Source organism: Jaculus jaculus, chromosome 5 (genome assembly GCF_020740685.1).
Source record: "Jaculus jaculus isolate mJacJac1 chromosome 5, mJacJac1.mat.Y.cur, whole genome shotgun sequence".
Classification (NCBI taxonomy): Eukaryota; Metazoa; Chordata; class Mammalia; order Rodentia; family Dipodidae; genus Jaculus; species Jaculus jaculus.
The window spans coordinates 121811399-121955577 of record NC_059106.1 but is presented as its reverse complement, the minus strand read 5'-3'; positions in this window follow the sequence as shown (position 1 = coordinate 121955577).

Here is a 144179-nt window from a genome sequence, read left to right as displayed (position 1 = left end):
AGGTGTAGGCCCTCTTGTACCCCATGATTGATGGTAGCTTGATATTGTAGAGTGGGCTTGTGTTTGGGTATGGTTCTGACTTGTTTCCCAGCTCCAGCTATGGGTCTAGTACCACGAAGGGGATCAGTTAGCCAAATCAAGAGCAGTTGGTTCCTCACCATGGCTGTGTGCCACTATTACACTTGTGTGAGTATCACATCAGGTTATTTGTTGCTAATTAGGTTAGACAATGAGTTGCTTGGACAGATATTGGTCATTTCCCCCAGTCACCCATGTAGTACTTTCTAGCACTAGATACGTTGACTGTCTGGGGACTGACTCTCTCCTGGCTTCCAGCCATGTCATTCCATTTTATGTGTCAGCCGCGCATGGAGTCTTTAGCAATAGAGTCTTAACACTGGCCTTTGGTGGGTCATCAAGTACTCTGACAGAAATCTGTCATTGTTTTGGGAAACCTTGTAGGTTTCTCTGATCAAAAGCTCATTGTGGATGGGAGCCCAAGCTGGAAGTGGGGATTACAGGTCAGTGTCCACTAAGAAATTGAGGAAGAACCTAATTAATATAAAAGAGATAGAGAAGAGAGAGATAGAGGGGAGAGAGATAGAGGGGAGAGGGGGAGAGGGAGGGAGGGAAGGTGTAGAAGATTTAGGTTAGTCTTGATCCTACACTCTCCAGTGTCTTGTGGTTCAGGTGTTTCCTATAAGGGTCTAGTGAAGGTTCAGCCATTTGGTCTGTCTTTTAGGAAGTAGAATTTTATGGTACCATTGCCGTTTGGGTCCAGATTACTGTTTTCCACCCTTCGATGCCCTCCCTGCCCTCCCATCCATCCTATTGTCTAGTCCATGAGGTGGTTGCTGGGTATGTAAGGTATCTTGGGTAGATTCAGTTTAGGTGTTGTAGATGAGTGAGACTATGTGTCGAATTTTTTTCTGTGATTGGGTAAGTTCGCTGAGAATGATCTGTTCCAGGTTCAACCTTTTTTCCACAAATTCCTTTATGTCGTTTTTTTCCTACTGCTGTATAGAATTCCATTGTGTAGATATACCACATCTTTGTTATCCATTCTTCTAATGATTGACATCTGGTTTGATTCCAGCTTTTAGCTATTACAAATTGAGCTGCTACTAAGCAAATCCCTCTGGCCTTTGGTTTGAAGGTTTTAGGGTAGATGCCCAGTAAAGGTATAAGTGGGTCTGTTGGTATTTATATAGTCAGCTTTTTCAGGAGTCTCCATATTGCTTTCCAAAGTGGTTGTACCATCCTGCATCCCACCAACAGTGAATGAGTGTCCCTGCTTCTCCACATCCTCACCAGCATTTATTTTCGTTTGACCTTTTGATATTGGCTATCCTTATTGTGGTAAGGTGGAATCTCATAGTTGTTTTAATTTGCATTTCTCTGATGATTAGGGATGATGAACATTTTCTTTAGTGTGTGTTTGCCATTTGTATCTCTTCTTCTGTGAATTGCCTGTTCAACTCTGTGTCCCATTTTGTGAGTGGGGTATTTGTCTTCTTATTGTTTAGACTTTTGAGTTCTTTGTAAATTCTAGAGATAAGGCCTCTATCAGTTGGATAACCTGAAAATATTTTCTCCCATTCTGTGGGTATTCTATTGGCTTTGCTTATTATATGCTTGTCTGTAAAGAAACTCTTCAGCTTCATATGATCCCAATGGTTGAGTGACTGTTTAAGAACTTGAGCCACTGGGGTCTTGTTCAGGAAGTCTTTTTCCATTCCTATATCATGGAAAGTACTTCCTAAATTTTCTTCCAGTAGTATTCCAGTTTCTGGTCTTATGTTGAGGTCTTTGATCCATTTGGATTTGAGTGTAGTGCATTGTGAAATGTGTGGATCAAGTTTTAGTTTTCTGCATATGGTTATACAGTTTGTCCAGCACCATTTGTTGAAGATGCTATCTTTTTTCAAGTCTATATTGTTTGGGCCTTTGTCAAATATCAAGTAGCTATAGTTGCTTGACCCAAAATCCAGGTCCTCAAGTCTATTCCTTGGTCTATACTCCTGTTTTTTTTGCCAGTACCATGCTGTTTTTATTACTATGACTTTGTAATATAGCCTTAGATCAGGTATGGTGATGCCACCAGAGGTATTTCTTTTGCTGAGGATATGTTTGGATATGCAAGGCCTTCTGTCTTTCCATATGAAATTTTAGATCATTTTTTCTATCTCTATGAAGAACACTGTAGGGATTTTAATTGGAATTGCGTTAAATTTATATATTGCCTTTGGTAGGATTGTCATCTTCACAATGTTAATTCTGCCTATCCAGGAGCATGGGAGGTCTTTCCATCTTTTCAAGTCCTCCTCAATTTCTTTTTTGAGAGTTTTTATATTTTCGTTGTATAGATCTTTTACTTCCTTGGTTAACGTTGTTCCAAGGTATTTTTGTTGTTGTTGTTGTTGTTGCTATTGAAAATGGGACTATGTCCTTTATTTCTTTTTCTGTGTCTTTGTCATTTGCATACAGAAATGCTACCGATTCTTGATACTGCACTCTTTTTTTGACGGTCCATATGCTCTAATGATTCATCGACTAGCATGAAACATTTTGTATGGATCTTACAATTTTGACAATGTTCTTCTATGGTCTAGCTCATGAGTCCCCATCCAATAGTGAAGGATCAGAACCTTACTCATTTCCCTTACTTTAAAAATGCAATTGCTGGGCTGGAGAGATGTCTTAAGATGGCTTAGTGGTTAAAGCACTTGCCTGCAAAGCCTAAGGATCCATGTTCAGTATCTCTCTGGATCCCACGTAATCCAGACACACAAAAGGTGAGGCAAGCATAAGGTAGCACATTTCCACTAGGTGGCACAAGTGTCTGATGTTCGATTGCATTGCCTGAGGCCCCGGGATGCCAATTCTCTCTCTCTCTCTCTCTCTCTCTCTCTGTCTCTCTCTCACACTTTCTCTAAAATAAAAATATAATTCTTTTAAAATTCAATTGCTTACAAAATATTATTAAAAAGCACACTTCAGTTTATTCAATATTGGAATATTGGACTTATGTGAAACAACCCTATTCTTTTTCTACTGGAGAAAAGACATTCAATTCTCACTTGAAAAATAAAAGTAAGCAAAACAAAAATATCCCCATAAAATCAAGTCCATCTTCCATTCATAATTTGATCATGACTGCACTTAAACCTAACCTAAAATCACTTTTTCTGTTTCCTTTCAGCAACAAACACATGCCTGGTGCATGTCATAAACAGTAAAGAGATGGGGTTTACAGTGAACACACATACGTTAAGCATGAGTTCTTCTAATTCTTAAGTGTGTTATCTTAAATAATTTGTGTCTCTTTCCTCCTGAGGAACATATACCTCAAGAAAAGAAAGTATTCATATTTTGAAGAAATTTTATGATTCTTGCGAAGTACCTAGAAATCAGTCATACAATTCACATTTTTCTCAATCCCTTCATTTCTTTCTTTCCTTCACCTTCACTTTACATAGATAATAGATTTGTAATATTATGTTATATTTACTTATCATTTTATTTATTTGAGAGACAGAGAGAGGCAGTTATAGAGAGTGAATGGGAACACCAGGACCTTTTGCCATTGCAAACTCCAGGTGCATGTGCCACCTTGTGCATCTGGCTTAGGCGGAAACTGGGGAATCCCTGAGGAGAAAATCTGGCTATTCCTGAATAACATAGGCATCTATGATGGGATTCCATATGTAATCATTGAGGATGCCAGGAAGGCCCTCACCCAAGATCCAGTGCAGGAAAAGTAACTGGAGTACCGCCAGGTTGCTGATAGTAATCCTCCAATCTATGAATTCCTGTGGGGTCCCAAAGCTTAAACTGAAACCTGTATGGAGAATGTCCTGGACTTTCTGCACAAGTACAACGAATACGTCACCCGCAGTGTTACACCCCCTTATGAAGATGCCTGGTGGGATGAGGAAGAAAAAGGCAAAGGCGGTAGTGTGGCAGAGGGAGGCATGGGAAGCCCTGGGACATTCCAAAGTCAAGTTTCTCTTCCTTAAGAAGAATTGAAACCTGAGTTACTCATTTCCTTTGAGATTGGACCTGTTTTCTGGCTTGTTCTTCTCACTTACCAATATATTTTTAAGATAAATTTTCTGGTTTGTATAACAAAGTCTTGCTTATAGTTCAGAATATAAACAGTACATTGTTATTTGCCAACTTGAGTGATTTCAACTTTTCTCTTTGTGAAATGTACATTTCAGTTTTCCTTATGCTTTTATCTGTGGGAAAGTAACATTATTTGAAAGTTGTGTAGGTCTTAATCATGTAGTGTTTCTTAACTATTTTTTTTTAAAACATTTCCTCCTGTTATTAAAGAATAAACAGAAAATAAAAAATAAAACAAAGCACAGGCAAAGAACAGTAGTTGAATAAAACAAATGTCATAGTCATTATATCCCATTCATTAAGCATGGCCTTAGCATATTTTCTCTTATTAAGAAATGCATACACAAATTCATTAACAAATCAAGCAGCCCAGGGTTTAATGCAAGTTAAGTAAATTAATTTCAAGCCACAGAATTCCAATAAATTTAATATTTCTTGAGCTCTTATGAGCAAAACAATGTGATAATGCCAAAATAAATTCAACATGTTCCCTGCTTCATTTAAAGGTATTATATTTAGATGAAGAGAGTTTGGGAAACTACTCAAGCTTGGGAAAATAACTGTTACTGAGTTAGACAATGTCAGTAATCATCTTACTATGGGCCAAAGAATAAAGATATCTTGTTCCAATTACTCAAACAGCAACAATAACAGCAACAAAAACCCACATCATTCTGAATGACACCAATAGCATAAAATTAGAAATATACTAATGATAAGGGATTCATTTTGACCTTCTCTTTGAATATTTCAGAGCTGTCTGAAACAACTTGTCTGGCACACTTCAGCATCTGTGTAAGTAAGTACCTCCATTTTCAGCACTTCTCATCTAGTCCTCAGATGGGGGACAAGCATGATAGAGCATTAGGCAGCCTCCCAAAAGCCACTCCATATGAAGTCCCAGAGGTTAGCCTGCTGGAAGCACTCTGTAGAGTAAAGACCACTCTCAACCTTCAGGAAATACCAGTTACTTAGAGTGGGGTGATGAACAGTGTCTATTTTCCTCAGGGAGACTTGCGGGACTTTCATGTAAGTTTCGCATAGATCTATAAACTCCAATTATTTTATCAAAGTAAATTTTATTTAAAATAAAAGATTAATTGAGAAAATATTTTTTCTACCATATTTTCAAGTGATTCATTCCTATCTCTGAATCCTCTAATTCCAAATTAATTTGGCATAAATTTCATGGGTAGAAGCATTAATGTTTTTTCTTGTTAAAGGGACTATCAAAAATAAATGAAGCATGCAATCATGTTACAACATATCATAATTATATATTACAAAGAAATGACTGTATTAATATAAGTTCTATACACAGACAGACCAAAGTCCAAATTATTTTCTAATGAGTTGTAGTTGTGTGATCTGAGTAAAATTACTTAAACTTCATGAAACATTGTTGATTTTCATGTAAACTAGAAGGCATTATCAACTTTAAAAGTCTTTATAAAAACTGAGTTATATACTAATATTTTTAGCTGAAATATAATTCAGTATTTCATCTAGAACATACTTTTCTTCTTTAATATATAGCTACTATTGCTGTTATTTGCAATCCTTCTGAATATCTCTGTGGCAATTTTTTTTATGAGTGAGACAGTGTGATAGAGAGAGAGAAAGAAAAGAGAGAGAGAGAATTGGCATGCCAAGGCATCAGGCTACTGCAAGCCAACTCCAGACATGTGAGCCATCTTGTGTGGATGCCTCACCTTGTGCATCTGGCTTACATGGGTGCGGGAAGTTGAATGTAGGTCTTTAGGCTTTGAAGGCAGCTGCCTTAACTACTAAGCAATCTCATCAGCCTCTTATGCCAAATTTTTTAAATAATAATAAGGAGTTATATAATTTTGGTTAGCAAAAATTTATTTCTTGAGTTCTATTTACTCTAATGCATTAGCAAGTAGTTGTGCCAATACAAATGCAATCTTATACACAAATGGCCATAGCTTCTAGAAATGTATCTTTCAAATAAAATTGTACTTTGTTTACCTGTAAATATAAATAATATGTTACCTTATTATTAAGTCGTTACTTTTGCCTACATTGTACTATGTAATGGAATAGAAGGAAAAAAAGAGATGATTCACTGTTTTTAATTTATTTACAAGGAAAGAGAGAGAGAGAGAGAGAGAGGTGTATATAGGTGCACCAGGACCTCTGGCTACTGCAGATGAGCTCTAGATATATAAACCACCTTGGACATCTGGCATACCTGTGTTCTAAGTAATCTAATCTGGGCCCTTTAGCTTTGCAAATAAGCACCTTAAGTGCTAATCCATCTCTCCAGCCCACATTTTTTTAAATTTATCAAAATATTAATATAAATTTCTCAAAGAGGATTCTTGATAAAATAGTGTCTCATATTTTAGTAAAGATTCTAGGTACTGAAGTGTATATCAATCTTGCTTCTTCTTTCAGTATTCACCCATCCTAACATGGCATCAGAACACTGGGCATTTAGCCAGTTACTTGCACATTTCAGTCTTTTTTCAAGTCTAAATTATTACCATCTATGTTAAAATGAACAACATCAGCAAATATTAAATAGTAGAAAGTATAGAAACCCTTTAGGGTTGAGATTCTAAATTTTACTTTACTTATTGAGGTTCTCATTAATGAATAGTGAGACAAAATATGGAAATTGGGTATGAAATATTCTTATGCATATTTTAATCAAGAAATATATAAGGATCTTCTGGAAGGAGACAAGAAAGTCAATTTTGTTGATAAAGCAAGGGAGGAATTCACCAAGAATCTAAAACATCAATGAAGCGGAATCAGTATTTCAATAATGCTGATCTACTTTTTAAAAATACATATTAGCATTTCTAGGCATAAGCAATTTTTGTAAAGATAAGAATTGAAGTTAAAATAAAATATTCAATGAATATCAAACTTCGGAAAAATAACTAATGCTAATAGTCAATATATATAATTATAAATAGTGTTCTCTAAATAAACAAGTAGACAGAAAAATGTGTTTACAAACATAGGTCCATATCATATAATCTCACAACTCTTAATTACTTAACTCTTCACTACTATATTTTGAAATATTTATTTCCATATTTAACTCCTGACCAATTTTGCTTTAAAGCATGCTTATGTTTGACTTTAAATTATTACTTTCGGACTTCCGGTTAAGATGACGGCGTAGGTACCACGCCAAAGCAGCTTAGGGGCGAAAAAGACCAAAAAACCTCAGCAAAATACACACTTTTACTAAAAAGTGAGGTGTATAGGAAATTGAGGTGGCAGCGGAGAAGTAGAAGAGTTGTAGAGCATTCAGAGCCCGCACAGGCGGGAAAAGTGGCTCCGGCAGCTCGGCCAACCCCCGCAGCCGCGGCGCAGCAGAAAGCCGCCAGACTCTCGGCTCGAGCCACAGGAAAAGTCAGGTGCGGGATTTTCCCCTCACACCACGCTCTCCGCAACTCGGGAAATGTGAGGGGACAGCGGCAGCGAGCAGCGGAGGAGAAGACCGCGAGGTAGAAGAACACGTGGAGCAGCGAGACAACCAGAGCAGCCGTGGCTCCCTCCCCTCCCCCACTGCCTGAACCCAGCTCCAGCAAACACAGCAGCGGCCCGGGACCCGGCCACGCCTACTTGAGCTGACAGCGGGACCCAAGCAGGAGCAGAGTTCGGCAGCAACTTCAGCGGCTCCAGCAGCGGTACCAGCGGCCCTAGCAGCAGCGGACCCAGGAGGGGCAGCGGCGGCAGATCCCGCAGCAGCGGCTTCGGGGGGAGCAGCGGCGGTGGACACGGCAGCGGCAGCTTCAGCAGCGGAGGTGGCTCCGGTGGTGGCAGCTACGGCAGCAGCAGAGGCAGAAGCAGCGGCTCGGTTTGCCCTGTAGGAAAAGCAAGTGCCCAGCTCCAGAAATCAGAACAGCAGCCCGATGACCCAGGCAGAAACTTGACTGAGACCAAAATCACTCAAGGTAACTGGGATTGCACCAGGGAAGGGTCTCACTTGGTCACAAGCTGACTTGGATCCCTCAACAGACCAGAAATCTAAACCTCTTTGTTGATAGAGGATCTCGTCATTATAATAACTACTCTTGCATACATACTCGGGGCTGTTTCTGATTGAATGTGTACAGTGTTTAGTTAAATTTTAGAATCTACCTGTATTTTATTCCACTCAGCCTGCTTGAATACTCCTATAGCAGGGAAACTCAACCCCTAAGAACATCTTTGTAGATACTCTGAGAGTCTTAAGAGCCACACCTAATACCTTAAGGTCCTACCCTGAAAATATATTACATCAAATCAATTGATACAGCTAAGAATACACAGCTAGCTAGAAAATCCAAGCATTAACTTAATCCAAGATGCAAAAATATATACATTATAACACAAGAAACACTAAAAAGCAAGACGATATAAATCCACCTAAAAGTATTAATGCATCAGAAATGTCCTCCAGTGAGTAAGAGTTAGAGGAAATGCCTGAGAAAGAGTTCAAAAGAATAATTATAAATATGTTCAAAGAGGTCAAAGAACACATGAAAACAATCAAAGAAGAAATCAAAGAGGAAATCAAAGGAATCAAAGAAGAGGCAGGACACCAATTTAATGAAATAAAGAAGGCAATACAAGACATAAATAGGGAAATAGAAATAATTTAAAAAAAACCAGTCAGAATTACTAGCAATGAAGAACACAGTTAATGAAATAAAAAACTCTATAGAAAATCTCACCAGTAGGATGGATGAGGGAGAGGACAGAATATCTAAGCTAGAAGACCAGGTGGCAGACCTAATGCAGTCCAACAAAGAGAAAGACAAACTTATAGAAAAGTATGAGTGGGAATTTCAAGATATTCGGGACACTATGAAAAGATCCAAAATAAGAATTCAGGGCATAGTAGAAGGAGAAGAACTCCACTCCAGAGGCATAGTAGGCATCTTCAACAAAATCATAGAGGAAAATTTCCCCCAAATTGGGAAAGAGGTGCCAATACAGATACAGGAAGCCTTTAGAACCCCAGCCAGACAAAACCCAGAAAGAACCTCTCCTCGCCATATTATAATCAAACTTCCAAACACACAAACCAAAGAAAAAATATTGAAAGCAGTTAGAGAGAAAAATCAAGTTACCTACAAAAGCAAGCCCATCAGGATTACAGCAGATTATTCAACACAAACTTTTAAAGCCAGAAGGGCTTGGAGTGATATATTCCAAGTTCTGAAAGATAACAACTGTCAAACAAGGTTACTTTATCCTGCAAAGTTATCCATTCAAATAGATGGAGAAATAAAGACATTCCATGACAAAAGCAGGTTAAAGGAGTATTTGAAGACAAAACCAGCTCTACAGAAAATACTTGATAGAATCCTCCATGCTGAACAAAAGGAAAAGCACATATAAGGAACCTAGAAAACACAAGCTATACTCAAATACCAGTTAACAGAAGAGAGCACAGGTAGAACCAGTAACACACACACACACACACACAAATGGCAAACATAAATACACACCTTTCAATAATATCTCTTAATATCAATGGTCTCAATGCCCCAACGAAAAGACATAGATTTGCAGACTGGGTTAAAAAGCAGGATCCTACACTTTGTTGTCTCCAAGAAACTCACCTTTCTACAAAGGATAGACATTATCTTAGGGTAAAAGGTTGGAAGACGGTGTTTCAAGCAAATGAGCCTAGAAAACAAGCAGGGGTCGCTATCCTAATATCAGACAGGGTAGACTTTAGTCCGACGTTAGTCAAGAAAGATAAGGAAGGTCACTTTATATTGATTAAGGGCACACTCCAACAGGAGGACATTGCAATCCTAAACATATATGCACCTAACATGGGGGCTCCCAAATTCGTCAAACAAACACTATTAGAACTAAGGTCACAGATAACACCAAACACAGTGGTGGTGGGTGACTTTAACACCCCACTCTCATCAATTGACAGGTCATCCAGGGAAAAAATAAACAGAGAGGCATCTGGACTAAATGAGGTCATAGAAGGAATGGACCTAACAGATATATACAGGACATTTCATCCAAAGGCTGCAGAATATACATTCTTTGCAGCAGCACATGGAACATTCTCTAAAATAGACCATATATTAGGACACAAAGCAAATCTTAACAAATTCAGGAAAATTGAAATAATCCCTTGCATTCTATCTGACCACAATGGAATTAAACTACAAATCAGTAGCAAGAAAGGCTATAGAGCATACACAAAATCATGGAAACTAAACAATACACTACAAAATGATGAATATGTCAATGAAGAAATCAAAAAGGAAATCAAAAAATTTATAGAGTCAAATGATAATGAGAACACAACATACCAAAATCTCTGGGACACAATGAAGGCAGTTCTAAGAGGTAAATTTATAGCCTTGAGTGCCTATATTAAGAAATTAGAAAGGTCGCAAGTAAATGACCTAATGCTTCGCCTTAAAGCCTTGGAAAAAGAAGAACAAGGCAAACCAAAAATTAGTAGACGGGAAGAAATAATAAAGATTAGGGCAGAAATTAATGAAATAGAAACAAAAAGAACAATCCAAAGAATTAATGAAACAAAGAGTTGGTTCTTTTAAAGGATAAACAAGATTGATAAACCCTTAGCAAATCTGACCAAAAGAAAGAGAGAAGAGACACAAATTAATAAAATCAGAGATGAACAAGGTAACATCACAACAGATTCCAGAGAAATTCAAAAAATCATAGGGACATACTATAAAAGCATATACTCCACAAAGTATGAAAATCTGAAAGAAATGGATGATTTCCTTGATCTATATGACCTACCTAAATTAAATCAAAATGAGATTAATCACTTAAATAGACCTATAACAAACATGGAGATCCGAACAGTTATCAATAATCTCCCAACTAAAAAAAGCCCAGGCTCGGATGGATTCACTGTGGAATTTTACCAGACTTTTAAGGAAGAGCTAACACCATTGCTTCTTAAGCTTTTCCAGGAAATAGAAAAAGAAGGAATTCTACCAAACTCCTTCTATGAGTCCAGCATCACCCTGATACCAAAACCAGGCAAAGATAGAACAAAAAAAGAAAATTACAGACCAATCTCCCTCATGAACATAGATGCAAAAATTCTCAACAAAATATTGGCAAACAGAATACAAGAGTATATCAAAAAGATCATTCACCCTGACCAAGTAGGCTTCATCCCAGTGATGCAGGTATGGTTCAACATACGCAAATCTATAAATGTAATACATTACATAAACGGGTTGAAGGACAAAAATCACATGATCATCTCATTAGATGCAGAGAAAGCATTTGACAAAATCCAACGTCCCTTCATGATAAAAGTCCTACAGAGACTGGGAATAGAAGGAACATATCTCAATATAATAAAGGCTATTTATGACACGCCTACAGCCAACATATTACTAAATGGGGAAAAACTGGAAGCTTTTCCACTAAAATCAGGAACAAGACAAGGGTGTCCACTGTCCCCACTTCTATTTAATATAGTTTTGGAAGTCTTGGCCATAGCAATAAGGCAAGAGACACACATAAAAGGGATACAAATTGGAAAGGAAGAAATCAAGTTATCATTATTTGCAGATGACATGATTCTATACATAAAGGACCCTAAAGAGTCTACTAGCAAGCTGTTGGAGCTGATCAAAACCTACAGCAATGTAGCAAGATACAAAATAAATACACAGAAATCAGTAGCCTTCATATATGCTAACAATAAACACACAGAGGATGAACTCAGAGAATCACTCCCATTCACAATTGCATCAAAAAAAAATAAAATACCTTGGAATAAACCTAACCAAGGAAGTAAAGAATCTATACAATAAGAACTTTAAAACACTCAAGCGAGCAATTGCAGAAGACACTAGAAAGTGGAGAAACATCCCTTGTTCCTGGATTGGAAGAATCAATATCGTGAAAATGCCAATCTTACCTAAAGCAATCTACACATTTAATGCAATCCCTATCAAAATTCCAAAGGCTTTCTTCATGGAAATAGAAAAAACAATCCAAAAATTCATTTGGAATCACAAAAAACCTCGAATATCTAAAATAATACTGAGCAACAAAAAAGAGGCTGGTGGTATCACCATACCTGATTTTACCCTATACTACAGAGCCATAGTAACAAAAACAGCATGGTACTGGCACAAAAACACACATGTAGATCAGTGGAACAGAATAGAGGACCCAGATGTCACCCAAGTAGCTATAGCCACCTGATATTTGATAAAAATGCCAAAAATACTCATTGGAGAAGAGACAGCCTCTTCAGCAAATGGTGTTTTGAAAACTGGATAAATATCTGCAGAAGGATGAAAATAGATTCTTCTCTCTCGCCATGCACAAGAATTAAGTCCAAATGGATTAAAGACCTTAACATCAGACCGGAAACTTTGAAACTGCTAGAGGAAAAAGTAGGGGAAACCCTTCAACATATTGGTCTTGGCAAAGACTTTCTGAATACAACCCCAATTGCTCAGGCAGTAAAACCACAGATTAACCACTGGGACCTAATGAAATTACAAAGATTTTGCACCGCAAAGGACACAGTGAAAAAAGCAAAGAGGCAACCTACAGAATGGGAAAAAATCTTCGCCAGCTATATATCTGAAAGAGGATTAATATCTAGGATATACAAAGAACTCAAAAAGTTAAATAATAAGGAATCAAACAAGCCAATCAAAAAATGGGCTATGGAGCTAAATAGAGAGTTCTCAAAGGAAGAAATACGAATGGCATATAAGCATCTTAAAAAATGTTCTACGTCACTAGTCATCAGGGAAATGCAGATTAAAACTACATTGAGATTCCATCTCACTCCTGTCAGATTGGCCACCATCATGAAAACAAATGATCATAAATGTTGGCGGGGATGTGGAAAAAAAGGAACCCTTCTGCACTGCTGGTGGGAATGCAATCTGGTCCAGCCATGGTGGAAAACAGTGTGGAGGTTCCTAAAGCAGCTAGAGATTTATCTACCATATGACCCAGCTATAGCGCTCCTAGGCATATATCCAAAGGACTCATCTCATTTCCTTAGAAGTACATGCTCAACCATGTTTATTGCTGCTCAATTTATAATAGCTGGGAAATGGAACCAGCCTAGATGTCCCTCAACAGATGAGTGGATAATGAAGATGTGGTACATTTACACAATGGAGTTCTACTCAGCGGTAAAGAAAAATGAAATTTGCAGAAAAATGGATGGACCTGGAAAGTATTATACTAAGTCAGGTAACCCAGGCCCAGAAAGCCAAGCGCCACATGTTCTCTCTCATATGTGGATCCTAGCTACAGATGACTGGGCTTCTGCGTGAGAATGAAAATACTTAGTAGCAGAGGCCAGTAAGTTGAAAAGGAGACATAAAGGGTGGAGAAAGGAAGGGAGGAGGATACTTAATAGGTTGATATTGTGTATATGTAATTACAATGATTGTAATGGGGAGGTAATATGATGGAGAATGGAATTTCAAACGGGAAAGTGTGGGGGTGGGGAGGGAGGGAATTACCATGGGATATATTTTATAATCATGGAAAATGTTAATAAAAATTAAAAAGTAAAAAAAATAAAAATAAAAAAAGAAAGAAAAGGCAAAATTGCTATCAATGAAAAAAAATAAATTATTACTTTCAATTTTTCATATATTTTACATAATTAGTTTTCAATGATATCTTACTTAATAGAATTTTAAACATTTCTTACTGCATGAATATTTCAAAACGTTTCCCTAGTTCCAAGATATTCAGAATACATATTTTTCCAAACCTTGGTTTTTAAAGAAATGTCCTTTTTGTAACTATGAGATTCAGTGCACATCATATTCTTTGTGTCACATGAAACACTAACAGACAATCAAATTATGTTGTTTTATTTCCCCTGTATCAAGAACAACTGAGTTCCTTGGAGATCACTACAAACATCTTCATATAAAAACCAGAAGGCCATCCAATACTTAATCTTTCTTGCTTTGTTGTTCCCAGAATAAACAATCTAATCAAATTAATAGGCATAGCACAAAGAAACATTGGAAGTTCTAAGTCAGATATTTATTTTAACTATTGGCCTTGCTCCACTCTTGTATGTACATGAATGTTTAGCTATGCCTAGTAAACATCAGTAGTAAATAATATAGTGTGAAAGGTATATTGCAGTTGATATATATTCTAGTATTTCAAAAAATTCAAATGATGGAATGCTTAAACCTGACTTTTAAAAATAGTTGCACATGTAAGTTTTAGAATGGTAGTAACTATGTGAAAGATAGATTAGATATATAAATGTTAGATACTAAGGGATATATTCCTCTGGTATAATTTTTAACCAAAGCTAGGAATATAGCAATGCCAATGCACAAGAAGTAGGTATACTAGCCTAATTGATGTGGAGTGGTAATAAGATAAGCACATGTAAATTCTAATGTGACTATAATTGAAGCTTAGAAAAAAAATAAAGTTAGATACCGTAACTCCTCATGATGGTAGATATAAAGAACACCTGGTATAAATTTCATAAATATATTAAAACAATGTAAACTTTCAAATTAAGAGCAATCTTTTTTATAAACAGTAGATCAGCTCTACCAAAAGCAGATCTATATAAACTATAAATAGGCATAAACAGACATAGTGGCACATGCCTTTAATCCCAGTAGTCAGGAAACAAAGGTGGGAGAATCTCTGTGAATTTGAGCACAGTTTGGTGCTACAGAGAGAGTTTCAAGAGAAAGATCCTACCTCAAAAAATAAAACAAAACAAATAAGGATTTAGGATTAAGCTTCACCCACCCTCTCCAAGGCCCTTCTTTACAGATAATTCCCTCAGACCCATATTGATGTGAAGGTTATATCTTTTAATCTGCTCTACAGGAGGAAGGTTCCTACAGTACTAATTCATTTTGGCTTTAGTTTTGTGTATCTCTTCACATGCCCTACATTTTCCCTCTCCCCAAAACCTACCATCACAATTATATGTCCCTCAAGTTACCTGTCCGGTATGCCTGAAACTCAAGCTGTTTCAGGTTAGGAACCACATATGAGGAAGAAGATGCAGTATTTGTGCTTGTGTGAGTTCATTTTGTATGATTTGTTTCAAGTCTGTCTATTCCCTAAAAGTTTCACTATATCATTTTTCCTTATTGTTGAGTACTATTACACTGTCTTAATGTACCACATTTTCATTATCCATTCAACACACAATGAATATGTGGGTTGATCCCAAAATCTTAGCTATGGTGAATGGAGCAGCTATAAACATGGTTGAGCAAGTATCTCTGCAATGAAGAGTGGAGCCTTGAGGGTAGATGTGCAGTAGAAGAACAGCTGAGTCAGTTGCTGAACTCCATTTTCCTCTTCTTTAGGAATCTCCATATTGATTTCCATGGTGATTATATAAGTTTTCACAGCTGCCAGCAGTGAATGAGGGTTTGTCTTTCCCCATATCCTCTCTAACACTTATTGTCATTTAGTTTTTAACAATTTCCATCCAGACTGGAGGAGAATAGAATGACAGTTGTTTTAATTTGCAATTTCCTGATGGATAAATATGTTGAACATTTCTTTATGTGATTATTAACTGTATTTCTTCCTTTGTGAATATTCAGTTCTCTATGCCATTTTTTGAGTGGGTTTGAATGTTTTCATTGTTTAAATTTTTGAACCCTTTGTGAATTCTACATATTAGGCCCCTGTCAGTAGCATATCTGGCAAAATTTATCTCATTCTGTGGGTAGTCTATTAGCTCTGTTTATGGTATGTTTGTTTGTATAAAAGCTTTTTAGCTTCATAAGATACCATTGGTTGAGTTATTGTGTAATTTCATAGGCTACTGGGGTATTTTTCAGGAAGTCTTTTCCCACTCCCATATTATGGACAGTTGTCCCTGATTTTTCTTCCAGTTATTTTAAGAGTTTCAGGTCTTATACTGAGATCTTTATTTCACAGGAAATTGATTTTTGGGCATGATGAGACAAATGTATGCAGTTTCAAATTTTCCACATGTAGTTATCCAATTTCTCCAGTACTATTTGTTGAAAATGTTCTTTTCTCCATTGTACATCATTGGCTCTTTTGTCAAAGATCAAGTTGCTATAGTTAATTGACCTAAAGCCTGGGCCTTCTGTTTTTATGCTAGTACCAGGTTCTTTTTTGTTCCTATGGCTTTGTAGCATAGCTTTAAATTGGGTGTGGTGATACCTCCTAAGGTCTTTCTTTTGCTGAGGAGATTTTTGAATAGCTGGAGTTCCACATTAACTTTGAGATTTTTTCCTCATCTCTGTTAAGAATGATATTGGGATTTTCTTTCACTGGTAATGCATTGAATCTGCATATTGCTTTTGGTAAAATTGCCATTAGTTCTACCTACCCAAGAGCATGGAAGATCATCTTCTCATGTCCTCTTCAATTACTTTCTTGAGTGTTTTATGTTTTCATTATATAAGTTTTCCACTTCCTTGGTTAATGTTATTCCAAGATTATTTTTTTGTTGCTGTTGAAATGTCTTTGGCATATAGAAATGCTATTAAGCTTTTCTATGTTGATTTTGTATTCTGCCCCTTTGCTGAAATATTTTATCACTTTTAGAAATTATTTGTTATAGTCTTTCAGGTCACTTATGAATAGGATCATGTCATTTGCAAATAACACTAGTATTACTTTTTCTTTTCCAATTTGTATTCCTTTTATATCTTTCTCCTGTCTTATTGTCTGGGCTATGACTTCTTGGACTGAGTTGAAGAGCAGTGCTGAGAGTGGGCATCCCTGATTTCAATGGAAACTCCTTGAGTCTTTCCCTATTAAGTGATCTTACACTCCATTAAAAAATCAGTTTTTATTTAACAGAAGTCAGGGAAAACTGAGGACAACCAAAGTATATCATCAAGACAATAAAAGATAGTTGACTTTCTATCATAAATTGAGCCACTCCTTGTACATCAGCTAGGCTCCTGGTGAAACAGCAGAGGAATTGGTGAGATAAGAAAGAGTGCTGTTCCCACAGTAAGCCTGGCACCCTATGCCAGGTTGATGGCAATAGACACTGAGTGTGATAGTTAAGGTGTTGTCAACTTGATCTGTTTAGTAATCCATAGGCTGCTTCTAGGAAGGATCAACTAAAGGAGGAGGTCTTTCTCCCAGGGTGAGCCCTTTCCCCAGAGTGGGCGGTCTTGCTCAGAGAGGAACTTGATATAAGGAAGCTCTGAGAAGAAGAGTTCCTTTTTTCTCCTTCCTTCCTTCCACTTGGCTGCCGGAGCTGCTCGCCAGCTTCTAGCGTGGATTGAAGACCAGTGCGGACTAAAGACCAACATCAACCGAAGACCCGTGTGGATTGAAACCCAGCGGCTCCTCAGGAAGCCTCCAGGCTTTCCAGCACCATCTGCAGTGCCGAGTCAGGACTGCTGAGGCATCTGGCCACGTGGACTGAGCAGCTACCAGGTTCGGTGATTCTCAGGCCTGCAACTGCTATTGGACTAATGTAAGCTAATCCAATAAATTCCCTTTTTAAAATAGTTCATTCTAGTAATTCTGTTCCTCTAGAGAACCATGACTAATACACTGAGGAATATCAAAATGTACCAAAACAGAAATTCAGAAGTTGTTAAGAGCTCAACATTAATTATAATTAAAACATACCCACCAAAGCTCAGGGAATCTAATGAAAGAGGGGTTGGAAAGATTGTAGGATACACAGGACCGGAGGGCATATACAGAGGCATTCCACCCCTTCCCAACTCCACAGTGACTGACTGCTGCTCTAACAACTCATGGCCCATAGGAGGAGGGAACTCAGTGGAATGGGTGCAAGGAGGAGGGGAATGGTAACAACACATTATGTATCCATAAAATTTCTATAGTGATAATTTCAATAATTCAACATGTTTTTAACCTTTAAAAAGTAAACACAGTTGTCTACTTTTTGAAAAGCTAGTTAATGCATATTGTTATGTAATAACAGCAGCTGAGAATGTCATATGACCATCATAGACATGTAACATTTTTAAAATTCATTTTATCACCATTTGAAAATGGCCATTTATTTAAGAAACTTGTACTAATTTTATAGTGGTTGTAATAATTAGTTTGTATAAGAGATGGGCATGTGTCTGCCCATATTTTACATGAGTGCTGGGGATTTAAACATTTTTATAATAAAGCCTCAAGACTTTTTATTGATTCATTTTATTTATTTATTTATTTTTAGGTAGAGACTCACTCTAGCCAAGGCACATCTGAAATTCACTGTGTAGTCTCAGGCTGACCTCAAATACACTGCTATCCTCTGACCTCTACCTTCCATTTCTGGGATTAACAGCATGCACCACCACACCTGGCCAAATCTTAAGACAACTTTTTTTTTTATTAACAACTTCCATGATTATAAAAAATACCCCATGGTACTACCCTCCCTCCCCCAACTTACACCTTTCAAACTCCATTCTCCATCATACACCCTCCCCACCTCAATCGGTCTCTCTTTTACTTTTGATATCATGATCATTCCCTCCTCTTATGATGGTCTTATGCAAGTAATGTCAGGCACTGTGAGGCCATGGATATCCAGGCCAATTTCTGTTTGAAGGGAGCATGTTGAATGGAGTCTTGCCCTTCCTTTGGCTCTTTCATTCTTTCCTCCATCTCTTCTGCATTAGACCCTGAGCCTTGGAAGGTATGATAGATATATTGCAGTACTGAGCACTGAGGTCATTTCTTTCCATCACCATGATACCTTCTGAGTCATCCCAAGGTCACTGCCATCTGAAAAGAGAAGATTCTCTACCAAAAGTGAGAGTAACTTTAATATAAGGGTGTGAACATTAACAGAAGTGCTTCCTGGGCAATTTGATAAGCATAATATATTTATCCAGGCAACAGCAGATGTTACACACACAGGGCTCATGACTACCTCTGTTTTAAGTTTTTGGTATCAGAGATGTATTCCCTCCCATGGAGCGGGCCTCCAGTCCAGTTAGAGGCCAATTGGTTTCCCCTATAATAGATGTGCCACTATTGCACACGTTGGCTCATTTGGCCTGGCTGGCCAAGTATAAGGCTTGCAGTGTCCACTGTTGAGTATCTTCACTGGTGGTATCTCTCCCATTGAACTGCATGCACTGTGGCCTCTTCCAGCTTTCTGTCAGCTGGTCTACATGGAGGAGGTTATCAGCTCATATCCAGCAGGATTTGTCAGTGGCCTTGCAGCCCAGGTATATGGAGTCTTCAAAAATAGGACCTTACCATTTATTCCTGGTGGAAAACCAAGGGCCTCAGCAATGGCCTATTATGTTTTGGGGGCATCAGGGACCTCCCTGGCCAACAACTCACTGGAAGATATCCCATCCCTGGCACTGAAAATTTTCTAGCAACAATATATGGCTCCTGAGTGTTCCATGGTCCCAAAAAGTAGGAATACATTGATTTATTTATATCCTCTTAGATTTTGATTAGTTGACCCTCCACCTTGCCTTTACTCAGTCTCTTCCCCAGACCTCATTTTGGGCCTTTTCACCCCCATTAATCTATTCATCTACTTACATATATAAAATATAATCCTATTAAGTACCCCGTCCCTTCCTTTCTCTTCCCTTTATCTCTCTTTTCTAGTTTAATGACCTCTGCTACTGGCATTTTTCCTTCTCACACAGAAGCCCAGTCATCTGTAGCTAGGATCCACATATGAAAAAGAAAATGTTACAGTTGGCTTTCTGGGCCTGGGTTAACTCACTGAGTATAATCCTTTCCAGATGCATCCTTTTTCCTAAAAATTTTGTAACTTCATTTTTTTTTTTAACCACTGAGTAGAACTCCATTGTATAAATGTGCCATATCTTCATTATCCATTCATCAGTTGAGGGACTTCTAGGCTGGTTCCATTTCCCAGCTATTGTGAATTCAGCAACAATAAACATGGTAGAGCATGTACTTCAAAGAAAATGAGACGAGTCCTTAGGATATATGCCTAGGAGTGCTATAGCTGGACCATATGGTAAATCAAACTTCAGCTGTCTTAGGAACTGCTACACTGATTTCCACAATTGCTGGACCAGATTGCATTTCAACCAACAGTGTAGAAGGGTTCCTCTTTTTCCACATCCTTGCCAGCATTTATGGTCATTTATTTTCATGATGGTAGCAATCTTTCAGGAGTGAGATGGAATCTCAATGTAGTTTTAATCTGCATTTCCCTGATGACTAGGGATGTAGAATATTTTTAAAGATTCTTATATGCATTCTGTATTTCTTCTTTTGAGAAATCTCTATTTAATTTCATAGCCCATTTCTTAATTGGTTTGTTTGACTTCTTACTATTTAATTTGTTTGAGTTCTTTGTATATCCTAGATATTAATCCTCTATCAGATGTATAGCTGGCAAAGATTTTTTTTCCCATTCCGTAGGTTGCCCATTTGCTTTATTCACTGTGTTCTTTGCTGTACAAAATCTTTGTAATTTCATGAGGTCCCAGCAGTTAATTTGTAGCTTTATTGTCTGATCATTTCGGTAATGTTACATTCAGAAATTCTTTGCCAAGACCAATATGTTGGAGGGTTTCCCCTACTTTTTCCTCTAGCAGTATCAGAGTTTCAGGCCTGATGTTCAGGACTTTAATCCATTTGGACATAATTCTTCTGCATGGAGAGAGAGACGAATCTATTTTCATCCTTATAGAGATACATATCCAGTTTTCCCCACACCATTTGCTGAAGAGGCTGTCTTTTCTCCAATGAGTATTTTTGGCATTTTTATTGAATATCAGGTGGCTATAGCTATCTAGACTTGCATCTGGGTCCTCTATTTTGTTCCATTGGTCTACATGTCTGCTTTTGTGTCAGCACCATGCTGTCGTTGTTACTGTGGCTCTGTAGTATAGGTTAAAATTAGGTATGGTGATAAACAGCCTTATTTTTGTTGCAAACTATTATTTTAGATATTTGAGGTTTTTTTGTGATTCCAAAGGAATTTTTGGATTGTTTTCTCTATTTCTGTGAAGAATGCTATTGGAATTTTGATGGGGATTGCATTAAATGTGTAGATTACTTTTGGTAAGATTGCCATTTTCACAATATTGATTCTTCCGATCCGGGAACAAGGGATGTTTTTCCATTTCCTAGTGTCTTCTGCAATTTCTCACTTGAGTGTTTTAAACATTTCATTGTAGAGTTCCTTTACTTCCTTGGTTAGGTTTATTCCTAGGTACTTTATTTTCTTTGATGCAATTGTGAATGGGAGTGATTCTCTGATTTCATTCTCTGTGTGTTTGTTGTTAGCATATAGGAAGGCTACTGATTTCTTGGTATTTACTTTATAATCTGCTACATGGCTATAGGTGTTTATCAGCTCTAACAGCTATCTGGTAGAGTCTTTAGGGTCCTTTATATATAGAATTATGTCATCTGAAAACAATGATAACTTGATCTCTTCCTTTCCAATTTGTATCCCTTTTATATGTGTCTCTAGCCTTATTGATATGGCTAAGACTTCTAGTACTATATTAAATAAAAGTGGGGACAGTGGACACTCTTGTCTCATGCCTGACTCTAGTGGAAAAGCTTCCAGGTTTTCCCATTTAGTAATATGTTGGCTGTAGGCTTGTCATAAATAGCCTATATTATATTGAAATATGATTCTTCTATTCTGAGTCTCTGTAGGACTTTTATCATGAAGTGTTGTTGGACTTTGTCAAATGCTTTTTCTATGTATAATGAGATGATCATATGACTTTGTCCTTCAGTCCATTTATATATGTTACATTTATTGATTTGCATATGTTGAACCATCCCTGCATCTCTGGGATAAAGCCTACTTGGTCAGGGTGAATGATCTTTCTTATATATTCTTGTATTCTGTTTGCCAATATCTTGTTGAGAATTTTTGCATAGATGTTCAGGAGTCAGATTGGTCTGTAATTTTCTTTTTTTGTTCTATCTTTGCCTGTTTTTTGTATCACAGTGATGCTGGCTTCGTAGAAGGAGTTTGGTAGGAATCCTTCTTTTTCTATTTTATGGAAAAGCTTAAAAAGCAATGGTGTTAGTTCTTCCCTGAAGATCTGGCAAAATTGGGCAGTGAATCCATCTGAGCTTGGGCTTTTGTTAGTTGGGAGATTTTTGATAATTGCTTGGATCTCTATGGTTGTTATAGGTCTATTTAAGTGATTAATCTCATCTTGATTTAAGTAGGTCATATAAATCAAGGAAATCATCATTTCTTTCTGATTTTTATACTTAGTGTAGTATATACTTTTATAGTATGTCCCTATGATTTTTTGAATTTCTCTGATATCTGCCTTTTCATCTCTAATTTCATTAAATTGGTGTCCTGTGTCTTCTTTTATTCCTTCTATTTCCTCTATGATTCCTTTAATTTCCTCTTTCATCCCTTTGATTTCTTCATTGACTCCTTTGAACATATTTACAATCATTCTTTTGAATTCTTTCTCAGGCATTTCCTCTAACTCGTTCTCACTGGAGGTCATTTCTGATGCATTAATACCTTTTGGTGGATTTATATTGTCTTGATGTTTGGTGTTTCTTGTGTTGTAATGCATATATTTTTTCATCTTGGTTTAAGTTAATGCTTGGATTTTCTAGTTAGCTGGGAATTCTTAGCTGTATCAATCGATATGATGTTATATAACTTCAGGGTAGGAGTTTAAGGTGTTAGGTGTGGCTCTTAAGACTCTCAGAGTATCTACAAAAGTGTTCCCAGGGGTTGGGTTTGCCTGCTATTGGAGTATTCAAGTAGGCTAAGTGGAACAAAATACAGATAGATTCTATAATTTAACTAAACAATGTACATATTCAATGAAAAACAGCACAGAATATTTATGCAAGAGTAGGTATTATAACACCCAGATCCTTTATCAACAAAGAGGTAAAGATTTCTTGTCTGCTGACAGTTCCAAGTAACCTTTTGAGCAAGTGAAACCCTTCCCAGGTGCAATCCCAGTTACCTTTTTGGATGATTTTGGTATCAGTTATGCTGCTCTTTGCTTGCATCCCTCTTTGGTACTCTGTTTGTTCAAATAGGCTGGCTGAGTCACTGGACTGCTGTTCTGCTTTCTGAAGCTGGGCACTGGCTTTTCCTGTGGGGCAAGTACAGCCTGGCAGCTGTGGCTCTGCAGACCTGGCGCCATGGCTACTGTAGCCACCACTGCTGAAGCTGCCACTGCTGGATCCGCTGCTGTTGTAGCTGCCATTGCTGCTGCTATAACTGCTGCTGTTGATGCTTCCACTGCTGGATCTGCTGCTGCTGGAGCTGCTGCTGCAGCTATGGGAGCTGGCACTGTCACTGCAGGAACCAGAGCAGGAGCCCGAGATGCCCTTTCTGCCACAGCTTCAGCTGCCGCTGCCAGAGCCACCACTGCTGGAGCTGCTTTGGCCTGCCTGTGTGGGCTCTGGATGCTCTGGATCTCTCCTACTTCTCTGCTGCCATTTTAATTTGCTATACACCTCACTTTTTAGTAAAAGTGTGTATTTTGCTGGGTTTTCTTTGGCTTTTTCTCCCCTAGGCTGCTTTGGCGGGTTCCTATGCCACCACCGGAAGTCTCAAGACAATTTTGATTTTGGTGCAAACATCAAGGAATAGACCCTTGTGGGGAATGTGTCCTTAGTGGAATTTCCATGTATAGTTCTTATTTTATATTTGGAGCCACAGTAATTCAAATGTGTTGAAAATATCTCCTTTTAGTGAATGTGCTGGAACAAGTGGATCTATAGCATAAGTCATGGCATTTGGAACAATACATGATGACAAGCCATGCCAATGTTTCTTTTTCATGAGTTAGTGATGTTTATTCAGTATGAATTTTTCATTATGTGGGTGGAGCTGCGTAGTAACAGAACTCAAAAAAGAAAATGTTTAAGGACCAGAGGAATTACATTCACCTGCTCTACTTCCTATGACCAAGTTAGAGGTGACAGAGAAATCCAGTCATATCATAAGTACCAGATAGGATTATCAAGGTTAGCTGATGAAGTGGCTCTTCATGGTTAATGCCTCTGGAGTTTGTGATGGGAGATGTGAGGACACTTACTGGGAGATATCTGCATTCAGAATGAGAGCTGAGTGTGGAGCAAATTGAGCACACTTAACTCCTCTAACTCTCCTCATAACTATTTCTCCACCTAAAACAAGCAATACCCTGTGTCAGAGAGAGTCATGACTGATATTTCCATTGCCACCTCCAGAACTCAAAATCTTATTTTTTTAATTGTTTTTGTTTATTTTTATTTATTTATTTGACAGTGACAGACAGAGAGAAGAATGGAGAGAGACTGACAGAATGGGCGCAACTGCAAACGAACTCCAGACACTGCGCCCCCTTGTGCATCTTGCTAACGTGGGTCCTGGGGAGTCAAGCCTAGAACCGGGGTCCTTACGCTTCATAGACAAGCACTTAACCGCTAAGCCATCTCTCCAGCCCAGAATTCAAAATCTTTACCTCAAACACTTCATCTAGAAAAATATACCTGCATAGAGAGTGTGGGAAACACAGATTCAACTGAATTAGTTGATTTCCATCTAAGTTAAAATATGGTAATCTGAAATGTTTTGTGTGAATTAGTGCTCTCCAGGTAAGCAACAATTTCTTCAGTGGGATACAAAAATCAATCAATGAGAATACGTTAGAATTATCTTACTGAGGTGGTACATATCTCAGTTTCAGAAAATTGGGAGGCTGAGGCAAGAGAACCACTCGAGTACTAGTTCAAGATCACACTAGACAATGCAACTTAATTAGTTAAACATTCAAGACAGCTTAATTTGAAATAAGGAAACATGCATGTGAAAAGGATGTAGGATCCTAGAAACTATAATAGTGTATAGGTGTAAGAGGGCAAACTTAAACCACTTTGAAAGCTATTTGGCAAACACATCTGACTCCCCTAGTAATTCTCCTCTGAGAGATATGTTTCCTATATAACACACGCATGTGTATTGTGAAGTCATGTAAAAAACATTCATACCACTCTATGTAATAGTATTTCCAACCCAAACACCCATTAGTTTTAAGTGAGGTGAATAAATTGTGTAATATGTTTCTGTTGTATTAGAATATAGTATATAGCAAAAGTAATGCACAAACTACTAATATGTGATACAAATGTGGAATGAATTAATCCAAGTAGAAAGAAAAAAAACTACTATGTATTGAATCCACATATAAAATAAAAGTCATAGTTGCACTATGGTGTGAGAAATAAGAGTAAAAGCTATCTTTTGAGAGAAAGTAGTTTAGGTAGAGGGCTGAAGATAGTACTGGAATATTGGTAAAATACTAATTCCTTTGTGATGTTATATGGAGTTGTTGTCTTGGTATGAATTCATGGTTTATGTATATGACATTCCATTTGAAAAATAATGAAATATTATATATTAGTCCTTAGTAACCCTAAAACCCATCTATTATACATAATATTACTATCTATGTGACCTTAGGCAGTTTACCTAACTCTGACTCATTTTTCTTGTATGTAATGGATATGATGAAACCATAAATTTCACATTTATTGAATGAGTTACAGATTATGAAAACATATGAAACAGGTAAAATACTATTTGTAATCTAAAAGTTGCTTGGCAAATGAAACTGCTATTTTGCACTGTTTATATTATTATTATTTTCATGGTTTCTTTCTTAAAATAATATTGACCCTCACTCATTTCATTAGATCTCTCAGATTTTCATGAGCATATGGCTCTTCAAATTGTTAACACACTAATAATATTGTTCTAGTATTGACATTATTACTATTTTCCTCTAGCCTTGGGCAAATCATTTCCTTGTGTAATAATTAAATTTTACATATTTCCATATCATTGTGTTTGGATAACATAAAACTAATTGGGTTTTTTGCCCAAGTTTCTAGCATATTGTCAAAAATAATAGAACCATACTTAAATACTATCATAATCACATTTATATGCTATCATAATCATATTTATGTGGTATAGTTGCTATATACTTTTATCCAGATATTTCTACCACATTTACCTTTTCAAAAATAAAAGAACACATAGATATATAAGTAGATCCTCTATGTCTAATACCATTATTATAGAATTAAATATGTATTTTTTTCTTTTAAAATTGTGCATATACACAAAATTGAATGAGGCATATTCCAGATTTCCATCATATATTATAAAGATTTCTTCTTATTTCTTGAAAACATTATGTTTGTGAAGAGAGGTTTGTACTCTAGTGTAAAGAAAAATGTTCATATATCTTTAGAAAATCATTTGAATTTGTATTTTCATGATGATCAGGAAGGGATGTATTAAAATATTGAGGATGGGCTGGAGAGATGGCTTAGCAGTTAAGCGCTTGCCTGTGAGGCCTAAGGACCCCAGTTCAAGGCTTGATTCCCCAGGACCCATGTTAGCCAGATGCACAAGGGGGCGCATGCGTCTGGAGTTCGTTTGCAATGGCTGGAGGCACTGGCATGCCCTCTCTCTCTCTCTCTCTCTCTCTCTCTCTCTCTCTCTCTCTCTTGCTCTCAAATAAATCAATAAAAATAAACAAAAAAAATTGAAAAAAATAAAATGTTGAGGATATGGAAAACATTCTTGAGATTTACTCCTCCCACCTTCCACATAGCAGAGGTTCTCTGTACTTCCTTCATTTTCCTTTTCTTAATCTAATAAAGACTTTCTTAATCTTCAAAAATTAAATGTTCTTTTAAAAAATGTCTATATGCAGGTAGGTTGCATCACAAGGACCAGTTATCTAAGAGGAGACAAATGCTCAATAGCAATAATTTAAAACAGACTATGCAAAATATTAGCACAAAGACAAATGTTTTGTTGTCCATAAGGTTTACTGATGAGGCTCTAATAATTTAGGTATATAGTTAAATATTGGTGATGGTATAAATAAAATAATTAATGAAGAAGAAACAAAAACAGAGACATCATAATGCACAATTAACTAGGCAATACAGATTCTCTTCAGCTGACTTGGACTTAAGATCAGTGAAATCCAATATTCTCTCTCAATTCTGGTCCACTTATGTTTTTCTGCAATACCATAATTTCTTGCTTGTTAGAGCTTTATATGGTGGGAAAGATGAAATCTAAACATTACTGAATATGCAAACCTATAAGTATAAATAAAGCTTTGATTATTTGCCATCATTTTTTTCACAGAATCTATATATTATATTTCATTATTTGTGGTTTTAATGTGATTTTTATTTTTTTCTAATTCTATCTTTTCTTTTAAAAATTTTTTTGTCTTATTTTTAATTACTTATTTATTTGAAAGTGACAGAGAGAAAAAGAGGCAGATAGAGAGAGAAAGAGAGAGAATGGGCAAGCCAGGTTCTCCAGCCACTGCAAATGAACTCCAGATGCAAGTGCCCTCTTGTGCATCTGGCTAACGCGGGTCCTAGAGAATCGAGCCTTGAACCAGGGTCCTTAGGCTTCACAGGCAAATGCTTAACTGCTAAGCCATCTCTCCAGCCCGAATTCTATCTTTTCATTGACTTGTTCCTGATCTAAAATAAAAAGGCACTAGCAATCTGGAAAAATTACTAAATTACACATTTCTTTTTAATCATTCATACAAAGAGACCATCACCATAGCAAATACCTCACAGTATTTTCTGTTCAAGATCTCTTTATGTATAGTGGTTGATATGGAAAGTAAGGTCATGTTTTTTGTTTGTTTTATTTCTTACTGAATGTAGTAACATAGGTTTTTCACATATGTTTGTTGTGTGGGAACATGTATATATATGTGGTCATAGAATTGTGTGTGTGTGTGTGTGTGTGTGTGTGTGTGTGTGTGTGTGTGTGAGAGAGAGAGAGAGAGAGAGAGAGAGAGAGAGAGAGAGAGAGCGCACACATGTGGGAATATGCATGTGAAAGCCAGAAAGCAAGCTCACATGTCAATCCCTGGGATCACAGCCTATGTTTTCTTAGAAGAATCTCTTCATTGGGCTGGACATCACTCATCAGGATAGACTGGCTGGTTAACAAGCTCTAACAATCATGCTGTCACCACTGTCCCAGTACAAGCATTAGGCACCATTACCCTCATCATACTCTGTGGACACTTGGAATTGAACTTAGGTCACCAAGCTTGTGATAAGCACTTTCCCAACTGAGCTCTACAAAGAGTTTTGTAATAAGTCTTCTTTTTCTCAAAGATTATAATTACATTCATTTAGATGTGCATAAAAAATAAATTTCAACCAATTAGTAAATTATATTCAGAGGTATGCTTGGGTTATCTTCCTTTTTGCTTTTTTATGATTAATAAGCATTCTCTATTTACCAGCATTGTTATATAATAAAATTTAAAGTTACCATAAGCTTCTTTTGAACTAGAATTGAGGATTACATGATTAAAAGTTTTATGTCAAAATCCTGTGTAATTTGTCTCAATCGCTATAAATTTGTCTTTCACTTATGGACACTGATCAGCAAATAGTTAACATAGATAAGAGGAAATTTTGATATGGTAACAGCTCCAGCTACACTACTAAAGAATCTGTGCTAATATTTGTCAGATGCATTTGAAACTTTCTGGCACTGCTCAACTTAACCTCAATGAAGTGTATAGGATTTGGAGTTCAACATGAGGTAGAATTTTTGACAATTTTTTTTTATGTCTTAGAAGTACATGTATTTTATGCCATGAAATAACTTGTACATTAAGAAATCTATTAGAGTCTGAAGAGATTACTTAGCTGCTAAGGCACTTGCCTACAAAGTCTAACAACTTGGGTTTGATTTGCCAATGCCCATGTAAAGTTGGATGCACAAAGAGATACATGCATCTGGAGTTCATTTGCAGTGGCTAGAAGCTCTGGCCCACCAATTCTCTGTCTCTCTGTCTTTCTCTTCTTGGAGATAAATAAAAATATTCTTAAAAGAAATCTATTAGCTAATGTACTGAGTATTTGTAATGCAAATGTCAAGGAGAGCACATGCCGAATTTAGGTAGCACTACTGCCAATATCAGCTAAGCAGACTGCTTAGGATGAAGCATGTTTTCTCCACCTTATTAATGTTTGCAAACAGTACATTACTGTCAGGGAGACATTAAATACATACAGACAAACACATTCATACAGCCTTAAACTTCTAATTCTTGTCTTGTTGGTGTAAATATTCATAAGAATGTCAAGGTGTTTTCTCAAATTTATAAGATTTACCTTCACAAAACAATAGTCTTTCTATGCAAGATTCTATGCATTGTCACAAGTGTGAATAGTGAAAAAAAACCTTCAAAATGTGAAAGTACAGGATTTCCAGTAGCTTTCTTCATATTTCCGTACCTGAATTTATGAGAACCATGATCCATAACACCAAGGCATTTCAAAACTGTTTTTCCAATAATTGTATCATTTCCAAAATTTCCAACTCATTATAACCTATAGTCCATCCTTTCTAAATGTCAATGTAGCTTTTTTCACTTACTATATAGAATTTGAGAATCAATGTTAACATGTGTTAGTGTTTAGTGTTTTCTTTATTAAGTAAAAATGAAACAATACTCCGCTCAAACTGTGGAATATTAGGAGGATTTTTTTTTTTAAGATTTTGAGCTTTATTGTGTATTGCTTAAGTTTTAATATCTGCATATATTTGTGTGACTATGAATATAGATTCTGTCACTATTTAGGTTTGGACTTTAAATAAGACCTTTATCTTGGCTAAATATGTATGAGCGGGAATACTGTATTCTATAGTATACATCTAACTTTATAAGAAACTATCATAAAGCTTCCAAAATATGAAAGTGGTAAAGGCTCTGTAGCTTTGCCACCACATAGAATATCATGGTGTTCTAGACACTCTGTGCCTGTGATCTGACATGTCATCAGAGTTAATTTCTATTTCTTTAGTCAGTGACTTTGAGGCCATTTTCTGTAGCTATACAAAATCCTTATGAAGCTCCTTAAACTCTCCATTTATGTATTTTGCCTATTCTGAAGCTTGGAGGGTCATTTCTCATTTAACAGCATCATTCTTGAATTGTGAAAGTAAGAATGTTATTAATGAAATATTTTTAGATATTTGTCACAGCATATTGCTTTTCCTTACTTTAGCATTTTTAGGAAGAAAAGGTAGGGTGTAGCAATGTGGCCAAGTCCTTGCCTAGCAAAATCAAGACCAAGGATTTGATTCCAAACACCACAAAAAAAGTATTAAATATGTAGTAATTTTAGGGCTGGAGAGATGGCTTAAAAGTTAAGCACTTGCCTGTGAAGTCTAAGGAGCCCGAGTCAAGGCTTGATTCCCCAGGACCCATGTCAGCCAGATGCACAAGGTGGGGCATGCATCTGGAGTTCATTTGCAATGGCTGGAGGCCCTGGAGCGCCCATTCTCTATCTATCTGCCTCTTTCTCTCTCTTTCTGTCACTCTCAAAATGAAAAAATATAATAAAATAAAATAAACAACAACAAAATTTAGTAATTTTCTTATATTTATCAAATTATATGTGCTATATTGCTCCATATTTTCTTTCTTATGTCATTTTCCTGAAGCTTCCATAATAATAGCATACCAACTGTTGCAGTTTGGTTCACATTGCTGATAGAAATCACCCAAACAAGAGAAGCTTCTGGGAAAAATTAGGTTTATTTTGGCTTACAGGCTCGAGGGGGAAGCTCCATGATGGCAGGGAAAACAATGGCATGAGCAGAGGGTGGACATCACTCCCTGGCCAACATAAGGTGGCCCATAGAAACAGGAGAGTGTGCCAAACACTGGCATGGGGAAACTGGCTATAACACCCATAAGCCCGCCCCCAATGATATACTCCCTCCAGGAGGCATTAATTCCCAAATCTCCATCAGCTGGGAACCTGTCATTCAGATCACCTGAGTTTATGGGGGACACCTGAATCAAACCACCACATTCCAACCCAGACCCCATAAACTGATATTCATACATGATGTAAAATACAATGCATTCAGTCTGACTTTAAAAGTCCCCATAGTTTTTATCAATCCCAATGATGTTCAAACATCCCCATAATCCAAGGTCTTTTAACTGAGCCATAATACCAAAACATAACCTCAAAAAAACCCATAATGGCACAGAATAAATATTCACACTGCAAAAGATGGCATTTGGCATAGCAAAGAAACATTCAACCAATACAAGATTTAAAACAACTAGGGCAAACATTAAACTCAAATTCTAAGACTAACAACTCTAGTCAGTGACAAATCTCCAAGTCTCATAATTCTAACCAACAACAAGTCTCTGGTATTCCAATTCTACCCCTCCAGCCAGGCTACTTTTTGACCTGGAAAATTTCATCAGGACCAGCAGCTCTCTCAGAAGCCATTTCATGGTCCTGGCATCTCCACTGGGTCTCCATTGCAAGCCACGGATCATTCTCATGGCCCCATCGCTTCTCCATGCAGACAACCAGCAAACCTGCTTCACAGTGCCCATGGCCATTTCCAAAACACAAGACCGTGTTGCAAACTCAATGACCCTTTCTTTCCTGCATTTCTTATACTCCAAAATACCAGTCAGGGTGCCAATTTGTTAATCCAAGAGGGAAGAATGCAGACTTTGAAGAATAGGACACTCCTTAAACACTCAGGCCTCTTCAAATAAATCAATATTCTTCCTGTTGCCCCAGCACAGCTCAGCTAGCCCCAGTCTCAAAGGTTGTAATCTCTCAATTGTAGCTAAACGGGCAACAATTCAACCAAAGATTTTTCTTTCTGTGCCATATTCCTCTGCTCATACCAGCTCATTTCTACGCAAAGCAACCCTGCACAGCTTCTCAGGACATGGGCATAAGAGCAAGCTTCTCACACAAACTGCTAGCCCAGTCCAAGCAAAGTTCTTTCTCACCCTCATAAAGCCAAACCTCACAGTCCATATTTGTTACTGCATTCAGGTCTTGCAGCTCAGACCAGAATAGTCCATCAATCTGTACTTACAGCACTGCAAGGCATCTCTTAGGCCAAGTTTTCAAATCCTTCCACATTCCTCTTGAAAATCAGCTCTAAAAGGCCAAAGCCATACAGTCAGGTGTCTAGCAGCAATCCCACTCCTCCGTACCATTTTACTGTTGCAGTCAGGTTCACATTGCTATAGAAATCACCCAACCAAGAGAAGCTTCTGGGAAAAAGAGGTTTATTTTGCTTACAGGCTCCAGGGGAAGCTCCACAACGGCAGGGGAAACTGATGGCATGAGCAGAGGGTGGACTTAACTCCCTGGCCAACATAAGGTGGACCATAGCAACAGGAGAGTGTGCCAAACACTGGCATGGGGAAACTGGCTATAACACCCATATGCCTGCCCCCAACAATACACTCCCTCCAGGAGGCATTAATTCCCAAGTATCCATCAGCTGGGGACATATCATTCAGAACACCTAAGTTTATGGGAAACACCTGAATCAAACCACCACACCAACTTAGTGAAAGAAAACAACAAAAGCTTATTCTCTCACTGTTCTGGAGGCAAGCAAGTGAAATTAGAATCCTCAATCATTATCAAGGCAATGAAATGGTTATATTTCCTCAAAGTTGGGCATCATAGGAAAGTATTTTCATTTTTGCCCCTAGGTGTTGGTAGTAGTAGGTGTTCCTTTGCTTCTAGCTGCATCACTGTCATCCTGAAGGCTACACCAATCTTAAACTTCTTTGTTCTCTGTACATCTGTATCAAATACTTGCTTGTTCTTATTTGTGAATGCAACTGAAATTGTATTTCAGGCTCACTTTAATAGTGCAGGATATCTGAGTCCCTCATTGTATTCAAATCTATAAGATCACCTTACCTTTGCCCATAAAATATATGTCTAGCAGACTATTTTTCCACCTAATATACCTGTGCACATTAGAAACAGATTGTCATAGCTAAAGGAGTCCATAAATGTTTTATTTTTATCTATATATTTGTGGAGAGAGAGAGAGAGAATGTGCATGCCAGGGCCTCTAGTTGCTGCAAACAAACTCCAGTCATATGCACCACCTTGTACATCTGGCTTACATAATTACTAGGGGACTGAACCAGGATCCTTTGGCTTTGCAGGCAATCACCTTAACTGCTAAGACATCTCTCCAGACTTAAAGAGGTATCTTAATTAATTTGGATTATATATAATAAATCTATCTTGAAAATATTGTTATCTTTACAATGTTTAATTTTCCAATCCAATATATTATATCTCTTCATTAAGTTGTCTTTGATTTATCCTTCTGTCACAATTTTTGAATACAGTTACTTCTGCATGATTTCTATCATAAAACATCTTAAAGAAAATAATATATTCAACTTTTTTTAATTGAATCTAGTAAAAACAAAAACAGCATATTAGAATTGCAGTTTTGCGTATGTGAGTGGATTTAAAGGAAGAAAAACAAAAGGAGTTTGCAGCTCACAATGAGAGCCACCTTTAGTCTAATTATGAGACTACTATAACCTGTGCTATGCCTAATTTCAGAGTCTTACAACATGGGAAGGACTGGAACTTCAAATACATTAGATAATTAGTGGGATTACTAAATTTCTCAGTCATCAATAGACCAAGTTAGATTTCAACTGCGGCTGTAACATATTTCAATGAACAGAGTAATTCCACAGTAGCTTGCAATTTGTTACACAGATAACTGTAAAAGCTGGGTATGTTTGATGAAAAGAGGGGTAGGAAGGATTAACAGTAACCATTTTGGTTAGCGTCAGGTTTAGATGTCCTTCACAAAGTTTTAACTTCTCTTTCTTAAAAAAAAAATATATGTAAAGTGAAATGAACAATGAGACGTAAATGCTACAGCTGGCCTAGGGGCAGAGTAGCTTTACCAATCAAAGCCGCCCTCTATGTAAAGCAGGTATTTCACTGAAATCATAGACACATGTTTGCATTGGATAGCAACTAATTTAAATTCCTTTCAAATTATTGACTTCTTGTCTTCTTTAGACTTTCATAAACAAATACTTTAAAATATGTTCTATAATAGAGATTAAAACAATTTGTACTTACATAATACATCCAAAATTTATAGACAGTTCACATATTTTATAGTTATATTTTCTGTAAATAGCATATTCCCATTTTAAATCCTAGTATTATAGATGAAAAAATGAAAATGAAAGCATTAGATACTGAACTATGGGGACTTTAGTAACTGTACAAAATATTACTTTAAAAACTCCCATGCAACAATCAGTTGCCCCAGTGACTTGACTGTAGGCAGTCTAGTGGAACTATGCAACTACTAAATATTCATTATTACTACTGTAACAATTTCCACCCCATATAGAAACATGGGCTTATAGAAACATGCCAAGGGGTTTCAGAAGACATGAATGTACCATAATAACCATATTTCCAACCTCTATTAGAAAATGGTAATAATAATAAATGTTGGAAGTTCTTTTCATTCTGTCTTCTCTTTGTTTTTAAAACTTCCATTCACATATACAATGTGTTTTGGTCATATGCATTCCAATTAACTTCTCATGCTACCTTCCTACTCTTACTGAGAAAATTATATTTTCTTTTAAAACAAGGGATTAAGATTATATCAGGCTAGAGAGATAGTTTAGTAGTTAAAAGTGGTTACTTGCAAAGCCTAATGGATGGGGTTTGATTCTTCAGTATCCACATAAACTCAGATACTCAAAGTGTACCTTGCATGTGGAATTTGTTTGCAGTGGTATGATGCTTTGGTGTGCACATATCCACTCTACCATATATCTCTCACTCTCTTTCAATTTTTTTGTTTATCTTTATTTATTTATTTGAGAGCAACAGACAGAGAGAAAGAGGCAGACAGAGGAAGAGAGAGAGAGAAAGAGAGAGAATGGGAGAGCCAAGGCCTCCAGCACTGCAAATGAACTCCAGACATGTGTCCCCTTGTGCATCTGGCTAATGTGGGTCCTGGGAAATCAAACATCGAACTGGGGTCCTTAGGCTTCACAGGCAAGCGCTTAACTGCTAAGCCATCTCTCCAGTTCTCTTGCTCTCTTTCAAATAAAAAAAAAATATTTAAGAGTATATGCACATATGGCAATTTTATCATATTCCCACCCTTTTAATACTTTCCCCCTTTCCTTCACCACTTATCCTGTAAGAGCCCTCTTCTTTCAAAGTAGTCCTTCCTGTTTTTCTTTTTTTTTTTTTCATTACTTTTGTCCTCCTCTGTCCTCCATGTAAAAATTTGAAGAGCTCAGTATGTATTGGTCTTATGGGCATATTGGTAACCACTGTGGAGTCATGAAGGTATCATTCAGTTCATGTCAGGATAACACCTCATTGTATGCTTTCTTTGCCTACTGTGGCTCTTACATTCTTTATATCCACTCTTCTGCAGTCTTCTATAAGATTTAGAGGGTGTGGCAGATATCTCTGCAAGTCATATATGATTGTATGCTTTGATAGTCATAAAATATTTGGATCAATAGAATATCACATAAACCTATAAACCAACCTACATTGTATATTTATTTTCATAAGTGCACATTGAAGTAATATGTTTTATTTTCTATGACATTATATGTTAAAAACCCATAAATGTTTTCATTTATTTTATTGAGTTCCAGATATCTTTATGTGTGTTTCCTAGATTTTTTTCCCTTGCAGTCATGGGTTAATGCTCACAAAGTTATCTATTTCCATAGGAAAAGCCTGTGCTAAATTGATATAGCTAATAAATTTAAATATTAGCATACATTTTTCTCCTATCCCTTCTCAAGAAGTCTAGAAACTAGATAAAATGTTCATAGAAAAAGCCACTGACCTTTATAAAAATGAAAGTAATATTGAAATAAGAGATCCATTCTCCTATAATGACATTAAACTTAAAACTTCCACTTGAAATCCTCCTAGAGCAAAGGTTTTTGTAATGAACATTGTAAAGTTGTCTGGAAAAGTCAGCTGTCTTTTTGGGACACCCATTCTGGCACAGTGCTAACAGAGGAGAAGAAAATGAAATTAACATTTCATTTTCACTTACAGATTGAAATAATTCAAATGGTTTCTTCTGAATAAATACTTTTTTAAAAAGCATACCCATCCTTGGGAAGTTGGCATTGAGACTTATGGATGATTTACTAAGGTTTCAAACTTTAGATAGGAAGAAATTATTCAAAGACCAGGAATGTAAAACATAATGACCTTGGAGAAGTCATAGCTACAGCTTAGAGTTGCTTTAGATGTATTTTAACCCACATAATTGAGGCACATCTGGCAGGCTATTAGGTCTCCTCCAGGGTTATTACTCAGCAGGGAGAATAGGTGCAAAGGATTTGAAGAGTACATTATAGTTTATAGGTCAATGAGATCAAGATTCAAATAAAATTCTACCTTCAAGAGGACAGGTGCTAGGGTGAGGTATCTTGAGAAGTGAAAATAATATTGTAGAGAGACTGAGCAGATGGCACTCAATAATTTCTTCATTGAATAATATCTCTCTAGGTATTTTAGTTCATAGCCTAGTAAAACTTTTACTTTTCTGTTTGATAGTTTATATTGCATTCAAATTATTTACTTTAATAATAGAGAATCTATGCAGAGCCAATAAAGAAGGCCTATTTTATCTGAGAGTAACTATTCAATGAATAAAGGCAAAACAGTATATGAGGAAGGTGCAGAAATTAAGTAACCAATGAATGTGTCATGTATTTCAGGTGAAAAATGCAGAGAGAAGTCACATTATAGCAATTTGGTAGGCTTTTATTGTCAAAAAGATGTTAGAGATTGTTGGATAAAGCCATTGGTTTCAGTTGCAGAAGATAGTTCCATTTCTTACCCTAATTGGTTCATCTGTATATATGTTTTAATTTTTGTGATAAGGCCCACTGGGTTTGCATGAATGTAGTGAAAGAGTGAAAGATCATTAGAGCTCAAAACAGAAACTGAACGAAGGTTTCTGCAAGGATTATTATCACTGGCTGAATAGGTAGGAAAATTCATAATGTTCACAGAGAATTTTATAGCCTTGAGTACTTATATTACACAAATAAATAACTGATAACACACCTAGCAATATTTGACAAAGAAGAATGAAAAATACTAAAATTAGTAGAGATATATAATATAAAGGATCAGGGCAGCAGTTAATGAAATGAAGGCAAAATATCAAAAATAAAAACAAAAAAAGAGTTGATTATTTGCCAACATAGCATAATTGAATAATCCTTGTCCCAGTTATCCAAAATAAAGAGAACAGAGGACAATGAAGTGTAATTAATATCAAAAAGTATTATAGTGGATGCCAGAAATATAAACGATAGAAGATGAAATTAATTGAATACTTGAATAAATTGGAAGCCCTAGAAAATAACATGAGGTTTTAGACATATCCAACATATCACAGTTGAATCAGGAAGATATAAACAACCTAATCAGATGAATAATGTATAGTATCATTGAAATAGTGAAGAAAAGTACCCCAATAAAGTAAATTCCAAGATGGACTGATTTACTGCAACAATCTACCAGATCTTTAAAGAGGACCTAATATCAATATTTCTTTAAAAACGGCATTGCTCCTCAAACAAATCTATAAGGAAGAAATACAGATACATGTTCATAATCCTTCTACAAGGTCAGTAGTTTTCTGGTACCTAAGGCAGATAAGAATGCAACAATAACAAGATGAAAATAAAACAATATATTAATGTACTTGATGACAAGAGGGACAAAAATTCTCAATAAAATACTTACAAATCAAATTCAACAGCATGTGATAATACACTATGATCAAGCTTGTTTTTTTCTCTTTTTTTTCCCTCAGAGGATACAAGAATAGTTCACTATATATAAATCAATAAGTGCAATGTAGTGTATAAATAAAATTGAGGACAAAGTTCTCATGATCATCTCAATCTATGTAGTCAAACCTTTACCAAAAGTCAATGTCACTCCATGATAAAGTCCATAAAGAATCTAATAATAGAAGGGCTTTACCTGTGATTGGTTGTAATTGTTAACTTCACTGACTCAAAAATGCCCTAGGAAACAAACCTTTGAGTGTGTTTGCCAGAGAAGTTTTATTGAGGATGAAATATCCACAGTGATATGGCTGACACATCTCCATGTTGTGATCCCAGAGCATGAGAAGAGCATCAGAATTCACGTCTCTACTCCATGATGGTGAAAGCAATGGAACCCACCACCTACCTCATGCTCTTGCACCATGCCCCATGCCTTCACTATTATGAACCACAATAGGTCCTTCCTTTATAAAAGTGATCTCTGGTGTTATGTCAGAGAAATAAAAATAGGTACTAATAGAGGTAATTGGCTTTAAGGAGTAGACCAATGCTGTGATAAACTTATCCAGGCGAACTGTTTGCCTTTGAAATTTGTTTGTGGAAGGAGTATGATGCTATAGGCTCAAGAAGCCCTAGGATATTGTACGCTGAGTTTGATGGGCCTACAAAACCAATGTCATGTGGTTGACATTGCCAAGTTCTGCACTCTGTAAGAGATGTAAAGGTGACATCTTAGTTGAAGTAGAGATCTCAGGATGGTGAAAAGGTCAGGTGTAAGTCTTCAGTCCCAGTGGAGTTACCCCAAGAGGGAGGCTATATGTACTACAGATGGTAGAAATGGTGGATCAAAGTTACTTAAAGCCCAGAATATGCCATCAGGTAACCTTGATGCTAGGCATGTATCTATAGGTTTCAGTATTTTTTATGATAGGATTTAGTCCTACTTTGGCCCAAATTTTCCTTGCCATCCCCCACCTGAGCCATCAAACATTGGAACAATGTAACTAAATTGAGCGACTTACAAAGATTCCCAGGTAAGGGATTGCCTTGAGATTGTTAATGCTGGTGTAGTAGTTGCATTTCCCATTGATGTGGTAAAATACTTGACAAAAGCAACACGGAGAAAGAAGGGTTTATTTTGGCTCATACTTTGAGTGTGGGGCAGCTTGTCACATTCCATCTGCAATCTGGAAAGAGTGAGAAATGAATGCTTTGCTTAATCAGTTTCTGATTTTTATTTAGGTCAGGACCTGGTCTCATGTTTGGTATCATCTACAACTCTCTAGGAACACCCTCACAAACATATCTAGATGTATGTGTCCTGGTGATTCTAAATCCTTCCAAGTAAACAATAAAGATTAACCATCACCATTGGCTTTAATTTATAAGAAAACAAATAAATAAACACAATTTAAAAAGCTCAAAGTTGTGCTAGAAAGTGCTATATGAGCTTCTGGGGGAAATGGCCACTAATGTTGAGAGCAAGGTGGAGTTCCAGCTATACAAAATTAACCAACCAGCCAAAATGTACAGACTTGTGCAATAGTGGCACCCAGTCAAGGAGGGTAACCAGTGGTTCTCTGATTAGTAGAGCTACCTCTCAATGAAAAGGAACTCATAGCTGGTAATGGGAACCAAGTCAAAATCCTATGGAGACCAGGATAATGGATTCCAACAAGAAGCTCCCACTAGTCTTTGTCCAAAAGAGAGGCTACACCCATCAAAATTGCTCTCAATTGAGTATATTTATCCACTTTAACCTATGCTTCTTTCATTCTCCATTGGATAATCTGCTTTTCTTTTAAAGAAGGTAGTGAAAACTGAAGGCAATCAAAATTTATCAACATGACAGGAAGAGGTACCGGGCTCTCTATACTGGAGAAACACTTTCCCTGGGGAGACACAGACACACATCTTCACCCCAAATAGGGTTTGGATGACATGCCAAAGTAAGGTTACACCAATACCAGCTTAGTGAACCAATGAGTTTATTGGAGGATTAGTTATAGAGCATAAAGAGGTGTTACTATAGGAATTTGGAGTCTCTAAAGCAAATGCTTTGATGGAAATTCCTGTGTCAAAACTACTTCTTGGATGCTCCTTCCTCAGCCTTGGGATGAAAACTTAAGAACATTGGGACCCCAGAGCAACCTCAACATGAAGAAGTCTCAGCACACACTGAGTGACTACTCTGTAGTGACTTTAGAATCTTCTTGTCCCTTTCCAGGAGTATAGGTCTGCAGAGCAGCACTTCAGGGGGCTCAATATACCAGGATTACCCCCACAGGTTTTCCACCCTCAGTCTTGGGGTGAGGGATTGTTTACAGAGCATGGAGACTCCAGAAACACCAACTCAATGTAATTCATTGTTCTTTTACTCTCTATAAGCTCTACCCTCCTCACCTAGGTCATGATCTCTTGTGTATTATTGTATACACCTGGAGCAGGGGACACTTAAATCTTAAGTGGGGCATCTCATGACCCCCCATACTTTCTCTTGTGAGATGATTCAGCTGCTTTTGATAAAGCTGGCAATAGTTGTTTATACATTTCAATATAGAGGAAATTTGCCATATAATGCCCTATCATGAGATGGGCCACTTATTGCACTTCATCTAGAGCCCAGGTGAAACTACAGAGAAATTGGAGAGATGAGTAACAGTGCTGCTCATACTGTGAGACTGACAATCAATGCTAGAGTAATGGTGATCGACATGGAGAACACACAAAACATACCAAAGCAGAAGTAAGAAGTTGCTGATAGCTGAACTCCTAACGTAGACTAGAAACTCACCCACCAAGGCTCAGGGAAATTTTCAGAAGAGGGGATGGAAAGACTGTTAGAGCCACCGCATAAGAAGGAATATCCAGAGGCGTTGTGCCTCACTATACAATGACTGACTGATGCTTTCAAAACTCATAAACCCCATATTGCACACCAGTAACCCCACTAAGGAGGGCCCTCAGTGTAATGGGGGTGAGGAAGAGGGGAATGGTACCAACACATGATTTTTCCATACAAATTTGCTATTAATAAAAAAAGCTCAAAGTAAGTATAGCAAATAAAATACAGCAATTATTAAATAGCAATGTGGTTAATTTTATGATTAAATCTTATGATTACAATACTGCTGGTCCACAGTTTTCATACTAATGATGCCTTCTGAGTGGACATGCCAAACTTTTCTCTAAAGGAACAATGTGGCCAAGATTCTCTCCTCACTGTTGCACACATCAACACATGGGCCAGATTAACACAGACTGTCATTTGGACAGCTCACTTTCACAACTGCCATTGTCTTTGCAATATTAAATGTTAAAGATCATCAAATGGTTTTCCAGTGGAAGCATGTGTCAGTGAAAACCACACACACACACACACACACACACACACACACACACACACACACACACCTGAAAACTCCAAATGACTACTGGGAATGCTGCGTCTGTTTTATTGGAGATAAAATTTGAATTAGCACAAGATGTAATTAAGTCCTTCTGGAGAGTTTCAGAATTTTTTTTTTTTTTGTCTTCCCTAGTGACTATAAGTACAGGGGAATGAAAAGGCATGTTGCTTACTTACGCTCCCACATCATGTTGGCTCTAAACCCATCAACCAACTCCAGATGGCACATGAACAATGATGGTACAGTCCCTGTACCCCACAGGCTTCATGGCTATGGTCCTCCTTAGAGACCTTATAGCTCCTGTTGTGAGCCCGTAGATTAGCCCTTTAGAAAACTAGACTGACTGTTCTACAGAGAGCATCCTAAGACAAAGAGAGTTTGGCATTGAGCTAGTGGTACACTTAGGCTGATTTATGGCTGCAGGAGCTTTGATAGAGGGGTTTTGCAATTAATTTGGATGGATTCTGTGTGTGTCTTCCAAAGGCCTATGTGTTTAAAATGTGATCATCATCACTGAGATGCTGAAAGAAGGTTAGCCTACTACATGATTAGAGCACCGGGAGATTAATGAAATGCTCACATTAATTTCTTCTACATTAGTTTTGGAAAACAGTGAAGTATAAAGCAAACACCACTTCTTCATGTGGCCCTTTACCATTGTCTTCTACATCATGTTGGACCCTAGCGAGCTGCTACATGTTCACAACTGAACAGCTGTGGCTGCTAAATCTTAGACTTTGGATCTCCAAACATTATAAACTTCATTGCTTTGTAAATGCCTAGCTTCAGGTATTTTACGAGAGCAAAGGAAGTGGGCTAATTGAAAAAGTAATTTTTTTCAGATGAATTAAAATTTGTATTATGGAATAGAGAAATTTTATATTGTGAATTGTTTGGGAGATACATGTATACGTGTATGTGGTGTGTGTATGTACATATCTGTGTGGGTGCACATGTGAAGGATATGAATGTGTATACATGTGCATGTGGAGGGCAGAGACTAATGTCATGTGTCTTTGTCATTAACTGCATTGTTCTTTGAGACAGGGTCTCTTGCTAAAAATGGAACTCAATGATTTGGGTAGTGTAGCCAGTTACTGAGTTCTAGGAAATTCCTATCTCTGCCTCCCCGAACTGGGATACTTGTTTGTACCACCCCACAAACTGGCATTTTACATTTAGTTTGGAGACCCAAATTCAGGTCCTCATACTTGTGCAAAAAGCAGTTTGCCTAGGAATCCACTTCCCAAGACCTTAATTATAAAATAAAATATAAATGTTTAAATTCCCTTTATCACTGTCTCCTCTCTGCTTTCCTTTTTTATCTTTTCATGACAACTCTAAATAATAAGTTCAATTTTCACTCAGACACTTTTAAAATATTTTCTTTGCATTTCCAGCAAAGACTTTTAGGCCTTTTCTTTCACTGTTAGTATTATTATTTTTGTTCATAAATAATTTTATAATAAAAGGAAATATAATTATCTTCTTTTTTCAAGGTAGGATTTCACTCTAGCCCAGGCTGACCTGGAATTCACTATATAATCTCAGGGTGGCCTCAAACTCATGGCGATCCACCTACCTCTGCCTCCCAAGTGCTGGTATTGAAAGCATGCGCCACCATGCCCAGCAAGGTATGGTATAATTTTCTAAGAGATATACATTGACCTATGCATATGAACAGCACTTGCAAAGTAATCTATGTGGCAATTATTAAGAGAGACCATGAAGTTGGGTTCATGTTCTCTAGTATCAATCACCTTTGGGCTTCTGTACAAAAATTTCCAAAGATGAGGGCTAGATCTCATCTCTTTTCAGAATTTATCTGTTAAATTTTTCATCATCTTATTTTTCAAGCCCAATTTCTCTAAACTTTCACATTATTCTAGTGCCTAAAGTAAACAAAGCTAGGCTGGAGATATGGCTTAGTGGTTAAGCACTTGCCTGTGAAGACTAAGGACCCCGGTTCAAAGCTCAATTCCCCAGGACCCACGTTAGCCAGATGCACAAGAGGGCGTATGCATCTAGAGTTTGTTTGCAGTGGCTGGAAGCCCTGGTGCATCCATTCTCTCTTTCTTTCTGCCTGTTTCTCTCTCTGTCTGTCGCTCTCAAATAAATAAGAATAAACAACAAAATTTTAAAAAAATAAATAAAAAAAGCTATGTTCAACTGCATAGAAAACTTGATATATCAGGGCTACTTAGCTTCAAAGTCAAATAAAATACAGGGAAGAACCTCTAGTAAAGAAACCTTTATTTTAGAATAGGATTGCAATCAATTATGAACATGTCCAGTGGCCTCTAGTACATGTAGACAACAAAGGACATTTGGGGAGGTTAATAGGACAGAGAAACATATGCGAGGTGACAGCAGATATTATGGAGATCTAGTCCCAAGCTCGTACCTGCAGCTTCCCCAGTTTTAACAAGAATATAAGAAAAGAATGTAAGAATGTGTGTGTGTGTGTGTGTGTGTGTGTGTGTGTGTGTGTGTGTGTACAGGCTTTACAGGCTTGCATACTTGAGGGGAAGCTCCATGATGGCAGGGGAAAACAATGGCATGAGCAGAGGGTGAACATCACTCCCTGGCCAACATAGGATGGACAATAGCAAGAGGAGGATGTGCCAAACACTGGCAAGGGGAAACTGGCTATAATCACCATAATCCTACCCCACAACCACACACTTCTCCCAAGAGGCATTAATTACTAAATCTCTATCAGCTGGGACCTAGCATTCAGAGCACCTAAGTTTATGGGGGACACCTGAATCAAACCACCACATTCCACCCCTGTCCCCCATAAACTGAATTCCATCCATGATGTTAAATGCAATTCATTCAGTCTAACTTTAAACATCCCCATAGTTTTTATCAATCCCAGTGATGTTAAAAAATTTTTAGTCCAAGATCTTTTCACTGAGCTATAATACCAAAAAATCTCCCTAAAGCCCATAATGACAGAGTAAACATTCACACTGAAAGATGGCATTGGGCGTAGAAAAGAAATATTCAACCAATACAAGATTTAAAAACAACCAGGGCAAAAATCAAACTTTCTAGCTCTAAGTCCAACAACTCTAGCCAGTGACAAATCTCCAAGTCCAATAATTCTAACCAGCAACAAGTCTCTGGAATTCCAGTTATACCCCTACAACTAGGCTACTCATAGTCCCGGAAAACTTCATCCAGGGCCAGCAGCTTTACTTAGAAGCCATCTTTTTGTCCAGGCATCTTTACAGGGCCTCCACAGCAACCGGCAATTCACCCTCATGGTTCCATTGGATCTTTATGCAGGCATCCAGAAAACTTGCTTCATACTGCCCAAGGCTATTTCCAAAACACAAGACCACATTGTGAATTCATTGACACTCCCTTTCTTATACTCTAGGTAGAGTGCCAATTGGTTAATCCGGTGGGGGGGGTGGGGGAGCAGACTTTGAAGAACAGGACATTCTTTGAACACTCAGGCCCCTTCAAAAGAATCTATATTCCTCCTGTTGCACCAGTGCAGGTCACTGACATAATCTCAAAGGTTGTAATCTCTCATACAATTATAGCTGAATGGGCAGAAATTTCAGCACAAAGATTTGACTTCTGTGCCATATTCCTCTGCTAGCACCAGCCCATTTCTACACAGTGCAATGCTGTACAACTTCTCAGGACACGGGCATAACAGCAAGCTTCTCACACAAACTACTAGCCCACTCCAAGCAAAGCTCTTCCTTACCCTCATAAGCCAAACCTCACAGTCCATAGTTCTTACTGTATTAAGGCCTTTCAACTCTGACCAGAACAGTCCATCAAGCTGTACTTACAGCACTGCAAGTCATCTCTTAGGCCAAGGTTTCAAATCCTTCCACATTCTTTTTGAAAATCAGCTCCAAAAGCCCAAAAAAGCCACACAGTCAGGTGTCTAGCAGCAATGCCATTCCTCAGTACCACTTTACTGTTGCAGTCAGATTCACATTGCTGGCAGAAATCACCTGATCAAGAGGAGCTTTGGGGAGAAAAGGATTTATTTTGACTAACAAGCTTGAGACAAAGCTCCGTGATGGCCGGGGAAAATGATGGCATGAGCAGAAGGTGGACATAACCCCCTTGCCAACATGAATTGGACAATAGCAATAGGAGAATGTTGAAAACACTGGAAAGGGAAACTGGCTATAATACCCATAATCTGGCCTCGAATGATACACTGCCTCCAAGAAGTATTATTCCCAAAGTTCCATCAGCCAGGAATACCAGAACATTCAGTGCACCTACATGTATGGGTCAAATCACCACAATCTGTGATTGGTAATTGTAGTGGAAGGAGGGGGGAAGGAAATAAGAGAAGTAAGAACTTAGTGGAGTTGAGGATGTAGAGCCATGACAAAGCTTTTATCATTTTAAAGATTATTAGGCCAGCTGCATCTGCTAGCCTTCATTTATGGCAGTTACAATCATATCTTCACACAGAGATGGGAGGCTAGAAATCCAATCCTTGATTATTGTATATCAAAAGAATAATTTCATAGCTTAGAGGTCTTCTAATGAGTTGTAGGAAATAAAATACACATGCATTCATATATACATGTATACATACATACTACATACACTGTTGAAAAGTACAGAGAAAAAATTCATATTCTAATAAATGCTCTAACAAAGTATCCTGGAAGGCTTATGGACAAGTGTAGGTAGAGCAGACTTGGACTTTCCCAAGCCACCACTCTAAATGGAATAGGGATCATCTAAGGGATGTAACCTTCAGCTGTTAGAAATAATGCCCTAGCATGCCAGTTCTCTCTCTCTCTCTCTCTCTTTATCTCTTTCTCTCTCAAATAAAAAAAATGAAAGTGCATAAAAAGTTATTATGTATTTGCTTCAGAATCAATATGAAGAAGGATGCTGGATGCAGTCAATTATGCTGAGAGATTATATTTGTTGGTTTAAGGTTAAAGACAAATGAAGAACAAAGCTCTGTGGACCTTTGCTGGATTCCAGCCTTTGTTACCTGGCACATAGCAAGTATATAGCAAAACACCATCATTTTATCTAATTGTATTTCTCTAGCAATCCACAAGGGTACTTACAAATCTTTTGCCTAAGACCATTGAATTCTGAATGTGAGCAGACTTGAAGGTAACAAACCTAAACATCTTCCTATTGTTCCTTTTGCAGCTGTGTCTGAGCTCCTGACACATCAGCCTTCTAAGAGTATTCATGGGCTTAGAAAAAAATGTGAGATATAGTTATATGGTATCTGGACCATATTATTCTCACATATCACAAAGTTTTTAAAAATTATTTTCCAAAATGGCATTCTTGCCTATGATATTATAAGTTCACAGTTAGTCATCAAATAAATAGATATTGGCCTTTCTGAAAAAAATAGTTTGATTTGTACTTATCTATAGAAATCAATGATAAGCACACACATATGCACACATGCTTCACACACATCCACATACAAAACAAATATTTTTGCTTATAGTAGGTGGGTTTTTTTTGTTATTATTGGATGTCTACCTTTCTCCTCATCTTAATCTCATTCCTAGTTTCCCTTTTTATTAGTTTATCATGGCACTTTCATTGCCTTTTCCTGAAATATAATTCCTTCAACACCATGTCTCAAAGCCTCAATTACTCAAATCCCTTCAGTCTCCAAAAGTTTTTCTTTCCTTTAGGCCTTCTGTCTAAGAAGGACATTTTATGATATTGATTTGCCTTTTTCAAACATGATATGGGACTGGAGAGATGGTATAGTAGTTAAGCTGATTTTCTGTGAAGCCTAGGGACTCAGGTTCAATTCTCTAGTATGCACATAATCCAGATGCACAAGGTAGTGCATGTGTCTGGATATCATTAGTAGTGAGTGGCTGAAGGCCCAGTCATGCCCTTTCTCTCTCTTTCCCTCCCTCTTTATCTCTCTCATGAATAAATAAATAAATTTAAAAATATGATATCAAAATTTTAGTTGATATTGTTTGTCAAATTATTCTAGAATATGTCTTTGAGTATTTACATCCTAAATAATATCCAATCATGCCATTATTGCTGATTTTCTCAGATTTGTACACAATTTGACACTGAGTAAACTACACAAAAATCATTGATGGCTCCCTCAGTGTACAATTTGTGAGGTAGGCTTGCAGTTAAGATGGTGACATATGGTCTATTTTAGAGAATGTTCCATGGGCTGCTGAGAAGAATGTGTAGTCTGTGGATTTGGGATGGAAAGTTCTGTAGATGTCTGTTAGGTCTAAGTGCTCTATGGTTTTGTTGAGCTCTCTTACTTTCCTGTTGAGCTTCTGTTTGGATGATCTGTCTACTACTGATAATGGTGGGTTGAGGTCCCCAGCTATACTGGGTCACAAAGACTGCCTCCACATATTTAGGAAAATTGACATAATTTCCTGCATGATATCAGATCATAATGCTATTTTCCTAGAAATCAACAACAAAAAAACCAACAAGAACACCAACGACAACTGGAAACTGAATAGCACACTCTTAAACAATAAATGGATAGTGGATGAAATAAAAAATGAAAATGCAAAATTCCTGGAATTGAATGACAATGAGAACACATCATACCAAAACTTATGGGACACAATGAAGGCAGTCCTCAGGGGAAAATTCATAGCACTCAATGCCTTCATAAAAAAGACAGAAAGATCCCAAATCAATAGCCTAACCATCCACCTAAAGGCATTGGAAAAACAAGAAAAATCCAACCCAAAGAGCTCCAGAAGGAAAGAAATAATTAAAATCAGAGCAGAAGTTAATGAATTGGAAACCAAGGAAACCATTAAAGCATTTGACAAACAAAAAGCTGGTTCTTTGAAAAAATAAATAAGATTGACAAACCTCTGGCCAATTTGATCAAGCAAAAAAAGAGAGACTCCAAATTAACAAAATTCAAAATGAAAAAGGAGAGATCACAACAGACATGAGTGAAATAGGAAGAATCATCAGGGCTTATTTCAACAATCTCTACTCCACAAAACTGGAAAACATGGAGGAGATGGATAAATTCCTGGACGCATATCATCTACCAAAGCTAAACTCAAAGCAGATTAGTCACCTCAATGAACCCATCACACTCATGGAGATTGAAAAAGTAATAAAAAACCTCCCAAAAAAGAAGAGTCCAGGACCAGATGGATTGCCAGGTGAATTTTATCAAAACTTCATGGAAGAACTCAAACCAATCTTCCTAAAACTATGCCACACAATTGAAGAACAGGGAAAGCTACCCAATGCCTTCTATGAAGCTAGTATCACCCTAATCCCAAAAACAGGCAGAGATACCACAAGAAAAGAAAACTGCCGGCCTATTTCCCTAATAAATATAGATGCAAAGATACTGAACAAAATACTCACAAACCAAATGCAACAACACATCAAAAGCATTATCCACCTTGAACAAATGTGATTTATCCCAAGAACACAAGGGTGGTTCAACATACGAAAATCTGTCAATGTAATACACCACATAAACAAGCTTAAACATAAAAACCACATGATCATTTCGATAGATTCAGAAAAGGCCTTTGACAAGATACAACATCAATTCATTATCAAAACTTGGAGAAAATTGGCATGGCCAGTTCACATCTTAACATAATAAAGGCAGTATACAAAGCTCCAAAGGCCCAAATAATACTTAATGGAGAGAGAATGGAGGAATTCCCATTGAGATCAGGAACAAGACAGGGATGTCCTCTCTCACCTCTGCTTTTCAATATAGTTCTGGAAGTCCTAGCCCAAGCAATAAGGCAGGAGAAGGAAATGAAAGAGATACATTTGGAAAGGAAGAAGTTAAGTTAGCTCTATTCACTGATGACATGATTGTATATGTAAGAGACCCGAGAAACTCCATACCAAAACTCCTGAACGTGATCAACTCCTATAGCAAAGTAGCAGGATACAAAATCAATGCACACAAATTGGTAGCATTTCTGTATGCAAATGACAAAGACACATAAAAAGAAATAAAGGACATAGTCCCATTTTCAACAGCAACAACAACAACAAATATAATAAAATACCTTGGAATAATGTTAACCAAGAAAGTAAAAGATCTATACAATGAAAATATAGAAACACTCCAAAAGGAAATTGAGGAGGACTTGAGAAGATGGAAAGACTTCCCTTGCTCCTGGATAGGCAGAATTAACATTGTGAAGATGACAATCCTACCAAAGGCAATATAGATTTAACACAATTCCAATTAAAATCCCTACAGTGTTCTTCACAGAGATAGAAAAAATGTTCTAAAATTTCATATGGAATGGCAGAAGGCCTCACATATCCAAACACATCCTCAGCAAAAGAAATACCTCTGGTGGCATCACCATACCTGATGTAAAGCTATACTACAAAGCCATAGTAATAAAAACAGCATGGTACTTGCATAAAAACAAGGGTATAGACCAATGGAATAGACTTGAGGACCCGGATTTTGGGTCGAGCAACTATAGCTACTTGATATTCGACAAAGGCCCGAACAATATAGGCTGGAAAAAAGACAGCATCTTCAACAAATGGTGCTGGACAAACTGGATAACCACATGCAGGAAACTAAAACTTGATCCACACATTTCACCATGCACTACACTCAAATCCAAATGGATCAAATACCTCAACATAAGATCAGAAGCTGGAATACTACTAGAAGAAAATTTAGGAAGTACTTTCCATGATATAGGAATGGAAAAAGACTTCCTGAACAAAACCCCCATGGCTCAAGTTCTTAAACAGTCACTCAAGCAATAGGATCATATGAAGCTGAAGAGTTTCTTTACAGACAAGCATATAATAAGCAAAGCCAATAGAATACCCACAGAATGGGAGAAAATATTTGCAGGTTATCCAACTGATAGAGGCCTTATCTCTAGAATTTACAAAAATCTCAAAAGTCTAAACAATAGAAAAATAGAAAAAAAAAAAAGAAGACAAATACGTCACTCAAAAAATGGGGTGCAGAGTTGAACAGGCAATTCACAGAGGAAGAGATACAAATGGCAAACACACACATAAAAAAATGTTCATCATCCCTAATCATCAGAGAAATGCAAATTAAAACAACTGTAAGATTCCACCTTACCCCAATAAGGATAGCCAACATCAAAAAATCAAATGAAAATAAATGCTGGCGAGGATGTGGAGAAGCAGGGACATTCACTCACTGTTGGTGGGAATGCAGGATGGTACAACCACTTTGGAAAGCAATATGGAGACTCCTGAAAAAGCTGACTATAGAAATACCAACAGATCCAGTTATACTATTGCTGGGCATGTACCCTAAAACCTTCAAACCAAAAGCCAGAGAGATTTGCTCAACCATGTTTGTAGCAGCTCAATTTGTAATAGCTAAAAGCTGGAATCAACCCAGATGTCCATCATTAGAAGAATGGATAACAAAGATGTGCTATATCTACCCAATGGAATTCTATACAGCAGTAAGAAAAAATGACACAAAGAAATTTGAGGAAAAAATGGTTGAACCTGGAACAGATCATTCTCAGTGAACTTACCCAATCATAGAAAAAAAATCGACACATAGTCTCACTCATCAACAACACCTAACCTGAATCTACCCAAGATACCTTACATACCCAGCATGCACCTTATGGACTAGGCAATAGGATGGATGGGGAGGGCACGGGGGAGGGGGCATTGAAAGGTGGAAAATAGTAATCTGTTTTCCCAAATGGCAATGGTACCATAAAAATCTACTTCCTAAAAGACAGACCAAACGGTTGAACCTTCACTAGACCCTTAAAAAAAACACCTGAACCACAAGACACTGGAGAGGGTGGGATCAAGACTAACCTAAATCTTCTATATCTTCCCACCTCCCTCTCCCCCCTCTCTCTTTCTCCTCTCTAACTCTTATATATTAGTTATGCTTTTCTCAATTTCTTAGTGGGCACTGACCTGTAGCCCCCACTCCCAGCTTGGGCTCCCATCCACAACCTACAAGGTTTCCCCAAACAATGACAGACTTCTGTCAGAGTACTTGATGACCCACCAAAGGCCAGTGGTAAGACCCTATTGCTAAAGACTCCATACACAGCTGACATGTAAAATGGAATGGCATGGCTGGAAACCAGGAGAGTCAGTCCCCTGACAGTCAGCGTGTCTAGTGCCAGAAGGTGCTACATAGGCAACTGGGGGAAATGACCAATATCTGTACAAGAACTCATTGTTTAACCTAATTAGCAACAAATAACCTGATGTGATGCCCACACAAGTGCCATAGTGGCACACAGCCATGGTGGGGAACCAACTGCTCTTGATTTAGCTAACTGGTCCCCTCAGTGGTACGAGACCCATAGCTGGAGCTGGGAAACAAGTCAGAATCATACCCAAACACAAGCCCACTCTCCAATATCAAGCTACCATCAATCATGGGGTACAAGAGGGCCTACACCTATCATACTGTCTATCAAAAAAGTAAGTGTTATCTCAATTTTCCAGGTGCTAACTTACTCTCCATTAGAGAATCTGCTTCTCTTTTTCAGATAGATGCAGATCCTAAGGAGAGAGCTGCCCCAATATACCTCAAAAGGGGCCCGACTGAAACTAATGACAATTGGCAAAACAAGCAAGGGTGATGTTTTCCTGTGAACCAGATACCAGCACAAAGGGGATGGAGACCAACACAGAGAAAAATCAACTCCTACCAAATCAGAGAGCCAGAGTCTCAGAGGCCCCCAACACCTCATCACTGAAGCAGACCCAAAAATGAACCAAACATGGCTCAGTGAAATTTTGCGGAAGAGGGGGCAGAAAGAATGTCAGAATCACATGTTGGGTCATGATTTGCAGAGACATTTATCATACCAATAACTGGGGGCTAACTCCACAATACACAACCCATTTACATCAACAAGGAGTGTCCAATGGGAGGGGGTAGATCATAGATGAGCCTAAACAATGGTACCAAACTACCTGTATTTGCTGAAAAGATAACTAATAAATTTAATTTTAAAAAAGAGGCATTTATCATACCAATAACTGTGGGATAACTCCACACTACACGACCCATTTACATCAACAAGGAGGGTCCAACGTGACAGGGTAGATCATAGATGAGCCTAAACAATGGTACCAAACTGCCTGTATTTGCTGAAAAGAAAACTAATAAATTAAATTTAAAAAAAAAAAGAAAAGAAAAACTAGCAATTAACATGGAGGCATTTTTTTTGCTATGCATTTTTACTAGATAAAGGAAATGCAGAGAAATTAGCTCCTTTCATTTTGTAAAACAATAAGGATAAAATTCCGACATATTACATGTATATTTCCATGTATTACTGTGTTTTGGTAGAAGAGTAGTGTGTTAGATTGCTGACTATTATGACAAACACTTGAGAAAACATGTTAAGGGAGGGTAGTTGATTTGGGCTCATTGTTTCAGAGGTTGCTGTCCATCATAGGGCAGAGGGTATGAGGAAAGATCAACCCACAGCATGGCAGCCATGAATCAGAAAGAAGGCACGCTCATGAAAATGGACAGTCTCCTTTTTTGTCCTTTCATTCTACCAGGGCCCAGTCAGTGGGATTGGTCCTGCCCCTTTGCAGGACCAGATATCCCCCTTCAGTTAAATATTTCTGGAAACACCCTCACAGACATGCCCAGAGGTGTGCTTTACTAATAATCCCCTGAGCACTTCCCAATCCAATCAGGTTGATAATCAAGATGGACCATGACAGGGGCTGGGGAGTTGTCTCAGTGGTTAAAGGTGCTTGCTTACAAAGCCTGCTTGCCCTACTTTAATTACCTAGTACCCACATAAAGCCAGATACACAGAGGCACTTGCATCTAGAGTTCATTTGCAGTAGTAGGTGGTCCTGGTATACTCATTCTCCCTTTCTCTCTCCTCCTGTCTGTTAGGTAAATAAATAACATATTTAAAAAAAATAATCATAGGGGCTGGGGAGATGGCTCAGCAGTTAAAGGTACTTGCTTGTAAATCCAACTGATCGGGGGTTCAACTCTCCAGCCACCCACATAAAGCTGGATGAGTATTTGTTTGCAGTGCAAGAGACCCTGGCATGCCTACACTTTCACACACACAAATAAGTAAAATAAAAAATTAAAAATATTAACCATCATAGGTAAGAAGAAATAATGCACAGATACTCACTAGGTTGTTTCAACTTCCAGAAACTGGCTGCAATAGAGGGGAGCAAGAACGGGGACTCAGGCACAAAAGGGTGGTTTTTAATAACTCAGTGTCACTGTAGCACCTCCACAAAGTCAGCTGATGCTTTGCAAATAAAACTTTCAATAAAAAAAAATCTTCTACCTGAAAAAAAAGAAAAAAAAAAAAAAGATGGCGATGTAAGTGCCACACAAAAGCAGCCTAGGGGGGAAAAAACAAAACAAAACAAAACAAAAAAATCCTCAGCAAAATACACACTTTTACTAAAAAGTAAGGTGTATAGGAAATTGAAATTGCACCAGAGAAGTAGGAGAGACCCAGGGCATCCAGAGCACACATAGACAGGCAGAAGCAGCTCTGGCAGGACCACCAACTGTGGCAGTGGCCGTGGCTCACCAGAAAGCCACCAGGCTCAGCTTGAGCTGCAGGAAGAGCCAGGTGAGGGGAGCTTCCACTCACACTGGAGCTCTCCACAAACTCAAGAAATGTGAAGGGAGAGCAGCAGTGAACAACGGAGGAGCAGATCACAAGGTAGAATAACATGGGGAATAGTGAAAGAACTAGAGCACCATCAGCAGCCTCTCTTACCCCAAAGCCTGTGCCCAGCTCCAATGAACAGAGCAGAAGTCTAGGGACCCAGCCACCCCAACTTGAACTGACAGTGGGACACAAGCAGGAGCAGAGATAACTGGGATTACAGCAGGGAAGGGTCGCAGCTGGTCACAAGCAGACTTGGAACACTCAACAGATCAGAAATCTTAACCACCTTGTTGTCAGGATTAATGGTGTGAGTGGGGCACCATACACCCTAAGGAAAAGTTAGAGAATCTGGTTGTCATAATACCTACTCTTGGATAAACACTCTGAGCTGTTTTTTCATTGAAAGTGTACATTGTTTAGTTAAATTTTAGAATCAGAATGTATTTTGTTCCACTCAGCCTACTTGAATACTCTCATAGCAGGCAAACCCAACACCTAGGGTCACTTTTGTAGATATTCTGAGAGTGTTAAGAGCCACACCTAACTCCTTAAGCTCCTACCCTGAGATTATATAACATCAGATTGCCTGAAACATCTAATAATACCCAGCTAACTAGAAAATCCAATCATTAAATAATCCAGGATGCAAAAATATATGCATTATAACACAAGAAACAACAAAAATCAAAACAATATAAAGCCACCAAAAAGTATTAATGCATCAGAAATGATCTCCAATGAAAACAAATTAGAGGAAATCCCTGAGAAAGATTTCAAAAAAAAAAAAAAAAGATTATAAATATGTTCAAAGAAGTCAAATAAGAAAGCAAAGGAATGAAAGAGGAAATAAAAGGAATCAAAGAAAACACAGGACACCAATTTAATGAAATAAACAGTTCAACCCTAGACATAAATAAGGAAATAGAAATAATAAAGAAAATACAGTTAGAATTATTAGCACTGAAGAACACAGTTAGTGGGAAAAAAAAAAAAAAAACTATTTAGAAAATCTCACCAGTAGAATGGATGAAGGAGAGGACAAAATATCTAAGCTAGAAGACCAGGTGGCAGATCTAATACAGGCCAACAAAGAGAAAAACAAACTAATAGAAAACTATGAGTGGGAATTTCAAGATATTCAGGACACTATAAAAAGATAAAACATAAGAATTGAGGGCATTGTAGAAGGAGAAGAATTTCACTCAAAAGGCATAGTAGGTGTCTTCAACAAAATCATAGAAGAAAATGTCCCCCAATTTGGGAAAGAGGTGCAAATGCAGATACAGGAATCCTTTAGAACTCCAGCCAGACAAAACCTGGAAAGAACCTCTCCTTGCCATAGTATAATCAAACTACCAAACACACAAACCAAAGAAAAAATATTGAAAGCAGTTATAGAGAAAAATAAAGTTACCTACAAAGGCAAGCCTATCAGCATTACAGCAGGTTACTCAACACAAACATTAAAAGCCAGAAGGGTGTGGAATAATGTATTCCAAGTTCTGAAAGATAACAACTGCCAACCAAGGTTACTTTATCCTGAAAAACTATCCATTCAAATAGATGGAGAAATAGGGACATTCTACAGCAAAAGCAGGTTAAAGGAGTATTTGAAGACAAACGAGCTGTACAGAAAATACTTTAAAGAATCCTCCATGCTGAAGAAAAAGAAAAGCACACATATAAAGAACTGGGAAAAAAACAAACAATACCCAAAAACTAGTTAACACAAGAAAGCAAAGGTAAAACCAGAAGAACTACCAGAAAATCGCAAAAATGAATACACACCTTTCAATATTATCTCTTAATATCAATGGCCTCAGTACCCCAACCAAAAGGCATAGGTTTGCAGAATGGGTTAAAAAGCAGGATCCTTCAATTTGTGGCATCTAAGAAACCTACCTGTCTACAAAAGATGGACACTATCTTAGGGTGAAAGGTTGTAAAATGGTGTTCCAAGCAAATGGACCTAGAAGACAAGCAGGGGTTGCTATCCTAATATCTGACAAGGTAGACTTCAGTCCAACATTACTTAAGAAAACTAAGGAAGATCACTTTATATTGATTAAAGGCACCCTCCAACAGGAGGACATTAAAATCCTAAACATATATGCACCTAACATGGGGGTTCCCAAATTCACCAAACAAACACAATTAGAATTAATGTCACAGATAACACCAAACAGTGGTAGTAGGGGACTTCAGCAGATGACAGGTAATCCCAGGAGAAAATAAACAGAGAGGAATCTGGACTAAATGAGGTCATAGAAGGAATGGACCTAACAGATATACAGGACATTTCATCCAAATGTTACAGAATATACATTCCTTTTAGCAGCACATGAAACATTCTCCAAATAGACCATATGTTAGGACACAAAGCAAATCTCAACAAATATAGGAAAATTGACATAATTCCTTGCATTCTATCTGACCACAATGAAATCAAACTGAAAATCAATAGCAAGAAAGGCTATAGAGCATATACAAAATGGAAACTAAACAACACACTACTAAATTATGAATGAGTCAATGAAAAAATCAAGAAAGAAATCAAAAAATTTATAGAGACAAACGATAATGAGAACACAACATACCAAAATCTCTGGGACACAATGAAGGCAGTCCTCAGAGGTAAATTTATAGATTTAAGTGCCTATATTAAGAAATTAGAAAGGTTGCAAGTAAACGAACTGATGCTTCACCATAAAGCCTTGGAAAAAGTAGAGCAGGGAAAACCAAAATCAGTAGATGAGAAGAAATAATAAAGATTAGGGCAAAAATTAATGAAATAGAAACAAACAAACAAAACCAAAGAAGCAATGAAACAAAAAGTTGGTTCTTTTTTTTTTAATTTTTTTTTTTTGGTTCATTTTTTATTTATTTATTTGAGAGCAACAGACATAGAGAGAAAGACAGATAGAGGAAGAGAGAGAGAATGGGCACGCCAGGGCCTCCAGCCTCTGCAAACGAACTCCAGACGTGTGCACCCCCTGTGCATCTGGCTAACGTGGGACCTCGGGAACCGAGCCTCGAACCGGGGTCCTTAGGCTTCACAGGCGAGCGCTTAACCGCTAAGCCATCTCTCCAGCCCAAAAAGTTGGTTCTTTGAAAGGATAAGCAAGTTTGATAAACCCTTAGCAAATCTAACAGAAAGAAAGTACAAAGAGACACAAATTGATAAAATTAGAGATGAAAAAGGTAACATCACAACAAATGCCAGAGAAATTCAAAACATCATAGGGACATACTTACTATAAAAGCATATACTCCACAAAGTATGAAAATCTGAAAGAAATGGATGATTTCCTTGATTTATATGAACTACATAAATTAAATCAAGATGAGATTAATCACTTAAATAGACCTATAACAAGCATGGAGATCTGAACTGTTGTCAAAGATCTTCCAACTAAAAAAAGCCCAGGGCCAGATGGATTCACTGCTGAATTTCAACAACTAGCACCATTCGTTCTTAAGCTTTTCGAAAATAGAAAAAGAAGAAATCCCAGCAAATTCCTTGTATGAAGCCAGCATCATCCTGATACCAAAACCAGGCAAAGAGAAAATTACAGACACCCCACCACCCCGCCCGCCACGACCCGCCGCGACCTGCCAAATCGCCCAGCAACCCGGCGGCCCGCGGGCACCAACCTCACACGCCCCAGGGGCCCAGCGGGCCCCACAACCCCCGCACCCCACACCCGCACACCCCTCGCCCTTCCCTCCCCAGAGCGCCCCACGCTCGCTATTCACACGCTGCAGGCGTGGCCCAAGCGAACTGTGGCGCCTGGTGCCCCCACACCCCCCGCATGCCCCAAACCCCCGCGCCCAACGCCCGCACGCTTCGAGCCCCCCGCAGCGCGCACCGCCCCCCGCACGCCCACCCCACGTGACCCACGCTCCCTATCCACACACGGCGACATCCTACACCCTGGGCACCCAGGCATACCCCGCGACCCCCGCGCAACACCCCCGCGTGCCTCGCGCCCCCCCAGCGCCCCCCTGCAAGTCCAGCGCCCCAGCGTGCCTCAACATGCTCCGCCCCCCCTCCATGCCCCGTGCCCCCTGCGCGAACATTGCGACATCCACCCTGCGTGCCCCACACAACTGCGTGTCCAGAGCGCCCCGCGGCATCCCATGGCGTCCCACGCCCCGTGTGCCTCGAGCCCCCTCCACCCCGCGCACCCCGCACCCCCCATGCAACCCGCACCCCCCACACACCCCGCGCCCCTAGCCCCCCGCGATCCACGGAGTCCCACGCGTCCCACGCCTCCCACGCCTCCCACACACCCCCTCACACCCCCCTGTGTGCCCCGTGCCCCCCGCAAGCACCGTGCCCCATGCCCCCCCATCCCCCCGGGTGCCCCTCGCCACCCCTGCACGCTGCATAACCCCCTGTGCGCGCGCCCCCCCACGCCCCTCACCCCCCTGACTGACCAGAGCACCCCATGCACCCGCCCCTCCAGGGCACCCCACCCCGTGTCCCCAGAGCCCTGCTGCCTCCCGCACACCCAACCCTGATTGCCCGGTGCCCCGGCGCACCCCGCGCACCCCCGCTGCATACCCCACTAGCTCCATACACCCCATCACACCCCGCGCACACCTCGTCCGCCCACCCGCCCACGCACGCTCCGCACATCCCGCATGGCTGTGCTCTGATCGGGCACCCACCAGTCACGCCTGCCAGCCTGCTACACTGAAGCTGAGACCTCCTACCTCACCCTTGTTCTCTGATCCTGAGAGTAGATCAGCCACATGGTGCTTGGTACGCAGGCCTGTGGGGGCCACCCCTGCCGTGAATAGGTGGCTGCCAGATCCCCTGCTGCTGTGATCACATCACTTGCCGCCGGTTAGCCTCTGCTGTGTCCTGATTCCGTACCCACATCATCTGCCTCTGCACTACAATTGCACGTGCAGTGGGCCCACTCCCACAGCAAGAGCCACACAAGTCCACACTGAGTCACTAGCGCCAGCGCAGGTGCCATCCCCTACCTGTACATTGCCACACATCCCCCACTCCCCTGAGGCAGGAGAGCACAGACTGTTTACAGACCCCAGTGTACCCAGCCAGAGTCTGGGCACCTTCAGGGCTTGCTACTTCAGTCCCCTTTCAAGCTCAAAGGCAGGCAGCTTAGGTGCATTACTGGGTGAGAATTCAGGCAACTTTGGTGCCCCTGTCAGGCTATAGATAGGTGGCTTTGGCAAGAGTGAGCAAAAACCGAGGCTGCTTGCAACTGCCCTGGCTGCCTTGGATTCCCATTAAGCTAGATCCCAGGCTGCTCCACCCACATACCTGCCCATGACATGGGTAGACCACAGCACAAAAGAAATAACATGAAAAATAAAATGCAAGAAAATCAAGACAGATCACCCAGTCCAACAAGGATCACAACTAACCAAAATATAGAAGAGTGTTTAGGATCAGAACATCAAGTGGAAGCAATGAACAATGCATCCCTGACCAAATTACTGCTAGAACTGACAGGAAAGCTACAAAGGATAGATAATCATATGGATGCTACCATCACTAAGCTAGAGCCATTTGATAAGACACGGAAGGAATTCAAAGAGAGCTAAGAGAGTTGAGGGAGAGTGAAAAAAAAATAGGACCTTAAAAATCAGCTGGCCACACTAAATGAAAGCACAAAGAAATGCAAGGATGATTTCCAAGAATCATCAAGAAAATCAGAAAATGAGACAAAAAGGGAGCTGGATAAAGCGATGGAAGTGATACATAGGAAAGTAGTAGAAAATGCAAACTTAATTGAACAAGTCCAAAACTCACTAGAGGCTCTCAAGAATAGAGTCAGCAAAGTGGAAGATAGAAACTCTGATCTGGAAGACAGGATGGAAGAAACAGTTCGAGAGTCCAAAATTTTCAGTAAGTTCAAAAGTTCCTGTGAACAGAACATGAGAGAATTGTGGGATACACTTAAACGTCCTAATATCAGAATCATTGGAATACCAGAAGGAGAAGAATTTCAGACCAAGGCATGGAGAACTTATTTAACACAATAATTGAAGAAAACTTCCCCTGTCTCTTAAAAGAAAGGCCCATCAAGATTCAAGAAGCAAACAGAACTCCTAACTGACTAGACCAAAGGAGAAACTCCCCAAGACATATTATCATTAAGACTCTAAACATTGACACCAAGGAGAAAATCCTAAAAGCAGCTAGGGAAAAACAGCACACCACTATCAAAGGAAACCACATCAGAATTACTTCAGACTTCTCAATGGAAACTCTGAAAGCTAGAAGGGCCTGGAATGAAACTCTCCAAACTCTAAGAAACTATGGTTTGCAGCCCAAACTACTCTACCCAGCAAAAGTCTCCCTTATAATAGATGGTGAAAGGAAAACTTTCCATGACAAAACTCATCGTTACAATTATATGAACACAAAACCAAACCTACAGAAAGTACTCCAGGGAATTCTCCACAGAGAAGAAACAAATAACCAAACACAAATGCCTACAAGAAGCAGATCACAGCAACCAAACCCAGAATAGATAGAAAAAAAAAAAATTAAATTCCATGGAAATGCCAACACACCTCTACCACAACAACATGACAGGGATCAAATCAAATCTCACAGTCATCACCCTAAACATTAATGGCCTTAATTCACCCATCAAGAGACACAGGCTAACAGGGTGGATCAAAAAATTAGACCCCTCAATCTGCTGCCTTCAAGAAACCCACCTTACCACTAAAGACAGAAACAACCTCAGGGTGAAAGGGTGGAAAACAATATTCCAAGCAAATGGGAATAAGAAACAAGCAGGTGTAGCTATATTAATATCAGATAAAGTTGACATCAAGCCAAAAACAATCAAAAAAGATAAAGAAGGCTATTTCCTACTTATAAAGGGAACAATCCATCAAGAGGATATTACAATCATAAATCTGAATGCACCAAACACAGGGGCACCACAGTTCATAAAACAAAACCTACTTGACAATAAAACAGAAATAACCACCAACACCATCATAGCTGGGGACTTTAACACACCATTATCAGTAATCGACAGATCATACAAACAGAAGCTCAACAGGGAAGTAAGAGAGCTCAACAAAAACATAGAGCACTTAGACCTAACAGACATCTACAGAACTTTCCATCCCAAATCCACAGACTACACATTCTTCTCAGCAGCACATGGAACATTCTCTAAAACAGACCATATACTGGGTCACAAAGATAGCCTCCACATAATTTGGAAAATCGACATAATTCCCTGCATGATATCAGATCATAATGCTATATTTCTAGAAATCAACAACAAAAAAACCAACAAGAACTCCAACGGCAACTGGAAACTGAATAGCACACTCTTAAACAATAAATGGATAGTGGATGAAATAAAAAATGAAAATGCAAAATTCCTGGAATTGAATGACAATGAGAACACATCATACCAAAACTTATGGGACACAATGAAGGCAGTCCTCAGGGGAAAATTCATAGCACTCAATGCCTTCATAAAAAAGACAGAAAGATCCCAAATCAATAGCCTAACCATCCACCTAAAGGCATTGGAAAAACAAGAAAAATCCAACCCAAAGAGTTCCAGAAGGAAAGAAATATTTAAAATCAGAGCAGAAATTAATGAATTGGAAACCAAGGAAACAATTAAGGCATTTGACAGAACAAAGAGCTGGTTCTTTGAAAAAATAAACAAGATTGACAAACCTCTGGCCAATTTGATCAAGCAAAAAAAGGAGAGACTCCAAATTAACAAAATTCAAAATGAAAAAGGAGAGATCACAACAGACATCAGTGAAATCGGCAGAATCATCAGGACTTATTTTAAAAAACTCTACTCCACAAAACTAGAAAACGTGGAGGAGATGGATAAATTCCTGGATGCATATCATCTACCAAAGCTAAAATCAGAGCAGATCAACACCCTCAAAGAACCCATCATGCTCATGGAGATCGAAAAAGTAATAAAAATCCTCCCAAAAAAGAAGAGTCCAGGACCAGATGGGTTCCCAGCCAAATTTTATCAAACCTTCAAGGAAGAACTCAAACCAATATTTCTAAAACTGTGCCACACAATTGAAGAACAGGAAAAGCTGCCCAACTCCTTCTATGAAGCTAGTATCACCCTAATCCCAAAACCAGGCAGAGATCCCACAAGAAAAGAAAACTATGGGCCTATTTTTCTAATGAACATAGATGCAAAGATCCTCAACAAAATACTCACAAACCGAATCCAACAACACATCAAAAGCATTATCCACCTAGACAAAGTGGGATTTATCCCAGGAACACAAGGGTGGTTCAACATATGAAAATCTGTCAATGTAATACACCACATAAACAAGCTTAAACATAAAAATAACATGATCATTTCGATAGATGCAGAAAAGGCGTTTGACAAGATACAACATCACTTCATTATCAAAACTCGGAGAGAATTGGCATGGCCGGTTCACATCTTACCATAATAAAGGCAATATACAAAGCTCCAAAGGCCCAAATAATACTTAATGGAGAGAGACTGGAGGAATTCCCATTGAGATCAGGAACAAGACAGGGATGTCCTCTCTCACCTCTGCTTTTCAATATAGTTCTGGAAGTCCTAGCCCAAACAATAAGGCAGGAGAAGGAAATAAAAGGGATACAATTTGGAAAGGAAGAAGTTAAGTTAGCTCTATTCGCTGATGACATGATTGTATATGTAAGAGACCCGAGAGACTCCATCCCAAAACTCCTGAAGGTGATTAACTCCTATAGCAAAGTAGCAGGATACAAAATCAATGCACAAAAATTGGTAGCATTTCTGTATGCAAATGACAAAGACACAGAAAAGGAAATAAAGGACATAATCCCAATTTCAATAGGAACAAAAAAAAAAATAAAATACCTTGGAATCACGTTAACCAAGGAAGTAAAAGATCTATACAATGAAAATATAAAAACTCTCAAAAAAGAAATTGAGGAGGACTTGAAACGATGGAAAGACCTCCCATGCTCCTGGATATGCCGAATTAACATTGTGAAGATGAAAATCCTACCAAAGGCAGTATATAGATTTAACACAATTCCAATTAAAATCCCTACAGTGTTCATCACAGAGATAGAAAAAATGATCTCAAATTCCATATGGAAAGGCAGAAGGCCTCGCATATCCAAACATATCCTCAGCAAAATAAATACCTCTGGTTGTATCACCATACCTGATATAAAGCTATATTACAAAGCCATAGTAATAAAAACAGCATGGTACTGGCCTAAAAACAGGAGTATAGACCATTGGAATAGACTTGAGGACCTGGATTTTGGGCCAAGCAACTATACCTACTTGATATTCGACAAAGACCTGAACAATATAGGCTGGAAAAAAGATAGCATTTTCAACAAATGGAGCTTGGCAAACTAGATAACCACATGCAGGTAACTAAAACTTGATCCACACATTTCACCATGCACAACACTCAAATCAAAATGGATCAAAGACCTCAACGTAAGACCAGAAACTCAAAAACTACTAGAATAAAATTTAGGAAGTATTTTCCATGATATAGGAATGGAAAAAGACTTCCTGAATAAAACCCCAGTGGCTCAAGTTCTTAAACAGTCACTCAATCATTGGGATCATATGAAGCTGAAGAGTTTCTTTACAGACAAGCATATAATAAGCAAAGCCAATAGAATACCCACAGAATGGGAGAAAATATTTGTAGGTTATCCAACTGATAGAGGCCTTATCTCTAGAATTTACAAAAATCTCAAAAGTCTAAACAATAAGAAGACAAATACCCCACTCACAAAATGGGGCACAGAGTTAAACAGGCAATTCACAGAGGAAGAAATACAAATGGCACACACACACCTAAGAAAATGTTCATCATCCCTAATCATCAGAGAAATGCAAATTAAAACAACGATGAGATTCCACCTTACCCTAATAAGGATGGCCAACATCAAAAGGTCATATGAAAATAAATGCTGGCGAGGATGTGGAGAAGCAGGGACACTCATTCACTGTTGGTGGGAATGCAGGATGGTACAACCACTTTGGAAAGCAATATGGAAACTCCTGAAAAAGCTGACTATAGAAATACCAACAGACCCAGTTATACCATTACTGGGCATCTACCCTAAAACTTTCAAACCAAAAGCCAGAGAGATTTGCTCAACCATGTTTGTAGCAGCTCAATTTGTAATAGCTAAAAGCTGGAATCAACCCAGATGTCCATCATTAGAAGAATGGATATCAAAGATGTGGTATATCTACACAATGGAATTCTATACAGCAGTAAGAAAAAACGACATAAAGAAATTTGAGGAAAAATGGTTGAACCTGGAACAGATCATTCTCAGCGAACTTACCCAATCACAGAAAAAAAATCGACACATAGTCTCATTCATCTGCCACACCTAAACTGAATCTGCCCAAGATGCCTTACATACCCAGCAAGCACCTCATGGACTAGACAATAAGATGGATGGGAGGGCGCGGAGGGAATCAAAGAGTGGAAAACAGTAATCTGGACCCAAACGGCAATGGTACCATACAATTCTACTTCCTAAAAGACAGACCAAATGGCTGAACCTTCACTAGACCCTACAGTAAACACCTGAAGCACAAGACACTGGAGATTGTAGGATCAAGACTGACCTAAATCTCCTACATCTTCCCTCCCTCCCTCTCCCCTTCTCCCCTCTATATCTCTCCTCTCTAACTCCTGTATATTAGTTATGTTTTTTCTCAATTTCTTAGTGGACACTATCCTGTAACCCTCACTTCCAGCTTGGGCCTACCATCCACAATGAGCTTTTGATCAGAGAAACCTACAAGGTTTCCCAAAACAATGACAGACTTCTGTCAGAGTACTTGATGACTCACCAAAGGCCAGTGGTAAGACCCTATTGCTGAAGACTCCATATGCAGCTGACTTGTAAAATGAAATGACATGGCTGGAAGTAAGGAGTCAGTCCCCAGACATTCATCATGTCTAGTGCTAGAAGGCGCTACATAGGCGACTGGGGGAAATGACCAAGATCTGTCCAAGCAACACATTGTCTAACCTAATTAGCAACAAATAACCTGATGTGATGCCCACACAAATGCGATAGTCGTACACAGCCATGGTGAGGAATCAATTGCTCTTGATTTGGCTAACTGATCCACTCAGTGGTACTAGACCCATAGCTGGAGCTGGGAAACAAGTCAGAACCATACCCAAACACAAGCCCACTCTACAATATCAAGCTACCATCAATCACGGGGTATAAGAGGGCCTAAACCTATCATACTGTCTATCAAAAAAGTAAGTGTTATCTCAATTTTCCGGATGTTAACTTACTCTCCGTTGGAGAATCTGCTTCTCTTTTCCAGATAGATGCAGATCCTAAGAAGAGAGCTGCCCCAACATACCTCAAAAGTGGCCAAACTGAAACTAAGGACAACTGGCGAAATCAGCAAGGGTGATGTTTTCCTGTGGCATACCAGCACAAAGGGGAAGGAGGTCAACGCAGAGAAAAATAAACTCCTACCAAATCAGAGAGCCAGAGCCTCAGAGGCCCCCAACACCTCAGCACTGAAGCAGACCAAAAATGAACCCAACATGGCTCAGGGAAATCTTGCGGAAGAGGGGGCGGAATGAATGTCAGAGTCACATGTTGGGTCATGATTTGCAGAGACATTTATCATACCAATAACTGGGGGCTAACTCCACAATGCAAGACCATTTTCATTAACAAGGAGGGTCTAATGGTAGGGGGTAGATCACAGATGAGCCTAAATAATGGTACCAATCTGCCTGTATTTACTGAAAAGAAAACTAATAAATTAAATTAAAAAAAAAAAAAGAAAATTACAGACCAAACTCCCTCCTGAACATAGATGCAAAAATTCTCAACAAAATACTGGCAAACAGAATACATGAATATATCAAAAAGAGCATTCACCCTGACCAAGTAGGCTTTATCCCAGAGATGCAGGGATGGTTCAACATACACAAATAGATATATGTAATACATTATATAAATGGGTTGGAGGACAAAAATCATATGGTCATCTCATTAGATGTAGGGAAAGCGTTTGACAAAAATCCAACATCCCTTCATGATAAAAGTCCTACAGAGACTCAGACTAGAAGAATCATATCTCCATATAACAAAGTTATTTATGACAAGCCTACAGCCAACATATTACTAAATGGGGAAAAACTGGAAGCTTTGCCACTAAAATCAAGCACACGACAAGGGTGGCCACTGCCCCCACTTTTATTTAATATAGTACTGGAAGTCTTAGACATACCATTAAGGAAAGAGACACATATAAAATGATGCAAATTGGAAAGGAAGAAATCAAGTTGTCATTATTTGCAGATAACATAATTCTATATATAAAGGACCCTAAAGACTCTACCAGAATACTGTTAGAGCTGATAAACACCTACAGCCATGTAGCAGGATACAAAATAAATACACAGAAATCAGTAGCATTCCTATATGCTAACAACACACAGCGATGAAATCAGAAAATTACTCCCATTCACAATTGCATCAAAGAAAATAAAGTACCGTGGAATTAACCTAAACAAAGAAGTATAGGATCTCTACAATGAAAACTATAAAACACTCAAGTGAGAAATTTCAGAGGACACTAGGAAATGGAAAGACATCCCTTGTTCCTGGATTTGAAGAATCAATATTGTGAAAATGGCAATCTTACCAAAACCAATCTACACATTTAATGCAATCCTCATCAAAATTCCAAAGTCATTTTTCATAGAAATAGAAAAAATCAATCCAAAAATTAATTTGGAATCACAAAAAAAACTTGAATATCTAAAATAATACTGAGCAAGAAAAATTAGTCGGGAGGTATCACCATACCTGATTTGAACTTATACTACAGAGCCATGCTAACAAAAACAGCATGGAACTGGCACAAAAGCAGACATGTTGATCAATGGAACAGAATAGAGGACCCAGATATAAGTCTAGGTACCTCTAACCACATGATACTCTATAAAAATGCCAAAAATACTCATTGGAGAAAAGACAGCCTCTTCAGCAAATGGTTCTGGGAAAACTTGATATGTACCTGTAGAAGTATGAAAATAGATTCTTCTCTCTCTCCATGCACAAGAATTAAATCCAAATGGACTAAAGACCTTAACATCAGACCTGAAACTCTGAAATTGCTACAGGAAAAAGTAGGGGAATCCTTCAACATATTGGTCTTGACAAAGACTGTTTGAATATAACCCCAATTGCTCAGGCAATAAAACCACAGATTAATCACTGGGACCTCATGAAATTACAAAGATTTTTGTACTGCAAAGGACACTGTGAATAAAGCAAAGAAGCAACCTACAGAATGGGAAAAATATCTTTGCCTGCTATATATCTGATAGAGGATTAATATCTAGGATATACAAAGAGCTCAAAAAGTTAAATAATAAGAAATAAAACAAGCCAATTAAGAAATGGGCTATGGAGCTAAATAGAGAGTTCTCAAAAGAAGAAATACAGAAAGCATATAAGAATCTTTAAAATTATTCTACATCCCTAGTCATCAGGGAAATGAAAATAAAAACTGCGTAGAGATTCCATCTAACTCCTGTCAGATTGGCTACCATCATGAAAACAAATGATCATAAATGCTAGCAGGGATGTGGAAAAAGAGGAACTTTTCTACACACTTGTGGGAATGCAATCTGGTCCAGCCATTGTGGAGGTTCCTAAAACAGCTAAAGATTGATCTACCATATGACCCAGCTATAGCACTCTTAGGCATATATCCTAAGGACTCATCTCATTTCCTTAGAAGTATGTGCTCAACCATGTTTATTGCTGCTTAATTTATAATAGCTGGGAAATGGAACCAGCCTAGATGTCCCTCAACTGGTGAGTCGATAAGGAAGATGTGATACATTTATAGAATTGGGTTCTACTCAGCAGCAACGAAAAATAAAGTTATGAAATTTTTAGGAAAATGGATGGATCTGGAAAGGATTATACTAAGTGAGGTAACCCAGGCCCAGAAAGCCAAGCACCACATATTCTCCCTCATATATGGATCCTAGGTATAGTTGATTGGCTTCTGTATGAGAAGGAAAAAATACAGTAGCAGAGGCCGGTAAGTTAAAAAGGAGATATAAATGGAACAGAAAGAAGGGAGGAGGGCACTTAATAGGTTGGTATTGTATATATGTAAGTAGAAGAATAGATTAATGGGGGTGAAAAGTCCCAAAGTGAGGCCAGGGGAAGAGATTGAGTAAAGGAAAGGTGGAGGGAGGACTAATCAAAATCTAAGAAGATGCAAATAAATCATATGGAATCCTCCGGTTTCAGACAATGGAACACTCAGGAGCCATAAATTGTTGTTAGAAAATTTTCAGTGCCAGGGGTGGGATCCCTCTAGTGAGTTGTTGGCCGGGGAAGTCCCTGATGCCCCCAAAACATTATAGGTCATTGCCAAGGCCCTTGGTTTCCCACCAGGAATAGATGGTAAGACCCTATTGCTGAAGACTCCACATACCTGGGCTGTAAGTCCACTAAGAAATCCTGCTGGAACCAGCTGATATCCTCCCCCATGTAGACCAGCTGACAGAAAGCTGTAAGAAGCCATTCTCCATGTAATTCAATGGGAGTAAGAGATACCACCAGTGAAGATACTCAACAGTGGACACTGCAAGCCTTATAATTGGCCAGCCAGGCCAAATGAGCCAACGGGTGTAATAGTGGCATGTCTGTCTGGTGGAAACCGACTGCCCTCCAATTGGCCTGGAGGCCTGCTCCATGGGGGCGGAATACATCTCTGATACTGAAAACTTAAAACAAGGGTAGTCATGAGCCCTAGGGGTGTAATATCTGCTGATAACTAATAAATGTATATACTATGCTTATCAGGCTGCCCAGTAAGCACTTCTCTTCATATTCATACATTTAGATTAATGCTACTCTCACATTGGGTAGAGAATCTTCTCTTCTCAGATGGCAGTGACCTTGGGATATCTCAGTAGGTAGCATATTGCTGGGAAGAAGTGACTAGAGTACTGAGTAACATCTCCATCACACCTTCCAAGGCTCAGGGTCTAATGTGTAAGAGGTGGCTGAAAGAATGTAAGAGCCAAAGGAAGGGTAGGACTCCATACAATGTGCTCCCTCCAGACATAAAATGGCCTGGATATCCATGACCTCATAGTGCTTGACACTACCTACACAAGACTATCATAAAAGGAGGAAAAGATCATGACATCAAAATAAAAGAGAGATTGAGATGGGGAGTGGATATGATGGAGAATGGAATTTCAAAGGGAAAGTTGGGGGGATGGAGGGTATTACCATGGGATATTTTTTTATAATCATGGAAAATGTTAATAAAAATTGAGAAAAAATTGTGAGGTAGACTACACAAATATAAATACAGATGTGATGGGAAAAGTGACTGAATAAATTATGTAAGATTTAAATAGTTTCTTTCTATTTATTTAAAATAACACATTCCCAACTGAACTTAACCGTGGGTCAATTTGTACTCTATTATTAAACTATGTTTTCACTTACAACTGTCATCTATGGCGTAGTAGAAAAGTCACTGAATGGAAAATAATTTGATTAGTTGAGAAAAATCCCTACAAGCTTCAAGTCCCAAACTCATTATTTATTTACATGCAGAGTTGTAACCTTTTTCTCTAAAGAACAGCTAACTCATTTAGAGACCTTAAATATATTGCAGAAAATTAGCTTATGAGCAAGGATTAAAACCTGTATAAATTGAATATGGCTCAAGGCCAATCTATATCTAGTGACATAAACAAGAAGTAAATGAAAAAGGTCTGGCAACAGAAGGCCCACTGCACACAGCTGAAGTTGTCTACACTCACGTTTGCTGAGAGGCATCTTTCTCAGTGATAATCATTAGACTGACAGGGTCACTATTTTTGTTTATTTTTAAAATTACAAATGCCTCATATTGAGAAGTTTAAGTCAGATGAGTAAATATACTTGGATACCTTTGTTGCAGAATCAGTACCCACGCAACCATTGAGCCCATAGTCTGTTTATATCTATAGCTAATGAGAACCATCCATTTGTGGTTTATTTTTTATTATTAACAATTTTATAACAAATAATCTGTTTACCATATTTTTGGGTCTGGTTTCTTGTCATTAAGTAACCGTTAAATCAAATTAGGCAATTTCTTAAAACTATTTCATGTAGAATGACAAATAGCTCTCTTATTTGTTTGAATCATTTTTCAGTGTTATATTAGACCTCACTTCTGAACATGCTAAATGAAGCATCCATCATTGAGCTGTATCATCTGCATGAATAAAGTTTTGGGAATTTTTCTTTCTCACTTATATCTCATCTGCCCTAATTTATGTATGTGTGCACACATATGAATAGATTGTCATTTTGAGATAGTAAAATACACATACAAATTTCCATTTTAAATATCTAAAATGCATAATTCAGTGTTACTTGGGTATTAGTCAACAGTTTTATAGGAACAGAACATATAAAATGAGTACATACTACAGGATATGGGCTTAGCTGTCCAATAATGACTATCTACGGCCTGAAGAGTTTGAGAAGACACTAGCTGTATGTCTCAGCAGTCCCAATCTGGCACTGAAGGCCCAAAGTATTCGCAGATAACCACTAGTCTTTTGTATACTTTGGAAAACTGATGAAGCTGGGATCCAATGTCCATGAAGGATTGCAGCAACATGGTAGTAGCACAGGAAACCAAGCAAGGGGCCTTGAGTTCTCTTTGAACCTCTTCGTATGTAGTCTAACACTGGAAAAGTCACCCACTTGGGAAGAATGTCTTCCTTCCCCATTAAATCTTTCCTGGAGATGCTTTCAAAGACAAGGAGGTGTGTTTCTTACTTGACTCCTGATCTGATCAAGATGAAAATAGAGGGCTGGAGGGATTGCTTAGCAGTTAAAGAAAGCACTTGCCTGCAAAGCCTAAGGACCCAGGTTCAATTCCCCAGGACCAACGTTAGCCAGATGCACTGGAGTTTGTTTGCAGTTGCTGGAGGCCCTGCAATGCTCTCTCTCTCCCTCTCTCTCTCTCTCTCTCTCTCTCTCTCTCTCTCTCACTCTCTCTCTCTTTCTCCCTCTTTCTCTGTCAAATGAATAGATAACTAAAAAATATTTTTTTAAGATGAGGATAGAAATTAACTGCCACACTTGGTACATTCAGTATTATATAGCTGCCACCATTCTGCAATCAGAGAATATTTGCATCACTACAACAGGATACAGTCCATCTATTAAATAGTCACATTTTTAATTTGCTTACAGAGGTTTAGATATAATTCATCCAAGCATTTTCTAATGCAATGTGTTCTTGCATCGATCCCCTCCCTTCCTATCCTCCATCCTCTTCTCCCACTTGGTTCCTTTCTCCCACTACTGATACCTCCCTGTTTCTGTTGACACATCATGTATATCTTCATTATTCCCTCATTCTTCTTCCAACTTGTCCCTTTATATTTGCTTTTGCTTACCATTCTACTCATCACCTTATTCCCCAAACCTGCATCAACTACAAAGCTGCTTTTTGTTCTTATAAGCTGTACATGCCAGGATATTTCATTCAAGTGACTTATGCATCATGCAGCTGATGTCTGTCTTATAGTATGTGTGTGGGGCTAATCCATGTTGCAGTATGCTCCAGTAATTCATGTATTTTATGAATAAATATTATTTAATTGTATGTGTCTTTTCAGAACAGTTAATCATTTACAATCTGATATGGAAGTTAGAGAAATGTGAGGTCCAATTTGCATGAAAAAGGAAAAGTGCACCTCATAATTTGTCATATGAAGAGAATATTCTTATAGAATATTGTGAGTTTTTCTCTATGCTAATTTTGGATGTTACACCACACAAAAAACGTGCTTTCATTCAAGATTCAGAGGCTGCCAGTGTTTGAACCAGATGGCAAAGATAGAAATGTGGCTAGTTTATATCAATATCACATTTTAAAATAACTTTTACTAAAAATATTTTCTGTCAAAGTTAGAAACAAGAGTCCAAGTTTATATATGAGATATGAACATAAAAATATTTTGAAACCTTTGTTGCAAACTCACATGAAAATTTGGCTGTACAGATAAGGAGGACTGTGTGAAATAGTCTTCTTGCTAGAGAAGGTATTTTCTTAAAGGGAAATAACCAGGAGGGAAGTATATGGAAACATGATTATCGGTTGTGACCTTGTGTAAAATGACATTATCAGAGTAGGCCAGGTAACATTCAATTTACATTATTATCATGTCTTATATGACATGTGATGTAGCACTGTATCCTGTAGTTTAATTAGATCATTGCACTTGAGAAAGTAGGAACATTGGAGCTATATAGGTAAGAAGACAGATATTGAACTAATTCAAACATCTTGAAATACAAATAGCATTATAATTCAGTAGTATAACTCCATCATGGTTATGCATCCCTCAATAGTTGGGCTTTTGCTTCCTCTGTGGATTCTTACATTCTCAAGATAATAAACAGAGCCACAGAATTATAAGAGCATTTCTATTTTCAGAAAGAATGCTACTACAGATAGAGTAACATGGATGTCCACAAAGGAAAAGTATGACTCATATATTTCCTTTTCTTCCTTGGCAACAGTCAATCTCCTCTTACTTATCCTTAAGTGTGGCATGTATTCAACTTGCCTTCTCTGGTACAGATCATTTTCTCTTATTTACATGGGGATACATATAATATGGGGTCTGGCATAGGTTAGTACACAATAAGTATAGAAAACAAGGGATTGTAGAGTGAGAGCAAGAAGAGGAAAACATGAGGAAAGAGGAAGGAAAGCTGAAAGGAAGAATATAAGAGAACACTTTAGCTTAACTATGTCCCTAATCATGCCCAACTACCCATTGTGGTGATATTGCTGGCACAAAGCACTCAACCAAAAATGTGATGGGAGGTAAATTCTTTATTTTGGCTTTCAGTATCCAGGGTAGGCTTCATGATAGCAGGGGACATCATGGAATAAGTAGATGTTGTATATCTCCTCTGCCACAACAGATGGAAACAGGAAAAAGAGAGTGAGCCAAATTCTAACAAGGTGAAACTGGCTATTACATCCATAAGATGCTCCCAAAAACATGCCTCCTAAAGCAAGGTTCTACCTCCCAAATTGCCATCAGCATCAAGCATTCCAAACACATAAGTTTATTGGGGACACCTAAGTCAAACCACCACAGTCCCCAAATTTCCTTCCCTTATTGCTTGCCATATTAGAGATATCCAAAAGTGGTATCTGGTTGAGTAGATGGTTGAAACACACTTTGTAAATAAATTACCAGAGTTAATTAGAGCAGTGATATTGAGTTATAGGGATTATTATATAGCTATTGCTTACTCCACTGACAAGCAAAAGCTCAAACAGCATAACATTTGGTGACAAAATCTCTTGTTAGAGTTACTTAGGTCCCAAGATTCTGTTGCATCTCCCTTCCTACAGAATGCTTGGTACCACAGCCAGGTCCTACAGTAATTTTGGGGCATCTGAGCACATGTGATAAGATACAAGTCCTTATCCCAACATCACTTCTTAGCTCTGATTATGTTTTTTACTAGCACTACTTTCCCTCTATATTACCAACCCTTAGGTTATGCATACTCCCAAACAATTGTCCCTCAGCTGCTCAGAGATACATCAGTTAGATGCATGCTGATGCACACACTTAAACTAAGACTGGGCCAAAACATTTTTCAGTTCAGTGAGTTTGCTTGTGAGTTTCCCATCTCTGTGGGGAGCCCCTAGGCCCACATGGCCAAGGCCTATGGGGAGAGTACCCCTGGCCAAGCCCTAAAGATGGCACCTGACCGAAGTTCAGTGCTTGGGACAAACAAGTCCATATTTGGAGGAGTTTGCCATCTCTGCCACTCATTGGTTTCTGATGCTCGTCTGGAGGGGTTGCGTGGCCTGGGGTGATTGGGTGGAGTGAGTGCGCTTATAAGGAATCCCCGCCTGAGGCTCGGGGGAGATGAAGCTTGAAGCTGCCTGAATAAGCTGCTGTAAGGAGAACTGGTGGTTGTGTCTTCCTTGCTGGTCGAGGCGGATGCGACACATCTCAATTTTGGGCACACAATAGTTTCCCTGTACATTGGTTGGGAGTTAAAAATCTGCTTACTCTCTGATTTATAGTACTCTTATTGCCTCTGCTTGTTCTTTTTTAAACGGTTCGAGGCTCGATTCTCCAGGTCCCACGTTAGCCAGATGTACAAGGGGATGCACGCGTCTGGAGTTCGTTTGCAGTGGCTAGAGGCCCTGGCGCGCCCATTCTCTCTCTCTATCTGACTCTTTCTCTCTCTGTCTGTTGCTCTCAAATAAATAAATAAAAATTTTAAAAAAAGGGTAACTTAAATTCTAACCCCCTTGCTTTATCATCCATAGAACATCACACCTGGCAGTTACGTGGGTTCTATTGTCACACTTTGCTGTCACCTTCTGGGGCTCAAAGTGTTTCTCTTTATTCATCAAAACTTTTCTGTTCTTTGGGGTAAAATTGAAGGATGTCTTTTTCTTCAAAGACTTCTCTAGACAAAGGTTAGCATTTCCCTTTGCAGTTTAAAACACTTGATATGTTCCTTTATCATTCATCATTTTCAGCATAAATTAACACAAGGTTTGGCAAACTGCCTGAGCTCAATATATATGTCTAGGAAAAGTAAGTTGTCTAATAAACTCATTAATTAATTAGAAGTCTTATTCCTGGCTGTATCAATTTCATTTTTTAATGAAATAGTGTCATTTTTAAATATCTTTCCTGAAGCCTTTTTCAGTGGACCCATTCTAAGTGTCAGCATTATTTATGCACTATGAAGGGTATTGTGGTATAATACATAGCTCCTCACCATTGTAACAAGGAAATGAGATTATCAAGGTCATGAGATTTTGGCAAAGATGGACATTTTGCTCTATGGCTCATCTCTCTCTCACACACACCCACATTAAATCATGATAGGCCATAATCTGTATTAGGGTTCTCTAAAGGGGAAGAACTGATAGAATGAATTGCATTCAAAGGGAATTTATTGGATTAGTCTACAGCAGTCCAACAATAGCAGGCTGTAGGCCTGCTGTAGGCCTGAGAGTCAAGGAACCCAGTAGCTGCTCAGTCCAGAAGGCTGGATGCCTCAGCAAGCCCAATCCGGCACTGAAGGCCTGGAGGTGTCCTGGAGAGACGCTGCTCTTCAGTCCATGCTGCTCTTCAGTCCACACTGGAAAGCAGTAAGCAGCAAAACAAACAGCAAGAAATCCATACTAACAGCATCATATTTCCAAAGTATTATACTTCTGTTTCCTTTAAGGAGACCTGTCATCTGTTGTAAAAAACAAGCAAACAGATAAAATGGGTAATCTAAAAAGTTCTATAAAACAAAATAGTCTTAGGCTCACCTGGAACTCACAGGGATCCTCCTACCTCTGCCTCCTGAATGCTGAGAGTAAAGGCCTGCTTCACCACACCCAGCTAAACCCATTTTTTAAAAGTGATACTGATTTTTTTTTTCCAGAAAAGAAAAACTCATTAAATGCAACACCATGTTTTAAAATTATGGAATTAGCACTTATATAAGGAAAGGGACAGCTAAGCATTTCATATGGACGGTGCTTCATATTTTGATATTTAAGTAATATAAGTATTATAAACAAGATTCTTACTTGATTTCCACATCAGATGATTGAATGGCCGTATGGCTAAGCTAATGATTATAAAATCAACATTTAAACAATATTTCTATTAAGTATTATCCAGAGCTATAATTAAATTTTGTGCCAAATAATTTTATAAAACATAATAGAAAAGAAGTTTTCAATGTAGATGTTAATGATGGAAATAATATGAATGCACTGGTTATCTTTGCATAACCTTGAAGTCTTTGGCAATAACATATCATTTGAAAGAAATTGCAGTAATAATATATAAAACAATAAGAAATATGTAAAAAATAAAAAAGTAGAAGTAAAAGCCTGGTTGGGACTGGGAACACGGCTTAATCAGTACCTATTTTTCTCACAAGTATAAGAACCTGAGTTTGATGTCCAGAACCCACGTATTTGCCAGGTGTCATGGCTCACAATGTGAATCTATGCACTGGGAAGATGAGGCAGGAGTATTTCTATGATTGACTGCCTAGTTAGTCTAGTCTAATTGTGATTTTAAGCCAATGAGAGACCTTCTCTCAAAAAGAGGTGGATTGCATAGCTAAGGAATCTAACAGAGGTATATATGAACATGCATACATACACACATACACACCACACACGTGTACCCGCATCCACACTCACACACAAAGCTGGGTTAAATTTATTTCATTGTTGGGCAAATACATTTTCTCTGTTGCACCCCAGGCTCTTGAATTTGCAAAGGTTATCATCCCAGGTCCAGCCTTGATGAGGACACTTCCTGGAGTGTACTTTATAATCCTGAGGTGGAAGAATACAGGGAAAAAGAGCAGAGCAGTCTACCCTGACTCTTCTCCTGTTCATTTCTAAGCCCCAACCAAAGGAGACAGTAAAGAAACAGGAAAGTCTATAGAATGGCAGCTGCCTACAGAACAGAGTAAGGAAAGGAAGGAAAAAAGATCAAGAAGCAAACTAGCAAATGAGCAGCTATCATCATTGTTATTACAGTGATTGTCTGGACCAACATGTGTTTAAATTACTTAGAACTTCACAGTTTACACAGAAATTTCATATCAACAAGGTTTGGAAAGCTATCATTATCATTGTCAACAGGAAAAGGTGTTTGCAAAGACTAGGATTAACTCAAGATCACTTAAAGGTAAGGTATGTACCATTGGAATCCAAGTCAACCTCTTTTCTAATTTTGTCTTTATTGTGTTGTGTCTCTTTTCTCTCTCTGTCCTTGTTCCTTCTTCTGCTTCCTTTCTCAGGACCCTCCTTTCCTTACCTCCTCCACTTTCTCTCACTTTCTTTCTCTTTTCTTATCAATTTATTATCGGTTCTTCATGTAAACAAGTACATAAATCTTCTACCAATATTTGATATCCCTTTGCACCATTTGCTACTGTTAACAAGGTAATCACATTCCATTTTAATAACATAAGTTTAACGTATACAAATAAAATATATGTTCTGCTGAGGTAAAGCTTGGAGGGTATAAAGGAATTCTAATAACTCTGAGTAATTATTTTCATGTTTTAAGATAATTAGATTGATTGACCTTTAGAATACAAGTGGTCTTTGCTAAGGAATTTAACTCAATGGAAATATCAATGGTGACGTTAACTTTATAGATCCACACCACTGATTTTTAACAAAATATACTACAATTTGATTTCCTGAGTCTCAGGTCAGAATTATTTCCATTTTTTTGAGAATCTCCAAATTATCTGGAGTTCTCACATTAGAGAGGCTAACATTATTGTCATTGGGGTAATGGTGGAAGCTGGAGGTGGGTGACTGTTGTGTGTCTTTCTTGGGACTTGTCTCTCAATTGGCAGATTTCTGTATGAGACCTGAGGTCCTTCACATACGAAACTGGTTTATATGGGCAGAAAACTTTAATTCCTTCCAGCATCCTACCTATCAGATGAAAATCAGATTTTTTATCTGATAGGTAGGATATCAGATAAAAATCACAGATTCTATACCACTGTCATGTAAAATAAGCCCAAAGACATGCCTTAGATGCCCTAGGTATGGATGGCACACTGATTTTCAAGCTCTCTGTCCCTGATTCCCATGGACTAAAGAGCTGCATAGCAGAGAGAAAAGACCATAGTGATTGAGTAACTGGCAGTGGACATGAGAATATTCACACAAATTACTTAAGGTTCATAGGCAGACCTGAATGGACATTTTCAAAGGAAGTAGTAAGAATATAGGAAATCCAATCTGGTAGGTGCGAGACATGTCTCTAAATTCTTTTTGTAACCATATTTTATTTATTTATTTATAAGCATAGAGAGACAGACAGACAGAAAGAGAGAGACAGAGACAGAGAGAGAATGGGCATTCCACGACCTGCAGCTACTCTGGATGAACTACAGATGCACGCACCACTTTGTGAAACTGACTTTAAATGGGTACTGGGGAATGAATCTAACTCAGGCAGATAGGCTTTGCAGGCAAGCACCTTAACTGCTGAGCAATCTCTCCAGCCCTCTAAGTTCTTATCTGGGGCCATGTGTTGCAGGTGTGTGTGTGTGTGTGTGTGTGTGTGTGTGTGTGTGTGTGTACTACCTGCCAAGTCAAGAGTACCTGAAACCTACCTCTACTTTCAGAAAGCTATAGTCTATTTCGAGAAAGGATGAGGAAAAACAAAATTGTAGAAGTTCACTGAGTTAGAGTCCTTCTGCTATGTGCCTAAGTGCCACCTGCTGTGGAAGTTAATGAAGTTTCTTGCTTGATCTCCATATGTCCTATTTAACTGTACTCTGTTATATATCAGTACTAATCCTTATCCAAAGTCCTAGTGCTTGAAATGTATCCCAAATTAACTTATTTAGAACAATGAAAATTTTAGTACTTTTACTAGTAAATGATTATTTTTTCCTGACTGTAGCTTCCATTTTACATGATTCTTTCATGAAACACCCCACAGAAATATAGACTTCTTCTGCATATGAAGAAAGTGATAGCAGAGATTAAAGGGTTTTAGTGATCATGTAATAAGTATGTACTTTGGTAATGGTTATAGTAGCTGTTTCTTTAATAAGGTAACACTCTTCACAAGTTGGATATTTAAATGGGCTTCTTTGTGAAATGTAAGTTTAAATACATGTCCAGATCTACTAAACTAAATATAAAGTTCAGTGTCAGATACAAAACTTACAAGACTCAGTGAAAAATAAAAATAAAAATGTCAACTTCTTCAAAATTACAAGGAAAAAATAATATTTTCGCCATTTGCCATCATCTCTAAATCTGCAATATTTTATCTGTGATGTACTGTTATGCTCCTGACTGGGAATACTGGGAGAGGATTGGAATGGATGCTCATAGGATTGGAATGGATGCTCACAGGACAGCCAGAGCAATGGGCCACAACCAGTGAGGAATGGGGAGAAACCAAACCAACAAGAGTCTGTGCTTGCAAGGGAGGAAAAAGACAGAGGTTAGGACTACATAGGATTAGAAACACAATTCCCCAGCCCCTTTGCTTACACACACACATGTAGTGTTGATGTACTTATTGTCTTGCAAACACAAAATAATGAAATTAAGAATTTCAAGACAACCATCTCAAAGTCAGTGTACAAGACCTATGTACATTACACTTGTCTTAATGGGACTAGATGTTGGTAGATGTCAGGAGTAGGGTTGATAGTCAGGGAAACTAAATCCTGTCTTATCTGGATCAAGCATTATAATAGCAGTTTTCACTGACTTTACTCATTGCTGACTAACCTGACAACATGTGGCTAAAGAAAGGGGTTATTTTGACTTGGTTACTTTCCATTATGGTGAGGAAGGCTTATCAGCCAAGATTGAGAGACCTGCTGATCATATTGAATTCAGTCAGTAAGGAGAGGGTAAACTGGAACTGGAGCTGAAACTGGAAACAAGCTGCTAAACATCTTGACCTATCTTACTGTGATTCACCTCCTCTAGCAAGGCTCTACCTCTTAAAGGTTCCATAACATTTTCAAACAGTGCCACTAGTTGGGGAACAAAGTGAAACACAGAAGACTTTCACATCCAAACCATAGGATTCCACCTTTGTTTTCATAGTATCATGGCCATAACATGGTTCTACATGGATTCAGTCCAATTTCAAAAGCCTCTCTCTCTCTCTCTCTCTCTCTCTCTCTCTCTCTCTCTCTCTCTCTCTTTCTCTCTCTCTCTCACTCTCTCTCTCTCTGTGTGTGTGTGTGTGTGTGTGTGTGTGTGTGTGTGTGTGTGTGGTATATGGACATATGTGTGTAAATGGAACCATTCTATGTTCACACATGTGGAGCCAGAGCAGAACACAGAGAACTGTCCTCTATTGATCATCCAGATGTTACATTGAGAAGGAGTCTCTCTGCATCTGGAGCTGACAAATTCCTGAGCCCCAGCTCTCCACAGGAGTTTTGTTTCAGACATGTTGTGATCATCATGCCCATCGGTTTCTGTAGGTGTTGTGGAGTCAAACTCGGGCCCTCTCAGGCTAGAATGTTGGTGCAGCAAGCGCTTATACCTACTGAGCCACATACCCATCCCTCACCCCAATATGGTCCTTTAATGGGACTGACATGATTTGAGAGTCCAGGGTTTCTCCTAAGACTCAGGACAAGCTCTTAACTGTGACCCCATATGAAATCAAAATCAAACAAGCAAACTACATATTTTCAACCTATGGTTCAGAGTAAACTTCCCACTCCAAAATAGAGGAATGAGGGCATAGGAAAGTATCAAAGTACTCTCCATGTCTAGCATCAAGGACTTTTGATGGAATCACTGAGTCATCAAAGGGTTTGATTACTCTACTCCTCTCCAGCTATGCTATCTGTAGCAGTATCCAAGTCATGGAAGAAAATAGTGTTCCAAAAACCCACTTTCCTCCAGGCCTATTTCTTCCTGAAGAGAAATTTGCAGTTATTGGTAGACTGGTTGATATTTTCTTCAATGGTATAGCCACTGGTAAGTTGCCCATGATCTAGTGAGAGAGAGAAGTATGTTGAAAACAATCAAAATACAGAAGTCATTGTTTTCTTTTCCAAGTGTGTTCACATTATTCTGAGTCAATACATACATAGTTGCATATATTATATGTAAGTATTTACATTGATGAAATTATTAAAAATTAATACAAATAACAAAAATAAACTAAAGAGACTGAAAAAGTAAAGACTGAAATTCACAGAATGCCAAGGGTGATATTTCTTACTTGGTACCTCGAGGCTCACAACAAGCAAATAAAAAACAACACTTACTCAAAATTACTTCAAAGGAAATTTTGCTACCAGACAACTGTAGAAACCATTTTTGGAGGGAAAATTTCTGGTATTATGAATCTACATCAAGAACTAGCAGCAGGGTGGCCAGCAAATAGCAAAAGCAAGGTCTGGATTATTTTTAGGTCAGTGATATAAAATGATATATTCTTGTGCTGGAAACCTAACCCTATATAAAGATAGACCTACTGTTTCATAGTGGCAATATTTCAGAATCATGGAAGACATTTAAAGAAAAATCAAGACAAATTTGTCCTACTTCAAAATTTATATTCATACTGATAAAGGCCATACTTTGAAATCATGTTCATAACATACTGTATTTCACCTGTTCTACATGTACAGTTTAATGAAGTTTTACAAATTTTGTAAGATTTCTTGCTGTATTACAATGCTATTATAATTTAAAGTTGCTTTGAAGGTTTAGTGATTGAGATAGATATGCACTGATGGGTTGGAGCAATGTCTCTGCATTTAAAGTACTTGCCTGCAGAGCCTAACAACCCTGACTAGGTTCCTCAGTACCCACATAAACTCAGATGCACAAAGTGGTACATGTATCTGAAGTTCTGTTGTGGGGGCTAGAGGCCCTGGAACATACCCATTATATCTCATTATCTCTCTCTCTCTCTCTGTCTCATCTGTCCATCTCTATTTGCAAATAATTTTATAAAGATATGCATTTGTGTCTTGAGAACTCTGCATTTCTATAAAATTCATTATGATATGATTATTTTTACCTCGATTTCTATGGTTGAAGTGCCTATGCAGATCTTGTTTTATTTTGAGAACATACATTGTATGGATACATTATGGGGTGGTACCATCTTTTCCCTTCTCCCTGCCCCACTCTGTAGGAGGCAATCCTAAGTGGGATTGCTGGTATTGGGTTGTGGACTATGCATTGCGGGAGCAGCAATCAGTTTTTGAGGGTAGGCAATGCCTTTTGGCATGACCTTTGTTTTGTTTTCTTACTATGAAATTTTCATGGGCACAAGTTTTCCAACAGATATGTACTTTTAAATATTGTTACCAGAATTTAGGTTGGCTTTTCATTGTACTTAATGGTGTCTGTCAAAGAAAAGTGACTAAGAGTGGCAATTTTCCATCATTTGGATTTTCTTCTGTTATTCATACATTATATTGTTGAATGATTACTTGTACATTTTGATTTTGAGCCAGTGTGGATTTCTACTTATTTTATTGTGTTGCTTGAGATGGTTCCTTCCTGATGTTTTGTTGTGGAAACTTGCCTAAATTCATTGTCAAGCATTGAAACAATCCTGTATTTTTAGGATAAACTTTTGTTGATCTTGATTGATTATACAAAACATATTACTGGACTTGATGAACTAATATGCAACTAATAATGTTTGCCCCAGTTATCAAGAGGTGAATCTATATATCACTTTTGTGTAACTTTTACATTTTAATTTCAAATCAGGTAATGTGTTACTTATAGGAGTTTCATAGTCAAAATATAGATGGGCTTGAAAGTGATTTCAGGAATCACAGCATTGAACTTTTAAACTGTAATTGAAAATGAGGGTATTACTAGGCTGATAAAATGAGAAACACTCCCTATCATCAATTATTGGAGTGATTCTATTTAATTTACTCCATAAATACTTGGTGGAATTTATCAGTAAAGATATTGTATCATATTTGTGTGGGTATTTGAATGTTTTTTAAATTCATTTCAGAGAGAGTGAGACAAAGAGAGAGAGAAAGAAGGAGAGACAGAGAAAGAGAAAGAAGCCAATAGACAGAGAATGTATGGATGCATCAGGATCACCAACCATTCCAAATGAACTTTGGATCCACACACCACCTTGTGCATCTGGCTTTATGTGAATACTGGGGAATTGAGACCAGATCCAAAGGTTTTGAAGACAAGTGCCTTAGCCACTAAGACATCTCTTCAGCACCTTTTGTGTATAAAGACAAAAAAGCTTTTGCTTTTAAGACACTGTCTTACAAATATCTTTCATTTCATCTATATTATGACATTCATTCTATAAAATGTATACATAACCTATTTATTAACTTTAATAGTCTATGAATTAGTGATTATATTTTCACTCATGTTACTTATATACCCTCTGTCATGTTTTCTTTAATAGTCACAGAGAAATTTGGCAATGTTGATATTTTCCCAAAGCCAGTTCTCTTTTTGCCTTTTTCTTACAACTATTTGGCTTTTACCCTCTATGATTTCTTCATTTCTTCACACACTGGTTTAATTTGCTCATTGAACAAACTTCATTAGAGGTCAAATTCAGCCTTATGCTTACTTGTACACGGCACATGAGTAAGCAGCGGTTTTTATGCTTTCAAATAATTTGGGACAAAAAGTAGAATAATGTTTGAAGGTTTTCAGTATTCAGAAATGTTAATATTTCAGTAGATAGAAATATTCTCTTGAGTACATGATCATAACACATTATAAACATATGTCAAATTATAAAATTAAGCCTATAAATAAAAATAAATAATACAATTAAATTATGAAATTAAAGTTAATACACAAACTACATGTTCTTTCTCATGTGAAGACACTAGTTAATAATAATTATATGTATGTATATAAAAGGGGTGGCAAATGTTGGTAAAATATAAAAAAAAACTAGAATGACTATGAGCAAGTGATAAGACAGTGGCAAAAGTAGCTTTGGGAAAGTGCAAAAGGCAAATGTCACATAGAAGGGAAGGGAATTATACAATGAGAGGGGAGTAACAGGGAGATGAAAGGGGAGGAGAATAAGGTAAAACAAATTGTATTTTTAAATTATATAATAACAACTAAAACTCTATATGAGAATCAATATTCTGTTGTGGTAATTTGAATAGATGACCCCCAATATACTCAGTGTTTTATTAGTTTGTAGTTTGCATCTACAGCCACCTGGATGGAGGCAGTGTCTCTAGATGGATCTTAAGGTGTGGTGGTGGGTTTCAATTTTCAATCTGAAGATATGCAAAGCGTGCCTAGTTGGAGTTCCTGAAGTATGCTGTGCTGTACGGCTTTAAGGCTTGTGCTTCTCTCTCTGTGCTTGGTCCTATGGAAGCAGGTCAGCTGCTTCTTCTGCCATTATGGAATGTCCCCTGAATCTGTAAGCTTCAATAAATCCCTTCCTCCATGGCTATAGCTACCTGGGCTTATATCTGGGTCCTCTATTCTGTTCCACTGATCTACATGTCTGTTTTTGTGCCAGTACCATACTGTTTTTGTTACTATGGCTCTGTAGTATAGGTTAAAATCAGGTATGGTGATACCACCAGCCTCATTTTTGTTGCTCAGTATTATTTTAGATATTCTAGGTTTTTTGTGATTCCAAATAAATTTTTGGAAACTTTTTTCTATTTCCATGAAGAAAGCCTTTGGAATTGTGATAGGGATTGCATTAAATGTGTAGATTGCTTTAGGTAAGATTGCCATTTTCACAATATTGATTCTTCCAATCCAGGAACAAGGGATGTTTCTCCAATTTCTAGTGTCTTCTGCAATTTCTCGTTTGAGTGTTTTAAGGTTCTCACTGTAGAGATTCTTTACTTCCTTGCTTAGGTTTATTCCAAGGTACTTTATTTTTTTCTTTGGATGCAATTGTGAACGGGAGTGATTCTCTGATTTCATCCTCTGTGTGTTTGTTGTTAGCATATATGAAGGCTACTGATTTATGTGTATTTATTTTGTATCCTGCTACATTGCTGTAGGTTTTGATCAGCTCTAACAGTTTGCTAGTAGAGTCTTGAGGGTGCTTTATGTATAGAATCATGTCATCTGCAAATAATGATAACTTGATCTCTTCCTTTCCAATTTGTATCCCTTTTATGTGTGTCTCTTGCCTTATTGCTATGGCTAAGACTTCCAAAACTATATTAAATAAAAGTGGGGACAGTGGACATACTTATCTTGTGCTTGATTTTCGTGGAAAAGCTTCCAGTTTTTCCCCATTTAGTAATATGTTGGCTGTAGGTTTGTCATAGATAGCTTTTATTATATTGAGATTTGTTCCTTCTATTCCCAGTCTCTGTAGGACTGTTTTTTTTTTTAATTATTTATTTATTTATTTGAGAGCAACAAACACAGAGAGAAAGACAGATAGAGGGAGAGAGAGAGAGAATGGGCGCACCAGGGCTTCCAGCCTCTGCAAACGAACTCCAGACGTGTGCACCGCTTGTGCATCTGGCTATCGTGGGACCTGGGGAACCGAGCCTCGAACCAGGGTCCTTAGGCTTTACAGGCAAGCGCTTAACCGCTAAGCCATCTCTCCAGCCCTCTGTAGGACTTTTATCATGAAGGGATGTTGGATTTTGTCAAATGCTTTTTCTATGTCTAATGAGATGATCATGTGATTTTTGTCCTTCAACCCGTTTATGTAATGTATTACATTTATAGATTTGCATATGTTGAACAATCCCTGCATCTCTGAGATAAAGCCTACTTGGTCAGGGTGAATGATCTTTTTGATATATTCTTGTATTCTGTTTGCCAATATTTTGTTGAGAATTTTTGCATCTATGTTCATGAGGGAGATTGGTCTGTAATTTTCTTTTTTTGTTCTATCTTTGCCTGGTTTTGGTATCAGGGTGATGCTGGCCTCATAGAAGGAGTTTGGTAGAATTCCTTCTTTTTCTATTTCCTGGAAAAGCTTAAGAAGCAATGGTGTTAGCTCTTCCTTAAAAGTCTGGTAAAATTCCACAGTGAATCCATCCGAGCCTGGGCTTTTTTTAGTTGGGAGATTATTGATAACTGTTCGGATCTCCATGTTTGTTATAGGTCTATTTAAGTGATTAATCTCATTTTGATTTAATTTAGGTAGGTCATATAGATCAAGGAAATCATCCATTTCTTTCAGATTTTCATACTTTGTGGAGTATATGCTTTTATAGTATGTCCCTATGATTTTTTGAATTTCTCTGGAATCTGTTGTGATGTTACCTTCTTCATCTCTAATTTTATTAATTTGTGTCTCTTTTCTCTTTCTTTTGGTCAGATTTGCTAAGGGTTTATCAATCTTGTTTATCCTTTCAAAGAACCAACTGTTTGTTTCATTAATTCTTTGTATTGTTCTTTTTGTTTCTATTTCATTAATTTCTGCCCTAATCTTTATTATTTCTTCCCATCTACTGATTTTTTGTTTGCCTTGTTCTTCTTTTTCCAAGGCTTTAAGGCAAAGCATTAGGTCGTTTAATTGCGACCTTTCTAATTTCTTAATATAGGCACTTAAGGCTATAAATTTACCTCTTAGAACTGCCTTCATTGTGTCCCAGAGATTTTGGTATGTTGTGTTCTCATTATCATTTGACTCTATAGTTTTTGATTTCCTTTTTGATTTCTTCATTGACCCATTCATCATTTAGTAGTGTATTGTTTAGTTTCCATGATTTTGTGTATGCTCTATAGCCTTTCTTGCTACTGATTTGTAGTTTAATTCCATTGTGGTAAGATAGAATGCAAGGGATTATTTCATTTTTCCTGAATTTGTTAAGATTTGCTTTGTGTCCTAATATATGGTCTATTTTAGAGAACGTTCCATGTGCTGCTGAAAAGAATGTATATTCTGCAGCCTTTGGGTGAAATGTCCTGTATATATCTGTTAGGTCCATTCCTTCTATGACCTCATTTAGTCCAGATGCCTCTCTGTTTATTCTTTCCCTGGATGACCTGTCAATTGATGAGAGTGGGGTGTTAAAGTCACCCACCACCACTGTGTTTGGTGTTATCTGTGACCTTAGTTCTAATAGTGTTTGTTTGACGAATTTGGGAGCCCCCATGTTAGGTGCATATATGTTTAGGATTGTATTGTCCTCCTGTTGGAGTGTGCCCTTAATCAATAAAAAGTGACCTTCCTTATCTTTCTTGACTAACGTTGGACTACAGTCTACACTGTCCGATATTAGGATAGGAACCCCTGCTTGTTTTCTAGGCCCATTTGCGTGAAACACCGTCTTTCAACCTTTCACCCTAAGGTAATGTCTATCCTTTGTAGAAAGGTGAGTTTCTTGGAGACAACAAATTGTAGGATCCTGATTTTTATCTCAGTCTGCGAATCTATGTCTTTTTGTTGGGGCTTTGAGGCCGTTGATATTAAGAGATATTATTGAAAGGTGTGTATTTATGTTTGCCTTTTTCTTTTCTTTTTTCTTTTCTTTTTTTTTTTTTTTTTTTTTTTGGTTCTGGTTCTACCTGTGCTCTCTTAGCAAGTATTTGAGTATTGCTTGTTTTTTTCTAGGTTCCTTATATGTGTGCTTTTCCTTTTCTTCAGCATGGAGGATTCTATCAAGTATTTTCTGTAGAGATGGTTTTGTCTTCAAATACTCCTTTAACCTGCTTTTGTCATGGAATTTCCTTATTTCTCCGTCTATTTGAACAGATAACTTTGCAGGATAAAGTAACCTTGGTTGACAGCTGTTATCTTTCAGAACTTGGAATATATCACCCCAAGCCCTTCTGGCTTTAAAAGTTTGTGTTGAATAATCTGCTGTAATCCTGATGGGCTTACTTTTGTAGGTAACTTGATTTTTCTCTCTAACTGCTTTCAATATTTTTTCTTTGGTGTGTGTGTTTGGAAGTTTGGTTATAATATGGCGAGGAGAGGTTCTTTCCAGGTTTTGTCTGGCTGGGGTTCTAAAGGCTTCCTGTATCTGTATTGGCACCTCTTTCCCAATTTGGGGGAAATTTTCCTGTATGATTTTGTTGAAGACACCTACTATGCCTTTCGAGTGAAATTCTTCTCCTTCTACTATGCCCTGAATTTTAATATTTGATCTTTACATAGTGTCCCGAATATCTTCAAATTCCCACTCATTCTTTTCTATAAGTTTATCTTTCTCTTTGTTGGCCTGTAATAGATCTGCCACCTGGTCTTCTAGCTTAGATATTCTGTCCTCTCCTTCATCCATTCTACTGGTGAGATTTTCTACAGAGTTTTTTATTTCATTAACTGTGTTCTTCATTGCTAGTAATTCTAACTGGTTTTTCTTTGTTATTTCTATTTCCTTATTTATGTCTTGTATTGCCTTCCTTATTTCATGAAATTGGTGTCCTGCATCTTCTTTGATTCCTTTGATTTCCTCTTTAAGTTCCTCTTTGACTCCTTCGATTTGTTCTCTGACTTCTTTGAACATATTTACAATCATTCTTTTGAAATCTTTCTCAGGCATTTCCTCTAACTCGTTCTCACTGGAGGTCATATCTGATGCATTAATACTTTTAGGTGGATTTATATCATCTTGCTTTTTAGTGTTTCTTGTGTTATAATGTATATATTTTTGCATCTTGGATTAAGGTAATGCTTGGATTTTCTAGCTAGCTGGGTATTCTTAGCTGTATCAATTGGTTTGATGTTATATATTTTCAGGGTAGGAGCTTAAGGTGTTAGTTGTAGCTCTTAAGACTCTGAGAGTATCTACAAAGGTGCTCCTAGGGGTTGAGTTTCCCTGCTATGGGAGTATTCAAGTAGGCTGAGTGGAATAAAACATCGGTAGATTCTAAAGTTAACTAAACACTGTACACATTCAGTCAAAAACAGCCCCAAGTATGTATGCCAGAGTAGTTATTATAACAACCAGATCCTCTATCAACACAGAGGTTAAGATTTCTGGTCTGTTGAGGGATCCCAGTCAGCTTGTGACCAAGTGCAACCCTTCCCTGGTGCAAACCCAGTTACCTTGGATGAGTTTGATCTCAGTCAAGTTACTGCCTGGGTTGTCCGGCTGCTGTTCTGATTTCTGGAGCTGGGCACTGGCTTTTCCTGTGGGGCAAACCAAGCCTGGCAACTGAGGCCCTGGAGATCAGCACCCCCACTGCTGGAACCTCTGCTGCTTCTGGGTCTGCTGTTGTTGCCGCTCCTGTGTCTGCTGCTGCTGGGGCTGCTGGTACCGGTTCTGGAGCTGCTGATGTTGTTGCCTAACTCTGCTCCTGATTGGGTCCCGCTGTCAGCTCAAGTTGGTGTGGCTGGGTCCCAGGACACTGCTCCATTCGCTGGAGCTGGGCTCAGGTGGTGGGGGAGGGGAGGGAGCTGCAGCTGCTCTGGTTTGCTCACTGATCCACGTGTTCTTCTACCTCGCTGTCTGCTCCTCTGTTGCTCATTGCCACTCTCCCTTCATGTTTCCTGAGTTGTGGATAGCACGGTGCGAGGGGAAGCTCCCGCACCTGGCTTTTCCTGTGGCTAGAGCCGTGTCTGGCGGCTTTCTGGTGCGCCCCACCACCGCAGCAGTTGGCGGAGCTGCCGGGGCCTCTTTTGCCAGTCTGTGCAGGCTGTGGATGCTCTGGATCTCTTCTACTTCTCCGCTGCTGCTTCAGTTTCCTATACACCTCACTTTTTAGTAAAAGTGTGTATTTTGCTGAGTTTTTTTGTTCTTTTCCCCCCCCCAGGCTGCTTTGGCGTGGTACCTACGCCTCCATCTTAACTGGAAGATAATAGAACTTTTAAGATTTAAGATTTTCAAGCTGTAATACCTCAAGTAATTTAAAATTACAGGTACCGAGATTGGTTTTAGGTTACTGAACCTGCTATTGTCAAACATATTAACAATCTTAAGGAACATGGCCTAACTGTTTTACATTAAAACAATGGAGAAGATGCCTGAGGAAAGGCTCATAGAATTGCAAACTCTCTGGAAAGAGTTGACTGGAGAAGGAACATGCTTTTTCAAGATAATGATTTATTTTGTCCCTGTATTAAGAATATGGCTGTGTCCAGTGAACCTGGTATTGGTTTGAGAAGCATGAAAAATGTATGGAATGGTCATGAATTGCACACAGTTCCAGGAGCTGCTGCAGAGATGTGGCATGTGGCAGGGCCTGATGCCCTGATAAGCTGGAAGAGCCTTTGGAAGATGTACCATGGAATACATGAAGACCTGAAGATGTTTTGGATATACCAGGACTATTCAAGGGCTACCACTGTTGGCCTATGATGGTAATGTTCCCTGGCTACTCTACCCAGCTGGAGGGATGGAATTGGAATATCTAAAGACTGTCATTCTCTGGTTATATTGAACTTGAACTACAGAAGTTTGATATTTGTTTGATATTAGTTGAGTTTGTATTGTTTTAGTCTTTCCCTGGTATGCATTATTCCAGTTGAAAATTTTTACTCTGTGCCTTTATATGTTGGAAGTATTTAACTTGTTTGATTTTACAGGATTTAGTATCTTAAATTGGTCAAGACTGTGGGGCCCTTTGAAAGTGAAATGAGTACAATTAACAATGTCTTATGGTTATGAATCTACTGTGGGTCAGGGGCAGAATGTGGTAGTTTGAATAGGTGGTCCTCAATATATTTAGTGTTTTATTCATTTGTCATTTGCATCTTCAGCCACCTAGGTGGAGGCAGGTTCACTGGACACATTTTAAGATGTGGTTGTGGGTTTGAGATTTCAATCTAAAGATATGCAAATTGTGACTAGCTGGAGTTCCTGAAGTGTGCTGTAGCATGTGGCTTTGGCTTATGCTTCTCTCTCTCTGCTTGGACATGTGAAGGCAGACCAGCTTCTTCTGACATTGTGGAACTTCCCCCGGATTTGTAAGCTTCAATAAATGTCCTTTCCTTCATAATTGTGCCTGGTCTGGAAGCTCATCTCAGTGAAACTGAAGCTGTCTGCTATATCTGTATAATACAGTTATGTTAATTTCATATTGACTGTGACTACTATTGCATTATAAAGTTTCAGTCTCACTGTTTCTACAGCTGTGTCTCACAAGGTCTTGAATATTTGTTTTCTTGCCCTTTATAGATAAAGAAATGTGTGGTTTGTTGACTGCTCAGTTTATTTAATGAAATTTTTTGTTGTTTTTTAATATTTTATCTATTTATTTATTTGGAAGGAGAGAGGTAAAGAGAGAAAGAGTGAGAATGGAGGATACATTAGGGCCTCTGATCACTTCAAATAAACTCAGATAAATGTGCACTTTGTGCATCATACACTCATGGACATACACATGACTTCAATTGTACTTTCATTTTTATATAACACAACCTCTTCTTTGTGGTATTTGTTCTCTTAACATTGATGATTTATGATAACTTATTTTCCCAATACTTGGGGACTCTCTGATAGTTTGATTTTACTGAATTCAGATTCATTCATCATATTTGTAGGAGATATTTAGTCAATTTCTTCCATAAACATCTCTGTTGTGGTTTAAAATATAGCCTTGATTTGGTGAGTGTTAGATCTTACCTTGAAGAGGACACATACCCTTCTGCTGCTGTTTGTACTGAGGGTTCTATAAGCATTTACACCTCAGGTGGGTAGCACCTGCTCTTTAAATCCCTATTTTTTTTTTAAATTTTCTGACTATTTTTTTCCTGGAGAAACAATATTGATGTATCTAACAATTATGGTGAGGTTTTTCTATATATCCTTTTTGTTCTAGTAGGGTTTGTTTGACTTTTGTGATGGGGGTATTGGAAATTGATCCCACAGCCTCTTTCCTGCTAGGCAAGTTCTCTAATATTTTCATGTTTTTGAAGATCTTCTTTTAGGTATAATGTTAGGTTTTCATTGCTATCATAAATTTCCACAAAACTTGTGACTTTGACATAAAACATAATATTCCATCCTAAAAAATTTGTTACTTTAAACAATAAAAAACATGCTGCTTTAATAAGCAAAACAAAATGAATATTGTTTTCTATAGAAAAAAACAAAGTTCAACACAGGTGTTCCCCAGATAAACAAAGTAATAGTAAAGCCGTGATGCTCTGTCACACTCTAAGAAATTTCATTTTCTAGCAGAAAATAGCAATATTAAACTTATATTGGGTTATAGAGCCTCTACAACAGGCCAGAAGTTACCCACAAAGAACAGGGATAAGACTCTGGTCGCCCTCAACCACCCACTGGGAGAAGCCAGGGAACAGAATGATAAACTCCAACTTGCCCACAAGCCCACACAAGGAGAGACCAAGAAACAGAGAAATAAGTTTTGTCGGCATGTTGCCCCACTGGGAGAAACCAGGAAAGGGAGATAAATTCACCACTCAACTCTGCAAGTTACTGATAGTTTTGGGCTAATTGGAACAAGAATTACAAGAAATTTAAACTATGTAACTGCCCACTCTGCCACATATGATTCTATAGACTTGCATGCTTATATTTGGTGTAGAAGAAAGATATGAAAAGCTCTGTAAGTTCGGGCCTGATGACATTATAGAGAGATCTTGGTTTCAGTCAACATGAATAAACTTCTCCTTGCTACTAGTGTTTCTGAGTCACATTCTGTCTGAAAATTCCTGCAATTTTTCCTGGAGGCCTGAGTGAGATCAGACTGCGGGGCCCTTTGTTTAGCGGAAGGCGCCACTTGTCCCAGGCGCTGCAGCCCACTACAGCCCCTGGGACTGAGTAGACACCCAGGATGCAATTTCAGGTTCTCCCACCGGGAGGCCAGAAGGAAGACTGCTGAGCCCTGGACTAGGGCTTCTGAATGGCAGAAAGAGAGGAAGTCAGGAGCAGCTGGCTGAGTCAGGTAGGAAACCTGGGACAGGCAGTACAGGAAGGAGCGGGCGTGTATTGATCCCCCCAAAAGGATTTAATGAGCCTTGAGACAGTTCCAAGATGACGGCCTTCTTTTTGTCAGGACTGAAGTTGTTCTAGTCCCAGTGTCGAACTAGATCAGGATTATTACGTGGGACTAACTAGGGAATTGTTGACACTGTGAAGGACTGAGTGTGGATATGCAATGGACCCCTTAAAATGGACACAGGGAGTAGCTTTCAACCAACTTAAAGAAAGATTGAGTAAAGCAGCCGCAGTAGTCCTTCCAGGTATCACCTGGTCTTTCACCCTGAATGTACATGAAAATATCCCCAAACTCAGGCCATCTGACAACCAGGGAGAAACAGGTAACCCTGTATCCATTGTGACATATCCCAGGCCAGTACAGCCTCAGGGCAGATGGAACTTGGGGACGGGTCTGATACAATATACCTACCAGCCCTTCACCACCAACAACCACCTGAGCTGATATCACCATACTCTGCCATATTCAGAGAAGTCTCAAGCCATGCTAGATATTCTGACTACTATCATGCTTAGAAACCAGCCAATTACGGATGATTGTTGCCAGCTGCTATTCATCGCTTCTCCTCTGATGAAAGGCAGCATATCTATCAAGCCCCCTGAGCCTGATTAATTACCCAGGGCCCGCCAGATGCTGCAAATCCTGAATGATTTATGAAGGCGCAAACTAGGACCCCAGCCTCGGAGAGGGAATAGAATCCCTCATCCAGATGAGGCAAGCAATTTTAGAAGGAACTCAAGCAGGAGCACTGCTGAACCACCAAACTGACCAAAGTGAGCAAGGTGACTCAGAAGCCAGACAAGTCTCCCAGACAACGCTATGAGATACTCTGTGATGTGTACCAACACTCCATTCCATCATGAAGCAGAGCAGCATCAGTCCATGGTAAACACAGCTTTTGTCCAGCAGTCAGCTTCAGAATGTGCACCGAAACTTACAAAAGCTAGAAGGCTTTACTGGAATTAATACTGATCGACTCGTTGATATCGCAGACAAGATGGTGACTAAACAAGAGGACACAGCACACAGAGAAAAAGAAAATACCTGGAGAAAAAGGCCAAAATTATGGCAGTGGCCCTCGGAGACAAGCGGGCCACTAGAATGCCCCTGCCAGTAATAGAAGCCATTGCCTACCTCTAGAAAGAGACCAGTGCGTCTGTTGTAAGGAAAGGGCCATTAGAAGAAAGAATACCCTCAAAAGAGGGAAGACCAAAGAATACAAGCTTGTGAAAAAACAAGACACACCACAATTGCAGTTACCAAGCAGGCCTGCCCACCCAAGGTTGAAGACCGAGGATGGGAAACTGAAACTAACTGAAGGAAACTGGACTCAGTCATGATTGCCCCCCACAAATTCACAGTCAAATTAAATCTGGAGGGATAAACTACCACTTGCCCACAAGCCCACACAGGGAGAGACCAAGGAATGAGGGAGATAAGTTTCTTGCCTTTAAGTTACTCACAGTGAGAAACCAGGGAATGGAGATAAGTTCTCCACCCACTCTGAGTTACTGATAGTTTTGTGATAACTGGAATAAGAATTACAAGAAATTTAAACTAGGTAGCTGCCTACTCATGCCACATATGCTTCTGTACACTTGCTTGCTTTCTTTTCTGCTGTTGAAGAAAGATATAAAACCCCCCACGTGCCTATGTCGGGGGCTGATGCCATTACAAGGAGGTGTAGGTGTCAGTCCACTACTGTAAATAAGTCTTCCTTTCCTGTGCCCGAATGGTTTTGAGTTTCATTCTGACAGGAAATTCCCACATTTTCATTGCCCCTTTACATTTTAGTTGAATTCCTTTCTTTGCAGTATAGTACTGTGGATCTTCACTACTTGTCAACCAAGCACTGCTTCTATGTTTTAGAAGCCACTGCGTTTTTAAACCTGTGGCTTCTTTAATTTTCAAGGTTGGTATCAGCAGGTCGAGACTTACTTTATACTACAGCAAACATTTAAATTTCCTATAACTGCATTAATAACAAGAGTGGTAACACTGAAGTTGAAATATGCAGTGCTGGGGGTGTTGTCTTTTATTCTTCCTTGACTTTTAACTTCATGGATAAAAATGTTTTTTAATTCTCTTGTGCCTCCATTCATGGTAGAACATCTTTTATTTCTTCTGTAGAAACTGAAAATTATTGGTTCTCTATGGGGCTTAAGAAGACTATCTGTGATATTGATATTGACCCAATATTTTCACAGATTGTTTTCTTTTATTTTTTGACATATATACATATGTATGTATATGTCGCTTACAGACTTTCTTACAAAAAATTCATTAGAATCTTATGTCTTCTCAGATTGTTTTTCAGATTTTTTCTTTTCCATTCCATTTTTATCAAAAAATACTTAAAATGTGATATGTAATATTCTGTGCTTTACTGAAACTTATAGCCTTGTAGCACTGCCTGTCATTTATAATATCTATGTATATTTTCAGCTTATAATACTTACCCTTCTCATAGCTGTGACAAAATACCACACAAAAGCAACTTAAGGCAAGAGCAATTTATTTTGGCTTATGGTTACAGATATATAGTCCATTCTAGTGGGAAGGCATGGAAGTTGAAACTGGAGTCCATGGCTCACTTTCCAGTAGCTGTCAGGAGGCATAAGGAAACAGGAAGCGGGATAAGGCTAGAAAAATTTCAGACTGACTCTCAGAGACCCACTGTTTACAATAAGTCTCCTTTTTCTAAATTTTCCTCAACCTTCATAAACAGTACCAGTTGCTGGGAACTCAGTGTTTAACCACATGGATATATGGAGGACATTTTATAAGCAAACTATAACATTATTTATATCATTGTATAAAAATATATGTGGGCTAGAGGGATAGCTTAGCAGTTAAGACATTTTCCTGCAAAGCCTAAGGAACTGGGTTTGATTCTCCAGGACCCACATAAAGCCAGATGCACAAGGGGGCACATGTGGCTGAAGTTTATTTGCAGTGGCTAGAGGACCTGGCATGCCCATTCTGTCTTTCTCTATCAAATAAATAAATAAATAAAAATATTATATATATATATATATATATATATACACATGTATTACATATATATACACATGTATTACATATATATATACATATATGCACACACACACACACACAAACATATATATGTAATCACTTTGAAATATTTGTCTTCATTGTCTTTTGCCTTTTGTGGTTAAAAGCTCTTGATAGACTGTCGGGCGTGGTGGTACACGCCTTTAATCCCAGCAATCAGGAGGCAGAGGTAAGAGGATTTCCATGAGTTCTTGGCCACCCTGAGACTACAGAGTGAATTCCAAGTCAGCCTGGGCTAGAGTGAGAGTCAACCTCAAAAAAAAAAAAAAAAAAAAAAAGTCTTGATAGAACATTTGTGTAGCTATTCTTATTCCTCCCATCCAACAAATTTGTCATTTTACATACTACCATTTTAAAGGGCAATTATATTAAATTTGTCTTTTACCATGTTTAGACATTGTTAAAATACTTGAAAATATTTATATTTTATTTAAAGTACCTAGTACTGGGCTGGAGACATGGCTTAGCCATTAAGTGCTTGCCTGTAAAGTCTAAGGACCCTGGTTCGAGGCTTGATTCCTCAGGACCCAGTTTAGCCAGATGCACAAGGGGGCACATGCATCTGGAGTTTGTTTGCAGTCGCTAGAGGCCCTGGCATACCCATTCTCTCTCTCTCTCTCTCTTTCTCTCTGCCTCTTTCTCTCTGTCACTTTCAAATAAATAAAGAAAAATAAAAATTTTAAAGTGCCTATATGTTAATTTTAATAGACCATTATTTCTATGTTATCTATGTAAGCTTTCTTATATATATGGGTCATATTTGTATTGACTAGTGGAATTTTTGGCATGCATATACTTAGGTGCTTAGGACTGATCCCAGTGCCTAATATGCTAGGAAAATACTGTACCAAAGAGTTACACTCACAGCACTAGTTTCTTATTTTGACTATATGTATGTGTGATGTGCATGTATATATATGAATGTAGGTGTGTGCAAGGCACTGCAAATGTGTAGAGGTAAGAGTAAAACTTTCTGAGGTCAGTCCTTCTCATTCTTTATTATTATTATTATTATTATTATTAAATATCAACATGGTTCATATGGATACATCATGTGTTGATACACTCTTTTCCCTCATCTCTGCCTCCATTTTGTTGGGGATGCTCCTCAGAGGGGTTGAAGGTATTCCCTATGGTGTTGTGGTTTATGCATTGGGGGAGCAGCAGTCATTTATTTTGGTGGGGAGAGAATGCCTCTGGGCATAATATCTCAACCTCTAGCTCTTCTAATCATTCTGTCCCCTCTTTTGCAAAGTTTCCTGAGCTGAAGTGGGTGAGTTTTTAAGTCTACTTAAGTGATGAGCACTTAGGAAACTCTGGATCTCTGCTTTGGCAGGCACAAAGACCCTGAGTTCTGTCTCCTATACCCTGGTGCTGATTATCAGGTTCAGCATGGAAGCAGCACTCATGCTCATCTCCCCAGTTCCTCTGTGGGTTCAGCTGTGGCTTAGCTGAAGTGCAAGGGATAGTTTATCTACTCCAGTCTTGGTACCTTCTGAAAAAGAAGAAAATATTCTCCAACAGAGAGTGAAGTCTGCATAGTTTAAATGGGATAAACATTAATTTAGGGAGAATTTGATGTATGTAACCCTCTTTTTACCAAAAGACTAGTAAGAGCTTGACACTGGAGGACACAATCTTTATCTCATTGGATTCTGATCTGGTTCCAAATTCCAGGTATGGGTTCCTTTACACTTAACCAATTGGAAATCTATTGGTTACCCACAAAGGCTGTGTGCCACTATTGCACTGACATGTACATCATGTCAGGGTGTTTGCTTCTGAGGAGCTTAGACCTCTCATTGCTTAGACTATTGTTGGCCATCTCCCCCCAGCAGCTCATGTAGTGCTTTCTAGCACCAGACAGGCTAACTGTCTGGGGACCAGCATTCTTCTGAATTCCAGCCAGGTCTCTCCATGCTCTGTGTCAGTAGCATATGATGTCTTCAGCAATAGGGTCTTAGCTTTTGCCTCAGGCAAAAAGAAAATCAATTGTTTTGACAGAAAGCTGTCTTGATTTGGTGATGTCATAGGTCCCTCCAGTTGTGGTAGTTTGAAGAGATGGGCCCCCAATATGTTCAGTGTTTTATTAGCTTTTGGATATATAGACACCTGGCTGGAGGAGGTGTGGTGGTGGGTTTGAAATTCCAATCTAAAGATATGCAAAGTGCTTAGTTCCACCTGGAGTTCCTAAAGTGTGCTGTGTGCTTTTGGCTTTTGGACTTGTGGCTTCTGTCTCTTTGCTTGGACTTGTGAAAGCAGGCCAGCTTCTTCTGTCATTGTGAAACTTCCCTTAGGTCTGTAAGCTTAAATAAAAATCCCTTCCTCCATAACTGTGCCTGGTCTGGAAGTTCATCTCAGTGAACCTAAAGCTATCTGCTACACTGATCAACAGCTCAATGTGGGTAGGAACCAACCTCTGGTACTGGGATTTACAGGCCAGAGACTTAAAGAAAATTTTCCTTTTAAGCTTAGGCTTCATCTTCACCCCACTCTCACCAGGGCCATACTTTGCAGGTGCTCTCCCCTTACTCCTTCTGAGGTTATATCTTTTAGGCTATCTCCAAAGATAAAGATACTATGGTATCAACTACTTTTAGATTTAATTTTGTGTTTATTTCCCCCCTTCCCTTCCCCGAAACCCTTCTGTCTCTATTGTCTGGGTTTTGAGTTGCCTATCAGGTGTATCAGCAACTCAAGCAGATCCAGGTTAAGAATGACAGGTAAGAGACACCATGTGGCATTTGTCTTTCTTTGATTGTGTGAGTTGACTGAGTATTATCTGGAACAAGTCTGTCCATTTTTCTACAAAATTCCTTGTATTGTTTTTTAGTTCCTGCTGAGTACAATTCCATTGTATAATTTTACCACAACTTCATTATCTAGTTATCCAATGATGGGTATGTAGGTTAATTCCAATTCTTAGCTATAATGAATTGAGCAGGTATAAACATGCTTGAGTAAATATCTCTCTATTGATGGATGGAGCATTCAGGATAAATGCCCAGTAAGATTTGGTAGCTCTATCTTCATTCTTTTCAGGAATCTCCAAACTGATTTTCATAGTTGTACAAGTTTACATTGCCACCAAATGCAGATGAGGGTTCTTCATTCCCCACATCCTCACCAACATTTGTCATTGTTAGATTTTTTTAATGATTGCCATCCTTACTGGAGTAAGGTGAAATCTCATGGTTGTTTTAATTTGCATTTCTCTAATGGTTAGAGACCTTGAACATTTTCTCTTTTTTAAAAAAATATTTTTATTTATTTATTTGAGAGTACAGACAGACACAGAGAGAGAAAGAGGCAAAGAGAGAGAGAGAGAGAGAGAGAGAGAGAGAGAGAGAGAGAGAGAGAGAATGGGCACACCAGGGCCACTAGCCACTGCAAATGAACTCCAGACCCATGCGCCCCCTTATGCATCTGGCTAACATGGGTCCTGGGGAATCGAGCCTTGAACTGGGGTCCTTAGGCTTCACAGGCAAGCGCTTAACTGCTAAGCCACTTCGCCAGCCCTCTTGAGCATTTTCTTAAGTGAGTCTTAGCCATTGTAAGTCTTCCTCTTAGAACTCCTTATTCAGTTCTTTGTCCCATTTTTGGAGTGGGTTGTTTGATCTTTTTATTGTTTAGTTTTTTAGTTCTTCATAGATGGTGAAGATTTTCTCCCACTCAGTAGGTAATCTATTGGCTCCATTTATGGTGTGTTTGTTGGTGCAAAAGCTTTTTAGCTTCATGAGATCACATTGGTTGAGTGATTGCTTAATTTCCTGGGCTACTTGGGTTTTTATCAGGAAGTCTTTCTACACTCCAATATCAAGGAGAGCACCTCTTACTTCTTCCAGTAAGAGAAGAATTTCAGGTCTTATTGATGTCTTTAATCCATTTGGACTTGATTTTTGTGTATTGAGAGATGAGTGGGTCTAGTTTCATTTTTCTACATATGTTCATCCATTTTATCCAACTCCATTTGTTGAAGATGCTATCTTTTCTCCAGTCTACATTATTGGCACCTTTGTCAAAGATCAAGTAGCTGCAGTTACTTGACCTAAGTTCTTACTCTTCAATTCTGTTCTATCAGTTTATGTTTCTGTTTTTATTCCAGTATCATGGTGTTTTTGTTACTATGACTGTGTAATATAGCTTTAGATTTGGTATGGTGATACATCCAGGCTTTTGTTTTGTTTTGTTTTGTTTTTCAAGGTAGGGTCTCACTCTGGCCCAGGCTGAACTGAAATTCACTATGGAGTATCAGGCTGGCATCGAACCCACAGTAATCCTCCTTCCTCTCCCTCCTGAATGCTGGGATTAAAGGTGTGCACAACCATACCTAGTTTGAGATTTTTTTGTTTGGTTGTTTGTTTTCTGCTGAGGATATGTTTGGATATCTGTGATCTGCTGCCATTCCAGATAAATTTGAGATGATTTTTCTATCTGTGTAAATAAATGTGATTGTATTTTAATTGGTATTGCATTAAATCTGTATATTGCTTTTGATGGAATTGCCATTTTGACAATATTAATTCTACCTATCCAAGAGAATGGGAGGTCTTTCCATAATCTCAAGTCCTGCTCAATTTCTTTCTTGAGTTTTTTTTTTTTTTTTTAATGTTTCCATTTTATAGGTCTTTTACATCCTTGGCTACTGTTATTCCAAAGTATTTAATTTTTGTTGTTGCTATAGAAAATGGACAGCCTCACTGATTTCTTTCTCTGTATGTTTGTCTTTTGCATATAGAAAGGCTAGTGATTGTTGTGCATTGATTTTTTATCCTGCCAATTTACTGAAGAAATTAATCACATTTAGAAGTTTTGAGATGAAGACTTTCAGGTCACTTATGTACAGGATCTTGTCATCTGTAAATAGGGCTAACTTGACTTCTTTTCCAATTTGTATCCCATTTATTTCTTTCTCCTTTCTTATTGCTTGTGATAGGACTTCTAGTACTATGTTGAAGAGCAGTGGTGAGAGTGGGCACCGCTGTCTTGTTTTTGAGGGCAATGCCTTGAGTCTTCTTCCCCCATTAACTATTATTTGGGCTTCAGGTGCTTTAAATATAGCCTTTATTATGTTGAGATATAAATCCTCCATGCCTATTCTTTTCAGTGTTTTGATCATGATGTTGTGTTGTACTTTGTTAAAGGTCGTGCTACATCATTTCAGATGATCATGTGGTTCTTATGGTTAAGTTTATTTAAATAATTTTATTTATTTATTTATTTATTTGAGAGTGGCAGACATAGAGAGAAAGACAGATAGAGGGAGAGAGAGAGAATGGGCGCGCCAGGGCTTCCAGCCTCTGCAAACGAACTCCAGACACGTGCGCCCCTTTGTGCATCTGGCTAACGTGGGACCTGGGGAACCGAGCCTTGAACTGGGGTCCTTAGGCTTCACAGGCAAGCGCTTAACTGCTAAGCCATCTCTCCAGCCCTTAAGTTTATTTCTGTAGTGTATTACTTTGAGTAATTTCTGTATGTTGAATCATCCCTGCATCCTAGCATGAGGCCTATTTGATTAAGATGAATAATGCTTTTGATGTATTGTTGAATTTGGTTTGCCAGGACTTTGTACAGAAACCTTACATCTAAATTCATCAGGGATATAGGCCTACAGTTTCCTTTTTTAGTTGGTTCCCTGTCTGGTTTTGGTATTAGGGTGATGCTAGCTTCATAAAAGGAGTTAGGAGAGGATTCACTGGTCTTTGATTATGTGAAACAGTCTGAGAAAAAGTGGGTTTTAATTCTTCAATGAAGGTTTGATAGGATTCATCTGATAAGCCATTTTCTCCTGCACTTTTCCTTTTGTAGAGGTTTTTTTAAAATTTTTTTTTGTTATTTTTCTTTATTTATTTGAGAGTGACAGACAAAGAGGCAGAGAGAGAGAGAGAGAGAGAGAGAGAGAGAGAGAGAGAGAGAGAGAGAGAATGGGTGTGCCAGGGCCTACAGCCACTGCAAACGAACTCCAGACGCGTGCGCCCCCTTGTGCATCTGGCTAACATGGGTCCTAGGGAGTCGAGCCTTGAACCAGGGTCCTTAGGCTTCACAGGCAAGCGCTTGACTGCTAAGCCATCTCTCCAGCCTGTTTTTTTTTTTTTTTAAATCACATTTTCAATCACAATGAATATGATATATTTGTTTAGGAGACGTATCTGCTTGGAATTTAGTTTTGGAAAGCGGTATGTGTATAGGAATTCATCATTTTCCTCCAGATTATACAATTTTGTGGAGGAGAAGTTTAGGAATTATGCCCTGATGATCCTTCCAATTTCATTGCTATCTGTTGGAACCTCTTCTTTTTCATTGCTTATTTTGTTAATTTGAAAACTTCTCTCTTTTGTTGCATAATCAAATTTGCCAGGAGATACCAATCTTGCTTTTTTTTTTTTTTAAAGCAGTTCTTTGGTGCATCAAATTTTTAAATTGTTTTCTTATTTTCCAATTCATTATTTTATCCTATGTCCTTGGTTACTTATTTCTATCTTGACCACTTAGCTTTAATTCTACTTTTTTAATCACAATGCCTGTATGTGGACAGTTAGGTTATTAATTTGGGATCTCCCTGTCTCTGTTATCAAGGCATTTAGTGCTATAATTTTCCCCTTAGGACTACCTTCATTTCATACCAAAAGTTTTGAAAATTGTGTTTTCATTATCATTCAATTCTAGTAATTTTACTGTTTTTTTAAAATTTCTTCCACAACCCACTCATTGTTAAAAAGTCTGTTGTTTATCAGCTCTAACAGGATGCAAAATAAATACACAAAAATCAGTAGCATTCCTATATGCTAACAACAAACACACAGAGGATAAATTAGAGAATCAATCAGATTCACAGTTGTATCAAAGAAAATAAAGTACCTTGGAATAAACCTAACGAAAGGAAGTAAAGGATCTCCACAATGAAAAGTAAAAAACACACAAGTGAGAAATTGAGAAGACATTAGGAAGTGGAAAAACATCCCTTGTTCCTGGATTAGAAGAATCAATATTGTGAAAATGGCAAACTTACCAAAATCAATCTACACATTTAATGCAATCCCCATCAAAATTCCAAAGGCATTCTTCATGGAAATAGAATCAAATCATTTGGAATCACAAAAAATATCAACTATCTAAAATAATACTGAGCAACAAAAATTAGTCAGGAGGTATCACCATACCTGATTTTAACCTATAATACAGAGCTATAGTAACAACGATAGCATGGTACTGGCACAAAAGAAGATATGTAGATCAATGGAACAGAATAGAGGACCCAGATACAAGTCCAGTTAGCTATAGCCACCTGATATTTGATAAAAATTCCAAAAATACTCATTGGAGAAAAGACAGCTTCTTCAGCAAATGGTGCTGGGAAAACTGGATATGTATCTGTAGAAGGATGAAAATAGAATCTTCTCTCTCTCCATGCACAAGAATCAAATCCAAATGGACTAAAGACCTTAACATCAGACCTGAAACTCTGAAACTGCTACAGGAAAAAGTAGGGGAAACCCTTCAACATATTTGTCTTGGCAAATACTTTCTGAATTTAACCCCAATTGCTCAGGCAATAAAACCACAGATTAACCACTGGAACCTCATGAAATTACAAAGATTTTGTACTGCAAAGGACACTGTGAATAAAACAAAGAGGAAACCTACAGAATGGGAAAAAATCTTTGCCAACTATATATATCTGATAGAGGATTAATATCTAGGATATACAAAGAACTCAAAAAGTTAAATAATAAGAAATCAAACAAGCCGATTACGAAATGGGCTATGGAACTAAATAGAGAGTTCTCAAAAGAAGAAATATGGATGGCATTTAAACATCTAAAAAAATGTTCTACATCCCTAGTCATCAGGGAAATGCAAATAAAAACTGCATAGACATTCCATCTAACTCCTGTCAGATTGGCTACCATCATGAAAACAAATGTTCATAAATGCTGGCAGGGATGTGGAAAAAGAGGAACCCATCTACCCTGTTGGTGGGAATGCAATCTGGTACAGTGATAGTGGAAATCAGTGTGGGGATTCCTAAGACAGCTAATGATTGATCTACCATATGACCTAGCTATAGCACTCCTAGGCATATAGTCTAAGGACTCATCCCATTTCCTTAGAAGTACGTGCTCAACCATGTTTATTGCTGCTCAATTCATAATAGCTGGGAAATGGAACCAGCCTAGATGTCCCTCAAGTATGAGTAGATAATGAAGGTGTGGCACACTTATACAGTGGAGTTCTACTCAGCAGTAAAGAAAAATGAAGTTATGAAATTTGCAGGAAAATGAATGGATCTGGAAAGGAGTATACTTAGTGAGGTAACACAGTTCCATAAAGCCAAGCACCGCATGTTCTCTTTCATATGTGGATCCTAGGTACAGATGATTGGGCTTCTGTGTGAGGAGGAAAAAACTCAGTAGCAGAGACCAGTAAGTTAAAAAGAGATATAAAGGGAAAAGAAAGGAAGGGAGGAGGGTCCTTAATAGGTGGGTATTGTATATATGTAAGTAGAAGAATAGGGTGAAAAGCCCAAAGTGAGGTCAGAGGAAGAGATTAAGTAAAGGAAAGATGGAGGGAGGGCTAATCAAAATCTAAGAGGATGCAAATAAGTCATATGGAACTCTCCAGTTTCGGACAATGGAACACCCAGGAGCAATAGATCATTGTTAGAAAATTTTCAGTGCCAGGGATGAGATACCTCCAGTGAGTTGTTGGCCAGGGAGGTCCCTGATGCACCCAAATTTTATAGTCCATTGCCAAGGCCCTTGGTTTCCCACCAGGAATCTATGGTTAGACCCTATTGCTGAAGACTCCACACACTTGGGATGCAAAGCCACTGAAAAGTCCTGCTGGAACTGAGCTGATAACCTCCTCCATGTAGACCAGCTGACAGAAAGCTGGAAGAAGCCATTCTACATGTAGTTCAATGGGAAAAAGGGATACCACCAGTGAAGATACTCAACAGTGGACACTGCAAGGCATATAATTGGCTAGCCAGGACAAATGAGCCAACGGGTGCAATATTGGCACATCTGTCATGGTGGAAACCAACTGCACTCCAATTGGACTGGAGGCCTGCTCCATGGGGGGAATACATCCCTGATACTGAAATCTTTAAAAGTGGGTAGTCATGAGCCCTAGGGGTTTAACATTTGCTGATGTCTGGATAAGTGTATATACTGTGCTTATCAAACTGCCCAGTAAGCACTTATCTTAATATTTATACCCTTATAGTAATGCTACTCTCACTTTGGGTAGAGAATCTTCTCTTTCCAGATGGCAGTGACCTTGAATGTCTCAGAAGGTATCATAGTGCTGGAAAGAAGTGACTGGAGTACTGAGTAACATCTTGATCACAGCTTCCAAGGCTCAGAGTCTAATGTGGAAGAGATGGCAGAAAGAATTTAAGAGCCAAAGGAAGGTTAGGACTCCTTACAACATGCTCCTCCAGACACAAAATGGCCTGCATATCCATGACCTCACTGGGCCTGATGCTACCTACACAAGACCATGATAAGAGGAAGTAAAGATCATGGCATCAAAATAAAAGAGAAACTGATTGAGATGGGGAAGGGATATGATAGAGAATGGAATTTTCAAGGGCAAAATGTGGGGGGGAGGGTATTACCATGGATATTTTTTATAATCATGGAAAATGTTAATAAAAATTGAAGAAAAATAAATAAATAATAAAATAAAAGTATGTTGTTTAGTTTCCAGGAGCTGGTGGAGTTCTTGATGGTTCTCTTTTTGTTAAATTCTAGATTTAAAGCATGGTGGTCTGATATGATGCATGAAGTCACTTCAATTTTCCTGAATTTATGGGGGCACACCTTATGACATAGTATATGGTCTATTTTGGAGAAGATACTGTAGACTGCTGAGAAGTATGTGTGTCCTGGAGAGTTGAAGTGGAAAGTTCTGTAGATCTATGGTGTTGTTGTTGACTTGTATTATTTCTCTGTTGATATTCTACTTGGATGATCATTATATTGATAATAGTAAAGTATTGATGTCTCAGACTATGATAGTTTTGGTGTTAAGTTTTGCTTTATAAACTGTGCAGCACCTGTGATTCATGCATTTGGATTTATGATTGTGTTATTCTCATGTTGGGTCATTCCCTTAATAAATAAGTTTCTTTGTCAGTTTTGTTAAATTTTGTTTTGATGTCTATTTTATCAGATATCAGTATTGCAACACACTCGTGTTTCTTATTTCCATTTGCTTGTAATATCATTTTCTATCCTTGCACCCCAAGGGGTGGTCTATCTTTAATAGTTAGGCAGGCTTCTTGCAGACAGCAGAGAGAAGCATCCCTATTTTTTTGATCCACCCTGTTAATTTGTGTCTTTTGATGAATGAGTTAAGATAATTAATATTTAAGGTTTTAATTATGAATTTCAATTTAATCTCTGCCATGATGAGGTTTTTATGGGGTTTGGTGATTTCTTGTAACCTTATTATTATTAATAGTATTAGTAGTAGTTATGTACACACTCTGTGTGCAAACAACACATTTTGGTACCATCCTTACCTTCATCTCTGCCCCCCACTGCAGGGACTCTCCTCTATTGGGATGCCAGCTATCCCCATGTGGATTGTGGGTCATGCATTGTGGGGGAAGCCTTCAGTTATGGGTAAGAAACAATGTCTCTTTGTGTAATATCCCAACTTGTGGCTCTTCCAATCTTTCTGCTCCCTCTTCCATGAATTTCCCTAAGCCATGTTGGGTTTGTTTTAGGTCTACTTCAGTGATGGTCTCTTAGGAGCCTCTATGTCTCTGGATCTTTGATTTGGTATGAGTTGAGTGTCTTCTGTGTCTATGTCCTTCACCCTTGTGCTGATACCAGGTTCTCCAAGAAAGCAGCACTCTTGCTCATTTCCCTTGTGCTGATACCAGGTTCTCCAAGAAAGCAGCACTCTTGCTCCTTTCCCCAATTACTTTGATTTCAGCTGGGGCTCTGGTGAGGTGTGATGGGATGTTTCTCTCCTTAGATTCTGTATTCATCTGAAAAAGATAAACAAGTTTTCTAATGCAGAGTGAAATCAGCACCAGATAAATGGGATAACTTTTATTAATTCAGAGAGAATTTAATAAGTGTAGACCCTCTTATAGCCCAAAATTGGTGGGAGCTTGATATTAGAGAGTGAACTCATTACATGGATATAATTCTGACTGGTTTTCCAGTTCCAGAAATGGGTTCCATTCCACTGAGCAGATCTGTTATTCAATCTAAGAGTAGCTGGTTACCCACCATGACTGTGTGACACTATTGCACTTGGGTGAGCATCATGTCAAGTGGTTTTCTGCTGAGTAACTTAGACCTCTAGTTGTTTGGACAGATGTTGGCCATTTCCCCTAAATAGCTCATGTGGCACCATCTGGCATTAGACAAAGGAACTGTCTGTTAACTGGCTCTCTTCCAGATTCCAGCCAGGTCTCTCCATGATCCATACTGAGAGGATATGGTGTTTTGGGCAGTAGTGTATTACCATTAACCTTTGTTGGGTAATCAAGTGCTCTGACAAAAGTCTGCCTTCTTTTGGGAAAACTTGTAGCTTTCTAAAGAACAGCTCATTGTGGATGTTAACTACATCCTAGTACTGGGAATTATATGCCATAACCAAGGGAAACGAAGGAAAACATATATAGATAATAGGAAAGATAAAGATAAAAAGGAGAGAGAAAGAAAAATAGGAGAAAATTAAGGTTAGGCTTCATTGTACCCTCTCCAGAGACCTTTGGTCCAAGTGTTACCTCTATGGTCCTTATGAAGGTCCAACCTTCTAGTCTGTCTTTCAGGATATAGGATTTTATGGTACCAGTTCCATTTTGATCCATTTTTGTATCTCTCCACACTTTTCTTCTTCTCCAGCCCCACATTTCCTATTGTCCAGTCCTCAAGATGTTTATTAGGTATGACAGCATATTGGGCTGACTCAGGTTAGGAATCACAGATGAGTGAGACCAGATGAGTGATGACTGTCTTTCTGTTATTGGGTGAGTTCACTGAAAATGATCTGTTCCAAGTTCAACCATTTTTTTCTATAAGTTTCATTGTGTCATTTTTTTTTTCTAACTGCTGTTTTGAATTCCATAATGTAGATATACCACATCTGTGTTATTCATTCTTCTACTGATGTACATCTGGGTTGATTCCAGTTTTTAGTTATTATGAATTGAGTATGTATAAACATGGTTGAGCAAATATTTCTGAACTGAGACATAGAGTTTTTAGGATAAATGCCCAGTAAGGGAATAACTGGGTCTGTTGATAACTCTATAGTCAGCCTTTTTAGTAGTCTCCATATTGCCTTCCATAGAAGTTGTATCATCTTACATTCCCACCAAGAGTGTAAAAGGGTTCCTACTCCTCCTCATCCTCACCAACATTTGTTTGCATTTGATTTTTTTAATGTTTGCTATCCTTACTATGGTAAGGTGGAATATTATAATTGTTTTAATTTGCATTTCCCTGATAGTTAAGGATGTTGAATATTTTCTTATATGTGTTTTGAGCCTGGTCTAGTTTTGGGTATTGTGATCTTCTTCTTTTTGGCTCTTGAGATTTGTTTCTTGACTCTTCTGTGTGGAGTAGTTCATGAACTATTCTCTGTAGGTTTGGCTTTGTGGTGATATGATCATAGATTAACTTTTTCTTCATGGAAAGTTTTCCTTTCATCATCTATTATGAGGGATACTTTTACTGGGTAGAGTAGCTGTAGTTGGAAGCCATAGATTTTTAGACTTTGAAGTGTTCCATTCCAGGTCTTTCTGGCTTTCAGGGTTACCATTGTGAAATATGAGGAACTTCTGATGGAATTGCCTTTGTATGTAGTGAGTTGTTTCTCTCTTGTTACTTTTAGCACTCTCTTGTTTTCATTGTTAAGAGTTTTAACTATAATGTGCCTTGGAGAATTTCTTCTTTAGTCCTGCCTGTTTGGTGTTCTGTGGGTTTCTTTTATCTGGATAAGCCTCTCTTTTGAGGGATTGAGAAAATTTTCTTTAATCATTTTGTTGTATATGTTCTCTATGCCTCTGGTCTAGATTTCCTCTCCTGATACACCTATGATCCAGATGTTTGCTTGTTTTACGGTATCACACATTTCCATCATATTATGTCCACTTTATCTTTTGAACTTAGCAAAATGTTTGGCTTCCCATTCAGTTTCTTCTGTCTTGTCTTCCAGGTCATAGGTTCTGTCTTCCACATAAGTAACTGTTCATAAGGGGTTCTAGAAAAGTTTCTTATGAGCTCAGTTTGATTTTTGTTTTCTGTTGTGTTATTTTGCACCATGTCCACCTCTTTTTTCAAGGTAAAATTTCAGTTCGAGTTCTGATTTTCTTGATGCTTCCTGGAATTCATTCTTGCATTTGATCCGGTCTTCATCAAGCTTGATCCATAGGTTATTGAGATCTTCCATTTGCTGACTCACCTTCAATTCCTTTATATCTCTTTTGAGTGTTCTAACATTCTCTTCAATCAAGTTAAGCCTACTGTCAAAAGCTGGATGATATAGGAGATCATTCTGCTTAATTTCATTGATACAATTGTTGGTTTTTTGATGGTTTCCTTCCAGTTCAGCAGTTCTTTTGATCAAGATCTCAGTCATTGTGTTTTTATTTTAAGGTTTAATTTCTCTATGAATTCATTAGAGGCTTCCATTGTGGGGCTGGGCATTCTTGGTGGAGATCTCAGCTTTCTGACTTTCATTGAATTTCTGCATTGTGGTCTACCGATTGGGAAAATTCTTTATTCTTTAAGGAGGAAGCAAGCATTTGTCCTTGTAGGATCTTCTAGTTTAAATATGAACCAGATTTGTGTACTGGTGTACAATGGGGTTATGCTAACAGATGTGGAGATTGCAGGTAAATTAAAGGTACCTGGGGAAGTGGGATCTATAGCCTACTCCTTCAACTTATAGGTACTCTTCAACATGGGTTGGAGAAGCTCAAGCCAGGGAGCTGGAGAGCCAGGGGCAAGAGGCTAGCTCCTACAGTAGCCCAGGTACACTCTGACTCACAGGAAAAGTGATTTGGGTACTCTGGGGACAATTGGGATACCAAAGCAAAAGACCTACTTCTACAGCCCACAAACAGGGACCATGCCTACCAAAGATAGAAGCATGGGTAATGGGACCAGGAGACTAGAATATGGGGAACCAAACCAACAGGTCTTGCCTATTCAGTCTGTGTATGCAACCTGTGGAGCAAGGCATCAAGGAATTGGGATTGCAGGTGCCCTTCAGTCAGGAAGGAGGATTCAGGGGTGTGCTTCTGCAGCAAGCTCACAGGGTCAAAACCACTCCAAGCTAGCCACAAGGGTACTTACCAGGACCAAGGAACTGGGAGGTAGGGTGGGGAACAGGGAAATCTGGCCTAGTCACTGCATTTGCACCCTCTGGCACATCTCATTCTTATTCTTATTGTTGTTCACTGTGTTTACTAGGCTAGCTATATAAAAGGCTTCCAGAGTTTGGAGAGGTTGTTTAGTGGTTAGGGCACTTGCCTGCAAAGCCTAAGGACCTATTTTGATTCTCCAGATCCCATGTAAGCTAGACTCACAAAGTTATACAAGCATGCAAGGATGCATATGTGCCCTAGGCATGCATCTGGAGTTCAATTTCAGTGGGTGGAGGCCCTGTAAGGCCAATTCTCTCTCTCTCTCTCTCTCTCTCTCTCTCTCTCTCTCTCTCTCTCTCTCTCTTTATCTCTCTCTCTTGCTCTTATTCCTGCTCTCTTGCATAAGAAATGCATTCAAGAGAGAGAGAGAGAGAGAGAGAGAGAGAGAGAGAGAGAGAGAGGGAAAAGCTTCAAGGATTTCTCTTGTCTCTGCCTCACATAGTATTTTCTCACTGAGATTAAAGAAATTGTCTGCCACAGCTTTCAAACTTTTTTTTTGTTTTGTTTTGGTTTTTGGCTTTTAATTTTTCAAGGTAGGGTCTCACTGTCACCCAGGCTGACCTGGACTTAACTATAGTTAAGTAGTAGTCTCAGGGTAGCCTTGAACTCACGGTAATCCTCCTACCTCTGCCTCCCAAGACTGCTGGGATTATAGGTGTGCTCCACCACTTCCAAGTTTGTCTGGAGTCTAGGGATCCCAATGCTGGTGCCAAGGCATGTAAAACAAGTGTTTTATTGAATGAGCCATCTGCCCATACTGAAATCATTAATCTTCATGTTTTATTGTAATCACTTTTTCTTTTCTCCAGACATTATAGCTTGTCCACTTGGTGAAATTTCAGATAGAACTCAAAGAATCCCTCTTGTATGTTTCTACTCCAAATATAAGGGAAGTTTCTTCTCTCAAGTCCTATGCTTCACATGTTCTGGACCTTTAAAATTTTATATACTTTCTTTCTCTTTCTCCTTAAATTTGGGAATACTGTGAAATTTACTTTGGAAATTTAACTCAGGTCTCATCAAACTAAAAGCACACATTGAAATCATTTAGCACTCAGAGGGTCTTTAATTTTTTAATATATATTTTATTTATTTGTTTGTTTGTTTAAGAGAGAGAGAGAGAGAGAGAGAGAGAGAGAGAGAGAGAGAGAGAGAGAGAGAGAAAGAAAATGACAGGGCCTCCAGCCACTGAAAATGAATTCCAGATACACGTGTCCCCTTGTGCATCTGGCTTACATGGGTCCTGGAGAGTCAAACAGGGATTCTTTGGCTTTGCAAGCAAACACCTTAACCTCTTATCCATCTCTCCAGACCCACAAGGTTTGTTGTTGTTGATTTTAGTTCAATTATTTGTTTATAAAGGCAGAATTGCAACCTTTACATGGGTGGGCTGCTTAGAAGATCATGAACTATGAGATTCCTTCTTTCTCTATTACTTATCTTGTCCACCTAAATAATACTGATTTTTATTATTTATTTATTTATTTTAGAGTCTCTCTCTCTAGCCCAGAATAACCTAGAATTTGCTATGTAGCCTCAGGCTGGCCTCAAACTCACAGCAATCCTCCTATTTCAGCCTCCTGGGTGCTGGGATTAAAGCTTGGTACCACCATGCCTGGCTGATTCTATTTTTTCAAATAGGGTCTCACTATAGCCCAAGCTGAACTGGAATTCACCATATAGTGTCAGTGTGGCCTCACACTCATGATGGTCCTCCTACCTCTGATTTCTAAGTACTGGGATTAAAGTCATGCACAATCACACCTGGCTACTAATACTGATTTTTTAAAAATTATATTTATTTGAGAAAGAGGCTTTCTCTTGAAGAGAGAGAGAGAGAGAGATGAGAGAGAGAAAGAATGGACACACCAGAACCTCCAACCACTGCAAAGGAACTCCAGATGCATGTGCCACCTTGTGCATCTGGCTTACATGGGTATGGGTGGTGAGGAATGTCAAACTTGTATCCTTAGACTTTCTAGGCAAGCACTTTAACTACTAAGCCATCTCTCCAGCCCCTAATACTGATTTTTTTTAAATAATGAATTATTTGCTTTGAAATACTAGTTATCATAAATCCTTAAGGGTATGGCTTCGATGGAGATCTTTTATTGATACCTAAATCAGACCATCTGCTTGGCATTCATAAGGGATAGTCAAAAGGAAAAAAAAAAGATCAACATTTTGATTAGCTCTGTGTAGTCTTATATCTTACATAATAACACAAACTGAGATGAGTTGGCAGAGATTACAGCCATTCAAGCTGATGCATCGAAGTACTTGTGGAGAACTTGAAAACTCTCACCATTGTAATATATAAATATGATTAACTTCATCTCAGAAACTTCTTTTAAAGGTATGCATCCAGTCTTATAAGGAAATAATCTATGTAAGCATTCTCTTCTATTTTTAGAAATTCAAATAGTTTGTTCTTCATGCATTAATCCTCACTTTTCCAGAAAAAAGTAATGATGTCACTCTTCATTGTAAATAGAAATCATAATACTTGCCGTTATTGTATGTTTGCCAAATTGATCTCTTATTTCTCTACCATGAAGCCCATAAAACATTAACTTAGTAGAAAGGACGAATTTGTGATTTTTGTTTAATTTAGAGACATTAAGCAAATCCATGAATTTAGCTCACATTTTTCTCTACTGCAATATAAGAACTATTCATAATTCATGTTCATGGTAGCTATAAGATATGAATATGGGGACATTTGACATAAGATACAACTATTCTATACTTTTTATCATTATTTTATTTTATCTTTTCTGTTTATCAAGATAAGGTTTTGCTCTAGCCTAGGCTGCCTTGGAATTCACTATGTAGTCTCAGGGTGGCCTTGAATTCACTTTGAGTTTCTTATCTCTGCCTCCTAGTGCTGAGATTAAAGGCATGTACCACCACACCTGGATCTATATTTATTTATTTATTATATTTACTTTTTAAACTATTTATATAAATATGTATGGCAGGCATCTTCTCAAGAGTGAGTTAACAAGTCATAGACACTAAGTTTATATAACCCAGTCCCAGACATCATATACCTTACTTGGAAGATGAGATAGTAAGTATTGATTGTCATGTTGACTAGATGGTAAGCTGTCTAGTTCTAATACAGCTCACACTGTGTGGGTCTATGAGCATGTTCCAGAAAACAAGGACAAGTGGGACAGGAGTGGCCTTTGAAGATCTGTCCTGAAATATGGACAGCACTATCCTCCCAAATGTGCTGGGAACCCAGTTGGACAAAAGTGAAAGAGAAAGCCATCAAGAACATTCAAGTCTCAGTCTTTATTACAAGAGTGCAGGTTGATAACACCATAACTCATGGGCATCAGACTCAAGCTTCTGCAGTCTTCCAACAAGACTCATACAAGTGACTCTCCAGGTAGCTTCTATGATTACAACATGGGGCTGAGCCTGACTGACTGTCCCCATCTACCCATGTATTCTGAGGTTTCTAGTTTCTTAGAGCAGCTAATGGTTTTCAGCTTCTCTTACATGCAGATGGTCAGAGTTGGACTACTTGGCCTTCTATCATATAAGGCACAGCAATAAGTCCAGTTGACAATTTTTTTTCAAGTGAGGAAACATCCCCCCTCTAAAGCTGCATAAGTGTAATTATGGAGTTAAATGGGAGTAACTGAACAAGAAAACATTAAATAAGCATAGCCTGGATGATGTCACCATGAGTAATATGTACATAAATAAATGTAGGATCTGCAATATGTCCTGGGTAGTTTAATGATTGCAGGGTAAAAAAGAGAAGCAAGGACTAAAGAAACAATCTCATAAGCAATGACTAGGGAAGTCAGGAGAAATCTAAATATTCCATAATCCAGGTGCCAAGAGAAAGTGATCTCACCATCTTCTAAGGGGTCAAGTATGATAGGTAAGTGTTAGATACATCAAGAAGCAAGTGACTCATAACCATTAAGCATATAGTAACTGGGGAATAATGGGGCCATGGCAGAGGAAAGAGCTCAAGAGGGCACATTTATGTACCATATTACACTCATTTCAGTAGTATTATTTAAATATATAATCCATAATGAGGGAAGGCCAGTGCCTTTATTCTTTCTTCTCAAATTTACTTTGATCCTTGCCACATATTTAAGATTTCAAATAAATTTTAAGAACAGACTTTCAAGATCTATCAATATTTGAATTCCTAAATAAAGGAAATGCCTAAGTATTCCTTTTAATGAAAAGGAAGGCATGCTTCAAAATAGAAGTCAACTTTATAAACATTCTTGCATTTATTACTTTGTATAGGAAGCCATGCTAGGAAGGTAGCTAAAAATTGAACTAAGTAACAAAACATTCCTTTCCCACAAAGTTGGGCTGTAATGATATATATAATACACCATATATATATTACAGTGCTATTCATCAGGACCAAAAATTATATTATGAAATTTGCAGGAAAATGGACAGACCTGGAAAGATTCACATTAAATGACATGATCCAAATCCAGAAAGACCAAAATTGAATATTCTCTCTGATATGTGGGTCACAGTTTATAATATCTGTAAGCATGCATAGATTGGGAGGCAAATGTGAATAAAATCTAATGAAGGTAGGATTACAACCAAATGTGAGGAGATGCAGGAGGCATGAGAGAACAGTACAAATGTACATGTGACATATAAACAGAACAGGGAGGACACATGTAGACAGGGCAAGGGTGAGAGGAAGATTGCAGATGGCAGGGGAGATAAGAATGAAGAAAAACAAATTGGATTTGAAAAATCAGAATGAATGATACCTAAATCTCTGCATGTAAACTTCAAAACATAAAAAATAGTAATATATAAAATACATTGGTAGACATTGAGACTAGCCCAATATTGACAGACCACCATGATTTTAAATAGCTTACTTTTTACATGTGTTTCACAGATTGAGGCAAAGGAAATAAAGCAGTTAAGAAATTTTCTTGAAATATTGTATAGTAAGACACAGCACTGTAAATCAAACACCAAAGCTCTGATCCCATGTGTCTGCATCTATAATGCTAATAGTGCTGCATACGATCTTGCCTGCTTCTCGTCACAGTAAACTCACTCCTGCAGACTGTTAAGTCAGGGCTTTGGCAGCAGTGGAAGCTCAGCTTTTCTCTACTATTTATCCCAAACACCTCCATTTCTTCTGACTGCGCACTGTTTACAACAGGTAATGGAGAAGCAGGTGAAATGAACTCAATGCAATTTCATTTTAAAGGAGTGCTACAGAGAATTTAGTTAGGGGACAGAAGCTTGTCTTAGACTAGTATAGCTAGAGAATTTTAAGCCAGAAGTCATTTTGAGAACACTGCTATGTTCCTAAATATGTCAGACAGGATGCAGTTATTTCTTTCAGTATGTGTTTGGAGGTGGCAAAAAAAAAAAAAAATTACATTCAATAAAAAGCAGAGTGTGAATGAATTACTAGTGGGAGAATCTTGTGTGGGTTTGTTGCATTATGCTGAGTCACACTAAATTTGATGATATTAAAAAATCAGGGGCTGAAGAGATGTCTTAGTGGTTAAGCACTTGCCCATGAAGCCTAAGGACCCCAGTTCGAGGTTCAATTCCCAGGACCCACATTAGCCAGATGCACAAGGGGGCGCATGTGTCTGCAGTTTGTTTGCAGTGGCTGGAGTAACTGGCGCACCCATTCTCTCGTTTTCTCTTTTTCTGACCTCTTGCTCTCTGTTTGTCGCTCTCAAATAAATAAATAAAAATAAACAAAAAATGTTTAAAACACAGATACCAGTTTTAAGAGGGGATAGAAATTGAGATTCTGAGTACAGAATTAAATTTTAAGTATTCTCTAGTGTTCCTTTTTCTTGTCTTAAAGTTTCCATTGAAATCCTGAAGCAATCTGCAGAGTCTCTCTGTTACCATCAGGGGACATGATCACAAGCCTAAAACATACCAGGTAAGAAAAAATATTTACTACAGAAATATCTATCTAGTTCGTGCCCATTATTTGTGTGCCCATAACCTCTGACTGTGCACTTGAGGTACAAAAGTTCTGCAATAATTTCCTTTGTAGGCCTTTATTTGTGACTAATTCTCACTTCGGTGTAGCTTTTCATTGTTTTATTACCTGAAAATTTATCTGAAGATGCCTAGAAGAGTAATCAATTCCATGATAAATTAGTCTGCACTATTACAAGGGAGCATAATTACTTGCTTGCATGTCTACATTTATAATTTGATTTCAAAACACAAATAATATTTAACAAAACCCTATCTGTATTATACTTGTGCAATTATTAGGGGCTTAAATATCCTTGATGGTTTCACACTTCAGTGCACTTTGAAATATAATTGTACTGATATTTTACTGTCATCTACTTTAATGTTTATAAATAATTCAAAAAAGACTGATTCCATGAAAGCTATATTCAATAAGCATACTCTTTCTTCGGGCTACTTCATATAGAAAAAATTACCACATACACATTGAATGCGAGAATGAAAAGATAAGCCTTTAGAGTATATATTTGGGAAAGGAAATGAAACTTTCTTATTTTCCTTATATTTTACAATGAACTCTGGCTTATGTGGGTCATGAGGAATCAAACCTCAGTCCTTTGACTTTGCAGGCAAGTATCTTAACCACTATGCCATCTCTCCAGCCCAAGACTTTTAATTTAAGTATTTGAGTATATTTCTATTGAAAAACAATGACAAAAATTTTGTGTCATAATGAACATTTCAGGAAATCCCATAAGACTGCAACCAAAATTATGTTACTAATTTCTACCATATCTTTTTAGTCTGTAACTATGCTTTCAGTTCCAATGAAGCTGCTGTATTTTCTGCTTTTGTTTAAATTTCATGTCTGATCTATGCTAAAAGCTACCAAATGTTCTCTTGGTGGTCACATGTCTATTCTACCACAATAGACTGATGTCTATACCCCTGAGGAAATTATATCAATCTTATTATATATGTCTCATGGCCATATGGTAATTAATACTGAAATAAATTTTACAGTGCGCCCATACCTATTCCATGAACTCAGTTGAGTCACTTGGGATCTGGCTTTAATTTCTCATGTAATCATATGGTTAAAACCATATGCTATCCTATCATGCTGAGCTATTCTTAGTCATAATTATATGGCAAAGGAGATTTTAATACACTGAAAAATTTGAAAATTATAAATCCTATTTGTATATCTATGTTTACCTTAGTCACTCTCAAAACCTATACAACCCTGGATGGTTGCAACAGAAAAAAACATTATACTGGTCTTTATTATTATTTTTTTTTTGCATGTGTATATTTGTATGAGAGTTAGACATTGATGACAGGTCTGTTCTTCAGTTGCTCTCCATCTTTATTTACTGAGACAGAGTATTTCATTTGACCCAAGAACTCACCTATTCATTTAGTCTAGTTAGCCAGCATGCTCTGGAGTTCCCCTATATACCTCCCATATACTGAGAATACAGGTAGACCACCATGTCCACACCCAGCATTTAGGTGAGTATTAGGGGTCTGAATTTTGCTACTCATGCTTGGGGACATGTGTTAATCCACTGAGCCATCTCCTTAGACCTTAGTAATGGTTATTGTTGAAGTCTACCTGGGTCTAATACATATTTATGTGATGCAGATTAACGCATTTACTTAGAATGTAGGAAATGGATGCTAATATTTCATGCAAGTCAATTAGGCTTATTTACAATTCATTTCCATTACTTTGATCATTTCATTTTGTCCTAGTGAGAGCAACGGGATGCAAAGTTCATAAAGACTGTGTGGAACACAAGTGAAAAAGGAGTCAAGTCTTATACCTGATGTTTGATCAACTGACTTTTTTGTCTTCTGTCACTTTAGGCTCATGTCATGTCTCATCTCACAAGAACTTTCTCTGTTGTTTCCTGGCACCTTGGCTACTTAATTCTGTCATTTCACACTAGCTTACATTCCACTGGTATGAAAAGAAAGTATTAATTTTATTTTAGCAGTAAATTAAATGTATTACTTTTTTTAAGTTTTAGAATCCCAACTTAACATTTTGTGCTGGCATGAGTATTTTATTATATAATAACATATTTTGCATGTTTCATCAAGCACCTTATTTTTACAAAGTCATATTTTTTTCAAAAGTCAAGATTATTTTAAAATTTCTATATTATTTTATAGTCTTCATTTCAGTAATGATAAACAGAAAATCTTAAAATGCTCAGAAGTTGTTTGCTCTATTTTTTCCTTCCTCTCTCTGAACATATGTTGGTTTAGACTTACCCTACAATGACTCTTGTTACCATTTCATTTATGCCAGCTAGGAAACTCATTGTCTCACTGGTTGGTTTTGTTTCTATTTTACTTTAGCATTCCTCAGCATTACATTTCTAAACCTATTACTCTCTTTTAAACCTATTAGTTATTTATTTTACCTATTGCTATAGTTGTTGTAAGGTGATAAAATAATTTACTTACAATTATTTATCAACATGTTTGATAATTCTATGACTATGTCATCTAGTGAGTTTTGTATATTTTAAAATACATTTATTGATCCAAAGCCACCTTACTGGCTTAATAAAATCCCACAATTGGTATATAGAAAAGTCTATGTATGTCAATAGTATTGATATTTCATACTTTAACAAATTAAATTCTATCATATCTTGATAATGTCTCTTTTAACCTATCTATCCTGCTCATCTCTGGGTTTAAGTTAACACTTCTAAGTTCTTCCCTTCCCAATCTGTGGCAATTAAGAACTCAATCATAAGAAACCTACAGAAAGCTCTGGAAATTATCTCCAATCACATTCCAGGGTCAATGTGAAGAGTCTACATGTATATTATATTTTCCTTTTTCTCCTTAACTGTGGGAAATCTGTTTCCTGTCACTTTGTTTGAGCTATGGAATAGCACCAATGCACATAAGAACTTCTCCTACACACTGAGGTTATATGTGCTTAAGTCTAGCACAAGTATAACTTGTGTATTCTCAGCCAATGGGTGTGTACACAGTGCTCTGCTCACCTTAACATATTCCTTGTCTGTTTTCTTCAGAAACTCTATCCTAAGATGATTTTACTTATCTGTATCTAAGTATATAGTGGACAGTTTATGGAATGAGCCCAGCAGTTGTTTATGTCTATACTAATTTGACTAAATATCTGGTATAGCACCTGGGACAGGCTAATTCCCTCTGAAAATGGCAGAAACCAAATAACAGCAATGGAAATAGACTGTTGAACAGCAAGCAACTTTTTCGTGGAATCTAAGAAAATAAAAGAGTACTGAAAACATGTATGTACCACACCAAATGCCTATAAATTAATACTTTGAGTACTTAAGAGCTAAAGTTGTGGCCAGAAAAACTGCTGTAGCTCAATCCCTAGGGCCCTACAGAAATAGCTGGATATGGTCATGCTTGTCTGTATCCCCAGTTCTATAGGCAACAGAGACCAAAGAATCAGCAGAGTTCTAGTGGAGAACATAGCAGGGGCTGGAGAGATTGCTCAGTGGTTAAGGCACTAGCTTAGAAAGTCTAAGGATCAGAGATCAATTCCCCAATACCCACATAAGGCCAGATGAACCACATAAAGCCAGGTGGTACATGTGTCGGGAGTTTGTTTGCAGTGGCTGGAGGTCCTGGCATGCTAATTCTGTCTCTCAATCTGCCTCTCTCTCAAATAAATAAAAACCATGCAAAACAAAACAAGTTCTTCAATCAGTAAGAGACTCTAGCTCACATAAGAATAGAAAAAGAACAATGGAACTGAAAACTTGGCATTTCTTCAGACCACCACACGTGAACATACTCCACTACACATGTGCACATGGGAGGCCTCATAGGTATATAAATGTACATACAACACAACACACATACATACACCATAAATATATAGCATATTATACACAAAAAATTATAAAGCTTTGTTTAGACTAATGTTCAAAAATACACACACATCATGCATCTTGGAATTTCTGTTGTTAGAAAATTGAAATAAAAAATAAGATATAAATTTTCAAATTTATTTCAAAAGTTATTATCGTAGAAATACTATCCACTTAAAAAACAATGAATGTGAATGCAGAAATAATTAAGCATGGAGGCATAGCTCAAATAACTGTTCTAGTTTGGGGAGGAAAATAGATAAATGTCTCTCTTATGAATGCTTAAGGAAATAACATAGAGAAAATGAATTAACGGGAAATAGAATGATCTTTTGACTTCTTCTGGCATCTTAGTCACTTAGCTTGGCTTCTGGTCCATGCAGAGGTTATCTTGTCTAGCATAGCCTATGTGAAACTTTCAAGGGTGACATTCTAGAAATAAACTTCTCCCCTCATTACTCACACATGCAAATGTCAACTTCATGATTCCCTTTTTCTCATCTCCCTTTCACATTCAAAAGTAAATTACTTGTTCTCTCCAGGGTCAACCTCTCATGTCTTAAAGATCAGTAATGATATTTTTTTTTAATTTTTTTTGGTTCATTTTTTATTTATTTATTTGAGAGCGACAGACATAGAAAGACACATAGAGGGAAAGAGAGAGAATGGGCGCGTCAGGGCTTCCAGCCTCTGCAAACGAACTCCAGACACGTGCGCCCTCTTGTGCATCTGGCTAACGTGGGACCTGGGGAACCAAGCCTCGAACCGGGGTCCTTAGGCTTCACAGGCCAGCGCTTAACCGCTAAGCCATCTCTCTAGCCCTGTAATGATATTTAATTACTAAATAGAAGCAATAGATAAGAAAATGAACTGAAACTGTCTCTGGGGGAAAATGCACAATGCTTTTCACTATCAACTATACACTCAGTTGTAACTTCATCCTTTTCATCTTCTCAGACCAGTTTTCCAAGGCATTTTGCCTTTGAAGACAATATTTCTTAACATCTCTCCACTGCGTATCCCATGATGAGCCTACAACAGCATTACATGATTGACTGGAGGGAAAACTTTGAAAAGCCTTTCCTTCATATAACCTGTAGGAAATTTTATAAGTTGTATATTTCACACATCGGTTACAAACTTACTCTCTTTTTTGTCCATCTGCCTCTCTAATTACATCTAATTTCCTCTATACAAGCAAAAGAGTATTTACATACTGGATTCTTGACTATCCACGGATTCAACTGTTTGATTGATGCTTTCCCCTGTACCTCAAAGATCCACTCTTCCTCTCTGGAAAATATATTCTCACTCATGCTTCTGCTAAAGTTCTTCTTTAAGAAACTGTGTCTATAATATTAGAGTAAATTTTCTGCACAACTACCGTGTTTCCATTAAATCTTAGTCATATCTTTATTATTTTTAATGTATACATATAAGTAAAACACTAATTAGTTATTCTTAAAACTTCAACATATTTGAAGTTTGTTTCTTTGGAACAGTTTTCAACCCACATTTGTCAATCCTATATTTTATCTGTGTAATGAAATTCTCTGGGAACAAAAGAAGCATCAGTGCTCATGAAGATCTGAAAATAATTCATAAAAACAGAAAGCTAGTCAGGCAACTTTATAACATTTATTACATTTCTGCATGTGCCCTTGCATGCACACGTGTGTGTGTGTGTGTGTGTGTGTGTGTGTGTGTGTGTGTGTGTAGTGATGATAGTAGTAGATATGATATGGTATATATAGTGTGTACATGCATGGTGTATGCATGTGTGTGGGTACAGATGTGGTACCACATGTCTATGCATGGCAGGCAGAGTAGAACATTGATGCGCCCTCCGTCTATTGCTCACTTGTTTATTTCTTTGACATGGAGACTGTTCACTGATTCTGGAAGTTTGGAAGTTTCATAAACTCTAGAAATTCTCCAGTCTTTATTTCCAATGAGACTGGGGTTACCAATGTGCACGGCCATGCCCAGATTTTTACAGGAGGTTTTGGTAACTTAACTCTGTGGTCTCAGATCACCTCCATACTTAACCATGTGCAGGAAATGCTTTTAAGAAATGAAAAATCTCTCTAGCCCCCTGGTCTTCATTCTTACATCTGGAATGTTACCCCAAACAGCTGATTTGTCAGTTACCTCACCTGCTATATAATACTATCAAATTGATACTGATGAGTAAAACTATGTTAATTTTATTTATGGAAATTTATGTTCATTTTTTATGCTACATTGAGGTTTTTGCAAACTTGGGCCACAACACCTCCACCAAATTTTGTTCTTAATTGAGAGAAAATACAACATGACCATATTAGGAAAAATAATCCCAAGTTCAGAAATGTTTAAACATCTTTCAAAATGTACACATTTCTTTAGCTAGTTGAGTCCAGAAAATTTCTTCATGTGCAAAGGAAAATGGCTGCTTAGAGAAGAACATGATAATTAGAGTAAAATGGGATTCACATTATTTTGATATAATAATATTTTTATTTATATTATTATTTTGAAGTAATATTTATAAAAATAGAGAGTTCAAGCTTCCCAGGCTTTAAATATAGTTTGTACAGAACAAATAAAAGACAAACAAAATGGTAATATAATCTTTAGGTAGGATGCACATAAATTATGTATTGACTATAGGAGATGTTAGTTTGGGAAAATGAATGTAATATGATTAATATTACTTGAAAAATCCTATTTGTTTATAAAATATAATTACCATTTGATAGTACTAGTGAACATAACTCTTCATAGTGAAAACATAATCTATGTTTACTTTAAAGAGACTATGGAAATAAGTTACTTAAATATTTATTATAAAATTTTTGGTTACAGATATTCTTTGGAATTAAGAGTTAAAGAAAAGTTTAAAACAAAGAAAAGTTATCCCTAAATGTATATCTATACCAACTAGTACTAGTTGATGTAGAAGAAAAACTAATGACAGCAACAGCTATTATTTATTTAATGCTTACTATATCCCAGAGTCTGTTCTAAGGGAATATATGCGTTTAACTTATTCTCTGCTCCCAGGAACAATATGTCGTAGGTATTTGCTCTCCTGATAGTAATTATGAGAGATGTAGTGAAGCCAGGCATCAGGTTGGGGGCTCTTAAATAAGGATCAAGTTATTGTGGAGGAAGGCTGATGTGAATTCAGGACTAACTAGGCAATGGGCAGAGCCAGTAGATTTCAGAAAGACAGCATGCCCATCATATTAATATGGGCTTTCAAGCAAGATTAAATCCACACATAGTCTCACTCATCTAAAACACCTAACCTGAATCTACCCAAGATACCTTACATACCCAGTAAGCACCTCATGGACTAGACAATAGGATGGATGGGGAGGGCATCGAAGGGTGGAAAACAGTAATCTGGACCCAAACGACAATGGTACCATAAAATTCTACTTCCTAAAAGACAGACCAAATGGCTGAACTTTCACTAGACCCTTACAGGAAACACCTGAATCACAAGACACGGGAGAACTGTTAGAAAGTGAGTCATTACTTAACCTATTGCGTGATTTGTAGCAATTTCCTTAATCTAGCAGAAACCTACAAATGAAAAATAAATTATAGAACACCAGAAAATGGCAAAATAGGAGCTTTTACTGTCATTTCCTTCAGAAACATTATTTCTGACAATTTCTTATACACACCCATTCATTGTGAGAGCTCAAGAGTTAGGAAGAGTATTTGTCACTCACCAGTGAAGGAAAAAAATACAGAGACTAGCTTCATTAAAGCTAGTAGGAAGAAAAATTTCATTTTACGGATATATTTTTTAAGTTAATTTATTAGTTTTCTTTTCAGCAAATACAGGCAGTGTGGTACCATTGTTTAGACTCATCATTGTTTACCCCCTCCCATTGAACCCTCCTTGTTGATGTAAATGGGTCATGCATTGTGGAGTTAGCCCACAGTTATTGGTATGATAAATGTCTCTGCAAATCACGACCCAACATGTGACTCTGACATTCTTTCCGCCCACTGTTCTGTAAAATTTCCCTGAGCCATGTTGGGTTCATTTTTGGTCTGCTTCAGTGCTAAGGTGTTGGGGGCCTCTGAGGCTCTCGCTCTCTGATTTGGTAGGAGTTGATTTTTATCAGTGTTGATTTCCTTCACCCTTGCGCTGATATCCGGTTCACCAGGAAAACAGCACCCTTGCTTGTTTCGCCAATTGTCTTTAGTTTCAGTCGGGCCCCTTTTGAGGTATGTTGGGGCAGCTCTCTCCTTAGGATCTGCATCTATCTGAAAAAGAGAAGCAGATTCTCCAACGGAGAGTAAGTTAGCACCCGAAAAATAGAGATAACACTTTTTTGATAGAGAGTTTGATAGGTGTAGGCCCTCTTGTACCCCATGATTGATGGTAGCTTGATATTGGAGAGTGGGCTTGTGTTTGGGTATGGTTCTGACTTGTTTCCCAGCTCCAGCTATGGGTCTCGTACCACTGAGGGGATCAGTTAGGGAAATCAAGAACAGTTGGTTCCTCACCATGGCTGTGTGCCACTTTTGCAGTTGTGTGGACATCACATCAGGTTATTTGTTGCTAATTAGGTTAGACAATGAGTTGCTAGGACAGATATTGGTCATTTCCCCCAGTTGCCCATGCAGCACCTTCTGGCACTAGACACGCTGACTGTCTGGTGACTGACTCTCTCCTGGCTTTCAGCCATGCCTTTCCATTTTACGTGTCAGCTGTGTATGGAGTCTTCAGCAATAGGGTCTTACCACTGGCCTTTGGTGGGTCATCAAGTACTCTGACAGAAGTCTGTCATTGTTTTAGGAAACCTTGTAGGTTTCTCTGATCAAAAGCTCATTGTGGATGGTAGCCCCAAGCTGGAAGTGGGGTTATAGGTCAGTGCCCACTAAGAAATTGAGGAAAAACATCACTAATATACAAGAGTTGGAGAGGGGAGAGATAGAGGGTAGAGGGGGAGAGGGAGGGAGGGAAGATGTAGAAGATTTAGGTTAGTCTTGATCCTACCCTCTCCAGTGTCTTGTGATTCAGGTGTTTCCTGTAAGCATCTAGTGAAGCTTCAGCCATTTGGTCTGTTTTTTAGGAAGTTGAATTTTATGGTATCATTGCTGTTTGGGTCCAGATTACTGTTTTCCACCCTTCGATGCCCTCCTCACCCTCCCATCCATCCTATTGTCTAGTCCATGAGGTGCTTGCTGGGTATGTAAGGTATCTTGGGTAGATTCAGGTTAGGTGTTTTAGATGAGTGAGACTATGTGTCGATTTTTTTTCTGTGATTGGGTAAGTTCACTGAGAATGATCTGTTCCAGGTTCAACCATTTTTCCTCAAATTTCTTTGTGTCATTTTTTTCTTACTGCTGTATAGAATTCCATTGTGTAGATATACCACATCTTTGTTATCAATTCTTCTAATGATAGACATCTGGGTTAATTCCAGCTTTTAGCTATTATGAATTGAGCCACTACAAACATGGTTGAGCAAATATCTCTGGCCTGTGCTTTGAAGGTTTTAAGGTAGATGCCCAGTAAGGGTATAACTGGGTCTGTTGGTATTTCTATAATCAGCTTTTTCAGGAGTCTCCATATTGCTTTCCAAAGTGGTTGTACCATCCTGCATTCCCACCAACAGTGAGTGAGTGAATGAGTGCTTCTCCACATCCTCAACAGCATTTATTTTCATTTGATTTTTTGATGTTGGCTATCCTTATTGGGGTAAAGTGGAATCTCATAGTTGTTTTAATTTGTATGTCTCTGATGATTAGGGATGATGAACATTTTCTTAAGTGGTTGTTTGCCATTTGTATCTCTTCCTCTGTGAATTGCCTGTTCAACTCTGTGCCCCATTTTGTGACTGGGGTATTTGTCTTCTTATTGTTTAGACTTTTGAGTTCTTTGTAAATTCTAGAAATAAGGCCTCTATCAGTTGGATAAACAACAAATATTTTCTCCCATTCTGTGGGTATTCTATTGGCTTTGCTTACTATATGCTTGTCTGTAAAGAAACTCTTCAGCTTCATATGATCCCAATGGTTGAGTGACTGTTTGAGAACTTGAGACACTGTGGTTTTGTTCAGGAAGTCTTTTTCCATTCCTATATCATGGAAAGTACTTCCTAAATTTTCTTCCAGTAGTATTCCAGTTTCTGGTCTTAAGTTGAGGTCTTTGATCCATTTGGATTTGAGTGTAGTGCATGGTGAAATGTGTGGATAAAGTTTTAGTTTCCTGCATGTGGTTAACCAGTTTGTCCAGCACCATTTGTTGAAGATGCTATCTTTTTTTCCAGCCTATATTGTTCAGGCCTTTGTCAAATATCAAGTAGCTATAGTTGCTTGACCCAAATTCTGGGTCCTCAAGTCTATTCCATTGGTCTATACTCCTGTTTTTATGCCAGTACCATGTTGTTTTTATTACTATGGCTTTGTAATATAGCTTTATATCAGGTATGGTGATGCCACCAGAGGTATTTCTTTTGCTGAGGATATGTTTGGATATATGAGTCCTTCTGCCTTTCCATATGAAATTTGAGATCATTTTTTTCTATCTCTGTGAAGAACACTGTAGGGATTTTAATTGGAATTGGGTTAAATCTATATATTGTCTTTGGTAGGATTGTCATCTTCACAATGTTAATTCTGCCTATCCAGGAGCATAGGAGGTCTTTCCATCTTTTCAAGTCCTCCTCAATTTCTTTTTTGAGAGTTTTTATATTTTCATTGTATAGATCTTTTACTTCCTTGGTTAATGTTATTCCAAGGTATTTTTTGTTGTTGTTGTTGCTATTGAAAATGGGACTTTTATTGATATTATCCCTACACTAAAGCTGTATATATCAATACCAGGAAAGATGCCCTCAGCCTTTACTTCTTAGAGGGAAGTGATGCAACTCAAAAAGTACCATACGCCCTTCCCCACAGACATGTGAAAACAGCCAGTACATGCACTTATCTCTGTGCCACTTTAGAATTTAGATAATCTGAATTGGAAGATTATGGTAGAAACCAAGAACAGGGAAAGAGAACACAGACTCAATAATTTGTTCTATAGGCTCAGATCAGGAAGATTACCCATGGTAGCTTAGGATGTATTTTTGTAGTCAGGCATTATTAGCTCACATGCACCTTACATTCTCTGTATATTTCTCCCTTCAATTCAAAGTCCATTTGCTCTATGGGAACCTCTGCCCCATATATCATCAGTAAATAACTTAAGCAAATAGATCATTTAAATTTTTAGGATTTGATGCAACCTTTGGAATGCCTTTGTAACACCTTAGGGGAAAAATAATAATAATATCAACATCAATAAAGAGAAGACCCTAGAACTTGGTTTGGCTTAATACAATTAAGGACTGAATAAGTATTCATTGTCTTCAACTTATTTGGAGACACTTCAACTTCATGTACCTGGATGATCCAATCTTTTCCTAAATTTGGAATTTTTTAATAGATCATCTTATTATACTTTATTTTTTTTACATTTTTACCACATTTCATATTGAAAATGGTGTTTTAAGAATTTAATATTTATTTTTATTATTTAAATTTTGCTAGTTTGATTGAATATATTTAAATGACTTCTTTTGAACTCAATGATTGACTTTTTTGCTTTATCAATTATGTTATTGTCCTGGATCAACTTTTTTCAATTCATCCATATTTTTATTTTTGTTAGCTATAAGTTTCTTGGTGGTACATCTCTAATAATTTATCCTTCTATACACTTCATGCTGAATTTCTTGTTTTTAATATCTGGTATTTCATTTATTTTGGTTTTCTATCTGTAATGTATTATAGCTTGGTATGTTTCTCTTAAAATGTTATTTTCAGTTATTCATCAAGCATGATAGTATTTTTTATTACTTTTCAGTCAGTTAATATAAGTTTTTGATTTTTTTAAAATGGTCCTTAAAGTCTAAATTGTCTTCACAGTTAAAGATCAGCCATGACTGCTTGTCTTTCCTATGTAGCATTCATAGATAAAAGCTTTGATTGATCAACTCTCCTCTGTGTTGTGAAGTTTTCTGCAGATCTTCCTACAGATGCCCATTGTTTGGGGATCTATCGCAGATACAGCTTGGCACTTCTCCTGGTGATTTCTCTCCAACCCCCCACCCCCACATCTCTATCCCTCTGAATATTTAGCTTCTCCATTGGCCCTGTTGTTCCCTGCATTCACCATCCTTTATCCTTGATATCTACTCCCAAAAGGAAAAACTAAAAGCCCAAGCTATCCAGAATCATGTTTGTTGATCTCTGTCTCTGTCTCCTTGCATGAGAAATCCTGGCAGCTCCAACCCCAATAAACAGCTTTATCCTGTGCCAGCCTGCAGCATAAATCAAAACAGACCCTGAAGGAGGGAGTGGGAATGAACCTGAGACAAGAACACAAGGAATGGAGCCAAGACAAGTTCTGATAAAGGATCAACTTTATTCGGGCAAACACAAGCTTATATCCATAAAATAAAACTTTCTCAAAACAATGCCTTCATGTCTGAAGTCTGCTCCACCAAGGCTGTTAATGCCTCTGTGTCTGAAGTCTGCTTTACCAAGGCTGAACAATAAGGCCTTTGTGCCAGGAGATCCAAGACCAGCTTCAGTTCCCATGGTCAAAGAGCAGCTACAGCTCCCAACATCTCCCCCTTTTTTATTTATTAAAAGAAGCGACTGTGCCTCTCTTAGGTTGTCAGAGGCAGAAGAACATCCTTAACCGTCATTGGACAAACATATTATCCTTCAATATGTGCCCTGTCTTAGGTTGGATGCCTCCTCCCCCAATCTTACCCATCTCTGGCTACCAGCCTGACAAAAGTCAGGGAGAATTAGGATAAAGTCTGAGGGAGCCAAGGACATATTCTACAATTCATAGCTTGGACCTCTGTACATTCACAATAGACTTCATTAGACACTTGAAGAAAATAGGCACTAGGCATAAAAGAAACAGAAGGCAAACTCCCACAGCTGCAAAGCTGCCTATCCAGGAACTTAAGAGTTCCAACCAGGCAACACAGAGTTAATTGCAGTAAGTAAATCATTAGCAGCTTTAGTGGGATCAAAATCAAGATGACTGCTCTGTATAGTTAAAATTTCTGAATGTAAACTAACCAAATCTAACGAGATGTTATCATGGTGCCAAATTCCTTCCAAGTGCATTTTGACCTTTACCCAATTTTCATAACTAGTATTGTAAGTTTTAGAGGTGATGCAGATCCATTGGTAATCTGCATGGCATTCCAATCAAGCTCTGTAATTGGCTATGTGCATTTCAGGAACTTTAAACAAACTTATTTTAAGCAAACTTTATGACCACAGAATGTATGGTGAAGACAGACTATCCCCCCTTTATTTCTCCCTCTCATGAGAACACACTCCATCTGCTTTAGGGAACTGGGTCGAAGACATCAGATCATTTACTATTTCCTGCTGAATGGGACACGAAGTGGTGACTTGTTGCAGTTAGAGAGTCTCTCCCAGAGAGGGGAACTATTTTAATGGACCCTGAGTGTAGGAAGATAGTCTTGAAAGAGAACATTGGAGAGAAAGAATAAAACTAAGGAGTTAATGAGAAGTGAGCACACAGCAAACTGGTCTTTTTGGAGGTTGAGGGAATCCAGGTAGACAGGCATGGATCATCTCAGGACCATCTGAGGATGAGCTGGCTGAGATTTTCTTTCAGAACTGTTCATTAAATGGCACAGTAGTATTCAACATGGCTTGTAAAACAGATGAGATGTTAGCAGAGTTATCAGAAACATATACACAACATTTAATCTTGATAATAAAGAGCTATTGGGTGCCATTAAAGGCTATACAAATATATTTTTGGTCTCAGAACTTATTTACATATTTTAGATTTGAAAATAACTCTTTGAACATCTATATTTTTTAAATTATTATTATAGAATTAGAACTATGGGGAAAAGGTGTCTTAACGTTTGTTTGTTTCCCCTCTTGAAAAGCCCATGTATTACTTAATAGGCCATTAATATATTTAAGGTATTTTTTTTTATCTTTGGTTATACATTTCTCTCTGAGTGTTTAAGACCATGCAAATAGCCAAAGGTTAATGAAGAGTTAATTTTGGAGGTCACTAATGGCTCTCCAAAGAGACTTTAGGGACACAGGAGTAGCTCCATAGCTTACTGGTGTCTTTTGCCTGTTAGGATGAGTCAGGGCCATGCTGGCCAAGTAGTTTTCCCTTCTTTGGAAAGTCAGGAGGGCTGATTGCTCCTCAATTGTGACTCTTCTGTTTCAGATTGTACAACAATTTTGTTTGGGTCTCCATATCTTCCCTGCTCAGGAAGACAGGTGACTTACCAGGGGGCCAGTATAGAAGTGTCCCGTCATCTCCAGTGGTCTCATGACCTGGGAGCACAGGCCAAAATATTGACACTTTTTACTCCAATGATTCCAATTAGCTTTGGCTTCTACATAGGTGATTAACACACTTAGAAAGGAACTTACACCAGCCTGGATTAATGGACATATAAAACACATTTAATTACTGAAATAGACTTAAGGAATGACATACGGACTTTTAAAATCATTTTGTCCTATCTTTAAAATGTTTGTTGTACTATGGCAGCATAAGCCATATATCTGAGGTATAGAAAGTAGGCACATCTCACAGTTTAAATATCTAACATTTATAAATATAGGCAGAACCTGGTACCAGTCTTGAAAACAGTAACAATTGATTTACAAACTTAACTACTTTGATCTATAAATTATCAGAAAAGGACAAGTAAGACAGTATAAGGTCTTAGCACCTGTGTGAAAACATCTTTGATTAGTTCAGATACCTGTCTGGGTACAAATTACCCAGAGAACGTTGGGAACAGAACCATGGAGCTTGAATATATATATATATATATATATATATAGTTTTTTCTCAGATGAGGACCATTGTTTGAGCATGAAGCTGTACCCTAAAGTAAGGAATATGTCTTAACGGTTAATTTTGTTATAAGTGCTGGACTTAAGATGCCAAAATTGAGACAGTACTTTACATAAAATAGAGTAGAATCTGTTCTTTTCTGAGCCAAAACAGCTACCTAAATATTAATATAATCCATGATAAATCTTTTTGAAAGCAAAAACATTATTTGACAACCAATGATTTTGGCTTAAACTTAATAGCTATTGATTTCATGTACCATAGAAATTTTTATTAAAATAAAACAATTTTATGTTTTACCCATGACTTAAATTTGATAAGCTTAAGCAAGCTATCCCAACATATTTTAGCCTGAAAATTAAGGGTTTTTTTTTTGTTGTTGTTTTTGTTTTTTTAAGAGTTTGTAAACAGTTTAAAAGCCTCTAACTTTAGGCATGGTGTTTAGGTTTAGCCTGAATATTTCTTTTTTTTTTTCTTTTCTTTTTTTTTTTTTTTTTTTTTTTTTACATCCGCACAGCTTTATTTACATACTCTAACATTCTGATCTAAGTACCACTCAAAAGGCATTTTTAACAAGCACTCTATATCCTAACATTGAAAAATTCTTTCCCAGTTCCTTCAACCAATTTATTTCACCCCATCATTAACCATCTTTCTTATGGGGCTATTAAAAAATTACATCAAATTGATTAATCCTATTACTAAAAAGAAAGTAGTATAATACAATTTTATGTCATTAATACCAATAACACATTTGTAAATGATTTTATTAGGAGTAACTAAGGCAAATCATGTTGTTATCTTGAGGTAGGTAGGCTTAGAAGTCAGGTCAGTTGCCTCCTCCTTTTAAGTAACAGGACATTACAATCTTTTTAAAAAATATCTGACAAATTGTAAGTTACCTCTTCAGAGGGAGTTCTGTTGTTTTTATTATTTCTCTATATAAGGTGAAGTTGACCTAGAACAAATATCTGGCAAATTCACTCCTGCAAAAGACATTTAACTTTTCTTTTTTTAATTTCTATGTTCAGGTCTTTGATTTCCTTGAAATGGTTCTCTAGAAGAGAAAGGGGTGTTACCTGTGTCTGTCTCATCTCTTTAGTTACAAAGTCATAAACACGACATAACTAGCAATCACAATGAGCACACACATACACACACACACAAAAAGAACAAGTCCTCCTGATAAACAAGCTTTGCCTAGAGATTTCCAAACATCTGCTGTTACAATTTTCTCTTACCTGCTCTATAAACCAAGGTCTTGTTTTATTAACAAAATCAAAAAAAATTGCTTAAAGGACTTGAAGCAATCCCAATTCTTTGTGCTTTTAAAGTATATTTTACTATGGCAATTAGCTCCTTTTTACTCTTTGCTTGCCCCATAATTGTGCCAACTTACCTTATTCCAGAAGACTGAGCAGCTGACTACAGTCCTCTTTTTAATTTCACTTTCTTCTGCAGATCCTGGGTTGATGTTGGTGTTCCTCACTGCAGCCCCTCATATTCAGGTCCATGTTCTGGGCACCACATTATGCCAGCCTGGGGCACAAATCAAAACATACCCTGAAGGAGGGAATGAGAATGAACCTGAAACAAGAACACAAGGAATGGAGCCAAATCAAGTTCTAATCAAGGCTCAACTTTATTCAGGCAAACCCAAGTTTATATACCGAAAATAAAACTTTCTCAAAACAATGCTTTCATGTCTGAGTCTGATCCACCAAGGCTGTTAATGCTTCTGTGTCTGAAGTCTGCTTTACCAAGGCTTTACGAAACGGCCTCTGTGCCTGGAGATCCAAGACCAGCTGCAGTTCCCACAGTCAAAGAGCAGCTACAGCTCCCAACATTGTTCCTGCCTCAGAGTGGTCCTGCATGGTCTTCAGTCATCTGTAAACCTTTCATCTGGTGCTGCAATTCAAATAGGAGGTTCCTGGCTGCCCTCTTGGGCAGCCAGACCTCCCCCCCACCACACACACACACCAGATCACTGATCTGTCACTGACCCTCTGACACCCTGGATTATCTGCCACCCACCACAAGTGGGCTTAAGTCCTCTGTCCTCATCCTCTACTCAGTGTCTTCCACAAACTGGCTTGCTCTGAGAAGTTCTCTCTCTGTCTTTCCCGTCTCTCTCCTCTAAATCTTCTCTCATCCTTTCCCCCGGGGAATGTCTGGCCTGCTCTCATTCTCTCTGAGGCTCTCTAAACCTTCAGCCAACCTTTCCCTCCTTGGGGAGTGTCTATTGACTTGGGTTGACCTGCTGTCACTCTTGGAGGTCTCCCTCCTTCCAAATTTGTACCAGTAACTCAGGCGGTAGCCCTCGCCCATTTCTGGGCTTCCCAGGTCTTGAGAAATACACACTCTCATATCCATGAAGGCCACCATTCCGTTAGCTTGGTTTGCTGGCCTAGGGACATTCTCACTTCTCCCCCGCCCCCACAAACTCTCTCTGCCAGTTAGACAGGGCAGGTCCTTGGAACTTGAAAGACCAACTTGTCCCTCCTTCCCCTCCCCCTTTTTTATTTATTTATTTTTTTTTTTTTTTACTACATCTTCTGCTCCTTCCACTGCCAGATTTGATCAGGCCACTCAAAGAGGGACCAACTCGCTCCTCCCATCTGTCTTTTTTTTTTTTTTTTTTTAATTCTGTCTTCCTCTCTGCTTTATTCTGACAGCCACTCTCAGTGCTTAGGCAACCTGCTGCAGCTCCTCTGTCCCCTGCCACTGGGCTAGCTGGACTGCCTCAAGCAGAAGACACTGAGTCACTTTAGTTTAAAGAAATATTTTATTTTGATTTATTTATTTGAGAAAGAGAGAGGGAAAAAGAGAGAAAGAGGCAGAGGGCGAGAATGGGCATATCAGGGCCTCCAGTCACTGCACATGAACTCTAGACACATGCACTCCTTTGTGTGTCTGGCTTATGTGGGTCCTGGGGAGTTGAACCTGGGTCCTTGGCTTTGCAGGCAAGTGCCTTAACCGCTAAGCCATCTCTCCAGCCCTGAGCCACTATAGTTTAAAGTCTCTGGTTAAAGCTTAATCTCCCAAGCAGCTCTGTTCTGCACCCCCTCACCACAGCCACAGACATGCGCATGCTCTCTCTTCCTCTCTCTGTTGCACTCTCCTCCTGAGATTTCATTCTTCAAAACTAATAATTAGTCCTTAAAGAACACACCTTACTTTTCTCCTCTCTCTTCTTTAAAAGAGTCTCCTCCTATAGTTTGTCCTTTTCTCTCTCATCTGAGATGGAAAATAAAACTTCCAAAAACTGTCCCTATCACCCTTCAGATTGTCTACTTCAAAACTTATAGAAATTAAGTCTCCAAGATGGTATAAAACCTCACCATTTAATCTTTTATTCCAACACAGACTGGCCTCAATATAAATTAGACTATATATCAATATCTTTGGATTTACATATTCTTACTGATTTAAATAAACTCACCATAGCACCACAATTGGTTCAGGATTCCCCATAATCAAACACCTTTGCCGTACATGCCTGTCCTTCTGTTGGCTCTGCTTGTCCTACTCACCAGATTCTTCTAGCTAAGATGAGACTGACCCCATTTAGACAAAACAAAAATTAATAAAATAACTAAAAACAACTATTTTAAACTCTAAATGTCTGTGAATGAATGTGAGATTGAACATTAACCTAAATTTCAGAAACTAATGACCAGTGATAATCTATGGAAAACACTGATTCTGGCTGAACTGGTTTGTTTCTGCAATAATGTTTTAAAACATAGATTCACACAAAATAAGCACTCACACTAATGAGACTCTACATATAGGGATATGCTGTGTATGAGATATACAAGCACAAGGCTGTAATCCGTGCTAGATGGCAAACAACAGTGACAGACCCCATGCCAAAGCCAGACACCCAGGAACTGATAGGTTTGCTGAATGTTTAGAGATATTTGTTAATGATTGTTTCTACTGCACTGTACTTTAAATTATATTAATAATAATTATATTATTAAAATTCATGGTAAACTGGATTCTGAAAAAAATGGGTTGGCCCCCCTAGCTCAGACCCCAAGTACATTAAAAACCATGTGTCCTTCACACCTTATCTTTGGGCAAATTGGTCTATTGCCTCTGGACAGGAGAGGGAAAACAAGAAGCAGCGTATAATTTGATTCTCTCTCAATTTCTCTCTGTGTAAGATCACTACAAATAGATAATCTTAATTTGTTATATCATAAATATAGTTCTCTCTCATTTTATCTCTTGTGTAAGATCACTTTGAACAGATAATTTGTTGTCTCATAAATATAGTTCATGTACTTGTTATTTGATTCTCTCTCAAATTCCATCTTATGTAAGTTCACTGTAAATAAATAATCTTAAATTGTTAAATTAGAAATGTAATTCAGATTTGTCTTTTGATTCTCTTTTCAATTTGGCCTGTGAAAATTCAGTATAAACAAATAATCTTAATTTTTTATGTCATAAATGTAGTTCAAATTTTTCATTTGCTTCTTTTGCAATTTCTCTTCTGTAAGTTAACTATAAACAGATAATCTTAATCTGTTATATCATAAATGTAATTCATATTTGTAATTTGTTTCTCTGTCAATTTCCAATTGTGTTATATTATCTCTAAGACAAGTTAAACAAATCTTACTTACATTTATGAATCCATGCTTTTAAAATATGTTTCATAGGATAAAAAAGTTTCAAATCAACAGTTTATAAAGCCTAAAATTTGATTCACAGAAATTGTTTTTCTCATGGTGACGGTTACAAAAATTGCCTTCAAATGTTTAACTAAGTTAATAATAATTCTATGTTAAAGTTTTAACTATAAAAATTGAGCCTTAATAATATTAATATTTATTTATTAGCTATTGATTTTTCTTTTATAAACCTAATTTCAGGACTTTTGGTTAAGATGGTGGCATAGGAACCATGCCAAAGCAGCCTAGGGGAGAAAACACCAACGAAAACCCAGGAAAATGCATACTTTTACTAAAAAGTGAGGCTTATAAGAAATGAAAATGGCAGCAGAGAAGTAGGAAAGATCCAGAGCCCGCAAACGCAGGCCACAGTGGCTTCAGCAGTGGCAGCGGCAGCTCCAGCAGCAGCGGCTCCAGCAGTGGCTGTGCCAGGTCCACGGGGCCACAGCTGCCAGACTCAGCTTGAGCCGCAGGAAAAGCCAGTGCCCAGCTCCAGCAAACAGAGCAGCGGTCCAGCAACCCAGCCAGCCTACTTGAACCCACAGGGCACCAAAGAAGAACCTAAGCAGGAGTGCAGCATAACTGAGACCAAAATCATTCCAAAAGGTAACTGGGATTACACCAGGTCAGTACCCATCTAATAAACTTGATATATAGCCCTGAACTGGAAGTGCTAATTGCACCTTTCATATGAGGATAAATTATATGTTAAGTCTGATGGGTGGCCAGATTTTCCATTCTTAAATAAGCTACATTTGGGGCTTAATATTTGTTGTTTCTTGATTTATAGTGGCTTTGTTTCCTCTTCCACTATACATTAGGGAAGGGTCTCACTTGGTCATAAGCTGACTTGGAACCTTCAACAGACCAGAAATCTTTTAACCTCCTTGTTGATAGAAGATCTGGTTGTCATAATACCTACTTTTGCATAAATACTCTGTGCTGTTTTTCATTGAATGTATACATTGCTTAGTTAAATTTTAGAATCTATCTATTTTGTTCCACTCGGCATACTTGAATACTCTCATAGCAGACAAACCCAACACCTAGGGTCACATTTGTAGTAATCTGAGAGTCTTAAGAGCCACACCTAATGCCTTAAGCTCCTACTCTGAAGATATATAACATCAGATCGATTGATACATCTAATAAAACCCAGCTAAACATTAACTTAAAAAAAGCATTAACTTAATTAAAATTAAAATTAAAGCATTAACTTAATCCAAGATGCAAATATATATGCATTCTAACACAAGACCCACCAAAAATCAAGACAATATAAATTCACCGAAAAGTATTAATGCATCATAATTTACCTCCACTGAGAACAAGTTAGAGGAAATGCCTGAGAATGATTTCAAAAGAATGATTACAAATATGTTCAAAGAAGTCAAAGAAGAAATCAACAGAATGAAACAGGAAATCAAAGGAATCAAAGAAGACACAGGACACCAATTTAATGAAATAAAGAGGTCAATACAAGACATAAATAAGGAAATAGAAATAATAAAGAAAAACCAGTCAGAATTACTTGCAATGAAGAACACAGTTAATGAAATAAAATCTCTCTTGAAAATCTCACCAGTAGAATGGATGAAGGAGAGGACAGAATATCTAAGCTAGAAGACCAGGTGGCATATCTAATACAGTCCAACAAAGAGAAAAACAAACTAATAGAAAAGTGTCAGTAGGAATTTCAAGATATTCAGGACACTATGAAAAGATCAAACATAAGAATTCAGGGTATAATAGAAGGAGAAGAATTTCACTCCAAAGGCATAGTACACATATTCAACAAAATCATAGATGAAAAGTTCCCTCAAATTGGGAAAGAGGTGCCAATGCAGATGCAGGAATCCTTTAGAACACCAACCAGACAAAACCTGGAATAAAACTAATTTTATTAAATATTCATGTTTATAACGTAAGTTTTATAAATGATATAAGTTAACTTCATTCATGTATCTTTTGTTCTTAGGGAGATTAAAAAAAAAAAAAGTCTCCCCCTAATGTGATAACTATATAAACTGTGTGCTTTCTCAACTTTGGTGGAGCTCCATTCATAATTCTTGGGCCAAAATGAGTTTTAATTCTAAAATCTATTATTTATGAAATAATATAACTTAAACAAACTATCAGATATCTGATCAAAACTTCATTTAGTAGTCAGGGGTAACAAAAAATTTATATAATATTGGTTTATGTTAATAAAGGTAACCCTAAACAAGATATATCAGATTGATTGTTATAGATACCTCTATCAGGATTAAATTGATGTCTAATCCATTTTACACAAAAATATTATAACCACTAAAATGTACACAGGTACTTAGGATATTTAAAGGTGATTCAAGTTACTAAAGACAGACCTCTAGGTTTCCAACTTTAAAACCAGAGTTCTTGTTTATATATGCTACAACAATAGCCAGAAAATTTTCAGTACAAAAAATCCAAATTCAACTGTGATTTTAGATTGACAGACTCCATTAAAAGGTCAAAATTTAACTTACTTTCTAACAGACTGCTTGAGTTTGTTAATAGATTTGTCTTATATTCAAGTTCATATACTCCAATGTCAAAACAAAACTGGATCTCATTAAAAATAAAAGTCAGGGCTGGAGAGATGGCTTAGCGGTTAAGCGCTTGCCTGTGAAGCCTAAGGACCCCGGTTCAAGGCTCGGTTCCCCAGGTCCCACGTTAGCCAGATGCACAAGGGGGCGCATGCATCTGGAGTTCGTTTGCAGAGGCTGGAAGCCCTGGCGCGCCCATTCTCTCTCTCTCCCTCTATCTGTCTTTCTCTCTGTGTCTGTTGCTCTCAAATAAATAAATAAATAAATAAATAAAAAAGTCAGAGTTAAAATTTAAATTTTTGTTAATAAAAATTGTCTCCGGGATTATTAACATGTTTTATCTGTGCTTACAGATCACATATATACATATATATATTGTGTTTTCTATCATTCAGATATGGCTTACCATGTCATCAGTCAACATAAATTAAATGTTACAACAAAATGTTAAGGCTTCCCAATACTATATTTTAACTAGATTTGTTGAGTTAAAGACAAAGATACAGGCATACTGTATATTCCCATTTTTCTCTTGGATGCTTATCAAGCAGATGTAGTGGCCCGAACCAATGAGGAGTTTAGGGTTAAAAGTGTGCCCAATATTTAGGTCCTACCTCCTCCAGGTCAAAACAGCATAAGAGACAACAAGATACTTCTTTCACTAGGGGATCCTAAATCTTGGTAAGTCACCTATCTTCTTGATCAGAGAAGACATGGAGACCCAGCAAACAGATGCTAATCACTATCCAGTTTGCAGAAGAAGAGTCAGAACAGAGGGAAAATACCTTAATGCTTCTAGGAGAAGGGAAGCCATATGGTCAGCACAGGCCTGACTCATCCCAGCAGATGACACAAATGCTGAGATAGCCACAGGGCTCCTCCCAGGTCCCTAAAAGTCTCCTTTAAAGAGCTGCTACTGACCTTTAAAATGCAATGTAAAATTAAACTTTGGCTACTCACATGGTGTTAAACATTCAATAGAAAAAATATAGCTAAAAGTATATGTTCACTGTAGCAAAAACATACAAGCTATACCATTTTGTAAATTTCTAGATCTTCATGATGATCATGTCTGACATTGCTAGTAATAATTCTGTTAATTTTAAGATTGTGTATTTAACTAAAATCTTAACTTGTAGGCTCTCTCCACAGTTAGCCCACATTCAGATGTTTCTGTGACAATCCAACTTCATCTATTTGGGTCACCTAGATTTCTCATCAAGGTCTAAAATGCTAATGAAAAGACTGGGTTCGGGGCTGGAGAGATGGCTTAGTGGTTAAGTGCTTGCCTGTGAAGCCTAAGGACATTGGTTCAAGGCTCGATTCCCCAAGACCCACATTAGCCAGATGCACAAGGGGGCGCACATGTCTGGAGTTCATTTGCAGAGGCTGGAGGCCCTGGTGCACCATTCTCTCTCTCTCTCTCTCTCTCTCTCTCTCTCTCTCTCTCTCTCTGTCTCTTTCTCTGGCTCTCTGTCCCTCTGAAATAAATCAATAAAAATACCAGAAAATAAAAATTTTTAAAACCCTGGGTTCAAATGGAGTCTACTTAAACCCTAACCCCATTCAAATTTAAACTCTTTTTCCTTCATGTTGCCTTTCTAGACAACCCAAACATTACTTCAAACCCTGGCCCCATCTAACCCAGCTACCCTCTACCTCTACCTACCTAAACAAGTTACACACTTCTATTTAGATTCTTTAAAAGAACTTACCTATTACAGCCCCAGGATTTCATTGGATCCCCTCCCTAAACCTAACCACACTTGGTATATAGATGAAAGCTCTTCTACCACCTCAAAGGCGACCTAATAAGAAAATATGTTGTTGTTTAAGATGACCAGATAACAGAGACTGGCCCTTTATCTCCAGGAAGTACATCCCCAAAAGGCTGTGCTTGTCACAATCCATTTACCTACACTAATAAAAATAAGTCTTGCCTCCTCTATAACAGCTGCAGGACTGGATGCATGTGGGCCAGAACACAGTCTAATCTCTTATCAATAGTTTCCACATGACTGAGTACAGCCATTAAAGACTCTGTGATGGTCATTCACCTGCGACAGCATCAGCTCACCATACTGGCATCAGTTGTCCTTCAGAACCACCAAGGCCTCAACCTCATCACAGGTAAGAAAGGAAGAAACAGTCTCTTTGTAAACAAAAAATACTGTTATCATATACATCAATCAGGTAATGTAAAATTAGAGATAAAAATAACTCCAAACTCTGGTTAACAGAATCTGTCCTGGGACTTCACTGTCCTCGGGACCATGGGATATCTTTAGAACTATTTGGCCTTGACTACTACAATTACTTGGGCTATTAATGGGGCATTTCTATTACACTTGATAGCTCCCTGTCTTTAGAAATACACCCAAAGCCAGGTAAATAAATCTTACATATCATATGTTCAGCCAACTTTTATTAACTTATCTCTCTTCCACTCAATACCAACTTTTAGCCTTCTCACACTGGACTCCAAACCTGACCATGCTCACTCACATCAGGAAGCATCAAAAAGAGTTGACCATGCCCCTTTATCCTTAATAAAATGCTGGAATGTTATGTAGGACAAGAGTCCCAAGATGGAGTTGAAATGAAGGAAAAGAAAACAGAAGCCTGATTCATGCAACTTTAGGTGTTTATATTGCCTAAGCCCCACTCCCCTGATTTAACAATGCCCTTGGCCATAGTTTCCTACTAATCTTGTCTCAGAGAAAGCCTTGCTAATCTCCTGATGACATCTCCTCCTCCTCCCTTTGAGCTCTATCCCTCTGACTACCTACCTTCTCCATCTTGCCCCTGCTGTTTCCTGCATTCCTCATCCTTTGTCTTCTATATCCCCCTCCCAGAAAGAAAAGCTCTATAAAACCCAAACTATTCAAAGTCATGCCTGATGTTCTCTTTGTCTCCTCCCCTGAGACAGCCTTGTAGCTCAATACCCTAATAAACAGGTTGTTGGTTTGTTTTTGTTTTTGTTTTTTTCCTTGACTCAGAGTGGTCCTGTTTGATCTATGGTCATTTTCAAACCTCACAATAATAAAGATCAGGGCAGTAATTAATGATGTAAAAACAAACAGAAAAATACAAAGAACCAATGAAACAAAGAGTTGATTACTTGAAATTATCAACAAGAGTGATAAACCATTAGCAAAACTGAACAAGAAAAAAATTAAAAATAATAAAATTGCAGATGAAAAGCGTACAACAAATACAACTGATACCAATAAGATTCAGAAAATTGTAAGGACAAACCTTAAGAACATTTACTCCACTAAGTTTGAAAATCTAAAATAAAAAGATTTTCTAGATATATCTGAGCAACTAAAATTAAAGCAAGATGAGATAACCCATTTAGACAGACCTTTACCAAGCACTAAGATCAAAGCTTTTATTTAAAAAAAGTCTTCCAACTTAAAAAAAATGCCCAGTCCTAGATGGATTCACTGTTGTATTCTACCAGTTCTTCACAGAAGAACTAAAACTAATGCTTCTCAAACATATCCATAAAATAGACAAAGAAGAAATACTGTCACATTCATTTTACAACTCAGCTTTACCCTGATACCAAAACTAGACAGTAATGAAAGAAGAAAGAAAGAAAGAAAGAAAGAAAGAAAGAAAGAAAGAAAGAAAGAAAGGAAGGAAGGAAGGAAGGAAGGAAGGAAGGAAGGAAGGAAGGAAGGAAGGAAGGAAGGAGAGAAAGTGAGAGAAAGAAAAAAAGTAAGGAAAATTACAGACCAATCTCAACAAAATACTGGCAAATATAAGAATACATCAAAAGATAATTCTCATCAACAAGGTGGTTTTATCCCAGAGATGCAGGGATGGTTCAACATACACAAGTTGACAAATGTAATATGCCATATAAATGGATCAAAGGACAAAAATCACAATATGATCTCAATAGAGACAGAAAAAGCATATGACAAAATCCAACATCCCTTCATGGTAGAAATCCTAAAGAAACAGGAAAGGAAACATGATAGAGGCTATTTTTTGCAAACTTTACCTAAGATTATACTAAGTGGCAGAAAATTTGAAGCATTTCCACTAAAATAAGGAATAAGATGAGCATGTTCACTGTCCTTACTTTCATTTAATATAGTACTGAATGTCTTGTTAAGATGTGAGACCCAAATAAAAGGCATAAAAATTGGCAAGGAAAAGGTAAAATTATCACTATGTACAGATGATATGATTGTGCACATAAGAAACCCTAATGATTGTACAGCAAACTGTTAGAACACATAAACACTTTCATCAAAGCATCAGGGTACAAAATTCATACATAGAAATCAGTAGTCTTCCTATATACCAACAACAAACATTATTAGGAGGGAAATACTCCCACTCATAATTGTGTCCCAAAAGACAAAATACCTTTCAATAAGTCTAACCAAGGAAGCAAAAACTCTCTATAATTAAAACTTTAAAATGCTCAAGCGAGAAATTGCAGAAGACAGTAGGAAATGGAAAGACAACCCATGTTCATGGATTGGAAGAATCAATATTGTGAAAATATCAATCTTACCAAAAATAATGTTCACATTTAATTGAGTCCCTATTAAATGTCCAATGGTATTCTCCACAGGAATAGAAAAAAAATCTAAAATTCATTTGGAAACAAAGAAAAAAAAATTGAATAGCCTAAGTAATTCTGAGCAAGAAAAATAAGGCTGCTTATATTGCTATACCCGATTTTAAGGTATATTACAAAGCTGTACTATTAAAAACAGCATGGTAGTAGCACAAAACAAGACACACAGATCAATGGAAAAGAATTGAGGACACAGATACAAACTCAGGCAGCTCAGCCATCTGCTTTGTGACAAAAATTATATATGTATATCTCCATCCACTGGAGAGAAAAGACAGCCTCTTTAACAAATGGTGCTGGGAAAACTGGGTATCTACAAGTGGAAGGATGAAAATAGATCCTTATCCATCTCCATGCACAAGAATCAAGTGCAAGTGGAACAAAAACTTTAATATAAAACATGAAATTTTTATAGGAAATAGTAGGCTAAACACTTCAACATAGTGACAAAGGCAACCACTTTCTGAATATAACCCTAGTTGCTCAGGAAGTAAAACCACTAATCAAACACTGGGACCTCATGAAATTAAAAAGCTTTCTTACTGCAAAGGACACTGTGAATAGAGTGAAGAGACAACCTACAAAATGGGAGAAGATCTTTGCCAGCTATACATCTGACAGAGGATTAATATCCAGGATATACAAATAACTCAATATAACTGAACAGTAAGAAACAAAACAACCCAACTAAAAATGATCTATGGAACTCATTAGAAGATTCTCAAATGATGAAATACAGACAGCTAATAAAAACATAAAAATATGTTCTTTATCATTAGTCATCCTTTCCTCAGGAAGATGCAAAGTAAAACTACTTTGAGATTCCATTTCACTCCAGTCAGAATGGCTCTCATAAAGAAAAAAAAAGTGAGAATAAATTCTGATGAGGATGTGGAAAATGGCGAACCCTTCTACACTGTGGGAATATAAACTGGTATAGCCACTGTGGAAATTATTATGGAGATTCCTGAGACAGCTAAAGATAGATTTACCATATGACTCAGCTATACCACTCTTTGTCATTTACCCTAAGGACTCTAATCACTATCTTAAAAGATACATGCTCATGTTTATTATCCATATTTATTGCTGTTCTATTCACAATGTAGCTAGGGAATGGAGCCAGCCTAGATGCCTTCAAGCGATGAATGGATAATGATGATGTGGTATATTTATTCAATGCAGTTCTATTCAGCAGTAAAGGAAAAATGAAATTTTTAAATTTGCAGGGAAATGGCTGAATATGGAAAGCATTATACTAAGTGAGATAATGTATGCCCAGAATGTCAAACACGGCTTCTTAAGTCTTATATGTGAACCCTAGCTACAAATGTATGTAAATTGTTGTAAAAAATCAGTAGCAGAGGCCAGGGATATAGGAAGGGCCTATAAGGGAGAGAGGCGAGGTAAAGACTTAGGGGAAGATACTGCAGGTATATGAATATAACGGCAGATTACTGGATGTAGAATGGTCTAAGTGGAATCAGGGGAAGGGGAAAAAGAGTAAATAAATGGTGGGAAGAGGATTAATAAAAATTTAGGATGTTATGAAAAAACCATATGGAAACCTAAATATTTTCTAGCCCATATGTATGGAGGGGGGGGCAGATAGTATGGGCAGAGGTAACCTATGGAAATGGATCATGGTACACCCAGAAGCTGTAGATTGTTACTAAAAAAATTTCAGTTCCAGAGGTTGGATGCCTTCCCTTAAGGTCCCTGATGGCCCCAAAACTTACAGACCATTGCCAAGGCTCTTGGTTGACCACCAGA